The sequence below is a fragment of the Macaca fascicularis genome, chromosome 4 (genome assembly GCF_037993035.2).
Source record: "Macaca fascicularis isolate 582-1 chromosome 4, T2T-MFA8v1.1".
Lineage (NCBI taxonomy): Eukaryota > Metazoa > Chordata > Mammalia > Primates > Cercopithecidae > Macaca > Macaca fascicularis.
The window spans coordinates 141,981,688-142,100,597 of NC_088378.1; the positions used below are offsets into that span (position 1 = coordinate 141,981,688).

Consider the following 118,910-nt stretch of genomic DNA (forward strand, 5'->3'; position numbering starts at 1 on the left):
AGGTAAAGGTCTTAATAAGTTTCCAGTTGTGACCCAGGAAAACAGAGTTAGGAAGCTCTGAGATGCCAGGAGTGCCCACAGTCCATCTCAGAAACAGAAAACAATGCATTCAAGAAGTCAGGCCAGGCGTGGTGGCTCACGCCTGTAATCCTAACACTTTGGGAGGCCAAGGCGGGTGGATTGCCTGAGCTGAGGAGTTCGAGACCAGCCTGGGCAACACGGTGAAACCCCGTCTCTACTAAAATACAAAAAATTAGCTGGATGTGGTGGCACGTGCCTGTAGTCGCAGGTACTCAGGAAGCAGAGGCAGGAGAATCGCTTGAACCTGAGAGGTGGAGGTTGCAGTGGGCCAAGATCACGCCACTGTACTCCAGCCTGGGCGACAGAGTGAGACTCTGAGACTCCCTCTCCAAAAAAAAAAAAAAAAAAAAAAAGTCAGTGATGTAGATCCACCTGTGACTATTAATAAGAACAATGTTTCATTTCCTAACAGTAATGCCTGGTAACTGCAATTAATCATAAAAGTGTGATGCAAGGTCAAACAAATCAGACAGCAGAGCATCAAGAGACAAATTCAGCTTTTTTTTTTTTTTTTTTTTTTTTGAGGCATAGTCTTGGTCTGTCGCCTAGATTGGAGAGCCTGATCTCGGCTCACTGCAATCTCTGGCTCCTGGGCTGAAGAGATTCTCCTGTCTCAGGCCCGGCGCGGTGGCTCACACCTGTAATCCCAGCACTTTGGGAGGCTGAGGCAGGCAGATCATGAGGTCAGGAGTTCGGGACCAGCCTGACCAACATGGTAAAATCCCGTCTCTACTAAAAATACAAAAGTAAGCAGGGCGTGATGGCACGTGCCTATTGCGCCTGTAATCCCAGCTACTCCAGAGGCTGAGGCAGGAGAATCACTTGAACCTGGGAGGCGGAGGTTGCAGTGAGCCAAGATCGTGCCTCTGCACTCCAGTCTGGGCAACAGAGCAAGACTCCGTCTCCAAAAAAATAAAAATAAAAAATAAAAGATTCTCTTGTCTCAGCCTCCAGAGTAGCTGGGACTACAGATGCACACCTCCACACCTGGCTAATTTTTTGTAGAGATGGCAGGGTCTCACCATGTTGCCCAGGCTGGTCTCAAACCCCTGTTCTCAAGAGATCCTCCTGCCTCAGCCTCCCAAAGTGCTGGGATTATAGGAAGAGCCACTGCACCTGGCCTTGCTTACTTTTAAATAAGCAGCCACCAGTGATTTTCTCAAGATGTTAGCAAAAATGCAGAAAACAGTTTGCCTGTTCCTTAGTTTGGAGATTTTGTCTTTAACAATTTTCCCCAGTTCCCCAGTTTCTTCCTGCCTAGAGGTCTTCCCTTATGCCTGACCTGTCTTCACTCCTGCTGCAGGCAAACCAATCCTAGCAAAGGTCACTTTTTTGTTTGTTTGAGACAGAGTCTTCCTCTGTCGCTCAGGCTGGAGTGCAGTGGTGGGATCTCGGTTCACTGCAAGCTCCGCTTCGCAGGTACAAACGATTCTCCTGCCTCAGCCTCCCGAGTACCTGGGGCTGCAGGCGCACGCCACCACACCCGGCTAATTTTTATATTTTTAGTAGAGACAGGGTTTAGCCATCTTGGCCAGGCTGGCCTCGAACTCCTGACCTCAAGTGATCTGCCCGTCTTGGCTTCCCAAAGTGCTGGGATTACAGGCGTGAGCCACCGCGCCCGGCCAACACGGCTAATATGCTTCATGAGCATGGACCCCATCTTCCAATCTGAAATAGAATTTCGGTTGTCCCTTACTTTGTAGAGTTTTTGGCTCTATAAAACTTCCATACTTTATTTATTATGTATCCTGTCCCTCCCCCACCGCAAAATGTAAATTTGGTAAGGAACTTTTGATTTGTCCTCTGCTAGATCCCAGCGACGGAAAGCAATGAGCACACATTAGGCCTCCATTAAATTGATTTCACTTGTTGAATGAATGCGTTAGGGAAGCACTCACGAACTGACCATCAGGGGGCGTCAGAGAAACTGGATAGAGGCGGAAATGAAGAAAAAAGAATTACTCCGAACTTTCAGGCATGGTTCCGCGAGGTTTGAACTCGCTCGGCCACCGTAGTGCTTAGAGGCCGGAAAAAGTGCAGCCCCTTCCGGGCTTTGCGGTACCGGACGACGGCTTTGGGATGTCGGAAATTGATCCTAGAGGTCCCAAGGTAGCCGCCTTGCGAAGCTGAGGCTCCAGCCGAGGGCTCCAGGCCTCCGACCGGCCCAGCAGTGAACGGGGCTGCCCGACGCTTCAGGGCTGGGAGCAGGGAGCGTGGGTCGCCATGGCGACGCCGGCGGGGCTGGAGCGCTGGGTTCAGGACGAGCTGCACTCGGTGTTGGGGCTGAGCGAGCGGCACGTCGCCCAGTTCCTGATCGGTACTGCACAGCGCTGCACGTCGGCCGAGGAGTTCGTGCAGCGCCTACGAGACACTGATACTTTGGATCTCAGTGGACCGGCCCGGGACTTCGCCCTGAGACTCTGGAACAAGGTGTCGGCAGGGTGGGGAGGGGTCCTGTGATTTGTCCCGATGAGGCTGGCCTAACGGTCCATCGAGGAGTTAAGAAAGCTCAGTTCACAAGCACTTATTCTTTGTCCGTTGTCGCCTAGGTACTGTGCTAGCTGCTGGACGCCCAGCTCAGTGGAGAAGATTGAGGAGGGCTTAGGTGTGTCGGGTTAAACGCAATAGAACGGTGTTTTTCGAACTCTTAACATGCATCCAGGGCCCTTGTTAAAATGCAGATTGCGATTCAGTAGGGATCTTAGTTTCTGCATTTCTTTCTTTTTCTTTCTTTCTTTCCTTTTTTTTTTTTTTTTTTTTTTGAGAGACACAGCCTCGCTCGCCCTGTCGCCCAGGCTGGAGTGCGGTCATAAGATCACGGCTCACTACAGCGTCGATCTCCCTGGCTGAAGCGACCCTCCCATCTCATCTTCCCCAGTAGCTGGGACTATGGGCATGCGCCACCACCCCCGGCTAATATCTTTTATTTTTATTTTTATTTTTAGAGACGAGGCCTTGGTGTGTTGCGCAGGCTGGTCTCTAACTCCTCAGCTCAAGCAGTCCTCCTCTCTCAGCCCCGCAAAGTGCTGGGATTACAGGCGTGAGCCACCTTGCCCGTCCCCCCTCAGCTTCTGAACTTCCTTTCAGCCGTTTAATTAACAGAGGAGGCCCGGTGCAGTGGCTCACACCTGTAATCCCAGCACCCCAGAAGGCTGAGGCAGGAGGATCATTTGAGCCCAGGAGTTCGAGACCAGCCTGGGCAACATAGTGAAACCTCCCTACAAAAAATTTAAAAATTAATTGGGCGTTGTAGTGTGCACCTGTGTTTCCAGCTACTTAGGAGCCTGAGGTGGGAGGATCACTTGAGCCCAAGAGGGACAGAGTGAAACCCTGTCTGTAAAAAAAGCCAAAAAGCTGTGGGCCCCATTCAGGATGATAAACATGGGGTGAAGCCATGAGGAAGACAGAATGAAGGCTGGTTAGCTGGTTTAAAACTAAGTAATTGTGCCCGGGTGCGGTGGCTCACGCCTGTAATCCCAGCACTTTGGGAGGCCCAGGCAACTGGATCATGAGGTCAGGAGTTTGAGACCAACCTGGCCAACATGGTGAAACCTCATCTCTACTAAAAATACAGAAATTAGTCAGGTGTGGTGGCAGGCGCCTGTAATCCCAGCTACTTGGGAGGCTGAGGCAGGAGAATTGCTTGAACCTAGGAGGTGGAGGTTGAAGTGAGCCGAGATCACACCATTGCACTCCAGCTCCGGGTGACAGACCAAGACTCCATCTCGGCGGGCGGGGGGAGACTAAGTAATTGCTTAAATTAGGAACAGAGCTAGAGCTAAGTGGGAGGGCAGAGATCAGGAGTTGCTCAGACCTCCTTATCTTCCCCTCTACTGACAGGTACCACGAAAGGCAGTGGTAGAAAAGCCAGCGCGGGCAGCAGAGCGAGAGGCCCGAGCCCTGCTGGAGAAGAACCGATCTTATAGGTTGTTGGAAGACAGTGAAGAGAGCAGTGAGGAGACTGTGAGTAGGGCTGGAAGCAGCCTCCAGAAGAAACGTAAAAAGCGGAAACACCTCAGGAAGAAGCGTGAGGAAGAGGAGGAAGAAGAGGAGGAAGAGGCTTCTGAGAAAGGGAAGAAGAAAACAGGGTAAGTCAGAAGCAGGGCGAGGGAGGATGGGGCAGGCTGAAGTGTGCTCAATGCCCTTATTTAATCCCCTGGATGGGCTGCAGGGGGAGTAAACAGCAGACAGAGAAGCCAGAGTCAGAAGATGAGTGGGAACGGACAGAGCGTGAGCGCCTTCAGGACCTGGAGGAGCGTGATGCCTTTGCTGAGAGGGTTCGACAGCGGGACAAGGATCGGACTCGAAATGTCCTGGAGCGGTCAGACAAGAAGGTGAACAGGAGCAGCACGTTCTGTAAATCCCCAAGATCCCAGGGTGAAATGTGAGGTTGGCTGTGATTGCAGAGATGGTGATCTCTGGGAAGACAAGGGGCTTTCTCTAGTGAGATGTTCCCCTCTGTGGGGAGAGATGAGGTGAGAGAAGCCCTGTGCATCCTGTGGCTAAGGCAACTCTACTGTACCTGCAATCATACAGATCCCTCACTGAGAGGGGACATTTTTTGTGTTAGGGTACATCTGAATGATCCTTGTGATTCTAAAGAGGAGCAGCTGTCAGTGTGGGGGCTCTTTGGCCTCACACCCCTCTATTCTTGTTTTTTTTTTTTCTAGGCTTATGAAGAAGCTCAGAAGCGCCTCAAGATGGCCGAGGAAGACCGGAAGGCCATGGTGAGTCCCAGGGCCCAGGGACCCAAGATCAGAAGACAAAAGGGAAGACCGTCTGATAGAGTGGTTACGTATAGGGAGAGAGAATACAGAGGAAGCACGGTGTGGATGCTGATGGAGTGGTCAGGTCTCTAGAGGAGGGGCTTGGTTGTCAGGAGCCAGCTGAGGACAGACTTATGTTGTCGAGGGAAGGAGCCCTCTTAAGTTGTAGGGGAAAGGAGGCTACCCATAAGTCCTCCTTGACTCTTAACTTTAGAATCAAATATACTCTATTAGTGAATTAAATCGTGAGCTTTCCCTATTCCTGAGTCCTAATGAGATGTGAGGCAGCTGGAATGTTGTCAAGAAGGTTGCTGGAGGACAAGGGCAGGGCAGCAGTCCCACTGTACAGGAATGTGCTAACCATTCAGCTTAGGCACACCATCTCCAAATACCTTCCCACCACCTAATTCTTGCACCCCTTATATGGCTTTGTGATCTCCCTGTGTCTTCTCACTGAACAGGAGCAGAGCCCTCATAATTCATAAACTGAACTTTTTATGGTATGAAACTAGGTAGGGTAAGCTGTTTTCCAAAGGCCTGGTCTTGTCAAGTAAAGCCACACTTAGATTCCGCAATAGAATTTTGAGACACTTGGAGCTCCTTTTTTTTTCTTACTTTTTTTCTTTTTTTTGAAATGGAGAGGGGCACACGCTGTCCTTTCGCCCAGGCTGGAGTGCAATGACGCGATCTCGGCTCACTGCAACCTCTGCCTCCCAGGTAGCTGGGATTACAGGAGCACACCACCACACCTGGCTAATTTTTTTTATCTTTAGTAGAGACGAGGTTTCACCATGTTGGCCAGGGTGGTCTCGAACCCCTGACCTTGTGATCCACCCACCTTGGCCTCCCAAAGAGCTGGAATTATAAGCGTGAGCCACCGTGCCCTGCCTTCTTTTTATTTGTTTTATTGTTAATATTTATTTATTTATTTTTGAGGTGGAGTCTTACTCTGTTGCCAGGCTGGAGTGTGGTGGCGTGATCTCAGCTCACTGTAACCTCTGCCTCCCTGGTGGAGGAATCAAGCGATTCTCCTGCCTCAGCCTCCCGAGTAGCTGGGACTACAGACCCGCACCACCACACTCGGCTAATTTTTTGTATTTTTAGTAGAGAGGGAGTTTCATCATGTTGGCCAGGATGGTCTTGATCTCTTGACCTTGTGATCTGCCCGCCTTGGCCTTCCAAAGTGTTGGGATTACAGGCCTGAGCCACCACGCCTGGCCCTTTTTACTTCTTAAATTTTATTTATCTATTTATTTATTTTTATTTATTTTTTTGAGACGGAGTCTCTCTCTGTCCCCAAGGCTGGAGTGCAGTAGTGTGATCTTGGCTCGCTACAAGCTCCGCCTCCTGGGTTCATGCCAATCTCCTGCCTCAGCCTCCCGAGTAGCTGGGACTACAGGCGGCCGCCACCACGCCCGGCTAATGTTTTTCGTATTTTTTTAGTAGAGACAGGGTTTCACCGTGTTAGCCAGGATGATCTTGATCTCCTGACCTCGTGATCCGACCACCTCGGCCTCCCAAAGTGCTAGGATTACAGGCGTGAGCCACCATGCCCAGCCTTTTATTTATTTATTTTTTTGAGACAGAGTTTTGCACTTGTTGCCCAGGCTGGAGTACAATGGCGTGATCTTGGCTCACTGCAACCTCTGCCTCCCAGGTTCAAGCGATTCTCCTGCCTCAGCTTCCACAGTAGCTGGGATTATAGGCATGAGCTATCTCGCCTGGCTAATTCTGTAGAGACAGGGTTTCTCCATGTCGGTCAGGCTGGTCTTGAACTCCTGACTTCAGGTGATCCACCTGCCTCGGCTTCCCAAAGTGCTAGGATTACAGGCGTGAGCCACCGTGTGCCTGGCCTACTCTTGGAGGTCTCTCCTGACCAATTTATCTCATATCTCTTCCTGAAATTGACTGTGGTTAGGCTTCTGAGACATCTCAATGCAGTTGTGGTGGTGGTACTGTTTTGGCCTGAATTTAATTTTTCTTTTTTTTTCTTTCTTTTTTTTTTCTTGAGACGGAGTCTCGTTCTGTTGCCCAGGCTGGAGTGCAGTGGCATGATCTCGGCTCACTGCAACCTCTGCCTCCCGGGTTCAAGTGATTCTCCTGCCTCAACCTCCCGAGTAGCTGGGACTACAGACATGCACTAGCATGCCCGGCTTACTTTTGTGTGTTTAGTAGAGACGCAGTTTCGCCATGTTGGCCAGTCTGATCTCAAACTCCTGACCTTAGGTGATCCATCCCCCTCGGCCTCCCAAAGTGTTAGGATTACAGGCATGAGCCACTGTGCCCAGCTGTAATTTTTCTTTTTCAATTACAAAAATATTTAAGCACATAGGGAAGTTGAAAGAATAGAAAAAAGAACACTCATATACACTATTCAGTTTGAAAAATGGTTAATACTGTGGGCAATATTTGCATTGTCTTTGTAAATGTGGTATGTTCTTTTTTTTTTTTTTTTTTTTTTTTGAGACGGAGTCTTGCTGTGTCTCCCAGGCTGGAGTGCAGTGGCGTGATCTCGGCTCACTGCAAGCTCCGCCTCCCGGGTTCACGCCATTCTCCCGCCTCAGCCTCCCAAGTAGCTGAGACTACAGGCGCCCGCCACCACGCCCGGCTAGTTTTTTGTATTTTTAGTAGAGACGGGGTTTCACCATGTTAGCCAGGATAGTCTCGATCTCCTGACCTCGTGATCCACCCGCCTCGGCCTCCCAAAGTGCTGGGATTACAGGCTTGAGCCACCGCGCCCGGCCCTAAATGTGGTATGTTCTTTTCAGATCATTTAAAAGAGTCTTAGACATCATAGCATTTTATCTCTAAGTACATCAGTATGTACCTGCTAAGGATAAAGACATTGTCCTCTAAAATCAGAATGCTCTTGTCACAGTCAGGAAGTTGAACAGCAATTCTTACGTATCGACTAAGATCTCTGTACAATCAAAGATTCCCTCATTACCCCCAAAATAACTTTAATGACTGCTTTTTCCTAACAATGCAGTCAAGGTTCATGCATTGCATTTGGTTATTAGATTTTAAGTTTGTTTCTCTCTCTCTCTCTCTCACCTTGCAGTGTCCTACATTCTGGATTTGTCTGATCCTTATCTTATGGTGTTAAGTACTTCTCTGCCCTGTGCTTTCTTTAAAGTGGCAATTGGGTCTAAAGCTTGTCTACACTCAGATTAAACAGTTGTGGCAGGAACACTTCTTGGGCGGTGATGTGCACTTCATATTATGTCATATCACGGGGACATACTATCCAGTTGTGTATCTATTAGTATTGATATCCTTTCTACCAATAGCCTTTCATCGAATGCTTTTAGCAGCCACTGGTAATCCTTTCCTGAACATGTTATTTTGTTGGGGATTGCAAAATGGTGATTTTTTGATTCTGTCATTCCTGTTACATGTATTGGCTAGAATTTGTCTATGAAGAAGAGCTTTTCCTTAACAACTAGGAACAAGCTACAGTTCCTTCTTAAAAACCAGGGTAAATGTTTGTTTCCTTTTAAATACCAACTTTTAGAGTAAGGAGTTTGGTGTAACAGTCATTTCACTGGAGACAGATTTTTTTTTCCCTTGTTTTTTGTTTGTGTGTGTCATGTTGGATCCAAGAATTTTTATTTTTCAGTATTTTATAATCTCACATCATTATTCTTTTTAGTGCTCAAATTGCTCTGATTTTTTACCCATATTAAAAAAAAATCTATCTTCCTCTTCCATTGAAGGAATATTTGACTGTGGTACTTAGATTAGGTCGTGATCATAAACTGCATTTTAAGTCTTTACAGAACAAACAAGAAAAGCCAAGCAACTAAGTAGAACCAGGCCCCTTAAGGGTAAAACACTAGAGGGGCTTTTTTTTTTAACATGGAGTTTTGTTCTTGTCGCTCAGGCTGGAGCGCAGTGGCGTGATCTAAGCTTACTGCAACCTCCGCCTCCCGGGTTTAAGCAATTCTCCTGCCTCTGCCTCCCAAGTAGCTGGGATTACAGGTGCCCACCACCGTGCCCGGCTAATTTTTGTATTTTTAGTAGAGATGGGGGTTTCACCATGTTGGCCATGCTGGTCTCGAACTCCTGACTTCAGGGGATCTACCCGCCTCAGCCTTTCAAAGTGCTGGGATTGCAGGTGTGAGCCACTGCGCCCGCCCGACCACCAGAGGGGCTTTGACCTTGCAGTAGAGGAAGTTGGGATCACAGGGAAGATGATGTTGTCATAGTGGGAGGACTCCTGGCAGGAAAGGGCCTTACAGATATTGCCAGTTTTCTGCTGTCATCCATAATGTGTCCTGAAAAGTTTGTATCAAAGGTAAATGTGTAGAAACTAAGTGACACATAGCATGGTGAAGAGAGGTTAGTACCAGAGAGCCAAACATCCCTGATTACATTTGCCTTACAGAAACACTCTGATGCTGTAGTCCTACCTTTTTTATAATCAGTTTTTCTCTCTTCCTCAAACTATAGTCATACAGTTTAAGACCAAGGAACATCTAACTAGGGCTGAAGATTGCCTCCTGTTGGCACCCCCACTGGTTTCTATCTTTGTCTGAATTGTTTTCAGTTTGAGTCCTGTGCTGCTAAATACTGGATTAGCCTTTTATTTTCCCCCTTTCCACTAATTTGAATAAAATGGCAAGAGTAAAATAAAGCTATGCAGACATCTCCCTGATGTATCTGTTTTAACAAAGATGATAATGCTGCCCGAGAGGACTTTCCAGCTGGATTCGGCTGCAGGAAGATAGGGTGTGGCGTCAGTATGTAACATCCAAAGAGGCCCAGATTTGAGTATGTCATTGTTTTGGTTGTGCATTGCAGAGGGAAGGTGGAGGGTGCATCCTTAGGTTCTCATGGCCGCCTGTCAGGGAATTTTTCCTTTTTAGGGATTGGTAGAGAAAGGGGTTGCTGCTCCAGCAAGATAAGGATTCGACTGTCCTTTCCCAACTCAGGTCCCTGAGCTGCGGAAGAAATCTCGCCGAGAGTACCTGGCTAAGCGGGAGCGAGAGAAGCTTGAGGACCTGGAGGCGGAGCTGGCTGATGAGGAGTTCCTTTTTGGGGATGTCGAGCTGAGCCGGCATGAGCGGCAGGAGCTCAAATATAAGCGGCGAGTGCGGGATCTCGCCCGGGAGTACCGGGCAGCTGGGGAGCAGGAGAAGCTGGAGGCCACCAATCGCTACCACATGCCCAAGGAAACCCGAGGACAGGTGAGGCGAAGCGGCATCTGCTTCAGCCTTGGTCCCTAAGACAAATTGTGGGGAAGGCTTCAGGGGATTGGGCAACCCCTGGGTCAGCCCCTTTCTTGCCTTGCCTTTCCCAGTGGGCAGTGGGCGGGGGTAGTTATGGGAGGAGGGGGGTGGGCAGAGAGGACATCCTCTGTTTTCAAGTCTTCACATATCCTCGCTCTCTGTAGCCAGCCCGAGCTGTGGATCTAGTGGAGGAGGAATCAGGAGCCCCTGGGGAGGAGCAGCGGCGCTGGGAAGAGGCGCGGCTTGGGGCAGCATCCCTGAAGTTTGGGGCCCGAGATGCTGCCTCCCAGGAGCCCAAGTATCAACTGGTGCTGGAGGAGGAGGAGACCATTGAGTTTGTCCGGGCCACTCAGCTCCAGGGTGATGAGGTAAGAGGAGAGCTGGGAGATATTCTGAGAAGGACCTGAAGCGAGCTATTTCGCTCACATCTCCTCCTCTTTCCTTAGGAGCCATCAGCTCCACCCACCTCAACTCAGGCCCAGCAGAAAGAGTCCATACAGGCTGTCCGCCGCAGCCTCCCGGTGTTCCCATTTCGAGAGGAGCTCCTGGCTGCTATTGCAAATCACCAAGTCCTCATCATTGAAGGCGAGACAGGCTCAGGGAAGACCACCCAGATCCCGCAGTATCTCTTTGAGGAGGTACAGTCATCTCACCCTTCAGCTTGCCAGGGCACCTGGCATCAATGTCCTCATTCCTATCAGTGCTCCTTTTACATTGCATTTTTAGTAGTCACTTACCCATCTTTTCCACTAAATTGTGAAATTCTTGAGAATAAAGACCATACCCTTTTCACATTTCTGTTCTCACTTCCTGCATTCATTTCATTCAGGTTAGAAGCACGGGTAGGTGGATAGGTGGAGTGGGACATGTGTGTAAATGTGGACCTCCCTGTACTCCAGCCTGGCCAAAAAACAAGAAGGTAAAGGACTATTTTCTTGTCTTTTTGATTTTTTTTTTTTTTTTTTTGGAGATGGGAGTCTTGCTGTGTCACCCAGGCTGGAGTGCAGTGGCACGATCTCGGCTCACTGCAACCTCTTACTCCTGGGTTCAAGCAATTCTCCTGCCTCAGTCTTCAAAGTAGCTGGAATTACAGGCATGCGCCACCACACCTGGCTTATTTTTTAGTAGAGATGGGATTTCACCATGTGGCCAGGCTGGTCTCGAACTCCTGACCTCAAGTGATCCAGTCGCCTCAACCTCCCAAAGTGCTGGGATTACAGGCATGAGCCACTGTGCCTGGCCCCTGCCCTATTTTGGAGGCCCTTGCTCTGATGCCCAAGCTGGAGTGATGTGGCACCATCATGACTTACTGCAAGCTGGAACTCCTGGGCTCAAGAGATCCTCCCACCTCAGCCTCCTGAGTATCTGGGAGGTGCACACCACCATGCCCATATTAAACATTTTTTGTTTTTTTGAGGTGGAGTCTCGCTCTGTCGCCAGCCTGGAGTGCAGTGGTGCGATCTTGACTCACTGCAACCTCCGCTTCCTAGGTTCAAGTGATTCTCCTGCCTCAGTCTCCCGAGTAGCTGGGACTACAGGTGCACACCACTACACTCAGCTAATTTTTGTATTTTTAGTAGAGATGGGGTTTCACCATGTTGGCCAGGATGGTCTCAATCTCCTGACCTCATGATCTGCCCACCTTGGCCTCCCAAAGTGCTAGAATTACAGGTGTTAGCCACTACACCTGGCCTGAAATTTGTTTTGTTTTGTTTTGTTTTTTGTTGTTGTTGAGACAGACTCTTGCCCTTTTGTCTAGGCTGGAGTGCGGTGGCATGATCTTGGCTTACTGCAACCTCTGCCTCCCAGGTTCAAGTGATTCTTCTGCCTCAGCCTCCCAAGTAGCTGGAATTACAGCCATGCACCACCATGCCCGGCTACTTTTTTGTATTTTTAGTAAAGACAGGGTTTTACCATTTTGGCCAGGCTTGTCTCAAACTCCCAACCCCAGGAGATCCGCCTGGCTCGGCCTTCCAAAGTGCTGGGATTGCAGGCGTGAGCCACTGGGCCTGGCCAAAGTTTTTAATTTTTAATTTTTTTGTCACACTACATTGCCCAGGCTGGTCTCGAACTCCAGAGCTCAAGCAATCCTCCCACCTCAGCCTCCCAAAGTACTAGGATTATAGGCATGAGCCACTGTGCCCAGCCTTCCTGCTTTTTACCTTAGCTGACTCTGCCTCAGCTAATCTGTTCTTTTCCAGCTCAAGTCTAGCAGAGCCATGAACTTAATTACCCAGAGCTAGGTGAGGACCCCCTTTGAGGGCCCTAGGTCTGTCATCCTATCTATTTGCCCTTCTTTTCTGGTATTCAGCATCTGTCTTTTCCTCCTTTTCTCCTGTCTGGCTTTTACAACTTCTTTCTCTGAATTGTACCTGGTCCCAGGGGGCATATTTAGCAAAGGGTAAACCTCTTCTTTCTTCCTTGTCATTCAGGGTTATACAAAGAAGGGTATGAAGATTGCCTGCACCCAACCCCGGAGAGTGGCCGCCATGAGTGTAGCCGCCCGAGTGGCCCGGGAGATGGGTGTGAAGCTTGGGAATGAGGTGAGATTTCTAGGGAACTGGGGGGTAGAGACTGGGGTCTGTGACTCAGTCTACACTGCCCTCAGGTCCCTACGGCAGAAGTCTTGGTGCTGCCCCACTTCACCTTTCCCCAAGTTCCTTTCAGGGCACACCATCCAACACTTGGTTGCTAATGGTTTCCCTTGACCAGGTTGGCTACAGTATCCGCTTTGAGGACTGCACATCAGAGCGAACTGTCCTCCGCTACATGACAGATGGGATGCTTCTCCGGGAGTTCCTCTCTGAGCCTGACCTTGCGAGTTACAGGTACATACAGGGCCCTCATCTCCCATGAGAGAGCTGCCCACATTCTCTTCCCCCTGTGCTGCCGCCTCCCTCCCACTCAGTTCTCTCCTGGATCTCTAATCTCTGGCTTTTCTCTCATTTCTTGCCACCCAGCCAATTCAGCCATTGTCTTCTGATTAATCCACCAGTTCTTATATCGTTATGGTTCAAACGGTCCTTGAACTGACCTCCAGGTACCACGGAGATGGGGCTGGAGGATAGAAGAGATTGTAGAGAAAGCCTCTTCTTCTTTCCCCATTCATCTCCAGGGTTAGGAAACAACCAGGATAGCATAGCATTGCTGCGGAGGCTTGAAATGCCATGTGGAGACCATTTGAAAACACCTGGAATGCTCAGCTCAGAGGGAGAAGCAGGAGAGGCATCCTGGTTCCCTCTAAATATGTGAAGGCTGTGACATGGAAAGAAGGATGAGACTTGGTTTATGTAACCCTACAGGATACAGCTAGGAGCCATGGGGAGGTTACAGGGAGACAGATTCCAACTCAATACCGATGGCTAAATAACCCTCAGAGTGTTGGAGATTGCAGGGCCTGTCAGAGTGGTTGGACTCTGGATCTTGGCCCTCCACACAAGTCTTGGGTAGCTTGGTCTGTGAATAATGAGCTCTTAGTGCTGGAAATGGCCAAGCAGAGGTTGGTTGAACATGTGTTGAGGGGGAAAAGGGATTCATGAATGTGCTGGGGTTGGGGTCAGGCCAGCTGAACAATATGTGCCCTTTTTTGACTCTTCAGAGGCTGTGAATTTCTGGCCCTGGAAGATCACAGTGGAGTGATTGGACAGATAGGATTTTATCCTTCATATCCCTTGCAAAAAATCTCTGAGAACCCATGGAGAGCCAGCCAGTGCAAGAGGGCCTGATGCAGATATTTTTGCCCATCGAGCCAGCCTGCTTTGTGGAATGACTGGGGGCTTCACCATCACAGTTAGGGTTAGGGACAAAGAGTTGAGGTCAGAGAGGTGGGTAGGGGAAGATGAGGATGAGTTCCTGAGACTTGGCTGCCATCCAGAAAAGCCAAAAAATAAAGCAAAGAGAAAGAAGGTGTCATGCACATAACTGAGTTAGGAGAAACCAGGGAGCATGCAGAGTCCTCTGAGAGTTGGGGTAGAAAGGCTTAACTTGCTCCTCTCTGCAAAAGAAGAATCCTTCTTAGCAGGTCTGGCTCTGTTACCCAGACTGGAGTGCATTGGTGCAATCTCGGCTTACTGCAAGCTCCGCCTCCCAGGTTCATGCCATTCTCCTGCCTCAGCCTCCCGAGTAGCTGGAACTACAGGCGCCCGCCACCACGCCCGGCTAATTTTTTTTTTTTTTTAAGTAGAGACGGGGTTTCACCGTGTTGGCCAGGATGGTCTCAATATCCTGACCTCATGATCCACCCTTCTCGGCCTCCCGAAGTGCTGGGATTACAGGCGTGAACCACCGCACCTGGCCTCTTTTTACATAGAGTGTCGCTCTGTCACCCAGGCTGGAGTGCAGTGGCTCAATCTTGGCTCACTGCAACCTCTGCCTCCCGGGTTCAAGCGATTCTCCTGCCTCAGCCACCTGAGTAGCTGGGACTACAGGTGTGCGCCACCACACCTGGCTAATTTTTTTTGTATTTTTAGAAGAGACAGGGTTTCGCCATATTGGCCAGGCTGATCTCAAACTCCTGACCTCGTGATCTGCCTGCCTTGGCCTCCCAAAGTGCTGGGATTACAGGTGTGAGCCACCGTGCCCAGCCTAAAGCATATCCTTCAACTTTTTCTAGTAAGAGCAGCTACTGAGTCTAAGCAGACTCTTGACTGAACTAGAGAGTATGTCTAACTTGTCCTGGCCTCAGTGCAGCCTCTACATCTTGGCTTCTATTGTCTGCTGAGGCTGGGATAGGTTGCAGATCATGGGTCCCTGGCCGCCTCTGACTTTCTGTTGGTCTTACATAACTGGGATGGCTGAGTTCTCCTTAGACCCCCCCTCCGTCAACAGTCATTCTTGAGCTCTTTGTGTCCATCACTCCCCTCTCGTCCAGGGAACCCTGGTGTCTGATACTGCATTGCCCAGCGCTCCTCCCTCATTGCTGCCCTATTCCCTCCCCAGTGTGGTGATGGTGGATGAGGCTCACGAACGGACCCTACACACAGACATTCTCTTTGGATTGATCAAGGATGTTGCTCGCTTCCGACCTGAGCTCAAGGTCCTGGTGGCTTCAGCCACACTGGACACTGCCCGTTTCTCCACCTTCTTTGATGACGCCCCTGTGTTTCGAATCCCCGGACGCAGGTTTCCTGTGGACATCTTCTACACCAAGGTGCTACCTCAGGGAGGATGGGCTTAAGTCTGTGGCAGAAAAGCTGAGGCCTTTGGAGAAAGTTATCCCAAGGAGGGAAAGATGGAGTGGAAGGTCCAAAGGGGAACTAGGATAAAGTATATGTTGAACGGGGAGGAGAGGAAAGGTTTGCCTAAGCAGGTGGCCCTCCTGTGACCGCATCTCTTTCTGCTCTCCAGGCTCCAGAGGCTGACTACTTGGAAGCTTGTGTTGTATCTGTGTTGCAGATCCACGTGACCCAGCCCCCTGGGGATATCCTGGTGTTCCTGACAGGACAGGTGCCTGACATGGTTGGGAGAGGGGAGGGTGTATCTCAGGGGAAGATGGGGCCGGCATGTTGGCCTTCTGTGACTCTGGGATCCCTGCTGCTCTCCCCACCCTCTATCCAGGAGGAGATTGAGGCTGCCTGTGAGATGCTTCAGGATCGCTGCCGCCGCCTGGGCTCCAAAATCCGGGAGCTCCTGGTGCTGCCCATTTATGCCAACCTGCCCTCTGACATGCAGGCCCGTATCTTCCAGCCCACGCCACCTGGGGCACGAAAGGTCAGTTGGAGAAACCCACACTCTTCACCCCTGTGCTTCCCACAACTAGTAGTGAAAAAGCTGTGTGCCTGCCCCATGCAAGGTGAGCCCTGGGCACTGCTGCACACAGCTGAGGAGCAGTCAGTCCTTTGTCCCTGGGACTGAAGGGAGGAGAAATATGGTGTGAACCAAGAGAGAGCCAAATATGTGATCTGGAAAATAAGCACAGTAGATTCAGTGGAGAAGGGAAGTCCTTGATGTGCCAGGAGGTGGGATTTGATATGGACCTTTAAGAGAAATGGCTGAGGTCGGCCAGGTGCAGTGGCTCACACCTATAATCCCAGCACTTTGGGAGGCCGAGGTGGGCAGATCACAAGGTCAGGAGATCAAGACCATCCTGGCTAACACGGTGAAACCCTGTCTCTACTAAAAAAATTTTTTTAAAAATTAGCTGGGCGTTGTGGCGGTCGCCTGTAGTCTCAGTTACTCGGGAGGCTGAGGCAGGAGAATGGCATGAACCCAGGAGGCGGAGCTTGCAGTGAGCTGAGATCGTGTCACTGCACTCCAGCCTGGGCGACAGAGTGAGACTCTGTCTCAAAAAAGAAGAGAAAAGGCTGAGGTCAGGCATGGTAACTCACGCCTGTAGTCCCAGGACTTTCGGAGGCCGAGGTGGGCGGATCACTTGAGGTCAGTAGTTCAAAACCGGGTTTGCTAACATGGTGAAACCCTGCCTCTTCTGAAAATACAAAAATCAGCCGGGCGTGGTGGCGTGCGCCTATAATCCCAGCTGTTCAGGAGACTGAGTCATGAGAATAGCTTGAACCCGGGAGGAGGAGGTTGCAGTGAGCTGAGATTGCCCTACGGCACTCCAGCCTGGTGACTGTGCGAGACTCCGTCTCAAAAAAGAAAAATGGCTGAGAAGTTATCAGAGGAAGGCCCAAAGTATGTTTGAAGTCAGTGTGAGCTAATAGGCTTAGTGGGAGGTTCATATGGTGAAGGAGTAGGAGACAAGGCTAAAAACAATTTGGGGCTAAGATTAGGGAGAGCCTTTGATGACAGGAGAGTTTGGACTTTATTTATTTTTCTTTTTTGAGACAGAGTCTCGCTCTGTCACCTAGGCTGAAGTGCAGTGGCAAGATCTCGGCTCACTGCAGCCTCCACCTCCCAGGCTCAAGTGATTCTTGTGCCTCAGCCTCCCAAGTAGCTGGGATTACAGGTGTGTACCACCACACCAAGCTAAATTTTTTTTTTTTTTTTTTGAGATGGAGTCTCACTCTTGCCCAGGCTGGAGTGCAGTGGCGCCAGCTCTGCTCACTGCAACCTCTGCCTCTCAGGTTCAAGCGATTCTCCTGCCTCAGCCCCCCTAGCAGCTGGGATTATAGGCGCCCTCCACCACGCCCAGCTAATTTTTTGTATTTTTAGTAGAGATGAGGTTTCGCTATTTTGGCCAGATTGGTCTTGAATGCCTGACCTCAGGTGATCCACCCACCTTGGCCTCCCAAAGTTCTGGGATTATAGGCATGAGCCACTATGCCCGGCCAACACCCAGCTAATTTTTAGTAGAGACGGGGTTTTGCCATGTTGGCCAGGCTGGTCTTGAACTCCTGGCCTCGAGTGATCCACCTGCCTTGGCCTCCCAAAGTGCTGGGTTACAGGCATGAGCCACTGTGCCCAGCGAAGTTTGGACTTTAGACAGCTGAGTAGCAATCAAAGGATTTTGAGGAGAGATTTAACTTTCATTCAACAAATATTTAATGAGTTCCTTCTGTGTGTCAGGTACACAGGGGTTGATGATACAGTGATGAACAAAACAAGTCCCTAGCCTAACAAACTTGCACTTGTGGTCTATTGGGGAAACAGTGGATGCATAAATACATAATGTCAATTTGTGGCCAGTGCTATGAAGAGATACAAGGTAGCACAGCAGGATGGAACTTGACTCTGAGGGGTGGGAGTGAGGACTGGCATGAAGGTATTTTCCTTGAGGTGTAGTGAGGGCCTCTTCAGTCAGGGGAAAGTGGAACAGAGACCCAAACCAGGTGAGGGAGGAAGCCAGGCTGATACCTGTGAGAAGAGTGTGCCAGACAGAGGGAACAGCTGATGCAAATAATCCAGTGAGGAGTGCACTTACGTGGGCAGAGCAAAGCAGTGTGCGAGAGGAGTGAGGGAGGTGGTGGAGTGCTAGCAGATGAGGTCAGAAAGGCAGCGGGGGTAGGTGATCCAGGCTTTTAAGGGGCTTGGATTAAATTCTAGAGTAGGATAGGAAGCCACTGAAGGATGGGGAGTGATGTGACAGGTTTGTATTTTAAAAGGACTGTCCTGGATGCCATGTGACAGAGGGTAGGAACAGAAGCAGGGAGACGTGTTAGGAGGCTCTTACAGAAAGTGTTGTGTGAAGATGAAAGCGGTGGTGGGGAAGATGGGGCAGGAACTTGAACACCCCCATTTCCCAACCCTCCCCCCAAAAAAACCCTAAATCCTCTTCTCCATTTTCTTTCTTCCTATGGCCCTGCTATCTCCCAGCCCCCGCTTCCCTCTCCCCTGTCTTTTGGACTTGTCCCCTGCTCCTGACCTTGAATACTAATTCCTTCAGCTCCTGCCCCTTACTGCAATTGCTTCACTACTCCTAACTTTCCAAGATTACTTTTTCTGGGTAACTAGGTAGGTGGGGTCACTGGGTGACCCCATATCCTCTCACTCAGGTGGTTGTGGCAACAAACATTGCTGAGACATCACTCACCATCGAGGGCATCATTTATGTGCTGGATCCGGGGTTCTGTAAGCAGAAGAGCTACAACCCCCGCACAGGCATGGAATCGCTCACTGTCACACCCTGCAGCAAGGTCAGCCTGGGAACGCATGGAGGTGGGGGAGGTGGAGTTGGCCCACAGAGAAGGTCCAACTCAGAAGCAGAGTGGGGCCTTCCTAGGGAGCGGGGATGAGCAGTTTGCATCCTTCCAGATTTCTTGCGTAAATACTGCCTTTTCTCTTTTCCCTGACCAAATTGTCAGCCAGCCTGCTGTCCTTTCTTTCCAGGCCTCAGCCAATCAGCGAGCTGGCAGGGCAGGTCGAGTGGCTGCAGGGAAGTGCTTCCGCCTGTATACCGCCTGGGCCTATCAGCACGAGCTTGAGGAAACCACAGTGCCTGAGATCCAGAGGACCAGCTTGGGCAATGTCGTGTTGCTGCTCAAGAGCTTAGGTGATTGGGCTACCTGAGAGAGGAGGGAGGGGCTGGAGTCACTGTCCTTTGAAGGGACTGTGTTCCATCTGTCACACCTCTGTCTAGGGATCCATGACCTAATGCACTTTGATTTCCTGGACGCTCCACCATATGAGACACTGCTGCTGGCTTTGGAGCAGCTGTATGCTCTGGGAGCCCTCAACCACCTTGGGGAGCTCACTACGGTGAGTTGGGGGGCAGCATGGCTTGGGGCAGGATGATAGGGGTCAGGATGGCTCCAGGGGCCCCTGTAGTAGTAGTGGGAAACCTGAGGGAGGACTGAGCTCAACTCTCTCTCTCCTCTCCCTAGTCTGGTCGAAAGATGGCAGAGCTGCCGGTGGACCCCATGCTGTCCAAAATGATCTTAGCCTCTGAGAAGTAAGCCCTCCCCTCCACCTGGTCTCCCAGCACACATACTGGCCAGGCCTCCTCTTGTCTCTGTGGTCCTCTTTGTCTTTTTCTCTTCATCATATTATCCTTTAACACATAAGAAAGTATTAGATAACTCTGATTGCCCTCTTTTGAGGGTAAGACACTTGATCCTATCCTTGATTCCACTGTGCCTGGCCCCTTGAGGAACTTACTCGTTTCTAAGGTTTGAAACTAAAACATTTAATGTAGCTGTGGAGGGACGACCTTTAAATGCCATTCCTCTGCTGTCAGAGATCTTTTCCAAATGCACATAGTGAATGCACACTTTCTGCAGAAGCCTCAGAAGTCCCCAGTGTTTCCTGCTCCTGCCTCCATGGATGTCCCTCCTTTGTGACTGTGTTTCATCTATGGCCCCTACCTCCTTGACCCCCAGGCTGCTGCCAGAATCTATCTGCTGGCTGCTTTGTAGCCATTAGGCCAACCAGCCTTTTCCACATGAGGGAACATCCATCACACAGTGATCACTCCCCACTCCACCATATCTGTTCCTATGTGTCTTGCTTTGAACTCATGCTTTCCCCTTCCTGTCCCAGGTACAGCTGTTCAGAGGAGATCCTGACAGTGGCTGCCATGCTCTCTGTCAACAACTCCATCTTCTACCGACCAAAGGACAAGGTCGTCCATGCTGACAACGCCCGTGTCAACTTCTTTCTCCCTGGTGGTGACCACCTGGTTCTGCTAAATGTTTACACACAGGTCACTGGGCTTGGGTGAGTGGGAATGAGAGACACCGGGGGACTTTAGTCCTACTGTATACTTAACTGTCTCTCCTTTCTTTTTAATCCTTTTCCCAGTGGGCCGAGAGTGGTTACTCTTCCCAGTGGTGCTATGAGAACTTTGTACAGTTCAGATCAATGCGCCGAGCCCGGGATGTGCGGGAACAGCTGGAAGGGCTCTTGGAACGTGTGGAAGTTGGTCTCAGTTCCTGCCAGGGGGACTATATCCGTGTACGCAAGGTCAGCATTTCTTCAGCCTCCTGCTCTCCACCCCCAGTACCTTCCCAGGAGCAAGCTTCTCTAGGGGCATGCAGCAGTTCCTCCAGCCTGAGAGCATGCCCTCTTCCCCTTGTGTATGACGGTGTCCTCCCAGGGCCCTTTCTTCCCCAGACCACTGGAGGTTCATTCCTGGGAAGTTCTTCATGCATTCCTTACCTCTCTAGTTTTCCTGAAGCTGGAATTAAAAAGGTAGTGAGCTCTTAGGGTCCCCAGATGTCTGCCTTTTCCATTGATTTTCTTTCCTGCCTGCTCCTTAGGCCATCACTGCTGGTTACTTTTACCACACGGCACGGTTGACTCGGAGCGGCTACCGCACAGTAAAACAGCAGCAGACGGTCTTCATTCATCCCAACTCCTCCCTCTTTGAGCAACAGCCACGCTGGCTGCTCTACCACGAACTTGTCTTGACTACCAAAGAGTTCATGAGACAGGTGAGGACAACATCCTGTGCCCACACAGGTGGAGACTATGTAGAGAGATGGTATCCTGACAAGCTAAGAACCCAGGTTCAAGTTGCTGGGACTGGTACAGAAAGAGGAAGGTAGGGTAAAATAGAAAGACATCCTTTGTTTTGTTTTTGTTTTTGAGACTGAGTCTCGCTCTATTGCCCAGGCTGGAGTGCAGTGGCGCAATCTAGCCTCACTGCAACCTCTGCCTCCCGGGTTCAAGATATTCTCATGCCTCAGCCTTCCAAGTAGCTGAGATTACAGGTGCAAGCCTCAATGCCTGGCTAATTTTTGGTATTTTTAGTAGAGATGAGGTTTCACCATGTTGGCCAGGCTGGTCTTAAATGTGTGCCTCGGCCTCCCAAAGTGCAGGGATTACAGTTGTAAGCCACTGTGCCCAGCCCAAAGACATCCTTTCTAACAGGTGTCAGCATCTTCCAAGATCTGAGAACTAGACATTTATTCAATACATATTTGAATGGCTACTGTATAGGTGCTGGGGCTATAATGAACAAAGCAGAGTGTCTCTTGTCTCACAGTGTACTTTGTCTATGTTCTAGGCTTTTCTTTTTTTTTTTTTTTGAGACAAGAGTTTCGCACTCCAGTAGCCTACGCTGGAGTGCAGTGGCACAGTCTCAGCTCATGCAATCTCTGCCTTCCAGTTTCAAGCAATTCCCCTGCCTCAGCCTCCAGCTGGGCTTACAGGTGCCCACCACCACGCCCAGCTAATTTTTGTATTTCTAGTAGACAGGGTTTCACCATGTTGGCCAGGTTGATCTCGAACTCCTGACCTCATGATCCGCCCGCCTCAGTCTCCCAAAGTGTTGGGATTACAGGCGTGAGTCACCACGCCCGGCATGTTCTAGACTTTTCTTAGGAATAGCTTATTTGGTATCTTGAATAACACATAGAGGTGTATCTGCCCTTTGGATATATAATAATAGAGCCAGGCACCTTTACCCCTAGCCCTGCAGTCAAAGAGGAAAGATAACTTTTGACCACACACATGAGGATCTAGGTTGGGGCTGGGCATAGTGGCTCATTCTTGTAAACCATCCTAGCACTTTGGGAGGCCAAGGCAGGATCCCAGCACTTTGGGAGGCCAAGATCAGCCCAGGCAACATACTGAGACCCCATCTATACAAAAAATTAATGGGGCACTGTGATGTGTGCCTGTAGTCTCAGCCACTTGGGAGGCTGAGGCAGAAGGACTGCTTTGAGCCTGGGAGGTCGAGGCTGCAGTGAGCCATGATACGCCACTGCAGTCCAGCCTGGGCAACAGAGCAAGACCCTGTTTCAATTTACGAAAAAAATAATAATACACAAAAGATCTATGTTGGAAAGAAGGGAACTCCATTGATCTTTTCTCTCTCCTCCTAGGTACTGGAGATTGAGAGCAGTTGGCTTCTGGAGGTGGCTCCCCATTATTATAAGGCCAAGGAGCTAGAAGATCCCCATGCTAAGAAAATGCCCAAAAAAATAGGCAAAACACGAGAAGAGCTAGGGTAAGAGAAGGACGTAAACAGAACCTGTGACACCAGCTCCTTTTCCTTCTATACATTATTTAATACCTATTAAATAAAATTATTTTTGGAATAAAGCTTGTGGGAATATTTGGGATCTAGAGAAAGTGATACATGAAATTCTATCTCATATAGTCAGTTAAACTTTATTATTTACAAGTTAAATTACAGAGCAGCTTTACACAGCATGAGATGGAAAGGAAGGCAGGAGAGAAAAGGGAGGAAGCTGGCTCCTGAGATTCTTGGCTGCCTCCACCTCCTTCTCTTGGGCTTAGCAGTCTTCAGTGCTGCCCCCACTCAAAGGTCAAGGATCAGGGCTTGGAACACAGGTTTAAGTCAGGTTCTGGCTCTGACAGCCCCAGGGCCACCAGGGCTCCCACTAGCAGCTTCTTCACAGGCGTTGGAGGTGAGTGTGAAGGCATCAACTGCAAGGAGAAAGGTTAATGCCAGTTGCGGGAGGCACACAGATGTTCTACCCTTCACCCCACCCAGCCCTACCTAGGACTCACTTTATCTAGACGATGGCGACAAATGAGGCCACTGGAATTCAGGTAGAAAGTGGAGTAGGCATCATAGGTCCTGGGGAATACAGGGAGGCTTACTGAGGGAGAAGGTGACTGGTCCCAAAGCTGAATTCAAGCATTTGTTTAAACGAGTAGTCTCTAAATTCTGCTACATATTAGATCACCTGGGCAACTTACAAACATCTCAGTGCTTAGGTTGTCCCGTCTCAATTAAATCAGTGTTTGGCATCAATATTTTTTAACGATCCTTGGGCATTTCTACCATGCAGCAGTTTGGGAACTGCTGGTTTAAAAACTTATATCCAATGTTTGTGGCTGAGCCTAACATTTTATTGCGATTCTACTCCCAGGCAGAAATTTACCAGGTTGTAAGGCTCAACATAAGAGACAGGACTTTTCATTTGTTCAGTACTTTTTTTTTTTTTTTTTTTCGGTGAGACGGTTTCACTCTCACCCAGGCTGGAGTGCAGTAATGTGATCACGGCTCACTGCAACTTCCGCCTCCCGGGTTCAAGTAATTCTCCCATCTCAGCCTCCCAAGTACCTGGAACTACAGGTGCACACCACACACCTGGCTAATTTTTGTATTTTTTGGGTTTTACCATGTTGGCCAGGCAGGTCTCCAACTCCTTACCTCAAGTGATCCGCCTGCCTCGGCCTCCCAAAGTGCTAGCATTACAGGCGTGAGCCACCACACCCAGCCTGTTCAGTAAGTATTTGAGTACCTACCATATGCTAGGTACTGTATAGGAAGAAACTGAAGCTCAGATGTTTTTCTAATATACTGAGCCTCTCTTTTTTTTTTTTTTTTTTAACATTAACATAAACTAAACAAGATCCCTGTCCTTATACAGTCAAGTCAGGATAGGTCAAGGGTTGTCTGGGAGACTAGATCATCTGTAATCTCAGCACTTTGGGAGGCTAAGGCAGGCAGATCACCTGAGGTCAGGAGTTCGAGACCAGCCAGCCAACATGGTGAAACCCCGTATCTACTAAAAATACAAAAATTAGCCAGGTGTGGTGGTGCGCCTGTAATCCCAGCTACCCAGGAGCCTGAGGCCGGAGAATCACTGGAACCCGGGAGGTAGAGGCTGCAGTGAGCTGAGATCACGCCACTGCACTCCATCCTGGGTGACAGAGTGAGACTCCATCTCAAAAGACAAAAAAAGAGGGAACTGATTATAGTTTGGGTCCTTTCTCATTTCTCTCTTACCGGTAAAGCTCGTCTTTGTCACGCTTGTAGAACCGCAGAAAGAGCAAGTGGACAGGCAGCCCTACGAGCCGCCACCGTGCTTGCAGGGTCCAATTCTCAGGGTGGCGGGTCAGTTGTAGAACCTCCAAACGAAGCTGTGAAAAGTAATTCCAGGCCAGGAAACGGCAGAGGGTCAGTGAAAGAATGTACCATGTCCGGCCCCTGTGAAGAAGGGATGGGAAATAAATCTCATGATGGCAGAATTAGAAAAACAAACTGGCTTCTGTCTAAGAAATGGGGAAGAGCCGTGAGAAGCAATCTAGGAACTTCTCTGGGAAGTGGAAAAGGTCATGTGTATAGCTTTGGGTGCTTTTCCTCCCCAAGGCCCTACCTGTGCCCCAATTCTCACTTGGTACGTATGTTGAGGATCTCATTGATGAATTCCACATCCAAGGAATACAGACTGTAGTCGTGGGACTGAAGGAAGAGCTTGGGAAGCTAGGTGGAAGAAGATGGCATCAATCCAGTGGGAAAGAAAAGATAATCCTATTTTTCAGTTTTCTATTTTTTCTTTTTTTTTTGAGATGGAGTGTAGCTCTGTCACCCAGGCTGGAGTGCAGTGGTGTGATCTTGGCTCACTGCAACCTCCGCCTCCCAGGTTTAAGCGATTCTCCTCCCTTAGCCTCCCGAGTAGCTGGGATTACAGGCACCTGCCGTGCCCAGCTGCTAATTTTTGTATTTTTAGTAGAGATGGGGTTTCACTGTGTTGGCCAGGCTGGTCTTGAACTCCTGACCTCGTGATCTGCCTGCCTCGGCCTCCCAAAGTGCTAGGATTGTAAGTGTGAGCCACTGTACCAGGCCCAGTTTTCTATTTTTAAGGCCTCCTTACTCCCGTCTTGGAGTGAAAGATCTCATCCCATGATTAACCTCCCTTAACTCAAAATGAGGAACATTTTCTTTTTCTTTTTTTTTTTTTTTTGAGACAGAGTCTCACTCTGTTGCCCAGGCTGGAGTACAATGGTGCTATCTCAGCTCACTGCAGCTCCTGGGTTCAAGTGATTCTCCCGCCTCAGCCTCCTGTCTGCCACCATGCCTGGCTGATTTTTGTATTCTTAGTAGAGATGTGGTTTCACCATGTTGGCCAGGCTGGTCTTGAACTCCTGACCTCAGATGATCCACCTGCCTCAGCCTCCAAAAGTGCTGGGATTACAGCACTTTGAGTTACCGTGCCTGGCTGGAACATCATTTTCTCAGGAAAACGTTTATAATACATTTCTATGCCTGCCTCATGGTTCCAAAAAAGAATCCAGTTGACTAACCCCCTACCTCCAAGGATTACTGATATCCCTTCCCACTGTAGATGTCGGCCACTTTTGCACTGACTTACCTCTTGTCTCAGTCTCTCATACATGACAGACAGATGTTCCTCCATACTAGGATCTCCTGACGGGGTGGCAGGGGAAGGGTGGGCAGTTCCAGGGACTTGGAAAGGTATCCAAGCCCCAGGATAGGGGCAGGGAGGTCCCTCAAAAAGGCTTCTAAGCCCGTCCAGGCAGCCGCTATGCAACTCAGGTCCTGGTCCCTCCTCCCCCTTTCCTGGAGGGAGAACCACCCATGCTGAGCTGAGGGCCTGGATCTGAGGGAGAGGTAGTGGGGGAACCTGGGGAGGATGCTGGGTGGGAAGGCGCGGGGGCAGGGGAGACCAGAGTAGAGGAGAAGATGGGGAAGTGGTTGTCGTGGACTGGGGCCAAAGGGGTGGGAATGGTAGAGTCCCTGGATAAAGCTGGTCCTAAGGAGACAGAACAAAAGGGAAAAAGATAAGAATCCACTTGCCTAACACCCCTTCATCCCTTGGATGCTCAACAGGTTTCCAATACCTATTCCTCCTGACAGAATGGATGGAATTACTATAGGAAAAAAGGGATGGATTCATCTCCATCTCTACTGAAAACAGGAGGAAACCATTTTATTATTTTGAGATGGAGTCTCGCTCTGTCGCCAGGCTGGAGTGCAGTGGCGCGATCTCAGCTCACTGCAACCTCTGTCTCCCGGGTTCAAGTGATTCTCCTGCCTCAGCCTCCCGAGTAGCTGGGACTACAGGCAAGCGCCACCACCCCTAGCTAGTTTTTGTATTTTTAGTAGAGATGGGGTTTCACCATGTTGACCAGGATGGTTTTCATCTCTTGACCTCGTGATCCACCGCGACCGGCCAGAATTCCTTGATTCCAACACTGGACCGGGCGCGGTGGCTCACACCTGTAATCCCAGCACTTTGGGAGGCCGAGGCGAGCAGATCACGAGGTCTAGGAGTTCGAGACCAGCCTGGCCAATATGGTGACACCCCGTCTCTATTAAAAATACAAAAAAATTAGCCGGGTGTGGTGGCTCGTGCCTGTAGTCCCAGCTACTCGGGAGGCTGAGGCAGAAGAATCGCTTGAACCCAGGAGACGGAGGTTTCAGTGAGCCGAGATGGTGCCACTGCACTTCAGCCTGGTTGACAGAGCGAGACTCCGTTTCAAAAAAAAAAAAAAAAAAAAGATTCCAAAACGGGGGGCAGTTTCACCTCTCTTATCTCAAGAATCATGTAATACATACTCGATGAGCGAACGAATAACAGGTTTTATTGTACTGTGGATTAAATGCTGTGGCCTGTACGTCTCCATGATTAAGTGTGCGAGGCAAATGTACAGAGAAAAAAGAATATCCAGCTGAAACTAGGAATCTGAATTCTAGTTCTATCACGTACTTTAGGCATTCTCATTCCCTATGCCTCCGCTTCCTACAAATGTCCTATAAACCAGGACAATAAAACCTCACTGAGTTATGAGGCCTATATGAAATAATGAATGTAAACAAAACGTAGCGACCTAGAAAGCAGTACATAAATGGAAGCTATTATCATTTTGGGCCCCTTTAACGACAGACACAACCTCAGAAGACAGTTAAAGGCTGGCCTTCATTCTCCTGGGTTTACCGACGTTGAAACTGCAAGGGGAGGTCACCCAAAGTCAGGCCTCACCCGAGTCCCTCCGCTCCCAAGGAACCACCCAGGGGACCGTCTCACTCCAGGGAAGGCGGGCGGCCCGCTCGGGTACCTCGGTCCCCAACGGTGTCCCAGAGGCGCCGTCTCTGCTGGGGGCGTGGCCATCTTGCCAGCCCCGGCGCAGGGGCCCGAAGCGGGTGCACACTGGCCGGCCTTCCTGCCAGGACCGCTCTCCGAGTGCAAGACGCGCGGGCTGCTGAGGGCGCCCCGCGGGTCTGGTCTGGGCCGAGGAACTCCGGGACGGCGCCGCGGCCGGGCTGCGAATCTCTCCGCCCCTGCCCTTCAAATCACCTCTAGGCACAGGTAACCGCGGAGAGTCGGGCGCAACGCAGACGCGCCCCGCTGCCTGGCCTTGACCCCGCCTGTCCGCCCTCAAACCTGGGAGGACCGAAGTCCTTACGCGCCAGGCCTGGCAGCGCCTCCCGCCCGCTCCCGCGACCCCTAGCCCGTCCACGCGCTGCAGGGGACAGGTGGGAAGGGGCGGCGGGTGTCTCTGCGCCTGCGCGGAACCCAGCGCGCGCTCCGCCCCACGCACCGGCTCTGAGGAGGGTCTCTCCCCGCCCCCTCTCCTCCCTCCCGCTTCTGCTCCGCTCTCACCTGGGGTCGAGCCTGGTAGGCGCGGAGGCAAGGGCCGAGACGCCGGGCCGCACCCCGGCTGGGCTGGTACATGATCTTCCGGGAGTGGAGAGGGAGCCTCCTGAGTCCGACCTCCGGCCTCCTCACAGGGGTGAGCGCGCCCCGGAGCCGGCTTCGTGAAGGGGAAAGGAGGCCGGGGCGGGGGGGGAGGGGGGGAAGGGGCTGAGGGAGGGAAACGGAGATGTCGCGCGCTTGCGCACTCCGCGGGCTCGAGGGAAGCGGCTGAAGCGCTCTGTCGGCAGTAAGCGCGCCTGCGCCCGCGGGCTCGGAGGCTGCCTGAGTGCGCTTGCGCAAGTTAGCAGCTCCCCCAACGCTGTATTCACAGCTGACGCCTTTGAACAAAACGCTGAGCAAAAACAGGGCTGAAGCCTGAACCGGGTGCAACGACAGTGAGGGGTGAGGTGGCTGAAATAATGAGTCAAGTTTTCCAAGCGCTCTTGTGATAAAAATAAATACTTTTATTGGTCTGGTTAAAAGATACAAATGACTTGAATCTGATAAGGCTGCTGAATGAATGAATGAATGAATGAATCCATCTGTTATGAGGGTTGGGCTTTGGCTCTTTCCTGTAGTGAGGGAGAAATAACACTTTGAAGATAATGGGACGGGGCTGCGGTCACCAAGGCCTGGTGCTGCGACGTTCCTGCAGGTTTCGAATGAACCTGGCGTTGAGTATGTCCCCACCCACTGTCCAGGACTGGGCTGGTGGGGCCGGGGCCGGGGCCTGTGGAGGAGCTGTGTGCACAGGCTTCTCCCCAGACCCGTCCTGTGACAAGGCCTGCTCCTCACTGGCAGACCTGGTAGGTGGGGAGATGGAGACTGGGTTATAGGAATACTAAAGAGGAAATTAAGATTACAGACTCTTCAAGGTCTCGGGGCAAGTTTTAATGTAGGACACATGATGGGTATGAGGCTGGAACCATTAGTGCTATGTCCAAATTTAAAACCTCCCAGAGAACCTGTATTCCAAAGGGAAGTGCCAGAGTTGAACCTGTGGGGGAAAGGGGCTTGCAGGATGTAAGGTGGAAGGAATTGTGGGAGGAGCTGGTGTCCAGTTAATACAGTAAGATTTAGGAGTAGGCAATGAAGTGGCTAAGAGTGATGTTAGGGAGTCAGATGGTGGTGGGAGGCTGTTAGGGGAGGGGTTTAGACCTCACCTATTCTTTGTTTCCTGTTCTCCCTGCTTGGAGTCTTGGTTGCCTGTGGAAATACCAGGCATGTGAATGGGAAGGCAGGAGTAGATAGTGAATGCGGCCTACTTGATTTGAGGGTAGGGAGGAGTAAATACTTACCTGTATTGGGGGATGAGGAATTCACCCCCCCATGGCGGCTGTAGCAGCAGCTTTGGGCTACCAGACCTGGGGGAGTCCCCCTGTAGAAGAAATGGGAGATGATGGGAAGGAGGCTACTGGATGAAAAATGGGTGGGTATGTAAGAATCAGAGGAGAGGAGTAAAGGGAATAGCACAGGAACAAAGAGAAGGGGGTAATTATCATTCCTAACGGGTTTTAATCAAAGCTGTGTCCCAGAAAAGGGCAGGGGAAGTTGATTTTATACCCAAGATTTTCTGGAGTGCTTCTGATTTATTGCTCTATTCTTTCTAGTTGATGTAATGTGTTAAATATATGGCTAGGTATGATCCAAATCATATCATAAGAATAGACTCACATGTGGTCAAAAATGTGTTGGATCAGGTACTCTGGTGTTTGGTTTGGAAAACAGGGTTACCTTAAGTATAAGATTCCTTAGACCAGGCTGGGTGCAGTGGCTTATGCCTGTAATCCCAGCACTTTGGGAGGCCAAGGCAGGCGGATCACGCGATCAGGAGATCAAGACCATCCTGGCCAACATGGTGAAACCCCGTCTCTACTAAAAATACAAAAACTAGCTGGGCAGAGTGGTGCACTCCTGTAATCCCAGCTACTCGGGAGGCTGAGGCAGGAGAATCGCTTGAACCCAGGAGGTAGAGGGTGCATGAGCCAAGATTGTGCCACTGCACTCCAGTCTGGCAACAGAGCAAGACTCCATCTCAAAAAAAAAAAAAAAAAAAAAAAGATTCCTTAGACCAGAGGGAAATAGGAAGTGACAAGCTGAATTTTGAATTTAGGAGGAAAAGGAAGGGGGCCTCTGTAAATAGGGTGACAGATTGTGTTACACTCTCAGTGGAGGTAAGGGTTTGTCTTGAGAGAGATCCAGCAGTTTAGTGGAGCAGTAATCAGAGAGGGAAGAGGAATACAGTAGGCAGGAGGTAATTAGTGGATCCAGAGATGCTGACATCTCGGCAAAGCCTGGCCCAGAGTAAAGGGTAGAAGTCACTGGGGAGAGCTGGAGGTTCCTGGAGGGAATGAGGGAGTAGATACAGAAGCCCACACACAGGGATCCAGCACCTACATGAAAGGAGACACAGAATCTGCAGGAGGACTAACAGTGCAGATGGGGATAGGCAGACACCAGACCCGGGAGCTCTGAGGCTCCTGGGTAAAAGATGTGCAGATCTAGAAATGAGAGGGACGGAGGTCCTGAGGTCCCAGGAAAATAAGGGGTGACGCACAAATGAGGCTGACAACTTTTTTTTTTGTGATTCTTTTTTTCATTGAAAATGTCAATTTAGAAAACACAAAAGAATTCACACTTTATTCAGACAACACTGAGAGGGAGAAGAAAAGGGAAGAGTGAGTAGGGGAGAAGGGGAGATCCGGCTCCCAAGGATTTCAGGAAACACAGTGGGGTACCTGATCTAGCACACATTCAGAGGGTAGGGAGGGGAAGGGATCTAGCTATACTCTGGGCATGGAGCAGGGAAGGTCATCCTTGCTATGGAGAAAAGGAGAGAGGAAGGACAGAGGAAGAGTGGTCCCCCATCTCATCTCGACAATCTCACAAGACAGGAGTATATCGGCATCTAGCTACCAGGGAGGGATGGATGCAAGACGGGCTTCCAGGATCTAACAGATCCTTGAGACTCTGGATCTACTCTCAAGAAACAACTTCCCTCAGAGAATCTGGATCTGGGGGAAATGGTGGTGTCAGCCAGTCTCCTTTAGAGACCCCAAAGCAATACCAGTTTGGGGTTCCCTGACACCTACACAAAGTGTGGAAATGAAGAGTTTGGCAATGTTGGGTAGATCCCTTTGGGAAGCTGGTAAGTCCCTGTTCTACCTAACTAGACTGCTCTGAAGCAGAGCTTGCTCACTGGCGGCCATTCACAGGCTCAAAGGGCAAGTGTGGCAGGCAGCACAAAGCAGTATTAGAGCCACCCGTAGACACTAGAGGGAATATGGGGTTTATCCCATGGATGAAATTCCTTAAAAAGTTTCCCTGACACAGGACGCCCTTAGACCTTCTATGGTGTTCTGAAGTTTGACAGCAAGCAAGAGTGTGCTTCTCTAGATAAATGTATGAGCCATCCAACCAAGAGGTCTGGCAACAGATCAGGCTGTCTGTGGGGAAAGTATTCAGAGCCCAAGTTAGGACAGAAGGGGTGCTTTTGTGGTAAGAAAAGCTACAAAGTGTTAGGCAATTTGAGACCCTGACATCCCTATTGTCTAAGAAAGTAGAAGAGGGAATCCTGTGGGCTCTGTCAGGTTCCACTGGGTCCTACAGGATGCAATGGAAGAGTAGGTGTGAGGTTCTCAGGGAGGGGGTCTCTGCCCACCCCAGGTCTCCCAGGGAAGGGAGAGGGTAGCTGTCAGTATCGACTCTCCTCAGAGCGGGGAAGGGAGCTGTGGAAGGATGTTATGGATGGGAGGAAGGGAGAGGAGAAATGGGCGGGGGAGGGGGGGAGAGAAAAACAGAGAAGTCAGAGGTGAAGAGAAAGCTAGGGAGAGAAATAAAGGAAATGCCCACTCCCAGCCTGCTGCGATGGACTCTTGGCACACAAGCCAGTGGCTCCCCACTCTGTGTCAGGCACTGCCCCTTCCCCAGCAAGTATTAAGCAAAGATTTCCCCAATCTTAGAAGGCTCCGTTCCCCCAACTCGACGGATCTCGGTGTTCTTCCTACTGTTCCACATAACTTTCACATTAAAGCCAGGGTCCCTAGGCTCCATATAAGGTCCTATTCTGCTCCTTCACTGTGTTTTTTTCCCAGATCACTTGCACAAATATTTTTCGTGAAAGGTTTCAGGACCTCCCCAATCCACCCATCTTACTGATCCATCTCTCTGATGGATTCAAATTAACCTTTGTCATTTCTAACATCCTCTTTGATAGCTGTGAGGCTCCTTACCCCTTTAACTCCTATTACCTGGTACGACGCCGTTGGGCTGGGCTGCCCCCAGGGTCAGCAGCCAGCAGAAGGCGGGCGGTAGGGTGTGGGGGGCAGAGGCGCAAGGAACGCAGCAGCTCCTGCTCTGGCACAAAGGGGCGGAGGGGACCTCGTTCTGGTGAGTTTCCCAGGCTGCTGGATCGGGGGGGTGGGTGGGCTGGAGGTGTGGCACGGCGAGGGGCCCTGTTTAGGGGCCAAGGAGGCTCCACAGCTACCTTCAGAACTGGGGACAGGGAGAATGAAGAGCAAGACAGAAAAAGAAGAAAAAAGAGGGAAGACAGAGGGTCATGACAGTAAAGGTTTGGGTACAAAAAAAGAGAAATCTGAGTCTTTTTTTTTTTTTCTTTTTTTGAGACGGAGTCTCGCTCTGTCACCCAAGCTGGAGTGCAGTGGCACAATCTTGGCTCACTGCAACTTCTGCCTCCCAGATTCAAGCCATTCTCCTGCCTCAGCCTCCCAAGTAGCTGGGATTACAGGCACGTGCCATCGCGCCCAGCTAATTTTTATATTTTTAGTAGAGATGGGGTTTCACCATGTTGGCCAGGCTGTTCTTGAACTCCTGGACTCAGGCAATCTGCCCGCCTTGGCCTCTCAAAGTGCTGGGATTACAGGCATGAGCCACCACACCTGGCCCAAGAAATCTGAGTCTTTAGAAAGAACGAATCCTTCCCCTGGGTCCCCTGAACATTCTCTTCCCTTGTTTAAGGTCTCCCAGGCCCAGACACCCAACCCTTGCCCCTCTTACATTCTCGGTCACTAGAGGAGTATGGCTTGATGTCTCCCTCTGCTCTCTTGGGTGGCAGCTTCCTTGCTGGAGCTGGTAGTGGAGGGGACACAGACAGGGTAAGTGTAAGAAGACATACTTTGCACCCCTCCTCCCAGCCACTAGCCCACAACCCCAAACTTGTGCTCCCTGTCACCATAGTTCCTCCTGGGAACTTGCAGGAGCAGCACCGTGGCAATGCCAGCACACCAAAAGGGAATTTGAGGGGAATGTGGAACACTTTTGAGGAGAGCCAGAAGGAGTAGGCCAAACACAGAGCTAGGGAGAAAGATCTAAGGGGAGACTCTGGGGGCCTGGGAGATGCAGGAGAAGGGCAGCAAAGGGGAGCAAGCTCTTACTGTCAGTGGGTGCTGTCACGGCCCCCTGGGATTCTGGGGCAGTGGAATGGTCCCAGCCGGGCCAACAAGGACCCTGGGTTCCTCTGGATGAGATGGACAAAGCCCTTGGTTAATCAGGAATTGCTCTGGAGAGTTCAAGGGAGGTTTGGAAGGAGGCCAGAATCTCTCCTTCCTATACGAAAATGGGAAGAGACTGAAGTTTTATTAGGTTAAAAAAAAAAAAGGATGAGGAGAAAATAAATATGGGCATCTGAAAAGGAGCTATCAGAGTAAACAGGAGGCTGACATTATGTCCAAAGTTCAGCCTCCCCCTCCTCACTTTTCTGCTTGCTCCCGGCTTTCCCTCTCAAGAGATTCTCTACCATGTTATGTGTGGCAAATGAAAGACTTCTCAGCAAATTCACTTAAGCTTTATCCACAGCACCCTCCCCTGCAGGCCTGAGTCCTCACCATCCTTGTTGGCCCTCACTCTGTTTCACAGCCTGTGGTTCTGCATGAGTTAAATGGGAGAAGCCTTGGAAACCAAAGCGAGTTGAGGTGCCTCTCAGTGCCTGACACTGTGATGTTCATAGCTGGTTACAGACTGTTCTTTGGATGGTGGTTACTCCCATTCCTGGCCACAGAGCCAGCTCAGGAAGGGGGCTCTTCTGTGCAAGCAAGCACTGTACGGCCGTCAGAAGTTGGTAAGGTGGAGGTGGTGAGGAAGAGGAAGGAGTGGGGCTCCGACTGTCAGTAAGTATGTGCCTGTGTGTGTGTGTGTATGGGATGGGGAATCTGGACAGCATTTTAGTGCCTCTGAGGTTTGGTTTCTCCATATCAATTTCATTATCTGGTTGGAAATGTTATAAATTCTGAGTGTTATCTTCTAAAACTAACATTTAAATTTTGGGCCATTTGTGTCACTATTTGACTGCATATGGAAGGGCTGTTTGCACCAGCATGTCCCTCATTGGCTGACAGAAGCCTGGGGTTTACAAAGGAGCCTGACTCTGGCCTATGTTGATGGATCTGAACTAGCAAGAGGGTCCATTGATATCAGTTGTCAAACAGGCTCCCAGTGAGCTTGCTTAGTTAAAAGTCTTGCCAAATATAAAATGCACTGAGCTCCCATGAGGGCAAAGGCAAACAGGCATGACTGCTGGAGACTTGGGTTGCTTTAGAATTTTCCCAAATTGCCCACAGATGGCACTGTACCCCGTGGTGTCTAGATTAAGTAGCCATCACTGCACTACAGTTCCACCCCTTCAATACAGGCTTTACCAGTGGGCGTGGGATCGACTGCAGCAGCACGAGAGTGTCGAGTTGCCCTCAGAGAGGGAGCAGGGGGCCCTGTGAGGAAGGAAGCGGCGGGGTCCCTCAGTGAGGGGCCGGCAGGACCAAGAGTCCAGCTCTTTCCTTTCCCTCACCCCGACTACATGACCAACAAAAGGTGAGAAAACTTACGATGTTGATGGGCAAAGAAGCCTTCAAAGATCACAAAGTTGTTCACCTAGAAGATGAAACAAACAAAATATAATCAGCATCACTTAACGATGGAGATACATTCTGAGAAATACGTCATTGGGTGATTTCATTGTGTGAACATCACAGAGTGTACTTACATAAATCTAGACACTACAGCCTACAACACACCCAGACGATGTTGTACAGCCTATTGCTCCTAGGCTACAAACCTGTACAGCATGTTACTATACTGAATGCTGGAGGCAATTTTTTTTTTTTTTTTGAGAGGCAGGGTCTCACTGTGTTGCCTAGGCTGGAGTGCGGTGGTGCCATCACAGCTCACTGCAGCATCAACCTGGGCTTAAATGATTCTCCCACCTCAGCCTCCCGAGTAGCTAGGACCACAGATGCATGCCACCACATCTGGCTACTATTTTTTTTTTAAACTTTTTGTAGAGATGGGGGTCTCACTATGTTGCCCAGGCCGGTCTCAAACTCCTGGGCTCATGCGATCCTTCTGCCTCAGCCTCCCAAAGTCCTGGGATTATAGACATGAGCTACCATGGTTAGCCAGCTGTAGGCAATTCTAACATAATGGTTCAGCAGATGTATCTATACTTACCTAAACATAGAAAAGGTACAGTAAAGGCCAGGCGTGGTGGCTCACGCCTGTAATCCCAGCACTTTGGGAGGCTGAGGCGGGCGGATAACGAAGTCAAGAGATCAAGACCATCCTGGCCAACCAATGTGGTGAAAGCCTGTCTCTACTAAAAATACAAAAATTAGCTGGGCGTAGTGGTGCCCGCCTGTAATCCCAGCTACTTGGGAGGCTGAGGCAGGAGAATCGTTTGAACCCTGGAGGCGGAGGTTGCAGTGAGCTGAGATCGTGCCACTACAACCCAGGCGACTGAGCGAGACTTCATCTCAAAAAAAAAATAAAAAGGTACAGTAAAAATACGGTATTATCATCTTATGGGGCCATTGTTACATACGCGGTCTGCCACTGACTGAAATGTCACAATAAGCACATGACTGTATAGCTGTCTGCTGGCCACTCAGCACATACTTAGGTACAGAAACCTGTGTTAGGAAAATCATAGGAGGAGGAACAAAAGCCAACCTTCTTGTCTTTAATAATAGACTCAATAAAAAACTCAGACCCCAAAAGGCTGATCCTAAAGTTCACAAGAAATTGCAAAGGACCTCAAATAGCCAAAGCAATCTTGAAAAAGAACAGACTGGGCATGGTGGCTCACACCTGTAATCCCAGCACTTTGGGAGGCCAAGGCAGGCAGATTGCTTGAATTCAGGAGTTTGCGACCAGCCTGCAAAACATGGTGAAGCCCCATCTCTACCAAAAATACAAAAACTAGCCAGAACTGGTAGCGCATGCCTGTGGTTCCAGCTGCTCAAGGGGCTGGGGTAGAAGGATTGCTAGAGGTTGCAGTGAACCGAGATTGCTCCACTGCACTGCACTCTACCCTGGGTGACAGAGTGAGACCCTGTCTCAAAAAAGAAAAAGAGAAACCAAAGCTGGAGAATTGACACTTCCTGATTTCAAAACTTACTACAAAATTATGGTAATCAAAACTGTGGTAGTGGCCTAAGGATCAACATATTGATCAAAAGAATGGATTGAGAATCCAGAAATAAACCCATATATCTCTGGTCAATTGACTTTTGACAAGGGTGCCAAGACAATTCAATGGGAAAAGAACAGCCTCTTCAACGAGTGGTGCTTGGACAACTGAATATCCATGTGCAAGATTATTTATTTTGATCTCTACACCTCATACCATAGGCAAAAACTTAACTCAAGAGATCAAAGACCTAAATGTAAAAGCTAAAACTGGCCAGGTGCAGTGGCATGTCTGTAATTCCAGCACTTTGAGAGGCCGAGGTGGGTGGATCATGAGGTCAGAAGTCTGAGACCAGCCTGGCCAACATGGTGAAACCCCATCTCTACTAAAAATACAAAAATTAGCCGGGTGTGGTGGCGCATGCCTGTAATTCCAGCTACTCAGGAGGCTCAGGCATGAGAATCGCTTGAGCCTGGGAGGCGGAGGTTGCAGTGAGCCTGAGATATGCCACTGCACTCCAGCCTGGGCCACAGAGTGAGACTCCATCTCAAATAAATAAATAAATAAAATAAATAAAAGCTAAAATTATGAATTATTAGAATGAAACAGGGGGAAGTCTTCTTGACCTTGGATTAGGCAAGTTTCTTTTTTTGTTGTTTTAGATGGAGTCTTGTTCTGTCGCCAGGTTGGAGTGCAGTGACACAATCTTGGCTCACTGCAACCTCCGCCTCCCAGGTTCAAGCGATTCTCCTGCCTCAGCCTCCTAAGTAGCTGGGACTACAGGTGTGCGCCACCAAGCCCAGCTAATTTTTTGTACTTTTAGTAGAGACGCGGTTTTAGCATGTTGGCCAGGACGGTCTTGATCTCTTGACCTCATGATCCGCCCACCTCGGCCTCCTAAACTGTTGGGATTACAGGCGTGAGCCACTGCACCCAGTTGGCAGGTTTTTTTTTTTTTTTCTTTTTTTGAGATGGCGTCTTGCTCAGTCACCCAGGCTGGAGTGCGGTGGCGCGATCTCGGCTCACTGCAAGCTCCGCCTCCAGGTTCACGCCATTCTCCTGCCTCAGCCTCCCGAGTAGCTGGGGCTACAGGCGCCGGCCACTACGCCCAGCTAATTTTTTTCTATTTTTAGTAGAGACAGGGTTTCACCGTGTTAGCCAGGATGGTCTCGATCTCCTGACCTCGTGATCCGCCCGTCTCAGCCTCCCAAAGTGCTGGGATTACAGGCGTGAGCCACCGCGCCCGGCTGGCAAGTTTCTTAAATATGACACCAATGCACAAGAAACAAAAGAAAAAGATAAACTGTACTCCATCAAAATAAAAATATTTCAGGAGTTCAAGACCAGCCTGGCCAACATGGCGAAACCCCGTCTCTACTACAAATACAAAAATCAGCCGGGTATGGTGGTGCACACCTGTAGTCCGAGCTACTCAGGAGGCTGAGGCAGAAGAATCACTTGAACCCAGGAGGTGGAGGTTGCGGTGAGCTGAGATCGTGCCACTGTACTCCAGCCTGGGAGACAAAGTGAGACTATGTCTCAAAAAAAATAAAAATAAAAAAAAATAAAAAAAAGGCCGGGCGCGGTGGCTCACGCCTGTAATCACAGCTCTTTGGGAGGCCGAGACGGGCGGATCACAAGGTCAGGAGATCGAGACCATCCTGGCTAACACGGTGAAACCCCGTCTCTACTAAAAATACCAAAAAAATTAGCCGGGCGAGGTGGCGGGCGCCTGTAGTCCCAGCTACTCGGGAGGCTGAGGCAGGAGAATAGCGTGAACCCGGGAGGCGGAGCTTGTAGTGAGCTGAGATCCGGCCACTGCACTCCATCCAGCCTGGGCAACAGAGCGAGACTCCGTCTCAAAAAAAAAAAAAAAAAAAAAAAATCTAATGCTTCATTTTTCACTAAGAAAGTGAAAAGACAGGCCAGGCGTGGTGGCTCACGCCTGTAATTCCAGCACTTTGGGAGGGCGAGGCAGGTGGATCACGAGGTCAGGAGATCGAGACCATCCTGGTTAACACGGTGAAACCCCGTCTCTACTAAAAATACAAAAAAAAACATTACCCAGGCATGGTGGCGGGCACCTGTAGTCCCAGTTACTTGGGAGGCTGAGGCAGGAGAATGGTGTGAACCCAGGAGGTGGAGCTTGCAGTGAGCCGAGATTGCGCCACTGCACTCCAGAATGGGCGACAGAGTGAGACTCCATCTCAAAAAAAAAGAAAAAAAAGAAAGATGGGGGGAAATACAGCCTTGGAGACATGGCTTCGCTTGGCCAATGCCAAGTAGGTACAAGTGGCAGGGCTGGGCCTCAACTTTCAGACTTCTGATTCCAGTTGCAGTGTTTCAGCCAGGAAAATAGTGTAGTCATTAAGAGTTTACTTGGGGCCGGGTGCAGTGGATCACGCCTGTAATCCCAACACTTTGGGAGGCCAAGGTGGGTGGATCACTTGAGGTCAGGAGTTCGAGACCCTGTCTCTACTAAAAATACAAAAATTAGCTGGGCATGGTGGCGTACGCCTGTAATCTTAGTTACTCAGGAGGCTGAGGCAGGAGAATCGATTGACCCCAGGAGGGAGAGGCTGTAGTGAGCTGAGACTGCACCACTGCACTTCAGCCTGGGTGACAGGTGAGACTCCATCTCAAAAAAAAAAAAGTTTACTGGGGGCTGGGCATGGTGGCTCATGTGGATAGCTTGAGCCCAGGAGTTCAAGACCAGCCTGGGCAATATAGCAAGACCTCATCTCTACAAAAATATTTTTAAAAATTAGCCATGCATGAGCTGGGCGCAGTGGCTCATGCCTATAATCCCAGCACTTTGGGAGGCCAAGGCAGGCGGATCACGAGGTCAGGAGATTGAGACCATCCTGGCTAACATGGTGAAACCCCATCTCTACTAAAAATACAAAAAATTAGCCAGGCGTGGTGGCGGGTGCCTGTAGTACCAGCTACTTGGGAGGCTGAGGCAGCAGAATGGCGTGAACCTGGGAGGCGGAGCTTGCAGTGAGCCAAGATCGCGCCACTGCACTCCAGCCTGGGCAACAGAGCGAGACTCTGTCTCAAAAAAAAAAAAAAAAAAAATCCAGGCATGGTGGCTCACACCTGTAGTCTCAGCTACTTGGGAGGCTGAGGTGGGAAGATCTCTTTTTTTTTGAGACGGAGTCTTGCTCTGTTGCCAGGCTGGACTGCAGTGGCAAGATCTCAGCTCACTGCAACCTCCACCTCCTGGGTTCAAGCAATTCTTCTGCCTTAGCCTTCTGAGTAGCTGGGACTACAGGCATGCGCCGCCACACCCAGCTAATTTTTATATTTTTAGTAGAGACAGGGTTTCACCATGTTGGCCAGGATGGTCTTGATCTCTTGACTTCATGATCCGCCCGCCTTGACCTTCCAAAGTGCTGGGGTTACAGGGGCGAGCCACTGTGTACGGCCTTTTTTTTTTTTTTTTTTAAACACAGAATCGCCCAAGCTGGAGTGCGATGGTGTAATCTTGGCTCCCTGCAACCTCCACCTCCCAGGTTCAAGCTCTTCTCCTGTCTCAGCCTCCTGAGTAGCTGGGATTATAGTCACATGCCACGACACCCAGCTAATTTTTGTATTTTTAATAGAGATGGGGTTTCGCCATGTTGGCCAGGCTGGTAGGGAAGATCTCTTGAGCTTAGGAGGTAGAGACTGCAGTGAGCCATGATATTGCCACTGCACTCCAGCCTAGGCAATAGAGCAAGACCTTGCCTCAGAAAGAAAAAAAAAAAAAAGTTCACTGGGTGCAAATGGCTATGGGTTCAAATGTGGACTCTACTATTTACTGGCTGTGTGAATTTGGTTAAGTCACTAATTTGCATAAACCCAAAATAGGTTTAATAATAGTACCCACCTCAAAAAGATGTGCAAGAATCCACTGAGATGATGCATATAGATATCACATAGAGCCCATGAAATATGAGTTGTTATTTACACTCTACACTGCTCTGGCCTTACATGTTAACTGGGTAATGTGTTTCATATCAAATATTGTGCTCCAGGGCCAGGTGTGGCGGCTCATGGCTGTAATCGTAGCACTTTGGGAGACCGAGGTGGGCGGATCACTTCAGGTCAGAAGTTAGAGACATCTGGTCAACATGGCGAAACCTCATCAACACAAAAATTAGCCAGGTGTGGTGGTGGGCGCCTGTAATCCCAACTACTCAAGAGGCTGAGGCAAGAAAATTGCCTGAACCCAGGATGCAGAGGTTCCAGTGAGCCGAGATTGCGCCACTGCACTCCAGCCTGGGCAACAGAGTGAGACTCCGTCTCAAAAAAAAAAAAAAAAAAATACTGTGCTCCTTCCACTGCTCTCTGCTGCCTCTTAATGGAAAAATATACTGTAGGAAGACCCTGCCTATCCCTTGCCTTGACCTTGCTGTGATGTCTACCAACCCATCCCCATCCTCCCCCAACAAGCACATGCTTAGCACTCCAACCGCACCATACTGCTTGTAGTACCCTGAAAGGTGGTTTATTTTTATTTATTTACTTACTTATTTTGAGACAGCATCTCACTCTTGTCGCCCAGGCTGGAGTGCAGTCGCGCGATCTCGGCTCACTGCAAGCTCCGCCTCCCAAGTTCACCCCATTCTCCTGCCTCAGCCTCAGAGTAGCTGGGACTACAAGCACCCGCCACCAGGCCCAGCTAATATTTTTTGTATTTTTAGTAGAGATGGGGTTTCACTGTGTTAGCCAGGATGGTCTCAATCTTCTGACCTCATGATCCACCTGCCTCAGCCTCCCAAAGTGCTGGGATTACAGGCGTGAGCTACCGTGCCTGGCCTGAAAGGTAGTTTAATACCTTTCTGCCATTATTCATGCCAGTTCTCTACGTAAAAGGCACCTTAGCCTTTTGTCCACCTGACAAACACTTGCCCTTTAAGATTAGACATGTCGTCTTTCTTTACCCAACCCCCAGCCCAAGGTAGCACTCAAATCCATGTCCTTTTGCCTCCTCTGTAATCACGTCTATCAAATCATGTTACAATGGATTAATTGTCCATGTTCCTATCCAAGGCTAACTTGTCAACCAAATCCCAACCCCTCCTGCCCACTCAATGACATCACTTCAACAGTTCTCCCCACTTCCTCTGACATAATAATAATATTTTTCTCTATTGAATCATTCTAATGCTATTTGTTCTCCCATCTGAAAAGGATCAACTCTTTTGATTCACTTCACCCTCCAGCTCTTGCTCTATTTCTATTCCTCTTAAAGCAGGATTTAAAAAAGTGGCTTATTCTTGCTGCATTCCTAGCTTCTCAGTCTACAAGACCCACTGCGTCCAGGCTTGCACACACCGCTGCACCAAAACTGCTCATCAAGATCACCAATAGCCTAAGGCAGATAAATCCAATAGTAACTTCTCAGACCTCTTTGCTCCTTGATCAGCAGCATTTGACCCAGTAAACTATTCCTTCCTCCTGGGAACACTTTGTTCAGTGGCCTTTTAGGTCACCTTACTTTTCAATTTTCTTTTCTTTTTTTTTTTTTTTTTTGAGATGGAGTTTCACTTTTGTTACCCAGGCTGGAGTGCAATGGCATGATCTCTGCTCACTGCAACCTCCGCCTCCCAGGTTCAAGTGATTCTCCTGCCTCAGCCTCCCAAGTAGCTGGGATTACAGGCATGAGCCACCTCGCCTGGCTAATTTTGTATTTTTAGTAGAGATGGGGTTTCACCATGTTGGTCTTGAACTCCTGACCTCAGGTGATCCACCCGACTTGGCCTCTCAAAGTGCTGGGATTACAGGTGTGAGCCACCACACCCGGCCTCAGGTTTCATCTACTTCACTAGTCACTCTGTGGTTGCATTTGCTGGTCTTCTCTTCCTTCACTTCTTTTTGTTGCTGTTAGAACAACTCAGCAAAATAAAATTTGAGTTTATTGTTGGACAATATTGTTTCACGCATACATCAAATAGGCCTAAATAAATAAATAAGCAGCTATTTCATAGACAAAAAAGGCAAATAAATGAAACATTTTATCTTTGGCCTTTTTAACCATCTCACACAAACCAACTGTGTATGATACAGCTAACTACATACACTAAAAAAGCTACTGGAATGCTCAGAATAAGACTCTTTTTTTGTTCTTTTTTAAGCAAGGTTTTTTTCCTCCTTTGAGATTATAATAAGCATGGTCATACCACAAGTAAAGTCAGAAGTAAGACAGAGAACCCTCCAAAGGCTGGCTTGGTCATCTGAGATCATTAAAAATGACTGACCTGGCCTAGCGTGGTGGGTCACGCCTGTAATTCTAGCACTTTGGGAGGCCGAGGTGGGCGGATCACAAGGTCAGATCGAGACCATCCTGGCCAACCTGGTGAAACCCTGTCTCTGCTAAAAATACAAAAATTAGTTGGGTGTGGTGGCGGGTGCCTGTAATCCCTGCTACTCAGGAGGCTGAGGCAGGAGAATCGCTTGAACCCGGGAGGCGGACCTTGCGGTGAGCCAAGATCGCACCACTGCACTCCAGCCTGGTGACAGAGCTAGCCTCCATCTCAAAGAAATAATAAGAAAAAGACCCTAACAATATGTACAAAAATATAAAATGTAAATAAAAAATACAAACTTCCTTTTTAAAGTACTTCTAAAAAAGCAAGACCTTGGAAGTTTTGGTTCTTTTTTCCTCCTCTGTTGCAAATTCTCTGCGTTGGGTTGGGTGGGGGCGAGTGCCTGTCATCTGCAGTGACACTGCCTTTGGAGGGCAAGCAGGCCTCTCCAGGGCAACCACGTTTAGATTCTGAGATGGGAAGTGGAGGGTGAATAGATCACAGTGGCTTTAATTTAAAGTTTAACTTTTCTTTTTTTGCTGTCTAATCATCCTCATCGGCCTTCTGCTGCTTAGGATCAACATCGTCATCTTCATCATCATCAGCTGCCCATTTGTCCGTACCGCCTCAGCTGCTTCGTTTTCATCTCTGTTCTTTTCCTCACCATCACCTTCCTCTTCCTTCTCTTTCTCCCCACCCTGTTCCTCTTCTTCATCTACCTCATTGTCAGTCTTCTGCTCCCCATTTTCCTCATTAGCGTTCCTGTTAGCATGGGCATCTCTTCCACTTTCTGCCTCCTCCACAACTTCTTGAAGTCCTTGGTGGTGATCTCGGAGCTTGTGTCCACAACTGCATCTGACATGGTGGAGCACAGCGGTGATCCGATGCAAGGGATTAAGAAGAAAGCAAGAGTTTGGGGACTATGTCGATTAAGCTGCCAGACTGTGAGACAGCAGAGGAAGCGCATGGCGGAGGTGGCTGCCATGAGCAGGACACCGAACCAGGAACAATGCAAAGATGGCTTTTCAGAGCAGCCAGTTGGGGGTCCTCACTTCTTAAAGAGGGCCCAAGGGGAAGGCCCAAAGGGGCAGCTTTTTTTTTTTTTTTTTCCAAGACAGTCTCGCTCTGTCGCCCAGGCTGGAGTGCAGTGGCAAGATCTCGGCTCACTGCAAGCTCTGCCTCCCAGGTTCACGCCATTCTCCTGCCTCAGCCTCCCGAGTAGCTGGGACTACAGGCGCCCACCACCACGCCTGGCTAATTTTTTTTGTATTTTTAATAGAGATGGGGTTTCACTGTGTTAGCCAGGATGGTCTCGATCTCCTGACCTCATGATCCACCCGCCTTGGCTTCCCAAAGTGCTGGGATTACAGGCGTGAGCCACCGTGCCCGGCCAGGGTAGCTTCTCTATCTGTAATCTTTCTATGGTGATCACATCCTGTCTCTTTGCTTTAAATACCAGATGTATGCTGAAAACACTCCTCCCCAAACCTCCTCCCTGATCTCTGGGGAAGTATCCAACTGTCTACTCAAACCTGGACATATCACAGACATCTCCAATTAACATATTAAAAATGCACTCCTAATATTTTCCTCCAAAGCTGGTCTACCTACCATCTCAGTTAAAGCAACTTCATTCTTCCAGCTGCTCAGACTTTGGGGTTGTCCTAAAGTCCTCTTTCTCCACATACAATCTGTCAGAAAATCTTACTTGCTTTACCTTCAAAATATTTAAAATTTGACCACTCTTTACCTTCACTACTGCTACCACCTTCGTCTGAGCCACCATCATTTTTCACCAGGATTGTTGCTGGCTAATTAGTTTACTTGCTTCTACTCTTGCTCCCTTATTGCCTTTTCTTTCTTTCTTTCTTTCTTTTTTCTTTTTTTGTTAGGGTCTTACTCTGTTGCCAGGCTGGAGTGCAATTGTGCGATCTCAGCTCACTGCAACCTCCACCTCCTTGGTTCAAGCAATTCCCCTGACTCAGTCTCCCGAATAGCTGGGATTACAGGCGCGTACCACCATGCCTGGCTAATTTTTTTTTGTATTTTTAGTAGAGACAGGGTTTCACCATGTTGGCCAGACTGGTCTTGAAGTCCTGACCTCAGGCAATCCACCCGCCTCTGCCTCCCAAAGTGCTAGGATTACAGATGTGAGCCACTGCGCCTGGCTATTGCCTGTTCTTAACAGCTAAAGTGATCTTGTTAAAAAAGAAAAAATCAAGATCACAGCCAAAGTGATTTTTTTTTTCTTTGATGGAGTCTCACTCTGTTATCCATACTGGAGTGCAATAGTGCGATCTCAGCTCACTGCAACCTCTGCCTCCTGGGTTCAAACGATTCTCCTGCCTCAGCCCCCCAAGTAGCTGGGACTACAGGTGCCCACCACCACACCCAGCTAATTTTTGTATTTTTAGTAGATATGGGGTTTTACCATATTGGCTAGGCTGGTCTCAAACTCCTGACCTTGTGATCTACCCGCCTTGGCCTCCCAAAGTGCTGCGATTACAGGCATAAGACACCACACCTGGCTCTTTTTCTTTTTTTTTTTTTTTTTTTTTTTTTTTTAGGAGTCTTGCTCTGTTGCCCAGGCTGGAGTGCAGTGGTACAATTTCAGCGGCTCAATGCAACCCCTGCCTCCTTGTTCAAGTGATTATCCTGCCTCAGACTCCCAAGTAGCTGGGATTACAGGCACCTGCCACCACACCCAGCTAATTTTTGTATTTTCAGTAGAGACCTCAGGTGATCTGCCTACCTTGGCCTCCCAAAGTGCTGGGATACAGGTGTGAGTCACCACCCCTGGCCTGATCTTATTTTTTACTTAAAATAAAAGCTAGTGTTTGCAGTAGCCTATAAGGCCCTTCCTTCCCCATTACCTCTCTGATCTCATCTCCTACCATATTCCTCCACTCACTCATGCTGCTCTGGACACAGCCCATTTGCTGTTTCAGGTACATCCCACCTCACAGCCATACACTGGTGGTACTTTCTGTCTGGGATGCTCTCTCTCCAGATATTTCTTGGCTCTTATTTTTTTTTAATTTTTTTTATTTTTTGAGACAGAGTCTCACTTTGTTACCCAGGCTGGAGTGCAGTGGTACCATCTCGGCTCACTGCAGCCGCCACCTGGGCTTAAGCAATCCTCCTGCCTCAGACCCCCAAGTAGGGAACACAGGTGCTTGCCACCACACCTGGCTAATTTTTTTGTTTTTTCGTAGAGATGGGGTTTCACCATGTTGCCTAGGCTAGTCTCAAACTCCTGGGCTCAAGTGATCCACCCACCTCGGCCTCCCTAAGTACTAGGATTGCAGGTGTAAACCACCGCGTCCAGCCTTGGTTTTTATTCTTACTTCCTTTCAGTTATTGCTCAAATGACACTTTCTCAGTGATGATCCCCTTTCAACCTGCAATCCCACATACTCCCATGCCCACCTGAGTATTCCCAAACCCTTACTTGTTCTCATTTTTCCAGAGCACTTATTAACCATATTCTTGTCTATTATGTTTGTCTCTCCAGCTAGAATATAAGCTCCACCACTAAGACAGGGACTTTTGTCTGTTTCTTTCTTTTTCTTTTTTGTTCCAAGACAGAGTCTCGCTTTGTCCCCCAGGCTGGAGTGCTGCAGCACGATCTCGGCTCACTGTAACCTCTGCCTCCGGGGTTCAAGCGATTCTCCTGCCTCAGCCTTCTGAGTAGCTGGGATTACAGGCGCACGCCATCATGCCCGGTTAATTTTTATATTTTTAGTAGAGACAGGGTTTCACTATGTTGAACAGGCTGATCTCGAACTCCTGATATAAGGTGATCCACCTACCTTGGCCTCCCAAAGTGCTGGGATTACAGGTGTGAGCCACCATGCCTAGCCCTTTTTCTTTTTCCTGGTTTTTTTTTTTTGAGATGGCATCTCACTCTGTTGCTCAGGCTGGAGTGCAGTGGTGCAATCTCAGCTCACTGCAACCTCTGCCTCCTGGGTTCGAGTAATTCTCCTGCCTCGGCCTCTTGGGTAGCTGGGATTACAGGCACCCGCCACCACGTCTCGCTAATTTTTGTTTTTTTTTTTTTTTTTCAGACGGAGTTTTACTCTTGTTTGCCCAGGCTAGAGTGCAATGGCACGATCACGGCTCACTGCAACCTTTGCCTCCCAGGTTCAAGCGATTCTCCTGCCTCAGCCTCCCTAGTAGCTGGGATTATAGGCATGTGCCACCACGTCCAGCCAATTTTATATTTTTAGTAGAGACAGGGTTTCTCCATGTTGGTCAGGCTGGTCTCGAACTCCCGACCTCAGGTGATCCGCCCGCCTCCGCCTCCCAAAGTGCTGGGATTACAGGCGTGAGCCACCGTGTCCGGCTAATTTTTGTATTTTTAATAGAGATGGTTTTTTTTTTTTTTGAGAAGGAGTCTCACTCTGTCGCCCAGGCTGGAGTGCAGTGGCCGGATCTCAGCTCACTGCAAGCTTCGCCTCCCGGGTTCACGCCATTCTCCTGCCTCAGCCTCCCGAGTAGCTGGGACTACAGGCGTCCGCCACATCGCCCGGCTAGTTTTTTTTTGGATTTTTTTTTTTAGTAGAGACGGGGTTTCACCATGTTAGCCAGGATGGTCTCGATCTCCTGACCTCATGATCCACCCATCTCGGCCTCCCAAAGTGCTGGGATTACAGGCTTGAGCCACCGTGCCCGGCCAAGAGATGGGGTTTTACCATGTTGACCCGGCTGGTCTTAAACTCCTGACCTCAAGTATTTGCCCACGTCAGCCTCCCAAAGTGCTGGGATTACAGGCGTGGGCCATCGCACCGCACCTGGCCTTTTGTTTTTGTTTTTTTTGGAGACAGGGTCTCTCTCTGTTGCCCAGGCTGTAGTGCAGTGGCACAATTGTGGCTCACTACAACCTCTGCCTCCCAGGCTCAAGCGATTCTCCCATTTCAGCCTCCCAAGTAGCTAGGACTATAGGCACGTGCCACCATGCCTGGCTAAATTTTTTTTTCTATATTTTTTGTAGAGACAGGGTTTCGCCATGTTGCCCAGGCTGTTGTCTGTTTCATTGAGTAAAGCATTCCCAGTGCCCAGAACACTGCTAGGCACTCGATGTTTATTGGATGAATGGGTAGCATTAGTAACATTTTGCTGCACTTAGTTATAAACAAGACCTCCTTCCCCATATTAGGCCAAAGTTCCATGAGGACAGGGAATGCATATTATTCTGGACCCTTAATAAATACTGACTGACCACATGAGTAATGGACTATGTGAAAACAAGGCAGTGAAAATGAGCTGGTTATATTTGGGTTGAAAATTAGTCATAAGGGGCCAGGCGCGGTGGCTCACGCCTGTAATCACAGCACTTTGGGAGGCCGAGGTGGGCGAATCATAAGGTCAGGAGATCTAGACAACCTGGCTAACACCCTGAAACCCAATCTCTACTAAAAATACAAAAAATTAGCTGGGTGTGGTGGTGGGCGCCTGTAGTCCTAGCTACAGGGGGAGTTAAGGCAGGAGGATGGCGTGAACCTGGAAGTCGGAGCTTGCAGTGAGTTGAGATTGCATCACTGCACTCCAGTCTGGGCGACAGAGCGACTCCATCTTAAAAAAAAAAGAAAAAAAAAAAAGTGGTAAGGGTCGGGTGCGGTGGCTCATGCCTGTAATCCCAGCACTTTGGGAGGCCGAGGTGGGCAGATCACTTGAGGCCATGAGTTCAAGACCAGTCTGACCAGCGTGGTGAAACCCTGTATCTACTAAAAATACAAAAATTAGCTGGGCATGGTGGCGCATGCCTGTAATCCCTACTACTCAGGAGGCTGAGGCATGAGAATCACTTGAACCCCGGAGGTAGAGATTGCAGTGAGCTGTGATTGCGCCACCGCAATCCAGCCTGGGTGATGCACCAAAAAAAAAAAAAAAAAAAGAAGGAAAGAAAAAGAAAAATTCGGTGTAGGAAACAACTTGTGGGTACAGTGGCTCAGGCCTGTAATCCCAGTACTTTGGGAGGCTGAGGCAAGTGGATCTCTTGAGCCTAGGAATTCAAGACCACCCAGTGCAACATAGTGAGACCTCATCTCTACAAAAAATAAAAAATTAGCCAGGCATGGTGGTGCGCGCCTGGAGCCTCAGCTACTCAGGAGGCTGAGGCAGAAATATCACTTGAGCCAGAAGTTGGGCTGCAGTGAGCCAAGATCCTGCCACAGCACTCCAGCCTGGGCAACAGCAGGAGACTTTGCCTCAAAAAAAAAAAAAAAAAAGACACAGTGGCTCACACCTGTACTCCCAGCATTTTGGGAGGCCAAGGCGGGTAGATCACAAGGTTAGGAGTTCGCGACCAGCCTGGCCAATATGGTGAAACCCCGTCTCTACTAAAAACACAAAAATTAGCTGGGTGTGGTGGCAGATGCCTGTAGTACCAGCTACTCAGGAGGCTGAGGCAGGAGAAGTGCTTGAACCCAGGAGGTGGAGGTTGCAGTTAGCTGAGATTGCGCCACTGCACTCCAGCCTGGGCGACACAGCGAGGCTACATCTCAAAAAAAAAAAAAAAATCTCAAAATAGACGAGAAAGAAGTCACTACAGGATGAGAGATGGTACCACAAGACAAAGAGCCTGGTTGTAGAAAATGAAACCTATGTGATAGGAAATAAGTCACTACTTCTTTGCCATAAATAATAAATTCAATGGGAATGCTCAGTGGGGATCTGTTCTCTGAAACTTCTAACCTGTGGCACTGTGGTCTCCAGATTGTAGTGTTTATTCAGGAATTTCAGCAGCTTCTGTGAGGGTCGGTCAATGGCGAGTTGGTGCGGTTCCACTCGCTCCTTCTGCAGGGAACAGGAGACTCAAGGTAGGAGGAAGTATGGGGAAAGCATGCCAACAGGAAGCCAGAAGCCTGGGAAGGGAATAGGAGGACATAGGAATATGGGGGGTGGGAGGCAGGGCTTCTGGAAGGGCTCATGGCAAAGGAGTCCCTAGTTTGGATGAACCAGTGAAGAGGTAAGTGATACCTGCAACATATACTGGAAGAGTTCTCGCCCATGGCCATGGCGTTGCACAGACTCATGGATATAAAAGTCCAGGATGCAAAGTGGTTCTACCTCATTATGAGCCTCACGATCATCCTAAGAGAGAAACAATAAAAATGTTTTAGGACCCCCGGCATCTCTGCTGCCCCCTAACCTCCAGCACTTTTGTTCTCAAGAACCAAGGTATACGAACTCCTGGCTTCCAGTAACACTCACCAGTACAAAGAGCTTCTTGTATCCAACTTTGATGAAACCAATAATGGCTCCTTTTCCAGCCCTGTAGAACGGGGAAAATAATGAACAGGCTAGTGGTAACTATCTGTAAGAGATAGTCAAAGATGGGGGAAGGGCTGAGGGAGGAAGGAATTAAGAGAATGGGATGGAAGAGAATGTGGCACTCACGGTCGGCCTGAACTGTCTTTGAGAATATAAACAACATGGCGGTTACTCTGCATCCTTGATGCACTAGTGATGGGAGCGGAAAGATTCTGGGCCTGCAGGGAAGATTAAGTCAGACTTTCTGCAAGTCCCTCCAAAGGACCCAGGCCTCCCTTATCTACCATCCCCACAGAGGTCCTCCCTTTACTCCATCTAAAACCTCTCCAGTACCTTGGCAGAAGCCTTGCCCAGTTCATCTATAATGGTCATAATTTGCTGCTGTAGATCAACACTAGAGAAAGAGAAGAAATAAAAGAGTCAGATACTCACTGAATTAGCGGGTCCTGGGCAGTCAGTCCTGGGAACCTGGGCCACAACTCCAACCAAAGTTTAACACTGAACGCTCCCTGCCTTTGCCTGGAAGTCTCCCAATCTGATTTCCCACCCCACGCTTCTGAAACCCAAACTTCTGTCACACCTTTCAAGGTGGTACACTCCCTCCTCCCTTAAGGTTATTGTGAGGAAGCAGAAAGGCCGGGTCAACCACATCCTTTGGTTGGGACATTTTGGGCCGGGGTGAAAGGTCACAGATCCAAGCGCTGATCAATCCCACTAGGCCCAGGGTCAGAGGTCACCAAAAAGGCAGGCCAGGACATCAAAAGGAGCGATCACTAGTCAGTGAGAAGGGGGCGTGGTGCCTGGACCAGGTTTGGAGAGGAACCGGGAGAAAAGGGGCAGGGGGTGGGTTTGAGCTGTCACCGGGCCGGCGTTGTGGTTCCGGGTCGGCGGGCTGGGGGCCTCAGGTGCTGGTCCAGCACCGTGATCCGCTCCGGGAACAGCGCGTCCACATCGAACGGGAACTCCATGGCCCATTGTGCGCGGTTGGACCCGCCCCACACGACGTCACTTCCGCCCCTCCCTTCGCCGCACTGCCTCTGGGAGTCTTTATTTCCAGGAGCCCCGCCTGTAGATCCTGCTCCTAGCGTCCTGGCAACTGCCAGGGCCCCCCTTTTTTTTGCCAAACCAGCTGTATCCCTAGCAGTGCCACTCATTCCCATCTCTGCATCCCACGGCAGTGAGTGCCATGGCAACGCAGTCTTCCTAGGCCCAGTGTCTCACTAACCTTTTAGCCCCTCAGTGAAGTGGGCTATGCTGTGAATGTGGAATGGCGACCCACAAAGGCATCTTGACAGAGTGGCACGCTGCCCATCCCCAGCTTCTAGTCCCAGGCGTCACTGGCAAGGCTGGCTTAAGCCTGACCACTCATCTCCCCACAGCACCACCCAATTGCTTATATGAAAAGAACATCACTCAGCCCACCCCCGCTAATGGTATTCACGGTAAACAGCCCAAAGCAAACTAGAGACAGGAGAGTAGAGCTTTATTGTGTAAAAGCTGAGTTGGTGTAAGTCTGAAACAGCAACAATGTTTAGCCCAGCCCATCTATTTACAATATATAGGGGTTGGGGTTTCCCATACACATCTGTCCTGCCCTCCCTCAGCCTCAAGATTTATCCCTATCAGCAACATTACTTCCTGGATTTGTCATTGGCTACAAAAGACACAACTCTTCAGGGTGATATCCCATCATATAAACCTACATACACATATCTCCTAGTCCCTCTGGCTCTCTTCCCTTTTTTTTGAGACAGGGTCTGGCTTTGTCACCCAGGCTGGAGTGCAGGGGTGCAACTGCAACTCACGACAACCTCCGCCTCCTGGGATCAAGTGATCCTCCCTTAGCCTCCCCAATAGCTGGGACTACAGGCGTGCAGCACCACACCCAGCTAATTTTTGTATTTTTTTGTAAGCCACCATGCCTAGCCTCTCTTCCCAGTCTACGGCTCCTACAGAGCACTCTGAGGGTCTGTCTGCCCAGTGAAGGAGGCTTCCGCTGGTGCTGTAGGGGGCATCTTGGGCATTGACTCAGGTGGGGGGCCACTCTCTTCTCGGAGATGACCCTGGTAAAGCCGGCGAAGGCGTGACAGTTCTCTCTCTGGTGGCTGTTTCCAGTTGTACCATGGGTACCAGGGGTCACCTGAGATCAGGGTGGGGGCTGGCGGAGTAGCACTCACAGCCCCATGAGAGATACTAAAGTCACGGTCCCGTGGTTCAACCTGGGGGATGTGGTAAATGAGGAGACCTAAGGGATTAAAAAAGAAGAGAAATTTAAGAGGGAACGAGGAGGGTGGTTTAGATGAAGAAAAAGGATTATAAAGGGAGGGACCAGTCAGAGCCACTGGGTACATTTATGTATGTTGTATACTGCAAACAGGTGAGACTGGCCCAGAAGGCAAATGTGGGCTGACATACTGCTGGGGCTCTTGCTTACAAAGCTATGCAGCCCTGAACAAGGACTATGAAGCTGCATCCATACCTTTTACTAATTTATGCAGCAGTGCCATGTAGTCCAGGGCCAGACATTTATATAAAGATCTTCCTATGATCTTGCTATGGCATTGAGACCAGCAGTTGTAAAATAGGAGGGAAAGGGATGGAAAGACAAAGACCAAGGAGACAGGGTTATGATAAAGTAAGACACTCAGGAGAAGGGACAGGGGACAATGGAATGTCAGAAGAGACTCAGGAAGAACATGCTGGTTGCTACCATCTTGAACAGGTGTGAGCATTTATATCCATAATCTAGCCCTAAGTCACCTTCCTTATACCTAAACAAAACTGCCATGTGCCCCGTCTCATGCTCACCATGATCCCTGGCTTTCTGGATGGCCTGGGTCAACCTCTTGTGCTGCTTCACACAGACTCCTATGGGGAGAAAAATAACTTGTTCTTTAAGGCACAGTAAATAATAGAACACAACTGCTTCCGTATGGTGACAGAGGAGTAGACTGGGAAGGACTGGCTTTACCTAATGACCCCTTTCCCCTGACCTCTCCAAGGACCTCAGTTTCCCCATCTGCCCAATGGAAAGAATCTCTCCCATCTCTTGGAGAGCTGGGATAAAGATTTAGGAGGGTCTAGCCACTATAGAGAAGCTATTTAATGGTAAAGCCTCCAAGACAGGGAGCAGAACACAATTTAATGGGCAAGTGTGGTTAATTAGAGGGTTGACTTGAACAATCCACAGAGAAAGATTCAATAAAGAGAGAAGAGACTTCAGAGTTGGGGAAGGCAATCTGAGAGAGTAACAATAATAGTCCCTTCAGCCTTTACAGCTTGACTATAAGAAACTCTTGACAAACTGAACACTGATTGTACTGCCACCTCCAATAATGGTGAATTCAGATTTATTCTCTGCAAGGCTGGGCACGGTGGCTCATGCCTATAGTCTCAGCATTTTGGGAGGCTTAGGCAGGAGGATCACTTGAGTCAGAAGTTCAAGACCAAAGTGGCCAAAATGGTGAAACCCTGTCTCTACTAAAAATGCAAAAAAAATTAGCCAGGCACAATGGCACGTGCCTGTAATCCCAGCAACATGGGAGGCTGAGGCAGGGGAATTGCTTGAACCCAGGAGGTGGAGGCTGCAGTGAGCCGAGATCACGCCACTGCTCTCCAGCCTTGGGTGACAAAGTAAATGAGATTTCGTTGCAAAAAATATATATATATATTAGTCTCCACCGGGCACAGTGGCTCACGCCTGTAATACCAACACTTTGGGAGGCCGAGGTGGCTGGATGACCTGAGGTCGGGAGTTCGAGACCAGCCTGACCAACGTGGAGAAACCCCATCTCTACTAAAAATATAAAATTCACCAAGCATGGTGGAATGCGCCTGTAATCCCAGCTACTCAGGGGGCTGAGGCAGGAGAATCACTTGAACTTGGGAGACAGAGGTTGCAGTGAGGCAAGATCCTGCCATTGCACTCCAGCCTGGGCAACAAGAGTGAAACTTCGTCTCAAAAACAAAAAAAAAATTCTCTGCAAATTTGTCTTGCTTCAGAGCAGTGTTAGCAAAATTTTTCTGTCTAGAGTCATATAGTAAATATTTTAAACTCTGCAGGTCCTGTGGTCTCTGTCTCAGCTACTCAACTCTGCCATTGTAGCATGGAAGCAATTGTAGACAATATGAAAACAAATGGACATGGCAGTGGGCCAGATTTGCCCTGTGACTGTAGTTAGGGAATAGATATAATCTTGAATTGTTAAATTTACAACTCCAAGTTTGGAAAATCTAATTCAATTGACAATGATATAAAATAACTTATGTGATAATTTGCGAGAAGTCTTTTGTAAAAGTGAAAAGACCCTATAGAAAGGAATTAATCACTGTTCATCAAATAAAAACTACATTTAGATAGTTTGCTTACAGAAGCACTTGCTTTTTTCTTTTTCTTTTTTTTTTTTTTTTTTTTGAGATGGAGTTTCACTCTTGATGCCCAGGCTGGAGTGCAATGGCGCAATGTCAGCTCACTGCAACCTCTGCCTCCTGGGTTCAAGCGATTCTCCTGCCTCAGCCTTCCGAGTAGCTGGGATTACAGGCATGCACCACCACGCCCAGCTAATTTTGTATTTTTAGTAGACACAGGATTTCTCTACGTTGGTCAGGCATTGGTCAGGCTGGTCTCGAACTCCCCACCTCGGTGATCCGGCCGCCTTGGCCTCCCAAAGCGCTGCAATTACAGGCGTGAGCCACCACGCCCGGCTGTACTTGTCCTTTTCTTTTGTCCACATTTAATTGCTTTAGCCCCCAGTAAACCAAGATTTCCAAAAGGTTCAGCCAGACCTTTTAAGCCATAAGTAGGAGCCACTGAACGAGTAACTATTGAACAACTACATAAACAAAACATGCCACAAGGAAAAGCTCTCTGGTGGTGCAGGGATGATGGGCTAACCTGTGTATAGAGAATGGAAGATGATACCCGTGTGGGCGCAGACAAACTGTTCCAAGAGCTTCACGTTCTGTAGGGGAAAGTGGTAGAGAAACGTGAGGAAAAAGGAAGGGAGAACAGCAAGATCTTTGGACACTGCAAGTACACAATCCCTACATACCCACATGGACCACCTTCACCCCTCTAGAGCTCTCCAGATGCTATCCTCTCACCCCTCTACAGCTCTCCAGATGCTATCCTCTCACCCCTCTACAGCAATCCAGATGCTATCCTCTCACCCCTCTACAGCTCTCCAGATGCTATCCTCTCACCCCTCTACAGCTCTCCAGATGCTATCCTCTCACCCCTCTACAGCTCTCCAGATGCTATCCTCTCACCCCTCTACAGCTCTCCAGGTGCTATCCTCTCACCCCTCTACAGCTCTCCAGATGCTATCCTCTCACCCCTCTACAGCTCTCCAGGTGCTATCTTCCTTCATGTCCCATTTGGGCTTCATCAATTCACTGAATCCATCCTTGCACATCCCATATTCTGTCACTGTGCTCCCAAAGAAATCTCTTATGCACAGATTAAGTTCTTTTTTCTTTTCTTTGAGACGGAGTCTCCCTGTGTTGCCCCGGCTGGGATGCAGTGGCGCAATCTCAGCTCACTACAACCTCCGCCTCCCGGGTTCAGGCAATTCTCTGCTACTCCTCCCGAGTAGCTGCGGTTACAGGCGCCCGCCACCACACCTGGCTAATTATTTTGTATTTTTAGTAGAGACGGGGTTTCACCATCTTGGCCAAGCTGGCCTTGAACTCCTGACCTGGTGATACACCCACCTTGGCCTCCCAAAGTGCTGCGATTACAGGTGTGAGCCACCATGCCCAGCCTGCAGAAGTTAAGTTCTAAAGTCAGCCTTTAGGTGAAAAACTGGGACTGGTCATTGGAAATCCCAGAAATCACCCAAAAAATGATATTGTAATGTGTATGTATAAACAACTAATGTATTTAATAGCATACTGAATATAATTTATATAGTAAGAATAATTTTACAGTTTACATAGAACAACCCTCACTCAGCAAATTAACTGTAGGAAATGAGACTCTTGAGAAAAAAGCAGATACACTGTGGAGTAGAATGCAAGCGGAATCACCTGTGCTACTAAATTTGTAACATTTCTCTCTCAGTTATATAATTAACTATAATCTCTGTTTTGTTTTGTTTTTGAGATAGAGTCTTGCTCTGTTGCTCAGGCTGGAGTGCAATGGCACAATCTTGGTTCACTGCAACCTCCATCTCCCAGGTTCCAGTGATTCTCCTGCCTCAGCCTCCCAAGAAGCTGGTACTACAGGCACCCGCCACCACGCCTGGCTAATTTTTTTTGTATCTTTAGTAGAGATGGGGTTTCACCATGTTGGCCAGGCTGGTCTCGAACTCCTGACCTCAAGTGATCCACCCACCTTGGCCTCCCAAGGGATTACAAGCATAAGCCACCGCACCTGGCCATAATCTCTTTTTATAACTAATCATATGCAGTCAAAACTGGGGAATTATCTATGGGACTCCTGAATAACCTGTGTCAGAAGGGTTCTTATTGCAGTCAAATACCCCCATTTTCTGACTGTTATCCAAATGCTCTACTGCTTCCCTGATGACCAGCCATATAGCTTCTGCTCTAATACTTTTGCTGCAAGCTCAGAAGAACACTTTCCTATTACCTATTTTATTAATGTAATGTTTTCAAATTCTTGTTTTTTTTGTTTTGCTTTTTTTTTTTTTGAGGAGTTTCGCTCTTTTGCCCAGGCTGGAGTGCAGTGGTGCAATCTCAGCTCACTGCAACCTCCACCTCTCTGGTTCAAGCAATTCTCCTGCCTCAGCCTCCCAAGTAGCTGGGATTATAGGCGCCTGCCACTATGCCTGGCTAATTTTTGTATTCTTAGTAGAGGCAGGGTTTTGCCATGTTGGCCAGGCTGGTCTCGAACTCCTGACCTCAGGTGAACCACTCTCCTCGGCCTCCCAAAGTGCTAGGATTAGAGGCATGAGCCACCACGCCCAGCCAATATGTTTCCAAATTCTTTAAAGGAGCAAATCCTGTCCTTCTCACATATTGAAGGCTTTCTGAAAAATACTAGACTCTATCTTGCCCTCCGGCCTCACGTCCCAGCATGCCACTGAACATTGACAAGGAAATATAAAAAAACCTCAGGAAGAAAGTGGGCCAATATACTTTGTAATAACTGTAAAGAATACAAACGAATCTTTGGATATTGCTCTCCCACTAGAAATAGCCATTTCGCTGGCTGGGCATGGTGGCTCACACCTCTACTCCCAGCATTTTGAGAGGCCGAGGCGGGCGGGTCATGAGGTCAGGAGTTTGAGACCAGCCTGGCCAATATGGTGAAACCCTGTTTCTACTAAAAATACAAAAAGTAGCCAGGCATGGTGGCACACGCCTGTAGTTACAGCTACTTGGGAGGCTGAGGTGGGAGAATCGCTTGAACCCGGAAGGCGGAGGTTGCAGTGAGCTGAGATCGCGACAGTGCACTCCAGCCTTGGCAACAGAGTGAGACTCAGTCTCAAAAGAAATAGTCATTTCTCTTACCTGCCAGTTTAGACTGTAAATTTCATAGGCATAGGATAAAACTTGCAGTACAATCCATAGTAGAAGGTAAAAGACTGGAGAGAGAAATGTTTTTATAATGCCAGAAACAGTTACTACAAAATAAACTGTAGGGCCTCCAGGATATACGAAGTGTGGGGCACCTACAGTAATCTCTTTGGCACTGCAAAGGGGCTCCTAATCTTTATTTTTCTTACCATAAAAAGAAAAGACTCTCCTTACCCTAAAGTCAACATGCAACTTGTGATCTCGGCAGATGGGGCAGGGATTCCCAGCAACTTTATTCCCACGCTGTAGAGAGAAAAAACCAGCAGTTAAGGATGTTCAAACCCGTCAGAAAAAGTGCTGCTGTTACTGTTACTTGTGGCCTCTACCCCTACTCCACATCCCACTCTCAGAAACTCACAATACATGTTTTCCGAGTCCGCTGTGGGGGTACACCACCCTTGTGGTTGCGGCGGTAGTCAGCCCAGACAGGGCGAGAACCATATCGCTCCTGGTATTCTGAAATGAAAGATCATACAAGTTATTCCTGGGTGGGAGTGTAGTGGGTGGCTCTATCCACTTATCTTAAATCCTATCTGACCCTCCCTTTCCCCATTTAGAGGTACCTTCTGATTCCAGATATTTCCAGGGTTCATCCTTATAAGGAGAAATGGGAACTGGGGACAAAGAATCTTCCTCAGAGGGAGGTTTGGTGCAAAGAGTCTGGAGGGGAACCTATAAAGGAGAAGAAAAAAATAAAATAATGAGTTCAAGGAAAGAACTCAATGGTTTGCTTATCACATTTTGGAAAGAGGGGGAATGCATACATATTGCATTAATGGAATATAACAGGAATACATATGTAAGTTAAGTATTTTTGTTGGGTTTAAACTGACATAAATCAACAACAACGCTCCTTTTCTACAACTGGATCCTGAAAGAAAAGCTAAGTTAGCGGATATATGCTGAAAAACAATCTTATTTCAGAAGACAATTAAAAAGTCTAGTACAAGGCCCAGCGCAGTGGCTCACGTCTGTAATCCCAGCACTTTGGGAGGCTGAGGCGGGCGGATCATGAGGTCAAGAGATCAAGATCATCCTGGCCAACATGGTGAAACCTCATCTCTACCAAAAATACAAAAAATTAGCTGGGCGTGGTGGCATGTGCCTGTAGTCCCAGCTACTCAGGAGGCTGAGGCAGGAGAATCGCTTGAACCCGGGAGGCAGAGATTGCAGTGAGCCAAGATCGCACCACTGCACTCCAGCCTGGCAACAGAGTGAGACTCCATCTAAAGAAAAAAGAAAAAAAAAATCTAGTACATAAAAGGTAGTCCTGCTTTTTGGAAATGAATTGATTCTGGTGGAAGAATAAAGAGGAAGGATATCTAGGTTCTCGGAACCAAGATGTGTGGTGGGGAGGGGATGCTGAAGACAGGTGAGTCTCCAAATCAATGCAATGAAGTCACTGAGTTGCCCATTTTCATAAAAGCTGAAGGTCAACAATCTACAGGGCAGAACAAACTTGAGTCCTAACGCTAGTTTTAAAGCTACCAAGGCTGTTATTAAGTCTGTGTTGACCTCTGTCACCACTCTTCAGTCCCACTTTAGGGAGTGGCAGCTGGGCAAGCCTTTCTATCTCACCGTGCCCCACCAAGAACCTCCAGAGAGGTGAGTACACAAGACTGGAGGGAAACCTCAATTCAAAGGACGGAGTTAAGCTCTCATAACTCTGATAAGAAACTGATTTAATAAAGAGAGCTGAGAAACTGTCCTCAGGTCGTAAGAATATATCCTGACCTTACTGGGAAATAGCAAGGTGGGTAGAAATTAGGATCCCTAATTTCCCTAAGGACATTCCTGAGCAACACAGATTTAGACATGACCTGCACAGTTAAGAGCTGGTTGTGGCGCTCGCTTGGGGAGCACATATGTTACGCTAAAATTGCAACGATACAACATTAGCATAGCCCCTTAATTATTTAAATAATTTTCAAAAAGCTGGTTATGCATAACTGAGGGTGGACGGGGGTCAATTCTATCACTTAATTATTTTACTGAGATGGCATTTTGGAAGAAGGATGACACCTAACCCTGGGGCTTAGTCCTCGGCTCGGGATTAGAAAACGCGCGGTGTATGGGAGGGGGTTGCTGGAAGTACTGCCTAGACAGCTAAGATATAAACACGTGGGAAGGTCTCCACTCGTGGATTCCTGACAGCGGAGCGACGACCTAGAGAAGGTATAACCAACTTGGGGTTGTGCAAAATGTCCTTCGAGAAGTTACCTGAACTCTGTGGGCACCTCGGAAGAGAGAAAGCATAGGAAGCCGCCTCAGCAGGGTGTTTAATACGGACGCCGCCATCTTGACGTACGCCCAGCACAGGAATGGAAGGAAAGGCAACTGCGCATGCTTCAGGAAACTGACTAGGGCAGGGCCAAGGACAAGCCCGCAGTGCGGAAGGCGGCCGCACGTTTGCGTCAGGACGGAAGCGTGAAAGGGAAGGCATGGGCGGAGAAGCTAATTTCAACTGCGTCACAATCGAATTAGACCTCAAAATTGCATTTTTTCTTGGCTAGTCACTACGACTCTTAGATCTCTTTGTTAGAGTTTGCCTTTTAAGCAATTTTGAAGGCGATTTTTATCGAGATCCTCTCAGTGCGCATGCTCCGGCACGTTTCTACCAACCCTGGGTGAGAAATGTTCTCCAGGGCGGAAGTGGCGGAAGCAGAGGAAAGGGAGGTGCTGGGCTCTCTGGTCACGCGCACGCAACAGGGAGGCAGAAAGGAGGCGGAAGAGAGTGCCGGGGAAGGGGCGGAGCAAAGGTGAAGTGAGACTAGCCAATCAGCTGGCGAATTGTCGTTTAGGTTGACCAATGAGTTCACGCCTCGCGTATAATGTCTCGCGACAAGGGCGTTTCACCAGCACGTTTGGGCGCGTTGGGCGGCGTCCGGGTATAAAAGACTCCACCCGAGCGGGCGGCCGCCATTCTGGGGTTCGTTTAGAGGTAAGTTTACCTACCTTGTTGTTTAGTGGGTAAAATTTTGCGGAGAGCGTTGGATCTGGGAAGCGGGGTAGGGGTGGGTTCATTTGAGAGCCACGGCTTAAAGCGGCTGCGATCAGGATGGGACACAGAGGTTTGTTTGGGGACAGCAAAGATGGCATTTCTGGGTGTTTTGAAGCAACCCGTACTGATTACATCTTTCTCCCTTGTGTTCCTTTTATCCCAGGTTTGAATTTTCTCGGAGAAAGACAGGCCGACCACGAGGAAAACAGAAACAAGCCGCAGCAACATCTAAGCCCTTGAAAGGATCCTGAGAGAGGGGGGAAAGGGAAAACAGCAGCCACCAGCCCAACCACTTGTGTCTTCTGCCCCTTCCCACCTATCTTGCCCACCCCACCAGCCCACGCTGCTTGGGACTTGAAATCTGTGGCCGAAGGACCGTCACCACATAACTTGAAAAATAATCAACCACCCTCCCTTCCCAAACCACCCAAATTCACTCATCCAGCGTTTACTTTTTTGAATCCACTCAGAACTTTTTTCTGCGACCCCCCTCCCTAAATGGAGTTGGGTGGGGGGGGAAATGAATACTGAGTTGGCCTTTATTTTTTAAAAGACTTTTTGATCCAATGAGGCCCCCTAAATAATTGAGTTTTGGGTCCTGGTTGGTTGTTTTATTTTTTTTCCTCCAAAATTTTACCCCCTCCCCCCTGAGCCCGAGGTGCTGACGTCGCAAAAAAATTGGATAGTAAGTGTCGAATTTTCAAAAACCAGCCTTGCAACAAGAAGTCAACGTTTCCCGTTGTGAAACCAAAAATAATGAGAGGAAGAAATGAGACCATAGAACAAATAGAGAACTGGAGAAGGACCAATCTGGTCACTTAATCTCCATTAAAAAGGGCCTGTGGGTCTAAACAGTCTTGTTCTCTCTCCCCTACCACCTATCTCTTCCCTGCCCTGCTGCAGGCAAAGAGAGGGTGGAGGGAGGGCCAGCAAGTGAGGATTTTGATGGTTAACCCTTGGTAATCCAGCCAATTTCCAGACTGCCAAAGCCATACGTGTTTATATAAGGAGGAATGGTTACCTTCCTCTGGTTAGCAGCAGTCTTCGAAAGGGTTAATGAGCTCACATACAAGAGATGGTGGATCTTGTGGCCCAGAAGTACCACTTCTTTGTGTGTGAGACAAGCAGGGTGCCTTTCAATTTGCCAGATTAATAAGCAATCTGTACATAAAGATTGCAGGGTAAGGAGATGGGCAGAGAGAAATAATAGCTCGCTATAACTTTTTAAATGACTGTTAAATCCTCTCAATTTTAATGTAATTTGTTTGGGGTATATTTGTGTGGTTAAAATAGGTGGCAATCTAGGAATAAAGATTGCAAGACACTTAGGACAAAATATAATCTTAGTGCCAGTACATACAATAGTTGGGGAGGTAAAGAATGTCTTATAATTGTTGCAGATTGCATAGGTATTTAAAAGCAAAAGAGTGATTAACATTTTAACTTGATATTTTTTGGTGGGGGAGGTACAGTTAAATAGAGGGTGGAAAGGTTGGGTAATGTGGAATTTAGGAGTATAATTTTAAAAGCCATTTAGTGCAATTGAATGCTAGCTTTCTAAAAGATTTGTGTCGTTAAAAGGAATTTTTTTCTTCCCTGCTTCAATATGGCGACTTTCCTTGTCCTTTTGTCTTCCAAGCGGCGTTGCAGGTTGTGTCTTGACCCATTTTTTTTCCTGTCCTCCCACCTCAACCCTATTTGTTGAGAGGGGTCCAAGTCCTTCCTCCCCCTTTCCCTCTATAGGGAGGATGGGGGTGGTCGATGGTAGCCGGTTGAACCTCCGTTGCAAATTCAGTTCTTCCCTGCAGAAAATTGTTCTAATATTTTGATTGCTTTAATTTTCACTACGCTCTTACTGATCAAAATAGGTCAAAGATTATTCACGATGGGGAACTGGCTTTTGGCTTTTTTACTAAAAAGGTGTTTTTATAATGTAACTGAAGCTACCGGCAGAGCTGGGTGGCTTTTTATAGTTCGAGTCCTCTTTCTCCATTACAAAATGGCGTCCCTCCGTCTTTGTTGTTTTTCTTCCCCTTTTGCCATCCTGAGCTTAGGGCCGCCCTAGAAACTTGGTCAAGGGGGAGGAGCAGCCTTGAAAGGTGATGTAATCAGCTTTCTTCCTCTTTTCTCCACCCTCTTGAAGCTCCACCCCTGAGCAGATGCCTTTGCACTCCCTGTGCTCGTGGCTGCTAGGGAGAAGACATTTTCCTAATTTTCATTATATAAAATACCTTAAAGGGATGAGAGCTTATAGGAATTAAGTATTAAGGCTGTCCATCTCCTTGGGTAGTTCTAGTTTTTATAGAACCAGTTTTTATTTTCACTTTCACTCATCACAACTGCTTGTAATTTTTCCCCACTTCAGCTGCCAGGGGTGAAAAAACAGGCAAACCCAAGACTGGGAGCTTTGAGGATGTGTGTGAGCGTGTGTGTATGTATATATGTGTGTAGAGGGAGATGGGAAAGACACAAGGGCTTGCGAGAGTCCCTTCGAGATAAACGGGCCTGATGACACTGAAATGTGCCATTTCTGCTCAGGAACCAGTCTTTGGGCCTCCTGCATTTGGTCGCTTTGTGTAATGAGAATCGGGGGAAGGTGGATACTTCTAGGACTTTCTTCTAAATCGCCCTCATTCCCACCTCTCAGTTTGGGGATAAACTGTATTCAGTGCTGTATCACGTTCTGCACTTAGTTCCTGTACATTGGTACTAGGATAAGAAGTGAATCTTTAGGAAAGGAGGCGGCAGTTGTAAACTCAAGGCAGGGGGAATCAAGCTACGGTTTCTGGTAAGCAAAACCTTTCTGGTATTACATTTCACAACTTTCATTTTTTTTTTCCCAAAGAGCCACCTTTTTTGAATTTCTTTTTCCTTCCCTTCTAAAAGAAATTCCTTGAAAGCATTAATGAAAAAATGATGTCCTCTTCATTTTTCAACTCATGCAGTGCTGTGGCAGTTGGTGCATGTTCAGAAGCCATGCCCTATCTGAGGGTGGTATTGGGTGTCTGGTTCCTTCCCCCAACTTTTTCAAAGCCAAATCTTTATCAGACTCTCCATATAATTTTAATTTTTAAAAGTCCTGCACTGAAGCGTGGAGGTTCTAGGCAGAATTGGAAAGCACAACTGCCCTGTGGTGATGTGGGTGAGACTTAGGGCTAATTTTCTACTGGGTACAGATTCTCAAATTATTACTTAAACTTCTGGATTGGATGGGAGGGACTCTTCCACATGTCTATTGACCACAAGTTTTTTTTGTTTTGTTTTGTTGTTTTTTTTCTTTTAAGCAGTTTGCCATGTGCCTCTGCAGCATATCTTCTTTGGGAGCTGAACATTCTACCCACTGGGGTTCCTGATATCTAGTGAGCCAGGGGATTAATAATGAAGATCTTCCTTAACATGGGAGATGGGAAGCAAGGTCTACTAGGGGAACCACATCCATTCAGAGAATCTTGGAAAAGCTGATCCTTGTAGTTTGTGGCCAGAGTTCCAGTCTGGGGTCTTTTTCTATGAGTTGGGGTGGTGTATCATTTTGCATCTTTATTGAAAGGCAGATAAGCTTTTGAGGAGCTCATGTATCAGGTTTGCAAAATGACTTTGAGGGGTAGGGGCTTACTACTTGGAAGCAAGCTATGACCTTGTGATGAATCACCTGAGAGACATAATTCAGTCCACTATTGAGTCAAACTAGGAAATGCCTAAAACACTGAAGAAAGGAAGGGGAACATGAGTTAGGTACAAATCATTTTCATTTCCAGAAGTGCCTCTAAATTAAGGTAAATTTGGGAGTTTTTTCTCTTTTTGTTAGAAGACAGTTATTTTTAAAGAACTCTGACTTGCACAGAATTTTTATCCTGAACCAATTCAGTCCTGTTCATTGGTGATGGATGTGGAATAACTTTAGCTATGCTGGATATTTTTTCACCCTATTTATTTGAATAGCCCTCAAGTAAAATTCATTTTGAAGGCAGGAGTTGGTGTCACAGACGTTTATCTCTGGTAAAAGTGGTAGAAAATTCCCCAGTGCTTTGTGCCAGTAGAGTATGGCTCTGCCTGAAACATCTCCGTAAGGAAAGCATAGCTTAGGATGAGGTGGACGTAGGCCAGGGGGTTGCTCCCTCACTCCCCACCTTCTGTATGTTCTGCAGTCAAGGAAATAGCAGCTCACTAAAAAAAGACATAATCATGCCCTGGATTATTCGTGGTTCCAGAAAGCTTTCTCAAGCTTTCATTCTAGACTCCAGATCCTGAGTAGGTAATGTTACAACACTTAGTCACAGCCCCTGCCTTCCTTCATCAACTCAGTTTGCCTTCTCAGCTGTAGCCCTGTGCCCGGAATGTTGGACTTTACATTCCTCCCCACTTCAGTGCCTTGGAGCTTGTTTGGTTTTTTCCCAAAATATACTGACTTCCAAGTAAGGAAACTAGGTTATAAGACACTTAGGGTCCTTAATTTTAAATAAGAATGAATCTGCCTAAAGGAAGGCCATCATGAGAAAACCCACTTATATTTTATCAAGATTGGTGCTAATGAGACAAAATTTCACTTATATTTCCAAAATATAAGTAGTGGAAAATGAATGTTTAACACTAATTTTGCTTTGTCTCTTAGCTTTCCTTTGACTATTAATGTTTTTTATTCTTGTTTATACAAATGGGAATAAAAAAGTCCTTGGATCCCATTCCCAGCAGAGGGCTCTGGACAGAATTTAGCTTTGTACTCATTGGTCCATTTTTCTAAGACTGGCTCTTCTGTCTTGTCTCCCATCCTCTGAAGGAACACTTGAGCTCAGATGACAGTTTATTTAGTGTCTGAAGGAAATAGAGGTAGCTGGTCTATTTATTGGCTTAGCTTGCAGTTGGATATGCCAAAGGGAATTCTCCAGGGTTGTATATATTCAGCCCTGGGTTTGAACCAGTCAAGTCAAGGGGAACTGGTTTGAAATGATGTTTAATTCAAGGCCTTTTGTCAAGTTGCATATATTTTGCTTTGGGAATCTAATGGTAGGTATGTGTGTGTATATATAGAGTTTTAAAAATTTCTTAGTCTCTTGATTGCTTGTGATATGTTATTATTGGAACCCATACATTGCTTTTCCAGTCTCCAACAGATGTGATATCTGTTTTATATGTCCCTTTATCATATCTCTTTATAGTTTCTATAGATCACTTTATATTATCTCACTACATGGGAAGAATACCTTTATTTCTGTGTCTATGTAAGGATCACCATACTTGAGTGGATTTGGCCCACGAACGTCTAATCTTTTCCAGTATTCTCCTTGAATGTTTTTTCTCTGACCTCAGGTTCCATGTGTACTTGTAGAGGTTCCAGGGCAGCAGTGACTTCTCAACATTTCTTGCCTCATCTCTCGCTTTGTTCGGCCCACAGGTTATGACCGCCAGAGCCAAGATTATACTTCTTCCCTTCCTGGCTGCCTCCTCCCTGCCTCTGCTGCTGCTCGCCTAGAGTGTTAGGACCTACACATTTGGAAATTTATTGACCTTTTTGTTGGGAGGACTAAAGGGCTGAGATTGTTATGCTTATGTTTTTTCTTTTGTTTGAGAACAAATAGAATTAATTTGCATTATCTTACAAGAAACCTATGTTTTTTCCGGCACAAAAATACTCATCTTTGTAAAATACTGATTTTTCTACCCTTCTGCGGGGATTGTGTCTGTTACCTCTGTGCTAGATGTAGGATGAGGAAGGTTTTGTTCTTGCCTCTTCCTTGCTACCCAGTGTTGGCCTTATTGCCCAAAGGCAGATATTGCTGAAATGGCTTTCTTTTTTGGTGGTTTTTTGTTTGTTTGTTTGTTTTTGAGACAGGGTCTTACTCTGTCGCTCAGGCTGGAGTGCAGTGGCACAATCACAGCTCATTGTAGCCTCAATGTCCCTGGGCTCAAGCAGTCCTCCCATTTTCCCACCTCAGCCTCCTGGGTAGCTGGGACTACAGGTGCACACCATCATACTCAGCTTATGTTTTGTAGAGATGAGGTTTCGCCATGTTGCTGAGGCTGGTTTCAAACTCTTATGCTCAAGGAATCTGCCCACCTTGGCCTCCCAAAGTGCTGGGATTACAGGCATGAACCACAGCACCTGGCCTCTTTTTTGGTTCTTAGAAGCAAGTATTTAGAGGCAGTGTAGATACAAATCCCAATCAGAACAATATTGATTGTAAATTTCCTTTCTGGAACTTCAGTTCTGCCCTGTCCCATAAAAGGAGCTTAGCTTTTAACTAATTCCTTTTCCAACCTGGTCTAAAACAGCTGCTTAAAAGGGAATTTTTCTAGCATTTGACTTTATTCCATTCTTTAGTTTCCATGGTTTTCAGTTTTAGGCTTTCCTAGGGGATCCACAGCGTGATTTTTGAGGAGAGGACCAGATTTACATCTTTGCTTTTGAAAGCACAAACCACTAGCTTCCGTTTAACATGGAGACAGTAAAAACTTGTGCAGTGTTTGGTTAATGAGTGACAGTTTATTCAAGGCCTAGGAGGACCTGCTTGATTTCCTTGCATCCATTTGTCTCAATATCTGGCACCTACCTCCAGATCTCCTTAGGGAAGGATTCTGTTTTCAAGTTTTGTTTTGTTCTCTATCATCTACCACTTCAGCTGATAGATATCTTGCCTTATGTCGTGATTATGACTCTTAATGGGCTAAGATAAAAAGGAATCAACTCTTACAAGACATTTAGCTCAAACACCCAAGATTTGGCCCAATTTCTGTCAAGCTATAGGCTGTTTTTCAAGCCAGATTTTTCAGCAACTAGGGAAGACAGGACTTAACAATAGGTACAAATGCCCTGGAGAGTTGAACATCTTGTTATGAGAACTGAATCTTAGCTCTAGTACGATCTAGTGAAGTTCAGCCATCCTAGGAAGGATGCTGCTGGGAGGGAGGGACAGGTGTGCTGCTCTAGTCCTCCAATCGAATTGCTTTCCTGTTCAGTCACATATGCTCCCCATGTTTAACTTGCTAGGGCTATTTTCTCGGTAGTGGCAAGTGGTCTGTGTTGATTTTTCATATCTAAAAAATAGCATAGTTGAATAGTCACTATACTTTGTCAGATGTAGAGATGTGGTTTATTAGAGGGCCTACTCGGGTAGTCCTTGCCACCCATTTATTCTGTGGGTTTGTTTGTTTTGTCCTCTTACCATAGAAACCACCATCATGGGTTCTGGTCCCATAGACCCCAAAGAACTTCTCAAGGGCCTGGACAGCTTCCTTAACCGAGATGGGGAAGTCAAAAGTGTGGATGGGATTTCCAAGATCTTCAGGTGAGTCTTTACCCTTTTTTGGATTCATTGTGAGTAGAGAATATTGTGTGTTAAAATATGGCTGCAGTTGAGGCAGACTGGAATGATCCTGGAAAGGAAAGGGAAAGACAGTCAGTGCAATAGGATTAAAATCTAACAATTTTAGGGTAAGGGATAGGAAAAGATGATCACTTGGTTTCTGACCATAGCGGAAGCTGGAGATTTGGACGTCCACAGTCCCAAGGGAGTCATATGTTGGAATGAGAGCAGGGTAGCCTGGTAACAGAATTCTAGATTGTTTAGGTTCATGTTCCACCTACCTATAATGTTATTTTCTTTCAGGGATTCTCAGGTTCAGGGGAGAGTAAATAAGCCAGTCTTGAACAGACTATTAGGGACAGTTGTTGAGGGCTAGCCGTATCACCTGGGGGCAGAATGACATTCATCCTGTGTGTTAGGGAGGCAGTGATGCTCTCCTCCCCAGGTCAGGGACTTCGGTGTCTCTGTTCTCCCATAAGTTTCCATGTTGCACTGGATCCATCCCATCCTCCTAGAGGTATATGTGACTCCCCCTCTCTGGAGCAAAGTCCCAAATCATCAGGAATCTCTAGGCAGTTCACAGATTAGAGAGGCGCTTTTGCTAAGAGAAGAGATACTGGCTGCTTCATTTCTAACCCTCACTCATATCCTGCAGTTTGATGAAGGAAGCACGAAAGATGGTGAGTCGATGCACTTACTTGAACATTCTCCTGCAGACCCGTTCACCAGAAATACTGATCAAGTAAGTGGGGATCTGGATGGTTGGAATGGGAAGATGTAGCTAAAAGATGGGGTGGTGAGGCATGGGGTTCCAGGGGCATTGATGGGAGACTGGGATCGTGGGATGTGGTACTTTCAAAACCTAGAAAGGGCGTAACTGATAGACTCTCCTGCCTGCCTGCAGGTTTATTGACGTTGGTGGCTACAAACTTCTTAACAATTGGCTGACGTATTCAAAGACAACCAACAACATTCCCCTCCTCCAGCAAATACTACTGACCCTGCAGCACCTACCACTCACTGTAGACCATCTCAAGCAGGTACCTTTAGTCTTTAAACCCTGATTCTTCTTTTTTTGGTTTCGTCTAACAGATGAAAACTCACACTGACTGATGTTGGCTGTGATCTTGGGCCTGTGAGATAGAATGGCAGAAAAATAATTTAGAATAAGAAGACTTGGTTTGAATTTATCTCCTTTAATAGGTGTGTGGCGCCTGGGTGCGGTGGCTCACGCCTGTAATCCCAGCACTTTGGGAGGCCGAGGCAGGCAGATCACGAGGTCAGGAGACCGAGACCATCCTGGCTAACACGATGAAACCCCGTCTCCACTAAAAATACAAAAAATTAGCCAGGCATGGTGGCTTGCATCTGTAGTCCCAGCTAATCAGGAGGCTGAGGCTGGAGAATCACTTGAACCCAGGAGGTGGAGGTTGCAGTGAGCCAAGATCACACCACTGCACTCCAGCCTGGGTGACAAAGCGAGACTTGTCCCCCACCCCCAAAAAAAAGAATGTGTCAGCCGGGTGTGGTGGCTCACACCTGTAATCCCAACACTTTGGGATGCTGAGGTGGGTGGATTGCTTGAGCCCAGTAGTTTAAGACCAGCCTGGGCAAAAATGATAAGACCCTGTCTCTACAAAAAATAAAATTTACCCAGATGTGGTGGTGGTGGTGCGTGCCTGTAGTCTCAGTTATTTAGGAGACTCAGGTGGGAGAATCATTTGAGTCTGGGAGATCGAGGCTGCAGTGAGCCAAGATTGCTCCACGCACTCTAGCCTGGGCAAGACAGTGAGACTCCGTCTCAAAAAAAAAAAGGTCGGGGGGAGCATTGTAACTTTTGTCATTTTTAGCTCTAAGTGGAATTATTTGCCTCCTGGCATTTACCTTTCTGTTGCTCCCATTTCTCATAGAACAACACAGCTAAACTGGTGAAGCAGCTGAGCAAGTCAAGTGAGGATGAAGGTAGGTGCCGCTCCTGCTCTTTCATGGGCTTTTCTCTGTTACTTCCACTTCATTACCTTAATATCTTTTCCCATCCTTGGATTGTCGCTTCACTTTTCTCTTTCTGTGTCACCTTGCTTTTTTTTCCTTCTTTTAAAGAGAAAGTTCCTCTAACCTGTACCCTGTTTCCTGTTCTCAATTCCAAAGTTGTTCATTTCTCTGTTGCTGAATATAAGGCACCATACTTTAACTGGAAGCTGATTCCTAAGATTGCTTGTTATAAAACACATACACTTAGGCCGGGCGCGGTGGCTCAAGCCTGTAATCCCAGCACTTTGGGAGGCCGAGACGGGCGGATCACGAGGTCAGGAGATCGAGAGACGATCCCGGCTAACACGGTGAAACCCCGTCTCTACTAAAAAATACAAAAAAATAGCCGGGCGAGGTGGCGGGCGCCTGTAGTCCCAGCTACTCGGGAGGCTGAGGCAGGAGAATGGCGTAAACCCGGGAGGCGGAGCTTGCAGTGGGCTGAGATCCGGCCACTGCACTCCAGCCTGGGTGACAGAGCAAGACTCCGTCTCAAAAAAAAAAAAAAAAAAAAAAAAAAAAAAAAAAAAAAAAAAACAAAACACATACACTTAAAATTCACTGTGGGAAATAGTATCATCCTAGCGTGTCTCATCATCGTTCACTTCTGTTTTTCTAACTATAGCATATTCTGGGAACTTTAATAACTGTTTTCCTAACAATAGATGTACTAGTTCTACCAATAAACATATTCCTGTAGGACATGGGCAAAATCTTGACTCTTGAAATATATCAAAGCGCCGGGCGCAGTGGCTCACGCCTGTAATCCCAGCACTTTGGGAGGCCGAGGCGGGCAGATCACGAGGTCAGGAGATCGAGACCATCCTGGCTAACAAGGTGAAACCCCGTCTCTACTAAAAATGCAAAAAATTAGCCAGGCGTGGCGGTGGGCACTTGTAGTCCCAGCTACTTGGGAGGCTGAGGCAGGAGAATGGCGTGAACCCGGAGGCGGATCTTGCAGTGAGCCGAGATTGCGCCACTGCACTCCAGCCTGGGTAACCGAGCGAGACTCCATCTCAAAGAAAAAAAAAGAAATATATCAAAGCTCTGATTCTTTCCTTTTTAAAAGAGTTGTGGAGCTTCTGGCAAGGACCATACAGTTCTGTCTTGAAGACAAAGCCTGTCTCCTTTAGAAATTTAGAGTTTCCTTTATCTCTACCCGGGCACACAAGATACCAGTTTCCCACCAAGTGAGCAGTAATCTATTTCCAACTGGCTTAATTGTGTTGCTCTCTTTAAATATATATTTAATTACCATCATTCCTTTAGATATTGAAATTTGTATATTCCCTGTCGGTTGTAGTTAAGTCTCACCGGAACCATAGTTATCAGTTACTCCAGAAAGATTTTAGGATATTCCTGCATTGAGGTTCATGTTGGCTTAGGTATAGAAATTGCTAATTGTGTGACTGTTTCAAAAAGTTATGTTTTAGTGTTCTGTGAAAATCTTACTGTTAAATGACAAATTATGAAATAAGTCTCTAAGTGGAAATGTTGGCCAGAAGAGAGGTGCCATAGATCAGAGATGTTATTTGCCAAGTACAAAAGGAAAGAGTTACAAAAGTAGTTTTTCATTTAGAAACAAATTTTATGCTTGTTTTTACATCTATAAAGGAAAATAAAAAGTCTTCAGATTGTTGTAACAATTAGGTGTGTTATACGTAAAGCAACTAATGTAGCTTTTTAAAAAAATGTCAGTAGTTTTTGAGGAACTGGTGGATTTTGGTTACATGTATAAGTTCTTTAATGGTGATTTCTGAGATTTTGGTACACTCATCACCCGAGCAGTGTACATGGCACCCAATGTGTAGTCTTTTACTAATGCAGATTTTAACCACATATTCTGAAATAAATATTAGGTCTTTTTACTCCAGAGTGGTGTGATGACATCAGAGTTGAAAGTTATTTGAGTAGAACACAACTCTTAATTCATTGTTCCATTTTTTAAGAGTTTGGTTTTTAAGCATATCTCATGTTCTTCTTAAAACTTTGGATTACTTTCTCCATTACATAGATTTTCACAATATTTTCTCAAACCTCCCATTTTCTGTTCCTGGAAGAATATTTTACATTATTAGGCATTTCCCCTTTCTCTCACCTGCAGAGCTCCGGAAATTGGCCTCAGTCCTTGTCAGCGACTGGATGGCTGTCATCCGCTCTCAGAGCAGTACTCAGCCCGCTGGTAAGCTCCTTAGTCCTTTATCCTTTGTATTTATTTCTTTCCTACTGGGATGTGGCCTTTAGGTACTCCCAGTCTGCTTCACCTCTGACAGTGTTTAAATAAAATCCATTTCTGCTTTGTTTTTTCACGACAGAGAAAGATAAGAAGAAACGTAAAGATGAGGGGAAAAGTCGAACTACCCCTCCTGAGCGACCTTTGACAGAGGTGAAGGCTGAGACCCGGGCCGAGGAGGCCCCAGAGAAGAAGAGGGAGAAGCCCAAGTCTCTTCGAACCACAGCACCCAGTCATGCCAAGTTCCGTTCCACTGGTAAGACTGGCGGCTGGCCTCTGGAGGGTTCGTGTGCATGTGCACACCCAGAGCCTTATGGGGGAATCATTTGATGTGTGATATGTTAATCGTAAGGAAGAGAGAAGATTAGCGGAGGAAGCTTTGGTTACAAGGTTAGAAGAACATTTGCGGGTGAGAACGGGAGGAGAATTCAGGGGTTTAGGGGTTTGAGTTCAGCTGCCCACACCATGCTTCTTTCCCCAGGACTAGAGCTGGAGACACCATCCTTGGTGCCTGTGAAGAAGAACGCCAGCACAGTGGTGGTTTCTGACAAGTACAATCTTAAACCTATCCCCCTCAAACGTCAGAGGTATGGACCATATTCTCAGGTTCTGAATGGGGTGGATCTGTGGACACAAGGGAGCAAGAGGGGGTGAGTCAGAGATGTTGATGACAGTTCCTCTTCTGACAGCAACGTAGCTGCTCCAGGAGATGCTACCCCCCCTGCAGAAAAGAAATACAAGCCACTCAACACAACACCTAATGCCACCAAAGAGATCAAAGTGAAGATCATTCCGCCACAGCGTGAGTCTAAAGTGGGGAGATGTACTTTGAATTAGGAGCAAAGTCTTTTTTTTTTTTTTTTTTTTTGAGACAGTCTCGTTCTGTTGCCCAGGCTGGAGTGCAGTGGCACGATCTTGGCTCACTGCAAGCTCCGCCTCCCGGGTCCATGCCATTCTCCTGCCTCAGTCTCCCGAGTAGCTGGGACTACAGGCGCCCGCCACCATGCCCAGCTAATTTTTTGTATTTTTAGTAGCGATGGGGTTTCACCATGTTAGCCAGGATGGTCTCAATCTCCTGACCTCATGATCCACCCGCCTCGGCCTCCCAAAGTGCTGAGATTACAGGCGTGAGCCACCGTGCCTGGCCAGGAGCAAACTCTTATGGGAACGAATGTCTCTGGGAACGAGAAGTTTTTTTCCCTTCTCTTTTATTATTTCCCTCCATTTTCCTTTGATTTCTTGGTACCCTTTACTTTTTGTACCTCTGGAACTCCTGTTTCCGGTGTCACTTAGGAGTAATTTTAGAGATAAGATAGGGAGGTGTGCCATTTTGTGACTGGTCAGGGGCGCCTGGCAAGGTGATTTGTCGTGTTCACAGGGGCTCACTTCATCAGTTACCTGAGCTATAATTCACATTCAAAGCTATGGCTTGCCTGCCACAGGAAACCTAGAATAACAAGAAGAATATCGTGTGTGAATCCTCCTGCATGTGCTTCCTGGTCCTCTTGAGCTTGTCGTGTCCTAAGTTGAGGCAGGCTCTTCATTGGCTCATTTTATGCCTAGACTGTGTTTGCAGGTGTAGGATTGTGAAGGAGGTCTGATGATGCCATTTGATGCTCTTTCTTTTTGTAGCTATGGAGGGCCTGGGCTTCCTGGATGCTCTCAATTCAGCCCCTGTTCCAGGCATCAAAATTAAGAAGAAGAAAAAAGTGCTGTCACCTACAGCTGCCAAGGTATGGGCTCCCAAAAGTAGGTTTCAGTGAGAGTATAAAAGGTAAAGTAGAAGAAGGGGCACAGCAGCTAGGAGTTGTCCGGGAGGACAAGAGGCGTTTTGCCTTGGATATAGACGGTGCAGGTGAGACCGGCGTGGAGACAGAGTCTTCCTTTATATAGGAACTGTGGGGGATTGTGCCTGGGACCCTGGACTAATTGCCTTGCCCTTGGCTTTCCAGTCAGTTCACTTCCTTTTCTTTCACAATAGCCGAGCCCCTTTGAAGGGAAAACGAGCACAGAACCAAGCACAGCCAAACCTTCTTCCCCAGAACCAGCACCGCCGTCTGAGGCAATGGACATAGACCGTCCAGGCACCCCGGTTCCCCCTGTTGAAGTTCCAGAGCTCATGGATACAGGTAATCTAGAAACTGGTTCAGTTTGGGGGGTTTTCTGAAAGGAGGGATCTGGGTCTGAAACCTCTTCTGCTTCCAGCCTCTTTGGAACCAGGAGCTCTGGATGCCAAGCCAGTGGAGAGTCCTGGAGATCCTAACCAACTGACCCGGAAAGGCAGGAAGAGGAAAAGTGTGACGTGGCCTGAGGAAGGCAAACTGAGAGAATATTTCTATTTTGAATTGGATGAAACTGAACGAGGTAAGAGGTCATTTCCTATGGAATAGGTGTATTTAAGGGATTTTAAAAGAACTTGGTTGTGCTTACTTTCCCTCTTGCTTTTCTTCCTCTGCCGATAGTAAATGTGAATAAGATCAAGGACTTTGGTGAGGCAGCTAAGCGAGAGATACTGTCAGACCGACATGCATTTGAGACAGCGCGGCGTCTGAGCCATGATAACATGGAGGAGAAGGTGCCCTGGGTGTGCCCCCGGCCCCTGGTTCTGCCGTCACCGCTTGTCACCCCTGGAAGCAATAGCCAGGAGCGATATATCCAGGCTGAGCGGGAGAAGGGAATCCTTCAGGAGCTCTTCCTGAACAAGGAGAGGTGAGCAGAGTGGGATTCCTGCCCTGGGATGTTGAGTGCTTGGACACTCCTGAGGGGAACGTGAGCTGGGGTAATTAAGGGGTGGAGGTTAGAAATTACTTTCAGGGCCTGAATTAATAACTTGACTATCATTCTACTATTTTCCCTCACCTGTGCTGTTCCTGATAGTCCTCATGAGCCTGATCCTGAGCCCTACGAGCCCATACCCCCTAAACTCATCCCCCTAGATGAGGTAAGTCAGTGTTATGTGATGATGGAAGTTGTGATGGTCATTGAATTCAGTGCATCTTTCATGTGAGAATGTATCTGTTCTGTCAGTCCTAATTTTTTTGTTGTTCTTTCAGGAGTGTTCCATGGATGAGACTCCGTATGTTGAGACCCTGGAACCTGGGGGGTCAGGTGGCTCACCTGATGGGGCAGGAGGCTCCAAGTTGCCTCCAGTTCTGGCCAATCTTATGGGAAGCATGGGTGCTGGAAAGGGCCCCCAAGGCCCTGGAGGAGGAGGCATTAATGTCCAGGAGATCCTCACTTCCATCATGGTATGCGCCCTCTTTCCCCTTTTCCACCTTCTGTGGAGCCTCCTTAAGTGCTCTCTCCTCACTCTGTCTCCCATTCGCCTTACCCCAGTTCTCCACATCTACCCACTTACCCTAATCTTTGGCTGTCCCTTTCGCCATGGTCGTTACCCTGTCTGTCTGTTTACTTTGCCTTCTTACATCCTCACAGGGTAGCCCAAACAGTCATCCTTCAGAGGAACTACTGAAACAACCAGACTATTCAGACAAGATCAAGCAGATGCTGGGTAATCCTCAGGGCCAGCCCCAGGGGACTGGGGGAGGAAGCCTGCAGTGGAGTTGGGGGAAGCAGGGTTTCACAGATGCAGAAGAGTACAGGGCTGTGGACACTAGGCAAGAAATGGGAGGGAAAGACTGGACAGAGAGAGCATTGCTCTGCCAGGTTGGTTTGAGAGGGTCAGTTGGGTGCATCTAAATGGGAAACCATGCCTGTCTTCTAGAGTGCTCATGCTGTGTTATCCTTGTTTTCATTAACAGTGCCACATGGACTCCTAGGCCCTGGCCCGATAGCCAATGGTTTCCCACCAGGGGGTCCTGGGGGCCCCAAGGGCATGCAGCACTTTCCCCCTGGACCTGGGGGACCTATGCCAGGTAGGTGGTGAGTACAAGGTTGGAATGGGCTTATCTGCTTAATTTCAGTCTGATAATAGTATAGGATTGACTGGAAGGTGGGAGGTGAGGTGGTTTAGGTTGGGAGATGGCAGTTCCTGGTAGCTGATACTGTTTTCTCTTTTTTCTCCCCGTACAGGTCCCCATGGAGGCCCTGGTGGGCCAGTGGGTCCACGTCTCCTGGGTCCTCCACCTCCTCCCCGGGGGGGTGATCCCTTCTGGGATGGCCCAGGCGACCCTATGCGGGGTGGCCCAATGCGGGGGGGTCCAGGACCTGGTCCTGGACCATACCATAGAGGCCGAGGTGGCCGAGGAGGAAATGAACCTCCTCCTCCTCCTCCTCCTCCATTCCGAGGCGCCAGAGGAGGTCGCTCTGGAGGAGGACCCCCAAATGGACGAGGGGGCCCTGGTGGGGGCATGGTTGGAGGTGGTGGGCATCGTCCCCATGAAGGTCCTGGTGGAGGCATGGGCAACAGCAGTGGACATCGTCCCCACGAAGGCCCTGGCAGTGGCATGGGCAGTGGGCATCGCCCCCATGAAGGCCCTGGCAGTAGCATGGGTGGGGGTGGAGGACATCGTCCCCACGAAGGCCCTGGTGGTGGCATCAGTGGTGGCAGTGGCCATCGTCCCCATGAAGGCCCTGGTGGAGGAATGGGTGCTGGTGGTGGACATCGCCCCCACGAAGGCCCTGGCGGAAGCATGGGTGGAAGTGGTGGACATCGTCCCCATGAAGGTCCTGGACACGGGGGGCCCCATGGCCACCGGCCTCATGATGTCCCTGGTCACCGAGGCCATGACCATCGAGGACCACCTCATGAGCACCGTGGCCATGATGGCCCTGGCCACGGGGGAGGGGGCCACCGAGGGCACGATGGAGGCCACAGCCATGGAGGAGGTGAGGATGCTCCCTGTCCCCCATATGCCTTTTGGTGTCCCATACAAGCTTTTGGGGAGTGGGTGAGAGTCACTACTGTTGGTAGCTAGGCAGAACGTGAGGTACCCGTCTCTTTGATGTCCCAGTATGCATAGCAGTTCCTACTCTATGCCCTTCCCCCAAATCCCTAAGACTGTGTCTCTGAAAGTTCTTAGGATGCCATGGACTGGGGTGGTGATGGTGGCATTGCCCTCAGCCATTTCCTGTCTAACTGTTCTGCCATCATTCCCACAGACATGTCAAACCGCCCTGTCTGCCGACATTTCATGATGAAGGGCAACTGCCGCTATGAGAACAACTGTGCCTTCTACCACCCGGGTGTCAATGGGCCCCCACTGCCCTAGGGACCATTTGCCTGCCCCGTTCACACAACCCCTGTGGACTGCAGCCTCGCTCCTTCTACCCTGTTATGGCTTCTGTGAGGCCCATTTTCCCTTTTCCCCAGCTGATGAGGAGCCGGCCCCCTCAGTTCCCACTTGCTTGGGTTCCTGGGGGTTTTCTGATCACTGGTGCGCATTGATGTACATATTTTCCTCCAGTCTGGGGAGGAGAGAGACTGGAAACGTTCCTGGACTGCTGAAGAGGAGACCCAGTTGGCTTCACTTTTTGAGAAGATTCACCCTGTACCCCAAACCCCTTTCCAGTATTCCCCTTAATGCTTGAGAACCTAAAGCTGGTTATCCTGGAGAACACCCCTACCCTTCTATTGCGGGTCCCCACATGCACACAGAACTCTGACACAGGATCAGCTGCACTTAAGAAATCATCCCAGCTCAGTTCATTATTCCTCATGGGGTGGGGAGATGGTGAAGGGGTATTGTATATCCCACTGCACTGAGAGGGCTCAATCAGCTGGATTTGAGTTCTGGAACACACATCATCCCCACTCCTCCCCCAGCGTGGGCTCTCCATTCTGAGTCCTTTCTCAAGTGGGACCTTGAACTGTCTGTGAACACCCAGTCTGCGTCCTGGGTCTGCTAGGTTCGATGATGGTGAACTCATATCTGCATCCGGTGCAAGTTTTAGCTGGCAAAGGTGAGGCCAGTGGTGCTGGTGTGCCTTTGCCAACTACAGCCAGTCTGGAGACTTGATAAAATACTTCAGTGAGACCAGCTTCTCATCAACTTGGGCCTGGCATGCTGGGCCTGAAAGTCACACTACATGCACTGCCTTGGGGAGTTAGCTCACTCCCTGCTCCCACCTGGAACCTTGCCAGTGTGAAGGAGGCTTCCAGCTACTTCACCCTGTCAACCACCTCTGAATCCCCACCAGGTGCCTTCCTGGGTGGATTCGACAAGATGATTTTGCCCTTTCCCAGTTCTCTCCTTCACCTTGGCATCAGTTGTTTTCTATGAAAACAGTGGATTGGTTGGGTTTTGTGCAGGGTCTTGGGTTAGAGCCAAAATGGATTTGAGGATGAGTATTTTTTTTTTTTTGGTTTTGTATATTTTGTACATTAATAATAAACAGTGGAAAGAGAAGCAGCTTATTTAACCCCTGGTGTGTTTGGACTTTTTTGAGACGGAGTCTCGCTCCGTTGCCTGGGCTGGAGTGCAGTGGTGCAGTCTCAGCTCACTGCAATCTCTGCCTCCTGGGTTCAAGGGATTCTCCTGCCTCAGTCTTCTTTGAGTAGCTGGGATTACAGGCACCTGCCACCATGCCTGGCTAATTTTGTGTTTTTAGTAGAGACAGGGTTTCACCATGTTGGCCAGGCTGGTCTCGAACTCCTGACCTCGTGATCCGCCCACCACGGCCTCCCAAAGCACTGGGATTACAGGCGTGAACCACTGCGCCTGGCCTGGACTGTTTTTTTAAAAAAGCCATTACCACCTGTGTTAGGTACATTAGTATAAATCTGTGGAATCTGATTTTTTACTCCTCTGGAGCTAATGCTTGATCTAAGAGTTGCTATTAAGTACTGGTGAAAAAATACTTCAAAAAGTACATAAAACACTCTAGGATACAGACTAGATCTCAGCCACAGCGGTCTTTCCTGGTTCTCATCTCTCTGAGTCTTCCCTAACACGCCTCGTGTGTGTTCCTAGAACAGTCCTGTCCTGGCTATCATGCCCTCTAGGATGTGTTCTTGGTCATCTTATCCACATTCTACAGATAAGGGAGGAAAACCTGAGGATGCTGGAGTCAGATCAAGGCCATTGTCCCAGCTCTACCTCTCTACAGTCTGGGTGACCTTAGCCAGGTTAGTGTTGGGTATCAGTGGATCATGTCTGTAATCCCAGCACTTTTGGGAGGTCAAGGTGGGAAGACTACTTGAGCCCAGGAGTTTCAGACCAGTCTGGGCAACATAGGGAGACCGGGTCTGTACAAAAACATGCAAAAAAAAAAAAAAAAAGGCCAGGCATGGTGGCACATGCCTTTAGTTCCAGCTACCTGGAAGGCTGAGGTGAGAGGATCACTTGAGCCTGGGAGTTCAAGGCCACAGCTATGATAGTATCACTGCAATCCAGCCTGAGCAACAGAGCAAGACCCTCTCAAAAAAAAAAAAAAAAAAAGGCTAGGCACAGTGGCTCATGCCTGTAATCCCATCACTTTAGGAGGGCGAGGTGGGTGGATCACCTGAGGTCAGGAGTTTTGACACCAGCCTGGCCAACGTGATAAAACCCCGTCTCTACTGAAAATATAAACATTAGCTGGGTGCCTGTAACCCAGCTACTTGGGAGGCTGAGGCGGGAGCATCGCTTGAACCCAGGAGGTGCAGGTTGCAGTAAGCCAAGATCGTGCCACTGCACTCCAGTCTGAGTGACAGAGCAAAATTCTGTCACAAAAAAGGGTAAGTATAGATTGCTCTTCCCAAAGTGGCTCTGGCCAGGCACAGTGGCTCATGCCAGTAATCCCAGCACTTTGAGAGGCCAACGTGGGAGGATCACTTGAACCCAGGAGTTCAAAACTACCCTAAGCAACATAGGGAAACTCCATTTCCCCATTTCCATGCCTGGCCCCCACTCTTCTTAAAACCAGAAATTAAAGCTGGGCACGGTGGCTCATGCCTGTAATCCCAGCACCTTGGGAGGCTGAGGCGGGTGGATCACCTGAGGTCACAAGTTCAAAAGCAGCCTGGCCAACGTGAAGAAACCCCATCTCTACTAAAAATACAAAAATTAGCCAGGCGTGGTGATTGGCACCTGTTATCCCAGCTACTCGGGAGGCTGAGGCAGGAGAATGGCATGAACCTGGGAGGCGGAGCTTGCACTGAGCCAAGATCGTGTCACCACTGCACTCCAGCCTGGGCAACAAGAGTGAAGCTCCATCTAAAAAAAAAAAAAAGAAAAAAGGATCTATCACTTGAGGGGGGAGTGTGTGTGGCAGATATGGGGCAGTTGAAGATATTAACATGTTTAACGTGGGTTGAGAACGGTGGTTTTCAAGTCTGTTAGCATTCATCAGAATCATCTGAAGAGTTTATTAGAAAACAAATTTGGGCTGGATGCAGTGGCTTATGCCTGTAATCCCAGCACTTTGAGAGGCCAAGGTGGGCAGATCACCTGAGGTGAGGAGTTTGTGACCAGCCTGGCCAACATAGTGAAATCCCATCTCTACTAAAAATACAAAAATTAGGCATGTTGGTTTGCACGCATAATCCCAGCTACTTGAGAGGCTGAAGCAGGAGAATCACTTGAACCCGGGAAGTGGAGGTTGTAGTGAGCCGAGATCACACCACTGCACTTCAGCTTGGGTGACAGAGTGAGACTTTATCTCAAAAACAAAAGCAAAAAAAGACAAATTGGGGGTAGGGTCCAGCAAAATTCTGATTCAGTAGGTCAGGATGGACCCTGAGATTTGCATTTCTAACAAATTCCCAGTTGCTGATGCTGCTACATTGCCCTGGAACACGTGTCTCAGCTGTATTTCTGGCATTGGCCACATGAGGGGGCAAAAATGTTTTATTAATCTCTCTCAAAGGCCTCACTGCATTTAGGCCCAAAGTGGGTAGTTATACCTTCCCCTTGCCCAGGCTTGGTGTGTGTGGGGGTTGTTCAGGTCAGTCTGTTGTTGCTCTGTGCACTGGGAGAAGACCTGAGAAGACATAATCTAAGGACCAGGCTAGGACGTGAAATACCAAAGAAGTATACAGCTCAAGTGAAAAAACCCAAACATGTCACAGCCTAGTGGTCACAACTTTGTGTCTCTTTCTTTCTGGTTCCGTCTACTGCCTACTTCTCACCCTCTTTCTTCTATCTCCTGCAACAAGCCACAAGAACCTTTAAAGAGAGCTTAAAGTTTTTACTGTATTTTAAGAATGAGCTTGGCCAAACACGGTGGCTCACACCCGTAATCCCAGCACTTTGGGAGGCCGAGGCGGGCAGATCACGAGGTCAGGAGATGGACAGCATCCTAGCCAACATGGTGAAACCCCGTCTCCATTAAAAATACAAAAATTGCCAGGCGCAGCGGCTCACACCTGTAATCCCAGCACTTTGGGAGGCCGAGGCAGGCAGATCACGAGGTCAGGAGATCGAGACCATTCTGGCTAACACAGTGAAACCCTGTCTCTACTAAAAATACAAAAACTTAGCCGGGCGAGGTGGCAGGCGCCTGTAGTCCCAGTTACTCAGGAGACTGAGGTAGGAGAATGGCATGAACCTGGGAGGCAGAGGTTGCAGTGAGCTGAAATCACGCCACTGCACTCCAGCCTGGGCAACAGAGCGAGACTCTGTCTCAAAAACAAACAAACAAAAATTAGCTGGGCATGGTGGCACGCACCTGTAGTCACAGCTACTTGGGAGGCTGAGGCAGGGGAATCGCTTGAACCAGGAGGTGGAGGTTGCAGTGAGCCGAGATCATGCTACTGCACTCTAACCTGGCGACAGAGCAAGACTCTGTCTCAAAAAAAAAAAAAAAAAAAGAGCTCATTTTCTTTCAAATCATTTATGAAAATTTGGCCAGGCGTGGTGGCTTATGCCTGTAATCCCAAAACTTTGGGCGGCTGAGGCGGGTGGATCACCTGAGGTCAGGAGTTTGAGACCAACCCTGACCAAATGGTGAAACCCTGTCTCTACTAAAAATACAAAAAAATTAGCTGGGCATGGTGACTGTTGCCTGTAATCCCAGCTATTCTGAAGGCTGAGGCAGGAAAATCGCTTGAATCCAAGAGGCAGAGGTTGCAGTGAATCCAGTGAGCCAAGATCGTGCCATTGCATTCCAGCCTGGCTGACAAGAGCAAAACTTCATCTCAAAAACAAAACAAAGAACCTGTTATTTTTTTTTTCCAGACAAGAATTTCACTCTTTTGCCCAGGCTAGGTTATCCCCTAATAACCCTGTGAAGTAGGTACTACCACCTTCATTTTACAGATGAGAAAAGAGGTATCAAGAGGCTAATGGCTTGTCCAAGGTCACGGCCAAGACCCTGACTTCTCCCCCTCAAATTCCATAAGAGGCATGTTTCCTCATGCCTTTTTTTTTGTTTTGTTTGAGACAGAGTCTTGCTCTGTTGCCTAGGCTAGAGTGCAGTGGTGCGATCTCGGCTCACTGCAACCTCTGCCTCCCAGGTTCAAGCGATTCTCCTGCCTCAGCCTCCTGAGTAGCTAGGACTACAGGTGTGCACCACCACACTCGGTTAATTTTTTTGTATTTTTAGTGGAGATGAGGTTTCAACACGTTGGTCAGGATGGTCTCGAACTCCTGACCTCATGATCCACCTGCCTCGGCCTCCCAAAGTGCTGTGATTACAGGCATCAGGCACCACGCCTGGTCTCCTTATTTCTAATTTAGAGTGTTCCCTGACTATGCAGCTGTCTCCACACCAAACCTTCACTTGTTGTATGAAGCTTGTACCTGAGGTCCAGTATTATTTATTCACTTGGCTGGAAAACAATTTCCCCAAATTAAATGTCCAAACAGTTAAATCTTAGCCACACAGCTCTCCATATTCCCTCTGGAACTGGATACATCTCCTATCACTCCCTTCTCCCCAGCCTCCACATCTGTTCTTTCCATCTGCCCTTTTCTTTCCCTCCCTATCTCCCCTAGCTAGTGCAGGATTCAGTTACCCCATTCCCGTAACAAAAGTTATGGGCTTCACCCTTCAGGTTTCTATAGCACGCCTTGCCTATCACCACCTAATACCACTACCCACCACCTGTATTTTACTTTCCAAACCCATCTCCCCAGTCTAACTCTTAAGAAAAATGGCCACAGCAGCTATCATCCATGAACTCCCAGGTTAGCTTGTTCTTCCTCCCAAGCCTTAGCTCTGCTCTTTTCCTACTTCTGAAAAATGGCTCCCTGTTTCCTGATTATTCAAATCATTATTTTTCAAGGTCTATCCTCAAGTGACCCTGTCAAATAATCAAGCCATGGATAATGTTTCCTTTTGAGTATGTGGCAACTTAGAATCTAGAGTACTACATGTTAGACAATTGATCAAATTACATTACCTATTCACGCTTACTTTTAAGTCTTCTCTAACCAGACTATTAATGAAGGCAGATCTTGTCCCTTCCCTTCTTATATATCCCACAGTACTGTACATGTTGGCTGGACGATTTAATTTTTTTTTTTTTTTTGAGATGGAATCTCGCTCTGTCGCCCAGGCTGGAATGCAGTGGTGCAATCTTGGCTCACTGCAACCTCCGTCTCCTGGGTTCAAGTTATTCTCTGCCTCAGGCTCCCGAGTAGCTGGGATTACAGGCACTTGCCACCACTCCCAGCTAATTTTTGTATTTTCAGTAGAGACGGGGTTTCACTATGTTGCCCAGGCTGGTCTTGAACTCCTGACCTCGTGATCCGCCTGCCTTGGCCTCCCAAAGTGCTGTGATTACAGGCGTGAGCCACTGCGCCCAGCCGATTTAATAATTTTTGAGAGGATCAATACCCTGGTCCCTGACCACAGGGCAGAGCACTTCCTCATTCATGAGATTAGCTTGGACAATGAGACCCAAATTCTGGTTAGGCGTGATGGCTCATGCCTATAATCCCAGCACTTTGGGAGGTCGAGGTAGGAAGACTGCTTGAGGTCAGGAGTTCAGGACCAGCCTTAAGAAACATAGCAAGACACTGTCTCTACTAAAAAATTTTTCAAAACATTAGTTGAGTGTGGTGGCACATGCCTGCAGTCCCAGCTACTCAGGAGGCTGAGGCGGAAAGGCTGCTTGAGCCCAGGAGGTTGAGGGTACAGTGCACTCTAGCCTGGGCAACAGAGCAAGACCTTGTCTAAAAAAAAAAAAAAAGTTGGGCGCAGTGGCTCACCTCTATGATCCCAGCACTTTGAGAGGTCAAGACAGGTGAATTACTTGAGGTCAAGAGTTCGAGACCAGCCTGACCTACATGGTAAAACCCTGTCTCTTTTGTGTTTTTAATAAAACACAAAAATTAGCTGGGCCTGGTAGTGTGTGCCTGTAATCCCAGCTACTCGGGAGGCTGAGGCAGGAAAATTGCTTGAACCTGGGAAGTGGAGGCTGCAGTGAGCCAAGATCGTGCCACTGCACTCCAGCCTTAGTGAAAGGACAAGATTCTGTCAAAAAAAAAAAAAAAAAAGAGACCCAAGTTCCAAGACGGAAGGTATGAATCACTTTGCTTTTTCCTCACGTGAAGGGTTGGGGGAAAGGAATCCCATGATCCTCAAATAGCAAACACCGTCAGCAAGACTGCAAACAAGATCCATTTAGTGGGGATGAGGGGATTATCAAAAGCTGCTAGAAAACTGAATAAAGCAAATCAAGACTGAGAACAGTTCCAACACTCCCATCAATCTCCAAACAGTGACAGGTCGGCAGCAACTCCTTTCCTTTATTTCTTCCCCTTGTAAAGGGAAATTCAAGTTCAGCAGCATTCCTTTCCTGCCCCAAGTCCTCAACCAGACAAGAGGCTGCAGGCACCAAATCTTGGGTTGGATAATGGCAAAGGCCTCAGAAGCTCACCTCCAGCTCTGAGCTTCAACAACTGTTTGTACCAGTGACTCAGCATTAAATCCACCAGAAAAGAACAGCACCACCCAAAGACCGGGGGCAGCTGGGCCTGAAGCTGTAGGGTAAACCAGAGGCAGGCTTCTGAGTGATGACAGTCTTGAGACAATAGGCCACATAAACTTGGCTGGATGGAACCTCACAATAAGGTGGTCACCTCTTGTTTGTTTAGGGGGATGCCAAGGATAAGGCCAGCTCAGTTATATGAAGAAAAGCAGAACAAACAAGTCTTTCAGAGAAATGGATGCAGTCAGAGTGGGATCAAGGTCACACTCCACTTTCATGTGCCTGAGTGGTTGCCAGGTCCGCTGCAGGCCAGAGGCAGTCTTCAGATGAGAAGGGGAGACCACAGGGGACTTCTAGGCCACACAAGTATGTCTCTCGGGAGACTTCTAGGAAGGAAAGCTCACTCTCGGGGCCGGCTGACCATGACTTCACCCAGGGCCTCCAACACCTCCCGCTTGTAGTCTTCGAAGTCACCATCGATTTGGCTAACACTCTGCTCCTCCACCACCCACAGCTGGCAGTTGGTTTCTGTGATGAGTCGGGCATCATGGCTCACAACGATCACAGCTTTGAAGAAAGATAGTAAGAACAGAGGGCAGGAAGAAAGGAGGAAGAGGGAAATCAGAACATGAAATAAGGGAGTCCTAGGCCCTGCTGCAGTGAAGGACACTACAGCTTGGTCCCCATGGAGCAGGGAGGAGGGCATACTCTCAGCTGACTTACCACCCTTGTATTCATTGATGGCCTCCCCTAGAGCATCAATAGACTCTATGTCCAGGTTATTGGTTGGCTCATCCTACAGAGAAGGAATTCCATGACTGAGCACTGCAACTCCCATCTTCCATACTGTTACCCTTATCCCTTCTCCTACAGCCCAGCTCACTCACCAAGATGAGGACATCAGGCTCCCGACAGGCCAGCTCGGCAAACACAACTCGTGCTTTCTGACCACCTGTAGCAAAGGAAGGGGAGGGCTGTCACACCTTCCAGCACCTCACAGTCTGAAGGCAAACCCTCAAGATAAGCCAGTTTGTGAACTGAGGCTCCCTCATTCCCAGTTCCTCTAGGTAGTTTGTAGACATGAATGATACGGTGAAGTGTGCCCTCCCCAGCCCCTGCAGTGGTACCAGAGAGTTTACAGATCTGGATGGTGTGGGCGTGACTCTCCAGGCCGAACCGGCCCAGGCACTTGCGGGCATCCTGGTAGGGCAGGTTGAAGCCCCGCTGCAGGTACTCAGTGGGCGTCTCCTCCATACGCAGCTGCTCTGCATACTGCTGGTTGAAGAAGCCAATTTTCTGCCCGAGAAGAGAAGGAGGTGGTCAGTTAAAGTCACACTTCCTCCATCAGATTACCATAAATCCCAATACCAACTTACCAGCCGGTGGTTCTTTCTCATTTCCCCATGGGTCTGCAAGGGAAGAGAAAGTAGTTAAGAGGAGGGTAAGGGGAAAAGGCACTGCAGCTCCACATACCAACTTTTTTTTTTTGAGACGGAATCTAGCTCTGTCACTCAGGCTGGAGTGCAGTGGCGCAATCTCGGCTCACTGCAACCTCCGCCTCCTGGGTTCACACCATTCTCTTGCCTCAGCCTCCTGAGTAGCTGGGACTACAGGCGCCTGCCACCATGCCTGGCTAATTTTTTGTTTTTTTAGTAGAGATGGGGTTTCACCGTGTTAGCCAGGATGGTCTCAATGTCCTGACCTCAACCATACACCAACTTTTCTGAAGGGAAGACAAACATCAGAAATGGGCCAGGGACAAGTATGCATAAGAAAAGGAATAAGGGCTGGGTACAGTGGCTCATGCCTGTAATCCCAGCACTTTGGGAGGCCAGGGAGGGCAGGTCAGGAGGCACTTGAGGTCAGGAGTTCGAGACCAGGCTGGCCAACTCTGTCTCTACTGAAAATACAATAATTAGCTGGGCACAGTGGGACATGCCTGTAATCCCAGCTACTCAGGAGGCTGAGGCACAAGAATCGTTTTAACCCAGGAGGTTGAAGTTGCTGAGATTGCACCACTGCACTCTAGTCTCGAGGACAGGACAAAACTCCATCTCAAAAAAGAAAAAAAGAAAAGGAACAGGGATGTTCCCCTAATATGACAAAGGCATGGTGAGCAAAGTAAAAGGGGCAAAAGGGGAGTTAAGCAAAATAGAGGGAGGACGACAGGGACAAGCAGGAGGGACTAACCACAGCCAAAGAACACCTGCTCTCCACACAGCGAGACTCACGAATGGTACGTCGTAAGGGCCTCAGGTGACAAGTTTAGTGCTTTGGGGAGGATCTAATACCTTTCTAAAGATCTAATCTCTGGATGTGAGAATATGGCCTCTCAACACTTCGCTGGAGGGAGCAGAAATGGCTACAAACTTTCTAACACACTAGATGGCAATATATTACAAAAGTTCAAATAAAACGGTAGACTTGGCCAGGCGCAGTGGCTCACGCCTGTAATCCCAGCACTTTGGCAGGCCGAGGCAGGCAGATCATGAGGTCAGCGTATCGAGACCATCCTGGCTGATCTCAGTGCACTGCAACCTCTGCCTCCTGGGTTCAAGTGATTCTCCTGCCTCAGCCTCCCAAATAACTGGGATTACAGGCATGCGCAACCACACCTGGCTAATTCTGTATTTTCAGTAGAGATGGGGTTTCTCCATGTTGGTCTCGAACTCCCCACCTCAGGTGATCCACCCGCCTCGGATTCCCAAAGTGTTGGGATTATAGGTGTGTGCCACCGCATCGGGCTTGGACTGGTTTTTAACTCCTGAGCTCAAGTGATCCGCCACCCTCAGCCTCCCCCAAAGAGTTGGGATTAGAGGTGTGAGCCACCACACCAGGCCATTTTTTTTTTGGAGATGGAGTCTCGCTCTGTTGTCCAGACTACAGTGCAATGGTGCAATCTCAGCTCACTGCAACCTCCGCCTCCCAGGTTCCAGCAATTCTGCCTCAGCCTCCTGCTGGGATGTAGGTGCGTGCCATCACCCGCCTAATTTTTGTATTTTTAGTAGAGACGGGGTTCACCACGTTGGCCAGGCTGGTCTGGAACTCTTGACCTCAAGTGATCCCTGCTGGGATTACAGGCGTGAGCCACTGTGCCCAGCCCGTTTATGCAATTTTTAATTGTTCTATAAAAGACATATATTTCTTGTATAACAAAAACACGTGGGTGTGCCCCCTAGTTCGATCCCAATTCTCTTAGCTCTCCTCCCTGAACTGATCTAAGCTCTTCTCCTCCTCTACTGCTCCTCTTAGGGAAATGAATCATCTATGATGAGTTCTGTATTTAACTCTACATTCTCGAGAAGCTCCCTGATTCCAGCTTCTGGCAAGCAGCTGTGTCTTCACATTTCTCATGCTCTCCCTTCTTGGCTCCAGGACTCACCGGCGTCAGCTTGCCAGTCAACAGCAGGAGCAGTGTACTCTTCCCCACACCATTAGGGCCCACAATGCAAACTGCAAGATGGAAGACAGGTGGTCAAAGAGGTCCCCAGAGACTCTCCCTGTGGCTCCTGCCACACATCCCTGAGCCAACCCCGCCAACTCACTCCTTGAATCCATGTCGATGCCAAAATCCAGGTTTTTAAAGAGTGGTTTCTGGCCCTCGTAGCCGAATGTCACACCTGAAAGCCAGGAAAAGCAGCAATTTATATTATTTTCAGTCCCTGTAAAGTTCCTCTGATGTGCTGGCCTTGGAGAACAGGAGCAATCTCAACCTTGGTGGAGAGTTTGGGGCGCACATACATGCTTCTGGTGCTTCCTGTGGAGCAGGAGAGGCCCGCGGCACTCACCATGCAGACCCAGCACAGGAGGGCTGAGTGGTGGGGGGTCTGGAAAAGTGAAGCGCACAGTGTACTCCTTAGGGCGCTTCAGGAGCTCAGGGGCCTCCTGGGATTCCTCATCCTGGTTTTTCCGTCGGCATTTCTGCTGCTTCCGAGTCAGGGCTTCCTTCGTTTGTTTTTCCTGGAGAGGAAGACGAAAAAAGAGAAATCTGTGTCCTGCACAGCAGTCCTCGAAATGTAGGCCAGCGTTCCAGAGTCTCCCTCTTCCTCCACTGTCAGGAGAGAACAGTGGTCCCCAGCCCAGAAGTCCCTCAGGTGCTCACCGCCTGCTTGGTGGACTTCCCGCCTGCCTTCAGCTCCTTCAGCTTTTTCTCTTGCTTCTCATACTGCTTCAGCAGTTCTTTCTGCTTCTGCTGGTACATCTTTTTGAAGGTCACTGGGGCAGAAGAGGGGACTGGGCATCAGTGGTTGCTCCTCTCCCCAGCAAAGGGACAACCAGGGATTGGTGGTGACGGGGTAGGCATCACTGTCTGGAATTCTGACAGGATTCAGTTTATCTAAATAGGCCCTCCCATTCAGACCTCTTTTCAAGGTTCTATCTCTTCCCTGCATCCACACACAATCCTACTTACTGTAATTGCCCCTATAGTAGTGGAGCCGCTGGGCATCGAGGTGGATGATATCAGTGCAGACATCATCCAAGAAACCCTGGTCATGGGAGACAATCAGCAAGGTCTTCCGCCAGCCCTGGAGGTAGCTGGGTTTCAGAGAACAGGGTGTAAGTGTCACAGCGGTCAAGTGAGAGAGAAGTCAGGGGAAGCAGCCAGACAATGGGGGCTGGGAGGGAAAGGGGGGGTCTGGATAGAGCTGTCACAGGCACAGTGGAGAACGGCTAAAGGAAAACAGGGCAGGAAGGGGAAGAAAGTGCAGAATGGGAACCAATGATGCAAAGGCCGTAACGCACTTATTGAGCCAGATGACAGCGTTGAGGTCCAGGTGGTTGGTGGGCTCATCCAGCATCAGCAGTGTGGGCTCCATGAACAGTGCCCTAGAGGGTGGGGAGCAGAGGGCAGGGTCAGGGAGAGAAAGATCCTTGCTCAGACAACCCCAGAGAAAATTCAGGGAGATAGAGCCTGAGACCATGAACACTCCTTCCCAAGCTCTCCTCAGAGAAGTTCTTGGGCAGGCTATGGTTTAAGTTTTTCTGAGACAGGGCCTTGCCCTGTTGCCCAGGTTGTCATGCAATGGCACAGTCAGGGCTCACTGTAGCCTCAATCTCCCAGGTCCAAGTGATACTTCTACTTCAGCCTCCAGAGTAGCTGTGACCACAAGCGTGCACCACCAAGTCCAGCTAATTTTTAAATTTTTTGTAGAGACAGTGTCTCCCTATGTTGCCCAGGCTAGGATATGCTTTTTTTCCCTTTCTGTGAAGATAGGGTCTTACTATATTGCCCAGGCTGGTCTCAAACTCCTGGGTTCAAGATAATCCTCCTGCCTCTGCCTTCCAGGCATGAAGGCGTGACCCATTGCGCCCAGCTGCAGGGTATGTTGGTGAGAACTCACCACCAGGTAGAGAGAAACAGAAGGACCCTAAGCTCTCACAACACAGATAGTAAGGAGGGAGAGGTAAGCCTTGAGCCTCCCTATTGCCTTGGAAGAACGAGAAGGGATAGAGGGAAAGGGCCCTGGTGGTCTGAGGTTGGAAGGGAGGGCAGTGAGGTGAATGGCCCACCTGGCCAGGGAGACACGCATGCGCCAGCCCCCTGAGAACTTCTGTGTGGGTCGATTCTGCATTTCAGGGTCAAAGCCGAGGCCAGCCAGGATTCGCCGTGCTTTGGCCTCTGCAGCTGCTGCCCCAGTGGCCCGCAATTCCTCATACACCTGGGAGGAGGGAGAAGAGGACACATGTCTGAGGGTCCCAGGAACCCCCGAGTCTTAGCCCGTGTCCCCTGCGCCATCTCCTCTACCTTCTCTAGCCTCTCAGCAGCTGTGTCATCTCCTTGTTCCAGCTGTCCCTGAAGCAGCCGCTCCTCTTCCAGCAGCTTTAATCGCTTGGTGTCAGCTCGAAGAACAGCCTGGACTGCTGGTGTCTCATCTGCTACCACCTCTGGGAGGCAGAGGGAGAACAGTCAGGCAGCCTCAAGAGCCAAGAGTCTCATCCTTCTTTCCCTTCAACTGCATTTCTGTTTTGCCTGACCCTGCCCAGCTTTTTGTACTCATTCCAAATGAAACAAGTTCCTCATTAACTCTCCCCTCCTTTCGTTAGCATCCCTTTCCCAGTCCCCAGTCTCGCTCCACATCCCTTCCAACACCATGGCCACAATTTCTTCTATTCTTGGCTGGCTTTTCTACCCAACTGCCCACCCCACCAAGCCCCTTGGCCTCACCCTGCTCACACAGCAACACATCAATGTTGGGAGGGATGCTCAGGGCTCGGTTGGCAATGTGCTTGAGGAGCGTGGTCTTGCCCTTGCTGGGGAATAAAAGCTATTAGGACCTGGCCACCACTGAGAAATCTCTTCTTATCCCTCCAGGCTGCTCCCCTTTTTGGCCTCCAGCTCCCTCCTCTTCTCACCCATTGGGCCCCACCAGCCCGTAGCGGCGGCCGGCTACAATGTACAGGTCTGCATTGACGAACAGCTCCTTGCCATGAGCGGAGATGCTGAACTTCTCCAGCTGCAGCCATCAGGAAAGAGGTGGCAGAGGGAAGGGATGATCACATGAAAATTCTCCCTTTGGGACAGGAGTGGTCACTTTCTCCCTGCAGGGAAGCCTCTGACAAACCGATACCTCCAGCATAATCCCCTTCCTCTCCCCACAGCCAGTCCCTGCCCTGTCCACTGCCTGTAATGGGAGTCCCATGCGTCCTCAGCTAGTGTAGTCTGTCCCACACTATTTTCTGCCGAGGGTGGACCCTACTTCTACTGGTTTTTCTATCTTCTTGCTCAAGTTGGCAGAACCCAAGGTGTGGAAAATGCCTCCAATCTTTCTTCCCACTAAACTAAGCCATTCACACACCATGGCCACTCAGGGAACATGAGAGAACTGGCTCTTCCCTAGGCAAGTGGACTGGAAGGGGCCCCCTGAGACCTTACCTTGATGTCAGATGCATTTTCTAACATGGCTTGGCGGGAGGACATCTCTGCCTGGGACACGGAGAAGTCATTTTCAGCTGCATTGGCTGCTTTTAATGAAGCCACTTGGCGCTCATACTCCATCTGAGAAGGAAGGAAAAACTACATTTGAAGCCACAGTCTATCAGTTTTCCATCACCATGAAACAGCCCATGCTGGCTGGGCATGCTGGCTCACGCCTGTAATCCCAGCACTCTCGGAGGCTGAGGAAGGTGGATCTCTCGAGCTCAGGAGTCTGAGACCAGCCTGGGCAACATGGCAAAATCCCGTCTCTACAAAAAATACAAAATTTAGCCGGGCATGGTGGTGCCACCCATAGTCTCATCTATTCGGGAGGCTGAGGTGGGGGGATCACTTGGGCCTGGGAGGTTGAGGCTGCAGTGAGCAGAGATCACGTTACTGCACTCCAGCCTGAGGAACAGTGTGAGACCCTGTCTCAAAAAACAAACAAAAAACCCCAAAGTGAAACACCCCATGTCATCAGACATTGAGATAAGGCTCACAGAACACAATTATTTTCCTACTCCGATTGTTTTACCTGGAGTAGCCCCCAAAGCTGTCCTTCCTATTCCCAATCGCATGTCCCCTAGTTGAAGTATTTAAAAATCCCCTACTTTTGACCGCTAAGAACCAAGGTCTTACCTGTTTTTTCAGCTTTTTCTTCTCCTTTTTGCTAAGGTGAGCATAGGGATCATCTGCCTTAGACTCTCCTCCTTCCTCCTCCTCTTCTTCCCCTTCTTCTTCCTCTGAACCCTGTGAGAACCCAGGGATGGTCAAAAGTAGGGACCCCGGCTGGGTGCGGTGGCTCACGCCCATAATCCCAGCACTTCGGGAGGCCAAGGCGGGCAGATCCTGAGGTCAGGAGATCTAAGACCATCCTGGCTAACACAGTGTAACCCCATCTGTACTAAAAATTGCAAAAAATTAGCTGGACATGGTGGTGGGCACTTGTAGTCCCAGCTACTTGGGAGGCTGAGGCAGGAGAATGGTGTGAACCTGGGAGGTGGAGCTTGCAGTGAGTCGAGATTGTGCCACTGCACTCCAGCCTGGGTGACAGAGCGAGACTCCATATCAAAAACAAACAAACGAACAAACAAAAAAACCCAGGGACTCCTTCTAGAACTCAGATTTCATGTCATCTGCATCCTGTCCCTGCCCCAGTTCCGCAGTCAGCTCTTTCCTTCACTACTCAGAGTCCTAAAATATCTTGGGATCCTCTCTCATTCTCATATCCAGCCCCTAGTCTCCCTGTAGTCCTTTACCAATTTCTGCTACCAGGAATGGTACAAAACAAATGGTACGAATATATATGTATGAAATGTGACAACGCGTATGTCCCTATAAACGTAACTCCCAATATAAAGTAACTGAAGGTGGAGTTAAGTGGATTTCAAGAGTTTCATTTGCATAAAATGAGTTTCTGTGGTTTCCCTGTTAACATGCAAAGAAAAGATCAGGTAGCCAGCTGGGTGCGGTGGCTTATGTCTGTAATCCCAACACTCTGGGAGGCCAAGACGAGCAGATCACAAGGTCAGGAGATTGAGACCATCCTGGCTAACATGGTGAAATCCTGTCTCTACTAAAAACACAAAAAATTAGACGGTCATGATGGCATGTGCCTGTAGTCCCAGCTACTTAGGCGGCTGAGGCAGAATTGCTTGAACCCAGGAGGCAGAGGTTGCAGTAAGCCGAGATTATGCCACTGCACTCCAGCCTGGGCAACGGAGTGAGACTCCATCTCAAAAAAAAAAAAAAAAAAAAAAAAAAAGAAAACAAAAGAAAAGAAAACATCAGGAATCTCTAGTGTACAGTCAGAGGAACCAAGCAGAATCACAGAACTAGGAAGTGCCGGAGGCATGGGGACCCTAGAGATCTCCAGATTCCTCCTTCTATCACACAAAGGAGACAAGTGAGACCCAAAGGGATGGGAAGATGTATTTAAGGTCATAGCCAGTGAACGCAGAGCCAGGACCCAGATCATCTGAGATAAATTCCAGGCCCTTTCCTCACTGGATCAGGTGTTGCAAACCACAGCCCATGGGCCAAGGCTGACCTCACACTTGTTTTTACATAGCTCCTGAACTTTATAAAAATAGTTTTTGTATTTTCAAAGAGTTGGTAAAAAAAAAAAAAGAATATGTAATAGAGATTATATGTGGCCTGCAAAGCCAGAAACATTTACTACAAGGCCCTTTATAGAAAAAGTTTGCTGGCCGGGCGCGGTGGCTCAAGCCTGTAATCCCAGCACTTTGGGAGGCCGAGACGGGCGGATCACAAGGTCAGGAGATCGAGACCATCCTGGCTAACACGGCAAAACCCCGTCTCTACTAAAAACACAAAAAATTAGCCGGGCGAGGTGGCGGCGCCTGTAGTCCCAGCTACTCGGGAGGCTGAGGCAGGAGAATGGCGGGAACCCGGGAGGCGGAGCTTGCAGTGAGCTGAGATCCGGCCACTGCACTCCAGCCTGGGCGACAGAGCGAGACTCCGTCTAAAAAAAAAAAAAAAAAAAAAAAAAAAAAAAAGAAAAAGTTTGCTAACTGGGCACACTGGCTCACACCTGTAAGCATTTTGGGAAGCTGAGGCAGAAGGACTGCTTGAGCCCAGAAGTTTAAGACCAGCCTGGGCAACATAGTGAGACCTCGTCTCTATACTAAAAATTAAAAAATTAGCCAGGGGTAGTGGTGCACACTTCTAGTTCCAGCTACTCAGGAGGCTGAGGCAGGAGAATCTGTTGAGCCCAGGAGGTTGAGGTTGCAGTGAGCCGTGTTCACACCCCTGCACTCCAGACTGGGGGACAGAGTAAGATCCTGTGTAAATAAAAACAAAAACAAAACAACAACCCCACCATTCCCCCTAGAAAAAGAAAAGAAAAAAGGTTTGCTGGGATAGTAACTATATCCCCAGATCGTGACTCTCCCATAAGAACCCTGGAGCCCTAGTCCCTCATTCTACCTTCCCCCAACACCAAATACACACACCTGCTCTGCCTTCCTGGCCTTCTCCTTCCCTTGTTTGGGAGGCTCCTTTTCCTTTATTATTTCTTCTTCTTCATCCTCCTCTTCATTGTCCAGAGCAGCGAATTTATTTTGAGGCTAATGGGAAAAGACAGGTGGGATGAAATGCTTTAATTCCTGGGCCCCAATACCTCCTCCTGCTAGTTACTCTCTCACCTTAGCCTTCCCTTTTGACTTCTCTTCCTTTCCCTTTTTGCCCTTGAGCACAGGCTGCTGTTCCTCAGATACGGCCTGGAGGAGACACACATACACATTAAACACATACGTACAAATTATTGTGCTACTTTGCTGTGTAATAAGCATTTCTAGAGAGTCTCCTGTGTTACCCATACAGATGCTCCTCCATTTATGATCAGGTTGCATCCTGTCCCGATAAACCCACCAGAAACTGAAAGTATCATAAATCAAAAGTGATAGTTCCAATTTACTATAGGTTTATCTGGACATAACCCCATCATGAATTGAGGAGTATCCTAAATGAGTATGACCTTCACACTATCATAAAGTAGAAAAACCGTATGCCTAAGTATAAGTTGGAGACCATCTGTACTGAGTGCTGCTGACGAAAAATGAGACCCAGAAAAACCCTACCCTCCAGCTTGAGACTAGATAGTGAAGAGACAACTAGCGAACATCAGCAAGGTTAAGGATTATAAGTCAGGCAAGTGCGCAACCGGAGTGGATGGCACTAGCACTGGAGGCTTTCTTGAGAGGGCAAATGGACATGGACTAAGATGCACACGCAGAAGAGTCACAAGTAGAAGAGCAATGACCTGGGGCTTTGTTTCAGGTTCTGTGCTTAAAGCAACAGAATCACTGAAGATGTCTGAGTGATAAAAAGGGCTTTTTTTTTTTTTTTTGAGATGGAGTCTTGCTCTGTTGCCCAGGCTGGAGTGCAGTGCCTCAATCTCGGCTCACTGCAAATTCCGCCTCCCAAGTTCAAGTGATTCTCCTGCCTCAGCCTTCCAAGTAGCTGGGATTACAGGCACACACCACCATGACTGGCTAATTTTTGTATTTTTAATAGAGATGAGGTTTCACCATGTTGGTCAGGCTGGTTTCGATCTCTTGACCTCGTGATTTGCCCGCCTCGGCCTCCCAAAGTGCTGGGATTACAGGTGTGACCCACTGTGCCTGGCCTGGGCATGTATTTTAAAAAGATGATTTTAACAGTATAAGTAAGACAGATCGAGGAGAGCTAGTTTAAAAGCAGGAAATTACTCCACCATGGCCAGAAGGTGCTAAATGGAGCGAGAATGACTGATCGAGCCACCACTGTCACCTTATTGATCCGATTCTTCTCTGGCTTGGCAGGCTTAGGAGGATGTTTTTCTTCCTCATCCTCTTCCTCACTCTGATCCTGAATCAGGGCTGCAAAAACATTACCACCCTAGAGAATGAAAGGGCCACAGAAGTCAGTAGGATGGTCAAGATTGCATCCTTGGGGTCTGTTTACCACACAGATGGCTTACCTTGGTTTTCTTCCCTCCGCGGGGTTTTGGGGCAGGTACTGAAATGACAAGGGGAGAACATGAGATAGGAAACAATTACAATGTCTGGCCCTCCAGTTTAATCCAACTTGAAGATCAAGGTATGAGGCATCACTCTCCATGACTCATGGATTCCAGGTACCCATTCCCCCTCAGGTCATTTACCCTCATCCTCCTCATCACTGGCTGGCACTGAGAGCTTCTTAAGACGCTCCATGAGCTCTTTCTCCTCCCCATCATCATCCACATCCTTCTTCCGCCTGCCTTTTCGGGTATCTCGCTTCTTTTTTTGCTGCTGAGAGCAAAAGAAGAATGAGAAACTGAAGCCCAGGCCCCTGCTGTATTTCTGCCTCACAGAAGGTTCCCCATCAGCTGAGTGGAGCAACATGGGCTGCAAAGGGATTGGTGGGCCCTGTGGCACTTGTACCTGCTGTTGCTGTTGTTGCTGCTGCTGCTGCTGCTGCTCCTCCTTCTCCTTGAGTACTTTCTCTTCTTCCCCAGCCTGTTTATCTTCTACTGCCAGCTCTTCAAAGAACTATCAAGGGAGTTAAGATACAGGTAAACATGGTTCCAAGAGCAATCCAATCAAGCTGTGCTCTGCCACACATGGGCCCACTGGCCCTCCACTCCATCCTCACCTTACCTCCTGTCTCTCTTTTTCTTTTAGTGGAGAATGGAGTGTGCAGGTCTCAAACTCCTGGGCTTAAGCTATCCTCCCACCTCTGCCTCCCTAAGTGCTGGGATTACAGGCGTAAGCCACCATGCCCAGCCTAACTCTTCTCTTGACAAGATCTTCTCTCCTCCCTTGGACCTCCCACCTCCTTCACATGGCCATTTATTTAGCCTGGAAACACCCATAGTCATTTCTTATCCTCGACCCTCATTTTCTCACCGTTTTTTTGATCTTCTTGTCCTTCTTCCCTTTCTTCACCACTTTGTCTAGAAAGTTAAGCAGAGATCGTGAATGCTTATCTACAAATTCCAATGCAGTCTGATCTCCCCTGCAAGATCTCTGTAGCTTCCATCCTATTTTATTATTTTTCTAGCTTAACTATCACTCCCTAAATATTTTTACTGTCTCACAACTCCAGCAGAAATAATCATTCCCATCTCTATTCATTCATCCAATAAGTATTTATTCACTACACAGCTACCACATGTCAGATACTGTGCTAGCATAGGGGATTATAACAATGAACAAGACAACCGTGGTCTCCTCTGGAGCTTACAGGCTATAGGAAGAGAGATTTTTTTTTTTTTTTTTTTTTTGAGACTGAGTCTCGCTCTGTCGCCCAGGCTGGAGTGCTGTGGCCGGATCTCAGCTCACTGCAAGCTCCGCCTCCCGGGTTCCCGCCATTCTCCTGCCTCAGCCTCCCGTGTAGCTGGGACTACAGGCGCCCGCCACCTCGCTCGGCTTATTTTTTTATATTTTTAGTAGAGACGGGGTTTCACCGTGTTAGCCAGGATGGTCTCGATCTCCTGACCTCGTGATCCGCCCGTCTCGGCCTCCCAAAGTGCTGGGATTACAGGCTTGAGCCACCGCGCCCGGCCAGGAAGAGAGATTTTTAAATAGGTAATTCCAGGTGTACTGAAGGTTCCAAAAGAAAAGGTAAAGCCTACTTGGTGGTTGAGGAGAGGCTGGCTTCATCTCTGGTGGCAGCCTCTCTAAAAAGATGACATTTAAGCTAATAACTGAAGTAATGAGGAGTATGAGAAGTTCGTCAGAGACATGGTGCAATTCCAGTGCTGTGCGCAGGCCCAGCTGTGAGAAAGCACACACACTGAGAGACAGGGAAAGGTTTGGTATGGCTAAGCTTACAGACTGAGGGGAGAATGGTGCAAGGGAAGGCTGGAGTGAGGGCCCTGTAGTAAGGTTAAGGATTGGGGATTTTATTGGTATGATCGCTTTCACACTTTTAAAGTTTCACTTTGGCTTCAGAGTAGAGCAAGAATGGGAGGGAATAAGCATAGTGGGAAATCTGTTGGGGAGGCTGTCAGAGCAGTCTGGGTGGTGGTGACAAGAGGAAAGAAGAATTCACAGGATGGGGCTAGAGGTGGGGAATAAAGAGCACCCAGCTGGGTGTGATGGCTCACGCCTGTAATCCCAGCGCTTTGTGAGGCCGAGGCAGGCGGATCACTAGAGGTCAGGAGTTCAAGACTAGTCTGGTGAACATGGTGAAACCCAGTCTTTACTAAAAACACAAAAAATTAACTGGGCATAGTGGCGGGCGCCTGTAATCCCAGCTACTCGGGAGGCTGGGACAGGAGAATTGCTTGAACCCAGGAGGCGGAGGTTGCAGTGAGCTGAGACTGCACTATCGCACTACAGCCTGGGTGACAGAGCAAGACTCCGTCTCAAAAAAAAAGAAAAAAAGCACTCAGAGATGACTCCTTTGTTTTTAGCCGGCAAAATTAGCTGGGCTAAGTGGTACCATTTATTAATTAAGGAGGCAGTGGAAGAGAAGATCTTATAGGAAGGAAGAAGATATTATAAATTCAATTTGGGAGATACGTATGTATACATACACATGTATACAACACACACACCACACCCTCCTTTTTTTTTTTTTTTAAGAGACAGGGTCTTGCTCTGTCACCCAGGCTGGAATGCAGTGGCATGATCATAACTTACTGTAACCTTAAATTCCTAGGCTCAGGTGATCCTCTCGCTTTAGCCTCCTGAGTAGCTAGGACTACAAGCAAGCATCACTATGCCTGGTTAATTAAAAAGTATATATATATTTTAGAGAGGAGGTCTCATTATGTTGCCCAGGCTAATCCCGAACCTCTGGCATCAAGCAATCCTCCTGCCTCAGCCTCCCAAACTGTTGGACTTGCAGGTCTGAGCCACTGTGCCTGGCTAGGGGGACATGTTGTTTGTAAAACCTACAGGCCATGTAAATAGAGTTATCTGGTAAGCAAATGAACACCTGGGTCTATGCCTTACTTGTTCTGCTTGAATATTATAGCACAAATCACATTGTGTCATATTAACCTGTGTGCTTTCATTCTAGAGAGTAACCTGAGAGACTGTTTAGCCTGTGTTCCCAGGAAAGCCAAAACTGATTCAACAGATTCTAGCTCTACCCCCTCCGTCCATCCTTGTTTCCCTGAAGGTGGAGGACCATGTCCAACTCCCTCCCCTACTGGAGCAGCCAGCAACCTCATGATTTCCCTTCAGGCTTAGGCCTATTTATTATCTTCCCTTCCAAAACATCCCTTCCATCCACTGCTATCTAATTCTACCCATAAGCATTTCAGTATTTAACATTAAAAAAAAAAAAATTAGCCCGGTGTGGTGGCTCACGCCTGTAATCTCAGCACATTGGGAGGCCAAGGCAGGTGGATCATGAGGTCAGGAGATTGAGACCAGCTTGGCCAACATGGTGAAATCCCATCTCTACTAAAAATACAAAAATTAGTTGGGCGTGGTAGAGCACACCTGTAGTCCCAGCTACTTGGGAGGCTAAGGCAGGAGAATCGCTTGAACCCAGGAGATGGAAGTTGCAGTGAGCCAAGATCGCACCACTGTACTCCAGCCTGGGTGACAGAGCGAGACTCTGTCTCAAAAAAAAAAGTCTGTGGGGAGGGGGGAGGGATAGCATTAGGAGATATACCTAATGTAAATGACGAGTTAATGGGTGCAGCACACCAACATGGCACATGTATACATATGTAACAAACCTGCACGTTGTGCACATGTTCCCTAGAACTTAAAGTATAAAAAAAAAAAAAGTCAATGGTATCCGCCATCTACTACATTAAAATATTCTCAAACCAGAATTTCATGTATTCCAAAGTAATCATTTATTCAGGAAAGTTTTATGGTGCATCTACTTTTCCAAAAAACTGGAGGTAGTGAGAGACAATCCCAATAGTTAAAGGCTTCACAGACTAAAAGGGCCCTACCCTATCTTTTCTGTTTCCTGACCCACACCTATGGTCTCCATACTGGCTTCCTTCTGATCCTTTATGAAGTCCCAGGCATGCTTATGTCCGTCTGCTTAATCTGCATCCTCCATCCAGAACACATTTCAAAATTTGGGACCCTCCTCTTCCCCAAAAACCAAACCACAAAAAAGAAACAAACAAACAAAAAAATCAAAGAAAAAAACATCTGAGCCCAGTATTGGGTGACTAATGTGAGAGTTGAAAAGTTGTGTGGGATTAATAAAAGGCTTTATATGCTATTCCAAGGAGTTTAATCCTAAAGACATTAGGAGGAAGGATCCACTGAAGTACCTAAGAAGGAAAAACACGATCAGCTCATCTTATCAACACAGAGGACTGACTCATCCCAGACATGAATTTCTCCCCAAGGACTAACACAGCCATACCATCTCTCCTTCCTTTAAATCTGGCCAGGCGCAGTGGCTCATGCCTGTAATCCCAACATTTTGGGGACCAAGGTTGAGGCCAGAGGTTCAAGATTAGCCTGGGCAACATAGCAAGAACTCATCTCTACAGAAAACAAAAAACAAAAACAAACAAAAAATTAGCCCGGCATGGCAGTGTGTGCCTGTAGTCCTAGCTACGTAGGACGGCTTGAACCTGCCATTGAGGCTGCAGTAAGCTGAGATCGCGCCACTGCACTCCAGCCTGCCAACAGTGAGGCTCCGTCACAAAAAAAAAAAAAAAAAAAAAAAAACCCCACCAAAACCAAAAAAATCTTTTGTACTTTAATCACTCTTATCCACCTGATCATAGGGACAGGAAGAGCCTCTGAACAGGTTCATTGTGAGAAAGTATAATCCCCAAGGAACTGAAAAAGTTAAGTGTGGCTAGAGATATACTGTGTCTTCTTTCCTTTCGTGTATCATTTAAGCTGCTCCTTCAAAGCAAAAAAGAAAGCCTTCCTTACCCTTATACCCCTCTCTCCCGTTACTGTTTTGTATTCTTGTCCTCATTGGGTCTCAAAATTATAATTCACACGAACTTCACTTTCTCTCCTCCCATACCTTTTGAAACATACTGCAATCTGGTATCATCTCCGAATGAACACTACTTCTGCCAAAGTTGCCACTGATCCCTTAGCTCCTCAAAACGCAAAGTATTTTTCGGTTCTTATTTTGCCTGACTTCTCTGCAGCGTTCCATGCTGCCTACCTCCACACCTTTTTAAATTCTTTTCTATCATTATTTAACTTCCCGGATCTTGCCCACTCCTGGTTTGCCTCCAGTTTCACCGGCTGTTTGCCTTTCTCAGTCTCATCTCTTCAGCCTCCTTCCTTACCTGCTTCTTGCAATTGCTGAAGTTCTTTAGGGTTCCCACCTTTCACCTTCTTTTCTGTTCAATCTGCAAACACTCTCTAGGAGACTTCCACATCCAGCACTTCAACTATACTTGCCTGTGTCTTTACTCCTAGTCTAGTTGTCTCTCCACAGTGACTAAACAAACTCTCTTCTTGCCATTTCCTTTTAGAAATTCCTCAGAAATACCCAACTCAGCATTCAAAAGTTGATCTTATCTCTTTTCACTTCTTACTCTCCTGCCCATTATTGCTTTCAGTTAACAGTCTACCAGTCACTGGGTTACTTAAGTGTCATCCTTAATTCTCCTCCCTTAATTTCATCAGTTCTCAGTTCCGATCAATGCCACCTCCTTAGTAACTCTTTATTCTTCAGAGCTTGGCTTATCCCCTTACCACTTCTCACCTAGATCATGGCCAGAGCCCCCTAAATGGTCTCCCTGCCTCCATCTTGACCAATTCAAGGCCATTCTCCATTGCTCAGTGCTATAGGGTGAACTGATCATAATCATTCCTTATGCAATTCAATGGGCCTTCCTTCTTAATGTCTTTAGGATTAAACTCCTCGGGATGGCATCTAAAGCCTTTCATTATCTGTCTCCTGATCATCTTTATGACTTCATCACACTAGTTACCAGGCTCTAGTGGGACCAGTCAGGCTTGCCTACATCTCTACCTTTCCACAAACTTCCTTGGCTAGGAATGCGCTTCCCCTTACTAATTCACGACGATCTTTCATGAATAAACTCTGGGGAGCAGGTGCAGTGGCTCATGCCTGTAATCCCAGCACTTTTGGAGGTCGAGGCAGGAGAATCACTTGAGCCCAGGAGTTTGAGACCAGCCTGGGCAACATAGCCAGACCTTGTGTTTACAAAAAATTTAAAAATAAGGTGTGGTGGTACATGCCAGTAGTCTCAACTACTTGGGAGACTGAGGCAGGAAGATCCCTTAAACCCAGGAGGTAGTGGCTGCAGTGAGCCATGTTCATGCCATTGAACTCCAGCCTGGGTGATGGATCTAGACTGTGCGTCAAAAAAAAGTACTCAGCTATTACATATTCTTGGGAGGCTTCGCTGACACTCCCTTACCTGTCTGAGTAGATGCTCCACCTCTCTTCAGTCCCATAGCATTCTTAAGCATGTTCATCATACTCTGACAACCACTGTCTGTCTGGTTAATGCTCTCACCCTTCACTATATTGGGTTGTCCCTTGAAGGAAATTCTTATCTTTTATCTCTACATTCCCAATTCCTCCAACACAGTACCTGGTATACAGCAGACATCCAATAAGTGCTTCTAAAATTAGCTACTGTGTACCTACTGTAGTTAGTTGTGTCCATTTATCTCCCCCTTAAAAGTGACTTCAACCCTGGGAGGATATCTTAATGTTTTTTTCCTTCCTCTCTCAAAGCACAGTATATACAGTGCTTAATTACAAACAGGCGCTTAACAAACTTTCGCTGCTTTTAAGTAAACCTTAACCCTCATTCCGACATCAAAAATCTACACTCTTGCTCCACTTGAGTGAGAGAGGTGTCTTAAGAAAGAAACTATGGGCCGGGCGCGGTGGCTCAAGCCTGTAATCCCAGCACTTTGGGAGGCCGAAACGGGTGGATCACGAGGTCAGGAGATCGAGACCATCCTGGCTAACATGGTGAAACCCCGTCTCTACTAAAAAATACAAAAAACTAGCCGGGCGAGGTGGCGGGCGCCTGTAGTCCCAGCTACTCGGGAGGCTGAGGCAGGAGAACGGCGTGAACCCGGGAGGCAGAGCTTGCAGTGAGCTGAGATCCGGCCACTGCACCCCAGCCTGGGCCACAGAGCGAGACTCCGTCTCAAAAAAAAAAAGAAAGAAACTATGAAGGAGTCACCCTCTCTTGAGAAACAAGTGGGATCACAGGCTCCCAAAGTGTGTGTGTGCGCGCGCAGGGGGAAGAGGAGGTCGAGGCAGAGCTCATATATTCCTGTTGGAATACAGTGTGTGGTGGGCGGATGTCCAAATTCTTTAAGCAAGGTTTTCCCATTTCTCCCCAACTCTCCCTCGGTGCCATATGCTCTTTCTTTTCTCTTGCCCAGTCTCACTTAGGTCACGTGCGACATCTGGATCTCTTTCCTTTAACCCCGATTCCAAACCCACTCCTGCCCGGCAAACTCCTCCCGGGCCCACGGCACGCATGCGCAGTAACCTCCGCACGGGCCCGGTCAGTCTCGCGCCCCATGACCCTCTCCTAAAACACGCGCAGTCTCCTCTCTCTTCCCTCTCTGCTCTTGTTTCTTCCTTGCCTACCAGCCTCACCTGATGGGCTCGTGCTCTCTCCGTCCCCGATCCACTCGGGCTCCGGCGGCTGCTGCTTGGGCGCCTTCGGCATCGCGGTGGCAGTTACAGCTGCTGTGGCGGCGCCCAGTGCTATTTCCGCTTCCGGCGGCGGGGAACCCCGATGGGGCTGGTTCTCCAAGCCGCCGCGGCCAACCCCACCCCGGGCTGCGCACGTGCGAGCTTCGCCGTCATCTCGGGGGCGTGGCCCTGGTACAGTGGAGGCGTGGCCTGCAATGACGGGGCGGGGCCGGCGTCCGCCTACTCTAGTCGCGTCCACATGGCGTTTACGACGGTCTGGGAAGCCTGACGCCGTGACCTCCCGACGCCGCGAGACTCCAGGAATGACCATAATAATTTCCTACTAGTATGAAGGAGTTGAGGCATACTTTTTTTTTTTTAAGCATATTCTAGTTTCTATCTGTAACTCTCGTTTCTAGCTCTAACTGCCACCGCGATGCCAAAGGCGCCCAAGCAGCAGCCGCCGGAGCCCGAGTGGATCGGGGACGGAGAGAACACGAGCCCATCAGGTGAGGCTGGTAGGCAAGGAAGAGACAAGAGAGGAAGGGAAAGAGAGAGGAGACTGCGCGTGTTTTAGGAGAGGGTCATGGGGCGCGAGACTGGGTCACGGGCAGAAAAGACAGCGCAGTCCAATGACTAAGGGAGAGGTCTGATCGGTCCAGTGTTGAAATGTGTCACAAAATCCCGAAGTGTACAATTGTAAACAGGGAACTGGAGCCCAACATGCAGAAGTCATGGTGCAGTGGAGCTTCGGTTCATTTTTTTTTTTCTTTTTTTTCTGGTAACAGCTTTACTGAGATATAATTGACATACAATAAACTGTACACAAAATAAAATGGTACCCAAAATAAACTTCAAAGTATACATTTAAATAAGTTTTGACATGCATAAACCCAGTAAACTATCACCACAATCAAGACTTTGGTTCACTTCTTTTTTTCTTTTCTTTTTTTTTTTTTTTTTTTTTGAGACGGAGTCTCGCTCTGTCGCCCAGGCTGGAGTGCAGTGGCCGGATCTCAGCTCACTGCAAGCTCCACCTCCCGGGTTTAGCCATTCTCCTGCCTCAGCCTCCCGAGTAGCTGGGACTACAGGCACCCGCCACCTCACCCGGCTAGTTTTTTTTGTATTTTTTAGTAGAGACGGGGTTTCACCGTGTTAGCCAAGATGGTCTCGATCTCCTGACCTCGTGATCCACCCGTCTCGGCCTCCCAAAGTGCTGGGATTACAGGCTTGAGCCACCGCGCCCGGCCTAAGACTTTGGTTCACTTCTAACTCTACCACTTAATACGGGAGCTTGAGTAAGGTGCCCCTGTAGTTCTGTCAGCTCTCAAATCACTACAATCATGCTTTTGTTGCCACCATTGTCTGAATTCACACTTGCCAAAGTCAACAAATCTGGGGCCATCCTACTCACTCTCCCAACAACATCTGATACACTTGGTCACTCCCTCCCTCCTTCCTTTGTTTTCTTCAGGGACACTACTCTCTACAGGTTTCCTTTGTATCTAATGGGCTTCTCCTGAAGTTTAAATGTTGAAGTGCCTCAGGGCTCAATCTTTGACCCTCTCCTTAATCTAGACTTATCACCTATTACCTCCTGACTTTAAATACCGTCTATAACCAATGAAGATTCCCAAACTTCTCTTGCTGGCCCCTAACTTCTGCCCTGAGCTCCAGGCTCATGAATTCAACTGCTTATGGGACATCTTCTCTGAGATCTTTAATAACTCTCTCTAATACGTACAAAATGGAGCTCTTGTTCTTACCCCTAAAGCCTGTCTCTTCCAGGCTTCCCCATCCAGAAATTGCACCACATGTCATTCAGTTATTTGGGCCAAAACTGAAAGGTCGTCCTCTTTCTCCATTCCTCCTCCCCAATCAATCCATCAGCAAGCTAAGTCTGCCTCATTTTTTCATTCATCTGTTCAACAAATATATTTATTGAGTGTATAGTATGTGCCAGGCACTATTCTATGCTCTTGGGATACTACTGAATAAAATAAAGATCTCTGATTACATTTCTAGCAAGGGAGATGATACTATAGATAAAAGAAAATATAGATCAAGTTTAAAAGTATAAAAAGGACAGATTTTAGTACTAAATGAGGCCTCAGTAAAGTGAAATTCAAGCAAATCATTGAAGAAGATTAGTTTTGGCCACATGGATTTCCAGGAGATGGGCCTTTATCTAGCATAAGAAACAGCTGGAATAAAGCCCTATGGCAGGAGTGTTCTGACATACATGGGAAACAAACAGGAAGGAGGCAAGTGGGGCTGGGGTGGCATGAGTGAGCCAGAGTTGTGGGAAAGGTGAAAAGAGAAGTAAAGCAGGGTCTGGATTGGGAAAGGTCTTTTAGCTTATCTTAAAGATTTTGGCTTCTTCTGTTGATTTAAATGGAAGTCACTGCAGACTTCTAAGCACAGTGATGTGATCCAACCTACATTTTAAAAGGATGACCTGGGCCAGGTGCAGTGGCTCATGCCTGTACTCCCAGCACTTTGGGAGGCTGAGGCAGGCGGATCACGAGTTCAGGAGATCGAGATCATCCTGGCTAACATGGTGAAACCCCGTCTCTACTAAAAATACAAAAAATTTAGCCGGGCGTGGTGGCGGGTGCCTGTAGTCCCAGCTACTGGGGAGGCTGAGGCAGGAGATTGGTGTGAACCCGGGAGGCAGAGCTTGCAGTGAGCCGAGATCGCGCCACTACACTCCAGCCTGGGCGACAGAGGGAGACTCCGTCTCAAAAAAAAATATATATATATATGTATATAAAATAAATAAAAGGATGACCTGGCCAGGTGCAGTGGCTCACACCTGTAATGCCAGTACTTTGGGAGGCTGAGGCGGGAGAATTGCCTGAGCCCAGGGGTTTGTGACCAACCTAGGCAACATAGTGAGACCCCTGGTCTGTATATAATACAATTTTTTAATATTTATTTTACTTTTTGAGACGGAGTCTTGCTCTGTCGCCCAGGCTGGAGTGCAGTGGCGTGATTTCGACCCACTGCAAACTCTGCCTCCTGGGTTCAAGCAATTCTCCTGCCTCAGTCTCCTGAGTAGCTGGAATTACAAGTGTGCACCACCACGCCTGGCTAATTTTTGTATTTTTAGTAGAGACGGGGTTTCACCATGTTTGTCAGGCTGGTCTCGGACTCCTGACCTCGTGATCCACCTGCCTTGGCCTCCCAAAGTGTTGGGATTAGAGGCGTGAGCCACTGTGCCCAGCCTATAAATTTTTTTAAGTTGTTAAAAAATAAATAAATAAAAAGGATGACTCTGGAGACTGTGCTGAGAATAACCTGGGCGGGGGGCGGGAGGGGGCGAGCAGCAGAGAATGGGCAGAAATGACAGAAGCAGGGAGATCTATTAGGAGGTGATGGTGACTCAGACTAGAGTGACAGCAGTGGAGGTGTGAAAGGGCTGGTTTCTAATATATTTTGGAAAAGAGCCAACAAGTTTTGTTAATGGATTGGAGGTCATGTTTGACAAATAGAATTAAGGATGACTCCAATGTTTCTGGCTTGAGTTAACTAGAAAGTTGTAATTGCCATCAACTGAGACTAAAACATAACCCAAATTTGACCACTTCTCTCCACCTCTACCCTGACCAAGCCGTCGTCTCTTCTCCCTGGACCACTGCACTGGCCTCCTAACTGGTCTGCCTGCTGTCATTCTCATTCTCTAGTCTATCCTTCACATCTACAGTCGGAGGTAGTTTTTATATGTAAATCCATGGGCCGATCACAGTGACTCACGCCTGTAATCCCAGCACTTTGGGAGGCTGAGGCGGGCAGATCAAAAGGTCAGGAGTTCGAGACCAGGCTGGTCAACATGGTGAAACCCTGTCTCTACTAAAAATACAAAAATTAGCCAGGCGTGGTGGTGGGTGCCTGCAGTCCCAGCTACTTGGGAGGCTGAGGCAGGAGAATCACTGGAACCTGGGAGGTGGAGGTTGCAGTGAGCCAAGATCACACCACTGCACTCCAGCCTGGGTGACACAGTGAGATTCCGTCTCAAAAAAAAAAAAAAAATCCATTTGTTCAAAGTATAAAAGTATTAAAAAAAAAAAGCATAAAATCCAGAATAAAATCCAAATGCTTTACCATAGCTTATGGGGCTCTGTACAATATGCCCTCTGTTAAACATCTTGATCCCATCTCCCACAGTCTAGCCACAGTGGGCTTTTTTTTTTTTTTGAGCCGGGATCTTGGTCTGTCATTCAAGCTGGAGTGTAGTGGTATAATCATAGCTCACTGCAGCCTCAAAGGATCTTCCCACCTCAGCCTCCAACTAGCTAGGACTACAGGCACATGACACCAGGCCTGGGTACTTTTTAAACATTTTTGCAGAGACAGGGTCTCACCATGTTGCCCAGACTGGTCTCGAACTTCTGGGCTCAAGTAGTGCTCCTGCCTCAGCCTCCCAAAGTGCTGGGATTGCAGGCATGAGCCACCACGTCTGGCCTGGCCTTCTGTTTTTACTTCAAACACCCCAAAGTCATTCCTGCATCAAGGCCTTTGCCTTTGCTGTTCCCTGTGTCTGGAATGCACTTTCTCCGTGTGTTCATATGGTTTGTTCCCTCGTTTAATTTTCTCTCTCTGTGTTACCTCCTCAAAGCAGCTCTCTCTTTGTATCTACCTGTTCTCTTCCCCCTGTCACTCTCTAACCTCTTTTTTCATTTTATTTTCATTTGGAGCACTTACTATTACTTAAAATTATACTACCTATGTATATTGTCTGTCACCCTCAAAGCAATATGTAAGCTCCATATGGGCAAGGATTTTGTCCTTTTTATTGATGTATCTCCAGCTCCTAAAACAGTGCTTGCTCTACACTAGGCACTAAAGTGTTCATTGAAAGTATGCAAAGCTTGGCCAGGTACAGTGGCTCATGCCTATAATCCCAGCACTTTGGGAGGCCGAAGCAGGTAGATCATCTAAGGTCAGGAGTTCGAGACCAGCCTGGCCAATATGGTGAAACCCCATCTCTACTAAAATACAAAAAATTAGCTGGGTGTGGTGGTGGGCACTGTAATTCCAGCTATTTGGGAGGCTGAGGCAGGAGAATCGCTTGAACGACCCGCCCCCGCCAAAAAAAAAAAAGTAAGTATATGAAGCTTAAGTAAGACAATGTCTATAAAGAGCTTAGCAGGGTACCTGGCACTGAGCAAGCAGCCAGGTGATGCCATACTCTAAGATCTCTCCCTGCCTCTCTGTCATCTCTCCTTAGTCTCCTTGTCTGGCTTATCCTTGTCCTTCTTCACTTAGCCATTCAATGTCAGAGTTCCTCAAGGCTAAGTTCTGGGCCCTTCATCTACAGATTCCTCAGAGAGGTCTATCCTAGCCACCATGTCTTCTTTTTTTTTTTGGAGATGGAGTCTCCCTCTGTCACCCAGGGTGGAGTGCAATGGTGCGATCTCGGCTAACTGCAACCTCTGCTTCCTGGGTTCAAGTCATTCTCCTGCCTCAGCCTCCCAAGTAGCTGGGATTATAGACCATCACCATGCCTAGCTAATTGTTGTATTTTAGTAGAGACAGGATTTCACCTTGTTGGCCAGGCTGGTCTCAAACTCCTGACCTCAGGTGATCTACCCGCCTCAGCCTCCCAGAGTGCTGGGATTACAGGCATAAGCCACTGCGCCCAGCCACCATGTCTTGAGTAGCTCCCCAACTACTGTTTCTATTCAGTACCCCATTTATTTCCTTCATATGATTCATCTCAACCTGTAATTATATGTTTGTTTACTTTTAAGAAAAACAGTCCCTGAGAATTGGGAATTGGCCTGACAATAACTAGCAGGCTTTGGTGTTGCTGGGAGCTGGCCTGTTGCCCATAGTTAGGCCCTGGTACTCTTGTTGAACATAAACTATCTCACAGAAAATCAGTGTCAAACAAGGTCATTCTGTGTTTGTGATGAAGTTAGACAAACTTCAAAATCTTGTCTAAGCACAAAAACACCAAACAGTTCCCTGTCAGCTAAAATGTATTGGCTTTTTTACCTTACAGCTTTAGTCATATTTCATTTCTCCCTCCTTCTAGATAAGATTAAGAAGTAGTCATAGAACAATTTTCTGCTTTTTTTTTTTTGAGACAGAGTCTTGCTCTGTCACCCAGGCTGGCGTGCAGTGGCCGGATCTCAGCTCACTGCAAGCTCCACCTCCTGGGTTTGTGCCATTCTCCTGCCTCAGCCTCCCGAGTAGCTGGGACTACAGGCACCCGCCACCTCGCCCGGCTAGTTTTTTTGTATTTTTGAGTAGAGATGGGGTTTCACCAGGTTAGCCAAGATGGTCTCGATCTCCTGACCTTGTGATCCGCCCATCTCAGCCTCCCAAAGTGCTGGGATTACAGGCTTGAGCCACCACACCCGGCCTTTTCTGCTTCTTTTGAAATCACCAAACACAAACCCTAACCCTGTCATTCCTAACCCTCTTTTAGGGAGATAACCTCTGTAGAATTAATAAACTCAGCTTAAATGCTTGCCCATAAGTTGAGGAGCTGTAAGTTAACTTTTAAGAAGTTTCTTCTGGCTGGACGCAGTGGCTTATACCTGTAATCCTAGCACTTTGGGAGGCCGAGGTGGGCAGATCACAAGGTCAGGAGATAGAGACCATCCTGGCTAACATGGTGAAACCCCGTATCTACTAAAAACACAAAAAATTAGCCGAGCATGGTGGCGGGCACCTGTAGTCCCAGCTACTCGGGAGGCTGAGGCAGAATAGCGTGAACCTGGGAGGCGGAGCTTGCAGTGAGCTGAGATTGTGCCACTGCACTCCAGGCTGGGCGACAGGAGACTCTGTCTCAAAAAAAAAAAAAAAAAAAAAAAAAGGAAGTTTCTTCCCAGACAACTGGTGTTCTTGGCTCTTCCTCCATCCTGAGGCTTTGAACATGGATGAGGAAGCCAAAGCTTCACTTTGGACTGTGAATAGAAGTTTGTGGTTGTGAATCTAACAGTTGGGGGTTGAGGTTCTGAATACTCAGGGACCTTGTAATGGTGGCATTGTCACATATCTTGGATTGTTGATTGTCTACCTCTTGACCTGTGAGAGAAATAAACTTCTATCTTAAGACTTCTTTTTAAATGGCAGTTACATAAGCCAGAACTACCTGGAGAAATCTGATACTTTTGTTTTGACCTGTAATTTTCAAATGTCTACTTTTCTCCAACTCTCCTACCCAAGTCTATGTCATCATCATGGCTCACTTGTACTACTGAAGTAGCCAGTAGCTTTCTAACTAACTTCAGGTCCAAGGTGGGCCCTCTTCATACAAGCTGATTTTTTTGAAAAGCCAGCCTAAGCCATGATACTCCCGTCTAAAATTCTTCAAAGGCTTCTGTTCTAAGAAAAGAGCCAAATCCTCATGTTCTCCAAGGCCCTGAGTGGTCTAACTCCCTTTCTTCTGCATCATCTCCCACTGTCCCTAGGTTTCTTAGCTCCTTTTCCCCTAGGTCTTTTAGCTAAGACCTTGGCCTTGACTCCCCTTTCCCACCCCACCTCCTGTTTATCCTTTGGAGCTTGTCTCAGTTGCATCTCCTTCCCCGACTCCCTTTATTACACAACTCCGTTTCACCCTGTCTTCTTCCCAGCACTTTTGGCAGGTTTAACTTTACATGCTATTTGTGGTTATGAGAAACCTGTCTTCCTTGTACATTTTAAATCCATTGGCTTTGGCTGTCAGTTATCTCTAGTGCTTAGTATATTGCCTGGCCCACAGGCACTCTGCAAATTGCTGCTGAAAGACTCCTTCATCATTACCACTCCATAAACACAAACTCTGCCAAGTAAAATATTTAAAAATAACTCCACAGACACCTGGCCTTTCCTTTTTCTTACAAAACTTTGCCCTTGAACATAAGGCAGCTTGGTCTGGTTGATGCCTACAGGCCAATGGAACCTCCATTGGTTTTTTCAGCCTGGAAGAACCTTAAGCTTTGTCATTCCCCATCACTAGTGTGTATGAACTAAAGAATGAGCTGACTCCACCAGGTGAGAACAGCTTCATCTGTACCTCCAGAGATGACTAGAACACAGGGATTAAAGAAAATGCTGGTTTCCACTGCATTTATTACTAATATAAAAAAATGTTAAAAAAAAAAAAAAAAAACACCTCATTCTCAGTTCTCCAACAACTCTCATCCCTCCCTCTTGCCAATACAACTCCTGACCTGTTTCCTCAGGGCCAGTTCAAAACTGAACCTGTTCACTGCTGTTTTCACAGAAAACAACCAGTGCCAGGGATGTAGGGGAAGAGGGTTGGAAGAAGGCGACAGTACTGTCCAGGTTCCACCCAAAGATAGGCAAGGTGGAGATTCACAGAATTCAAATGAAAGGACTGGTGGTCTCACAATGACATAGTCTAAGTAAAATGGGCTGGAAGGGATCTAGGTAGGATAAAGCCATTGGAGGCTTTATAAGACATCTCATGGGCCTGTGTCAGACCCAGAGTAACCAACAGGAGAAGAATGGGGAGGGCCAGGGAGGCAGTCTGATGGAAAGTTCACAATTCTTCCATGTTGGGAAGTGGGAAAGTCCAGAGGGCGTCAAGCACCTCACTCGTTTTGGCAGGAAAACTTATTCTAGTGCTGGGAAGTCACAAAAATGCCACAGACACTGAGAGAGGCTACAAGGGGATGCACAGTTTCACAAAGCACGGTGATCATAGACCACGGTGGTGGGGATCATGCTACTGACAGAGAAACTACGAAATCCAAAAGCAGGGAGAGTGGCCTTTTAGGAAGTAACTCTGCACCAGTCACCCAAACTTGACCCCAGGTTAGACAACCTGGCTGAGTTTCATAAGCAGCTGACAACATTGGGGGTAGGGAATGTCACATAAAAAGGACTTAAAACAAGCAGCTAAAAGAAGGGAATGGTAGGAAACCGCTCCAGGGCTCTCAGGAATTGAGGGCAGTACTGGGGAACAGGTGGACAGATGCACAAGAAACAGCACCAAAGAGGTTTCCTGTTCAGCAGTCATTTGATGATGGGAAAGAAGATCCAGGAGGCAACTTAAGGGAGCAAAGATGGGTCCCAAAGGCAAGTCTCTAAAGGCTGGATCAGAAGAAAGCGCATACACCGCGCACCAGTGACGCAACACAACTCTGGACCCCAAACTGGGGAGGTGGTGGATGGGGTGGGTGTGTCACTGACAGAGGGTGTTGGAAGAGCCTCACAGTAGCCATTACAGGGCTACAGAGAAATACATGGCCGCTAGGTCACAGAGAGCTCCTTCCAGCCTGGATGGGAAGGCACAGTCTCACAGAGGAGGTCCATTGACGCCTGGATGGTAGAAGGCACAGAGGTCCTCATATCGACAGTGACCCTTTTTGGCAAAATGTCGGCAGACAGGGCGGTCGGATTTGTCTGTGAACAAGTGAAAATTAAAGTTAAAAATTTGAGCAACAAAGAAAACAAATATGATGAAAAGCAGAGACAGAAGGAGAACTGATTTTCTACCCCCTACCATTTCCAGGTATTTTGGAATGGTAGTTTTTCTCCTGGGAGAAATAACATTCAGGTCTACTTCTGCTTCAAAAGCAAAAAGGAAAGCCCAAAGAAGATCATGAATGATCTTCTGAAAATTAGGTCACTCTGGGAGTTATGGGCGTAACAAAATGGACCTCACCTTCCATAACCTGGGGGTCATCCTTGGGCGGGCAGGTATTCTTGATAAGAGACCAGCTTTTGAGCCTTCGAGGGTTTCTCTGTTCTTTGTGAAAGCTTCCCCTGGTGGGACCCCCATGACCTGGCCCCGGAAAAGGAGGTTCAACATTGACTCCCCACCAACCACGACCATATGGGCTAGACCTGGGGCCAAGGCCTCTCCGAATTGGGCCTCTACCCCAAGGAGGAGGTGGGAGACTCAGCAGTGGTGGAATCAGTGGTCCCCTTGATCCTGGAGGACCTCTGTGAAGAGCTGGAGAGAGAGAGAGAGACAGAGAGAGAAAGAAAGACACAGAAAGGTGACCAATGGGCAGCTGAATCCTGATAAGCCCTGATTTAAAAAATTTTTTTTATTGAAGAACAGCGGTTTTAAAGACACACCAGTTTTAAGTGCACAACCCAATTATCACAAAGTAGACACACTTGAGTTTCCACCACCAGGTGAAGAGATAAAGCCTTATTAGCACCTCAAAAGATCCTCCCCTTGTGCCCCTTTTCCCATTACCCACCCTCCTCCCCAAAGGTAACCACTATCCTGACACCATAGGTTAGTTTTTGCCTGTTTTTGAACTTCACAAAAATGGAATCATACAGTCTGCATTCTTTTATGTCTGGCTCCTTTCGCTCAACATCATGTTTGTGAGATTCATCCAGGTTGCCTGTAGCAGTAGTTCATTCATTTTCGTTGCAGTGTAGTCCCATTGCATGCATACACAACAACTTATTTATCCATTCTACTGATGATGGACATGTGGGTGGTATCCAGTTTGGGGCTATAACGAGAAATGCCACTATAAACATTTTTATACATGTTGTTACACATACGTATGCATTTCTGTTGAGTATATACATAGTAGAGGTATTGCTGGGTTATAAAGTATATGTTATGCTCAAGTTTCACATATAATGCCAAATTTTTTTTCAAAGTGGTTATAGCAATTTGCACTCCCACCAGTAGTTGTCCTATAGCCTTGGCAACACTTAGAATTGTTAGATTTTTAAATTTTGCCATTCTGGTGAGTGTGAAAAGTGGTGGTTATTTTGTTTGGTTATTATTTATTTAATGAGAGATTGGGTCTTGCCACATGCCCAGGCTGGTCTTGAACTCTTGGGCTCAAGTGATCCTCCCACCTTGGTCTCCTAAAGTGCTGGGATTACAGGCATGAGTCATCATGCCTCGTTTTGTTTGCTTTTTATTGTGGCAAAAAACACATAAAATTTACCATTTTAACTATTTTTAAGTGTACAGTTCAGTAGTGTTATGTATATTCATATTGTTGTGAAACAGATCTCCAAGTTTTTGTTCGTTTGTTTTTTGAGATGGAGTTTCGCTCTGTTGCCTGGGCTGGAGTGCAGTGGCGCGATCTCGGCTCACTGCCACCTCCGGCTTCTGGGTTCAAGCGATTCTCCTGCCTCAGCCTCCTGAGTAGCTGGGATTACAGGTGCCCACCACCACACCTGGCTAATTTTTGTATTTTTAGTAGAGATAGGGTTTCATCATGTTGGCCAGGCTGGTCTCGAATTCCTGATCTCATGATCCACCTGCCTTGGCCTCCCAAAGTGCTGGGATTACAGGCGTAAGCCACCATGCCCGATCTCCAAAAGTTTCTTATCTTGCAAAACTGAAACTCTGTACCCATTAAACAAAACTCCCCCTTTCTGTCTTCCTTCCCCCAGCATCTAGTAACGACCATTCTACTGTTTCTTTGAATTTGACTTTATTTTTATTTTTTGTTTTGACAATCTCACTCTGTCATTCAGGCTGGAGTGCAGTGGTGCAATCTCGACTCACTGCAACCTCTGCCTCCCAGGTTCAAGCAATTCTCATGCCTGAGCTACCTGAGTAGTTGGGATTACAGGTATGCACCACCATGCCCAGCTAGTTTTTCTATTTTTAGTAGAGATGGGGTTTCGCCATTTTGGCCAGGCTGTTCTCGAACTCCTGACCTCAAGTGATCCACCTGCCTTGGCCTTCAGTGTGCTGGGATTACAGGTGTGAAGCACCACGCCTGGCCCCTGAATTTGACTTTAGACACCTCAGATAAGCAGAATCATACACTATGTCTTTACTGAACATAAAGTCCTCAAAGTTCATCCATGTTGTAGTATGTGACAGCATTTTCTTCCTTTTAAGGCTGAATAATAATCCATTGTATGTACACGCCACATTTTGTTTATTCTTCCATCAGTGAACATGTGGGCTGCTTCCACCTCTTTGTTATTGTGAATACTGCTGCTATGAACATGAGTCTGCAAATATGTCAAGACCCTGCTTTCCATTTTTTTTTTTTTTTGCTATATACCTGGAAGCAGGAGTTCTGGGGTAGTTCTATTTTTAATTTTTTTTGTCATACATACATATTTTTAATTGCTTAAGAGGAATCTCTTCATATTGTTTTATATAGTAGTTTCACCATTTTATAATCCCAGCAGCAGTACACAAGAGTTCTAATTTCAAAGTGGTATATTTTTATCTTGCATTTACTTGACGATTAATGATATTGAGTACTTGTTGATTTAGACTTTTAGTTCATTTAGAGCTCCATTTTAATAAGGTGTCCTTTTTTTTTTTTTTTTTTGATCGATTTTTCAAATGGCTTGTCTGGAAGAATCCTTTATATATTATAGATAAAGGATCTTTATTGGTTATATTTGTTGCAAATATCTTCTATTGTATAGCTTCCTGTTAATTTCTTAATGGCGTTATTTGGCAAGTTTATATTTTCTTTTCTTTCTTTCTTTTTTTTTTTTTGAGACAGTCTCACTCTGTCACCCAGGCTAGAGTGCAGTGGTGCGATCTCGGCTAACTGCAACGTCCGCCTCCAGGTTCAAGCAATTCTCCTGCCTCAGCCTCCTGAGTAGCTGGGATTACAGGCGCACACCACCACATCCGGCTAATTTTTGTATTTTTTAGTAGAGATAGGGGTTTCACTATGTTGGTCAGTCTAGTCTTGAACTCCTGACCTCGTGATTCGCCCGCCTCGGCCTCCCAAAGTGCTGGGATTACAGGTGTGAGCCACTGCACCTGGCCGCAAATTTATATTTTCTAATGGAGTTCAATTTATCAATCTTTCCTTTATGGTTAGTGTGTATACCTACATTTCTTGTCTGTTTAAGAACTCTTAGCTACTCTTAGAAAATACATTTACTTTCTAGAATAATTATTCTCTTACCTTTTATACTTAGATCTACAGTCCATTATACAATATGATTATGACTACAAGGTGAAATTCCATTTTTTAACATGAATATCCAATTGATCCAATATCATTTATTGAAAAGACCAACTTTCCAGTTCCATCTTCATCATAAATGAAGTGTCCACACATGTATGGGCCTGTTATTGGACTCTTCGGGACATAAGTCCTGTTGACTTATGTGTATCATTGTGTCCAAACTGCATCGTTGTAACTACTGTAGCTTTATAGTAAGTCTTTTTTCCTTCTTGTTTTTATAGACAGGATCTCACTATGTTGCCCAAGTGGCCTCAAAAACTCCTGGGCTCAAAGGATCCTCCTACCTCAGCCTCCTGAGTAGCTGGGACCACAGGCATATGCCACCATGCCCAGCTTACAAATCTTGATATTCATAGTACGCACTCCCACTTCAAGATTGTTTTGACAGTCTCTCACCTTGATATTTTGCATTTCCCTATAATACTGTGTATTTCCACAAAAACATTATGGGTGTTCTGACTTGGAATGCATGAAGTCTATACATCAATTTGGGAAGAAGTGACATTTTTACAACATTGAGTTTTTCAGCCAGCAAATATACAACTTCTCTCCATTCATTTAGGGATGGAATCCCTGACCTTTTGATTTTTAAGTCCTTCCTGGGTTTTATCCCCTCCCTTGCCGTCTTATCCGCGACCTAATACAAGGATCAGGGCCCCTTCCTCCTCACCTGACTTAGGGTCGCCAGGTTTTCCATTGGCCATGGGGGGAGGGCCCAGAAGGCTGGGTGGTCCTAAGAGCAGACATGAAAATATGGTCATCAGAATGGATTAAAGGACTGATGATTCTGTTCTTAGGCGTTTTTCTTGTATTACTCATTTCTTAATTCAACCAGTAAAGTCAGGTATATTTTCAGCAGTCTTAGGAGTTCTCACCCCATCTATCTGCTCTTTTTTCTGCAAAGCTGTTTCAGGGTTTGCAAAAAGTAGATATTCAATCAAAGGCGATAATGCAGGAAAAGATACAACTTTTTCTTTTCCTCACCGTACCGTCGCTATCCAAAACAACCTAAGTGTCTCCAGACATAAACCAATCCCTCACCTTAACTGCTGGCCAGTCAGTTCTCTTCTCCTTTCACTCGGCCAGAGGACTAGTTTAGAGAAAGCGGCACCTGTACCTTTTCAGTCAAAATCCGGATACAAACTGTCAACCCAGTCATCGCAATCTGCAACATCTCTACTGCCCCTTTCCCCTACTGTTCTGCGGCTGCGCAAAAGAGCTCTTTACTCTCTCCACCCCCGCGTTCCAGAAAGGTTTGGGGCCGTATTGAGGTTGACGGTTCCAGTAAGAGAACTCCTGGTTCAAGGCTCCATTTGGGACAGCCCTGCTGCCATCCCTACCCAGCGCGTGCGCCCTTCCTCCTTCCGTTAGAGCCCCTTCCTTCGCACCTTATTAGCCCCTAGCCCTTCGCCCGGACGGGCTTGACAGGCATGTGCACATCCCTCCCTGACCCCTCACCGATGGGACTCCCATCCTCCTCATCTCCAGTCTCTTCCCGCTCGGGCAGTGGGGGTTGCTGCTGTGTCGGTGGCTGGTGCTGATTCTGCTTCTTTCGTTTCGGCATCGTGGCTGCGGCAATGGCTGCAGCGGGATTTGGAGGGTAGTGAGGAAGGGGCACGCGGGGATTCTGTTTCCGCTTCCGGGGGGTCGGTGGGCAGCAATGCCCAAGCTCCCACCATTCCACTTCCGGAAGGTTGCGGAGAACATCTGTGGCGGCCGCATTCTGGAGTAAACTGCCTCTCTCCGTCTCTGCCAGGCATGGCGGCAACCTCACACCTTCCCTTTGCTGCGTTTCTATAAATGCTTTGAAAAAATTCCGCTCTTCTTCCCTCGCTGGAAAACACCACAACCAGCTCCTCAGAGTGTGTCACAGAGTCAACAGGCTCTCGGGCCAGAAGGCCTGAGAAGAGGACTGTCGCACCGTAAGATCGCCACATCCGGTCCTCGGTTACTATGGTAACAGCTGCAGGCACAACTTTGTGCCCTTTGACCTCCCTCCAAAAGCCCTTGTCCCGCCTGGGTTTCGCTTCTCGCCCGCTTTTGCACTTCTGATCTGTAAACCTGCTCCTTATCATCGTTCCCACAAGGAATTTGGGTCCCAGCAGGTCGGCAGCCAGGACTCTTCAGACCGCCGCCCTCCCCTAAAGACCTCTGACCGTGCCCCCGGTGTAGCCCAGCAACCTGGCTTCATTCCCGGGACGCACCGTCTCGGCTTTCCACTAAGGTCAAGCCTGGGGGTTGGGAGTGTAGCCTCAGCGAGTCCACTCCTCCTCTCCCCTAGGTAATAGGCCCCGCCCTCCGCTCCGCCGCCCCCTCCAGGTGAGTGGTAGCTTCTCCCGGGAGCGCAAGGTAGTGATGACACGCGCTCCCCCCTCCTCCGAACGCGAGTTGGTAGCG

At 48.1% G+C, this 118,910-nt stretch overlaps 7 protein-coding genes and 1 long non-coding RNA gene across 31 annotated transcripts; 3 read left to right on the plus strand and 5 right to left on the minus strand.

Annotated features, from left to right (window-relative positions):
- The first annotated feature begins 2,136 nt into the window (after positions 1–2,136).
- On the plus strand, positions 2,137–22,459 carry DHX16 (DEAH-box helicase 16). 2 transcript variants are annotated; one of them, XM_074038588.1, is made up of 21 exons: positions 2,137–2,511; positions 2,631–2,686; positions 3,922–4,169; positions 4,253–4,415; positions 4,752–4,808; positions 9,782–10,036; positions 10,243–10,446; positions 10,525–10,716; positions 12,511–12,621; positions 12,791–12,906; positions 15,017–15,227; positions 15,425–15,523; positions 15,635–15,787; positions 18,469–18,609; positions 18,803–18,965; positions 19,053–19,171; positions 19,297–19,364; positions 19,952–20,114; positions 20,213–20,374; positions 20,671–20,844; positions 22,240–22,459. In XM_074038588.1, the coding sequence occupies exons 5-21, from the start codon at positions 4,782–4,784 to the stop codon at positions 22,366–22,368; spliced, it is 2,487 nt and encodes an 828-aa protein (XP_073894689.1). In that variant the 5' UTR covers positions 2,137–2,511; positions 2,631–2,686; positions 3,922–4,169; positions 4,253–4,415; positions 4,752–4,781; the 3' UTR covers positions 22,369–22,459. The 2 variants fall into 2 exon arrangements, with proteins under 2 accessions (XP_073894689.1, XP_005553691.1); XM_005553634.4 differs by lacking the exon at positions 2,631–2,686.
- Positions 22,460–22,512: 53 nt separating this feature from the next.
- Positions 22,513–27,909, minus strand: C4H6orf136 (chromosome 4 C6orf136 homolog). The gene is given in 7 exon segments (XM_005553639.5): positions 22,513–22,807; positions 22,892–22,961; positions 24,120–24,320; positions 24,508–24,596; positions 25,486–25,887; positions 27,194–27,733; positions 27,736–27,909. Coding segments are annotated over 7 exon segments (1,491 nt in total). The 5' UTR covers positions 27,811–27,909; the 3' UTR covers positions 22,513–22,693.
- LOC135970666 (uncharacterized) lies at positions 27,684–28,261 on the plus strand. The gene is made up of 2 exons (XR_010586467.2): positions 27,684–27,868; positions 28,103–28,261. It is a non-coding gene; the product is annotated as an uncharacterized lncRNA (long non-coding RNA).
- Positions 28,215–50,735, minus strand: ATAT1 (alpha tubulin acetyltransferase 1). Of its 12 annotated transcripts, none has more exons than XM_065544243.2 (13): positions 50,617–50,735; positions 50,089–50,149; positions 49,882–49,973; positions 49,696–49,756; positions 49,462–49,575; positions 49,177–49,278; positions 34,608–34,653; positions 34,425–34,493; positions 32,788–32,859; positions 32,022–32,265; positions 29,070–29,149; positions 28,935–28,977; positions 28,215–28,574 (listed from the first exon to the last, which is right to left on the minus strand). In XM_065544243.2, the coding sequence occupies exons 1-13, from the start codon at positions 50,721–50,723 to the stop codon at positions 28,394–28,396; spliced, it is 1,272 nt and encodes a 423-aa protein (XP_065400315.1). In that variant the 5' UTR covers positions 50,724–50,735; the 3' UTR covers positions 28,215–28,393. The 12 variants fall into 12 exon arrangements, 7 of the variants coding, with proteins under 7 accessions (XP_065400315.1, XP_065400316.1, XP_073894691.1 ...); XM_065544244.2 differs by having other exon boundaries at positions 50,336–50,735; XR_012434039.1 differs by lacking the exon at positions 34,425–34,493 and having other exon boundaries at positions 29,070–31,499.
- A 486-nt stretch (positions 50,736–51,221) lies between these two features.
- On the minus strand, positions 51,222–59,620 carry MRPS18B (mitochondrial ribosomal protein S18B). Of its 3 annotated transcripts, XM_045390090.3 has the most exons (7): positions 59,518–59,620; positions 57,861–57,969; positions 57,656–57,753; positions 57,472–57,540; positions 54,650–54,716; positions 52,564–52,623; positions 51,222–52,000 (listed from the first exon to the last, which is right to left on the minus strand). In XM_045390090.3, the coding sequence occupies exons 1-7, from the start codon at positions 59,593–59,595 to the stop codon at positions 51,705–51,707; spliced, it is 777 nt and encodes a 258-aa protein (XP_045246025.1). In that variant the 5' UTR covers positions 59,596–59,620; the 3' UTR covers positions 51,222–51,704. The 3 variants fall into 3 exon arrangements, with proteins under 3 accessions (XP_045246025.1, XP_073894694.1, XP_005553694.1); XM_074038593.1 differs by lacking the exon at positions 54,650–54,716; XM_005553637.5 differs by lacking the exon at positions 52,564–52,623.
- Positions 59,621–60,563: 943 nt separating this feature from the next.
- On the plus strand, positions 60,564–78,178 carry PPP1R10 (protein phosphatase 1 regulatory subunit 10). Of its 4 annotated transcripts, none has more exons than XR_012434038.1 (19): positions 60,564–60,983; positions 67,461–67,578; positions 68,252–68,338; positions 68,501–68,636; positions 69,507–69,558; positions 71,729–71,806; positions 71,940–72,113; positions 72,339–72,444; positions 72,547–72,659; positions 73,490–73,590; positions 73,839–73,986; positions 74,063–74,221; positions 74,320–74,566; positions 74,735–74,798; positions 74,911–75,105; positions 75,293–75,523; positions 75,619–75,732; positions 75,890–76,645; positions 76,919–78,178. XR_012434038.1 is itself a non-coding variant. In XM_045390056.2 (19 exons), exons 2-19 carry the CDS (start codon positions 67,472–67,474, stop codon positions 77,026–77,028), a joined length of 2,823 nt encoding a protein of 940 aa, XP_045245991.1. In that variant the 5' UTR covers positions 60,564–63,086; positions 67,461–67,471; the 3' UTR covers positions 77,029–78,178. The 4 variants fall into 4 exon arrangements, 3 of the variants coding, with proteins under 3 accessions (XP_045245991.1, XP_065400313.1, XP_073894690.1); XM_045390056.2 differs by having other exon boundaries at positions 60,564–63,086; positions 75,293–75,368; XM_065544241.2 differs by having other exon boundaries at positions 75,293–75,368.
- A 6,113-nt stretch (positions 78,179–84,291) lies between these two features.
- Positions 84,292–103,694, minus strand: ABCF1 (ATP binding cassette subfamily F member 1). 2 transcript variants are annotated; one of them, XM_005553642.5, is made up of 25 exons: positions 103,576–103,694; positions 96,924–96,970; positions 96,459–96,566; positions 96,197–96,323; positions 96,014–96,051; positions 95,824–95,931; positions 94,698–94,772; positions 94,506–94,619; positions 92,170–92,280; positions 91,489–91,611; positions 90,969–91,069; positions 90,781–90,866; positions 90,361–90,500; positions 90,126–90,274; positions 89,358–89,441; positions 89,026–89,150; positions 88,717–88,829; positions 88,403–88,574; positions 88,160–88,234; positions 87,997–88,067; positions 85,991–86,023; positions 85,742–85,910; positions 85,502–85,566; positions 85,338–85,410; positions 84,292–85,181 (listed from the first exon to the last, which is right to left on the minus strand). In XM_005553642.5, exons 1-25 carry the CDS (start codon positions 103,646–103,648, stop codon positions 85,015–85,017), a joined length of 2,547 nt encoding a protein of 848 aa, XP_005553699.1. In that variant the 5' UTR covers positions 103,649–103,694; the 3' UTR covers positions 84,292–85,014. The 2 variants fall into 2 exon arrangements, with proteins under 2 accessions (XP_005553699.1, XP_005553698.1); XM_005553641.5 differs by having other exon boundaries at positions 96,197–96,326.
- A 7,957-nt stretch (positions 103,695–111,651) lies between these two features.
- PRR3 (proline rich 3) lies at positions 111,652–118,411 on the minus strand. 6 transcript variants are annotated; one of them, XR_012434044.1, is made up of 5 exons: positions 117,972–118,411; positions 117,184–117,246; positions 113,870–114,050; positions 113,240–113,530; positions 111,652–112,977 (listed from the first exon to the last, which is right to left on the minus strand). XR_012434044.1 is itself a non-coding variant. In XM_074038594.1 (5 exons), exons 3-5 carry the CDS (start codon positions 117,215–117,217, stop codon positions 112,871–112,873), a joined length of 432 nt encoding a protein of 143 aa, XP_073894695.1. In that variant the 5' UTR covers positions 117,218–117,246; positions 117,555–117,630; positions 117,972–118,127; the 3' UTR covers positions 111,652–112,870. The 6 variants fall into 6 exon arrangements, 5 of the variants coding, with proteins under 5 accessions (XP_073894695.1, XP_065400320.1, XP_073894696.1 ...); XM_074038594.1 differs by lacking the exon at positions 113,870–114,050 and adding an exon at positions 117,555–117,630 and having other exon boundaries at positions 117,972–118,127; XM_065544248.2 differs by lacking the exon at positions 113,870–114,050 and having other exon boundaries at positions 117,972–118,127.
- Between the last annotated feature and the right edge of the window lie 499 nt (positions 118,412–118,910).

Bases quoted from the DNA above. Each gene is read 5' to 3' on its own strand.
- PPP1R10 (XM_045390056.2), top strand. From the start codon at position 67,472: ATGGGTTCTGGTCCCATAGACCCCAAAGAACTTCTCAAGGGCCTGGAC. The intron at 75,106-75,292 runs GTATGCGCCCTC...ACATCCTCACAG, and splicing joins AGATCCTCACTTCCATCATG to GGTAGCCCAAACAGTCATCC. The intron at 76,646-76,918 runs GTGAGGATGCTC...TCATTCCCACAG, and splicing joins AGGCCACAGCCATGGAGGAG to ACATGTCAAACCGCCCTGTC.
- PRR3 (XM_065544248.2), bottom strand. From the start codon at position 118,077: ATGCCGAAACGAAAGAAGCAGAATCAGCACCAGCCACCGACACAGCAG. The intron at 117,247-117,971 runs GTGAGGGGTCAG...GTCTGCTCTTAG, and splicing joins GGAGGATGGGAGTCCCATCG to GACCACCCAGCCTTCTGGGC. The intron at 113,531-117,183 runs GTGAGGAGGAAG...CTCTCTCTCCAG, and splicing joins ACCTGGCGACCCTAAGTCAG to CTCTTCACAGAGGTCCTCCA.
- DHX16 (XM_005553634.4), top strand. From the start codon at position 2,305: ATGGCGACGCCGGCGGGGCTGGAGCGCTGGGTTCAGGACGAGCTGCAC. The intron at 15,524-15,634 runs GTGCCTGACATG...CCCTCTATCCAG, and splicing joins TGGTGTTCCTGACAGGACAG to GAGGAGATTGAGGCTGCCTG. The intron at 18,610-18,802 runs GTCAGCCTGGGA...CTTTCTTTCCAG, and splicing joins CTGTCACACCCTGCAGCAAG to GCCTCAGCCAATCAGCGAGC.
- ABCF1 (XM_005553641.5), bottom strand. From the start codon at position 103,648: ATGCCGAAGGCGCCCAAGCAGCAGCCGCCGGAGCCCGAGTGGATCGGG. The intron at 96,567-96,923 runs GTGAGAAAATGA...CTCCCTTGATAG, and splicing joins ACAAGAAGATCAAAAAAACG to TTCTTTGAAGAGCTGGCAGT. The intron at 88,235-88,402 runs GTGAGTGCCGCG...CCTGGCTTTCAG, and splicing joins TCCTGTGCTGGGTCTGCATG to GTGTGACATTCGGCTACGAG.
- ATAT1 (XM_065544243.2), bottom strand. From the start codon at position 50,723: ATGGAGTTCCCGTTCGATGTGGACGCGCTGTTCCCGGAGCGGATCACG. The intron at 34,494-34,607 runs GTAAGTTTTCTC...CCTTCCTCACAG, and splicing joins CTTCTTTGCCCATCAACATC to GGCCCCCTGCTCCCTCTCTG. The intron at 28,575-28,934 runs GTGAGGTCTAAA...CCCACCTACCAG, and splicing joins GAACAGGAAACAAAGAATAG to GTCTGCCAGTGAGGAGCAGG.
- MRPS18B (XM_045390090.3), bottom strand. From the start codon at position 59,595: ATGGCGGCGTCCGTATTAAACACCCTGCTGAGGCGGCTTCCTATGCTT. The intron at 57,541-57,655 runs GTGAGTTTCTGA...TTCTCTCTACAG, and splicing joins GGACTCGGAAAACATGTATT to CGTGGGAATAAAGTTGCTGG. The intron at 54,717-57,471 runs GTAAGGAGAGTC...TTTCCCCTACAG, and splicing joins AGTTGCATGTTGACTTTAGG to AACGTGAAGCTCTTGGAACA.